This window comes from Aphelocoma coerulescens, chromosome 20 (assembly GCF_041296385.1).
Source record: "Aphelocoma coerulescens isolate FSJ_1873_10779 chromosome 20, UR_Acoe_1.0, whole genome shotgun sequence".
NCBI classification, from domain to species: Eukaryota; Metazoa; Chordata; class Aves; order Passeriformes; family Corvidae; genus Aphelocoma; species Aphelocoma coerulescens.
The window spans coordinates 6,589,927-6,698,558 of NC_091033.1; the positions used below are offsets into that span (position 1 = coordinate 6,589,927).

The window sequence follows — 108,632 nt, forward strand, 5'->3', positions numbered from 1 at the left end:
TTCCTGCAACTATATTTGGAATTTGCAGTGAACAAACTGCAGCCTCAGGAACAGAATCCAATAGACAAAACTTATTCACACATGCCAAGGGGATGCTTAAAAATAAAGCTGGCTGGAGATGAATAGATGTTTTGTTGTAAATCCACAGTTACTTTGGGGAGGTCAGGACTCAGATCAAATACTGGACCCAACAAGCACCCTCTTACCTCGCAGGAGGATTTCAGGAGCCCTGTGGAGCGGTTTGATCTGCACACCTGGAGGGGGAAGGAGCCACATACTTACTTACTTACTCATGAGCATGACAGCATCTGCCCACAGTAGCTCTCATTCTTCTTGTTCCTGATGAAACTCGCGTAAAGGTCAGCAAGAAAACACAGAAATACCTGAGCATGTCTTCATTTATTTTTAAAGTATCATTTCAAGACATCCTGTAATAACCGAGCCGCTGGAAATACTCAGTGCTACTTTTGTTCAAATTGAAAGTACCTGGTTTTCAGTTTCTGTAACCCTCTTCCTCTCTCTGGGGCGGGTTTTATCAGCGCTATTTAAAAGTGAAGAATCATATCAAGAAATAGGTTTCAGACAAGAGACTGAAATCGCTGGTTGGGTTTAAAAAGTAGTAATGGTGCATTAAGACTGCTTAAAGATGAATATTTGGAGTGAGGCAGGAGGCAAAGGGAAGTGGGTGGACAGGGGATGTCTGTCAGGCTCAGGATCTCATGTCAGAGCCAGGAGTGTCCTGAGGTGTGCTGGGTTGCTTAAATGGTCTTAAATCGCAGTATCACCAGCACTGCATGTTTAATGTGAGTCCTGTGAGGGCACATTCCAGCATCTGAGCTCAAAAGATAAGAGTCTGGGTTTAGAGACTGTCTGTTTGTAATTTTAGATTTGCACATTGGCATCATCTTAGAAGAAGAAGAAGAAGAAGAAGAAGAAGAAGAAGAAGAAGAAGAAGAGGTTGTGTCGTGGACTTGGCGTGGCGTGTTGAAAGGCACGGTGCTGTGGGTGTTTGCCTCCCAGCAATGGGCCGGCACCACCAGAGATGGGAACTCCGATTGGGAGGACAGCCTGGAGAAAAGAAGTTGATTGCAAAAGAGAAAAACAAAATACAAATATTTATAAGTCATAATTGCATCTTAGATTTGGGTCTGGATCCAGTAGAGGCTGAGTCATCCTCATCAGCTCACCCGGGGCTGGAGCCAGGTCCTCGCTCCCGCGGGGTGTTCTCCCCTCCGGCAGCGCTCCAGGCCTGCGGAGTGGGTGCTCCTGGGATAGGGAGGGACAGGGGAGTGTCCCCGTGTCCCTGTGCAGCACAGCAGGGAGAAGGTGTGGGGCTCCCCCGGTATTGGTGTGACCCCCTCTTTTCCCTACGGTACGTCCGTATGGGTGAGCAGAGCAGTACCCGGGACTGCCCCACACCACCGTGTGAATTCCTTCCTCCCGCATCGGATGAAGAATCCTTCCCTACACATCCCCACGCCAGCTGAATAGCAGAGCGGGTGGGCTAAGCATTAACACTCTCCTAAGCTTCGGAACAAACCGGGCTGCGGCTGGATGCTCCGGCACGGAGCAGGCAGGGCTGGTCCCCCACTCCACACACGGGAACCCGGCCGGCCTCGTCCAGCCCTGGGAGGGAACCGAGAGGGAAAGCGTCTCCTGCCCGGCTGGAGGGACCTTATCAGCGTCAGCTCCTCCCAGGGAAGGGCCCCTCACAATGCGCTGGCCAGGGGTGATGGATCGGCTCGTGCATGACTCCATGTTCCTGGTGACTCATGGATTCGCTGGCCTTCGCCAGTGTCATGGGAAATATTTTTTTAATAACTCAAAAGGCGGGCGGGAGTGGGAAACAGAAAGAAAAACTCCACCACATAGTTCTCTAAAACTTGTTAACTTCCCAAATTGTTTCTGAAGCGTCAGATCTTGCTCAGAGTAAGGGGGTTTTTCGGAAAACCCCCTCGGAATGGCTGCAGCGTTGGTCGGAGGTGTGGGCAGGGATGGCAGAGGTGGTGCTGGCTGTGGAAATACACGGGTCACTGGAGCTGGCCAGCAGCCGAGCGTGCCGGATAAAAGAGCTAAATGGAGGTTTAAGGAGTGGACTGCTTCACCCCGTTTTCTTCCTGGAGGATAACGTGACAGGGAACACTTCACAGGATCGCCACTGGGGGAGGTGGGAGGGCTGCCAGCGCCGCTGAGCTGGTCGGGCAGCCCCGACGGGCTGGGTGCAGGCACCGGGACATCCGGCTGAGCCCTGAGCCCGTGTGTGCACCCCGGCACTGCTCTGCGCCAGGGGAAAGCTGGGCATTTCCCACCTCCTACTGCTGCTGAAAGGGGAGGGTGCTGAGGAGCAACGGGGGGGATGGGTGGAACTGTTCCCCTGTGCCCACCTGCCTGAGTGGAACTCAGGGACACCCACAGCATGAGGGGGAGATGCTGCCAGCTGGGGACTGGATCCCACAGGAACACCCACAGCTCCACTCTGCCTTGTTTTGGAGGCTGGCTCCGGCTGCAGGGGAGACCGGGGGTGGGGGGTGTTAACCCATAAACGGGGCAGATGCCCCAGCGGAGCACAGACGCCGCTGCGTGCCTGTGCTGCCTCCAAAGGGCCCCAAGAAGTTCTCCGGGTTCCCAGGGAGGCCCAGGACGTGGTCTATCTTTGCCTGCTTTTCCATCTGAAGTTTTGCCTCCTGATTTCAGAGCAGGGGGAACGTGTGCTGCAGCTCTCCTGGGGATGGGGAGGTACAGAACCTGACAAAACAGCATTTCCCCTGCAATTCGCCGTGTTAGAGCTGTTGAATAAAACGAACCGCAACCCAGCCGGGTTTCAGCCTCCTGACAATCACTTTTGTGTTACCAGCTCCGGCTTCCAGGTAACACACCAAGCCAGCCCGCCGGGCTAGCAGCGCTGGGCTCGGGTGGGAGCACCCCCAGCCCCTCACCCGCAGGGCGACGCGCCCCGAGGACCGCGGCCGCCGCTCCCACGCGTGTCCCCGGCGCGACCAGGCGCTTCCCCCGCCGCGGGCCGGGACGCGCCGGCAGCGCCGGCGGCGGGGGCGGCCCCTGGCCCGTGCGCGCCCCGCGGAGCCCGGCTGCCCGGAGCCTTCTCCCTGGAAAAAAAAAAAAGCCACGGAGGGAGGGGAGGGGCTGCTGCTGCCTTTTCCCCCATCCTCCGTTTCCGGTTTGCTGCCATATTACTCTCTTTTTTTTTTTTTTTTTTTTTTCCCTCCCCTCCCCGTGGTGCCCCCCCGCCCCGCAGAAGGGGTGAGCGGGGGCGGGCGAGGCACCAGCGCGCCGGGGCCGCGGCGCTGCGCGATGCTGCTGCCGGCGGCGCAGCCCTGAGCCCGGCCCGGTGCGGGGCGGTGCGGGCACCGAGCGCGGCGGCGGCGGCGGCGGGGGGCGGCGGCCGCGCCCCCGGCGCGGAGACAAAGCCGGGGCCGAGCGCTGGAGGCGAGCGGCGGGGGCGGCCCCGCTGCGCGGACAGGCGGGAGGTGAGTGGTGGCGGCGGCGGGGGAGCCCCGCTGTGGGGCGGGCGGGGGGTCCCACGGTCCGGCAGTGGGGTCCGGCGGGGGGTGCCCGGGGTCCGGCAGTGGGGTCCGGCGGGGGATGCCCGGGGTCCGGCAGTGGGGTCCGGCGGGGGATATCCGCAGTGGGGACCGGCGGGGCTGCGGGGGGATGCCCGCAGTGGGATGCCCGCAGAGGAGTCCGGCGGGTCGGCGGGGAAATGCCCGCGGTGCCGCGAGCTGGTTGTGGGTCCGATCGGGGTTGCTGGCAGTTTGGCAGGGAGGCGATGGGTCCAGCCAAGGATGCCCAGGCTGCCGTGGGGCAGCTGTGGGTCCAGCAGCGTGGGATAGCCGCAGCCCGGAGAGCTGGCTGCGGGTCCCCTCAAGGATGCTGGCGGTCGGGCGCCGGGTGTCGGTGGGGCGGCTGTGGGTCCGGCTGGGGGTGTCACTGGCCCATCGTCTGGTGGGTCACCCGTGGGTCCGGCTGGGGGTGTCACTGCCTGGCGGGGTCGAGCTGGGGACGCAGGGGGTCCGGCGGGGCGGCCCCGCCTGCCTGCAACTCCCCTTTGTTGTGCTCAGGGGCTGTGGGGGACCCCCGGGAGCGCAGGGCGGGGACAGCCGGGCTGTATGTAGGCCAGGACATGAAATATTCATCGCCCCCCTGCTTTGATGTCTCGTGATCCGCTTCCCTTGTCGTGTTTGTTCACCGGTGATTCTGGGGCCGGTGTCCAGCCCTGGTGGACCTGGCAAGTCGTGCCCCTCGCCGTGCCCCTCGCCTGCCCCTTGCCGTGCCCGGCTTGCTCTTCTGCTGGGCGACTGCAGAAGAATCGGCTTCTCCGATTTAAGACTTCATCCAGGCGGGAAGTTCCCCATTACAGCCTGGGCGATCCAACCTCCATGTGTGGCTGCAAGTGGTGGCAGTGGCGTGTCCCCACTGTCACAGCCCCCAGTGCCATGGAAGAGCATTGTGGGTTTTGCTCTGAGCCACAGTGGGGTCGGGATGAGGTTTTATCCTGCTCAGTGCCCAGACAGGCTGTGCTGCATCCTGGGGCCACTTGGGATGGACGCAGGAGGCAACCTGCAGGGATGAGGCCGCTGCCCAGGGCTGTGTGCATGGGGACAGGTGTGGTAGGGGGTGGCATCTTGTGGCGCTGATCCTGGCATGATCCTCTCTGGTGTTGGGCATCCTGTCAGAAAGCTGTGCAGCCTCGTGTGAGACCTGCTGGACTGAGTGGGGATCTGCTGCATCTCCTTGTGTTTTGCTGGCCCTGTACAGCGCACTCTTCCCTGGCTCTTCCTCACCCTGGTGGCTGCTGTGTTGTGCCAGGGCTCAGCCCTGGACTTGGTGCTAGGAAGTGACTGTGGTCCTGGTCCTGGTCCCAAAGATGTTGAGCAGCAGTTGTAGGTGGCAGGGAGCAGGGAGCACGTTGTGCTGCCCTGTGTGTGCCATGGCCCATCCTCCTGGCTCCCCAGAAGTGATGCAATGGAAGGGACATGATGTGACATGCAGCCGGGGGGGTCCCTCAGGACAGGTTCCACCGCACTGTGGCATTAGGAGCTGGGGACAGTGGAGGGTGCAGAGCACAGGGTTCCCCCGAGGTGAGCTCCTGCCTGTGCAGCAGGGACAGGGACAGGACAGCACATAGCCAGCAGTGCTCTGTCAAACTGCATGAAGGTGGCAACAAAATACTTGATTTTTCTTTCTCCTACCCAGCTGGTGCTCCCAGAGGAGGAGGTGCTGGGGGTCTCTGTTGCTCTCCTCTCCTATCGAGGAGATACCCACTGCCAGCACAACCAGTGCGAGAACCGACTTGTGACAAACCTTCCCAAGACCCAGCCATTAATGATGGGAACCCGTTTGTCCCTGCCAGGCTTGAAGACCCCCTCAGAATGCAGTGGCTCATCATGTGCCCAGGCCCCCCATGCAGCAGGTGTTGGTCAGACAGTCACAGGGCTGCCCAGGAAGGTGTTAGGAAGGGGATGTGCAGGAGGACATCAGCAATCTTGCACTTTAGAGCAATATCCTTTCTGTCATTTCCACTGTGGGGCTGCTCCTGACACCTTTGCCATAGAGTTTGATCCTGGCTTACCTATGCTAAGCCATCAGCTTCAGCTGGCTCTGGACCCAGCCAGAGCAAAACCTTGGCACTCGGTGTCTGAGCCGAGGCCCATGTGCTGGCTCCCTGGGGAGCTGTGTCTCTGTAATCATTAGCCAGTTAATGCTTATATATCAGGAAAGAACGCCTTTGCTTGGGAGATCGAGGGTCAATTCTCACTTCCAAGCTTTGACCTGGGAGCAGCAGGGCAGGGGCTCCTCCAAACACCTCCTGGCTCTACCAAAACAGCCCAAGACAGGGTTATTTATGGTCTGTGCAGCAGCAGCGAAGGGAAGTCCAATGTTCCCTGTCTCGATCGTTAGTGGCCTTGCAGTGCTCCCTGTGTGATGGAGATGCCCTAATGATAGCTCTGCCCTTTAATGACTTTGTGCCAGAGTGATGGAAAATCGTGGAGGTTCCGCGGGGAGGCAGAAAGGGCCGTCCCAGCCCCTACTGGAGAGCTGGGGGATGAGATGAGGAGAGCGCTGCGGTGACCGACCAGTCTGGAGGCTCTGCTGCAGAGACAAGAGGGTCCTTTTCTGCCTTGGTGGCACGGAGGGGACATCAGAGATCCTGAGGCAGGGATGGCCTTTAGCAGCATCCTGGGCAGCTCCTGCAAAGCAATGTCATTTCACTGGACTCACTGAGGCAAGCAGGGGATGGACCATGGGGCTCCCACGCTTCCAAATCCCATCTGCCTCTCCCTGTTACTGGTGCAGGATCCTGCCTGGCCTTTGAAGTCATCGCAGAGCTAAACTCTAATCTAATGAGACCTGAAGGACTTGGTCCCCAACCTCTCATTTAAACAACCAGCAAATGCCTGTAAGATCTTGAAAGAGAAGAGGCAGGAGCGAGCAAGCAGCCTGCACCTCCTCCCAGCATGTCTAAGGGGGGGAACCCGCGAGCATCCCTGGGACAAAGCACTGGACTCCTGGCACAGCTGTGGGAAATTGGAAAGCCTATCTGAAGCGCTATTGTTTCCTGTGCTGTCTATTTTGCAGCTCGGTTTCCAACTTGTTTCTTTATCTCTTGGAACAATTTCCCATCTGAGCTCACTTCAGCAGTGCTCCGCATCTCACTCCGAAGCCCGCCTGGAGATGTGTCCAGCGTGCATCCCATCGGAAACGGCCTTGTCAGACAGCAGCACATCCCTGCACTGCTCCCTGCAGAAGGGAGCCCTTTAATCCCATGCCCAGAGAGCGGCTCGGACCTCTGGATGGAAATAACCATCCATGCATAGCTGTTCCTGGGACAGGAGCGTGGATTGTCACTGTTTCCAGTCCAAGCTCCTCTTCCCGACCGCCTGTAGCTGTGGGTGGTGCAGTCCAGCTCCCCGGGACTCGTGTCTTGCTGAAGTTTCCACCCATCAGCAAAAAACATGCCGTGTGTCACGGGGCTGTTTTAAAGCCTTTGCTTCCTCATCGTTTAAATGGGCAGCAAACTGGGAGATAGTCCAGTATACCTCAGAATCATGGGGTGGTTTGGGTTGTAAGGGACCTTAAAGCTCATCTCATTCCAGTTCCCCTGATCATCTAGTTCCAGACTTGCCCAGAGTGTGCTCAGGAGGGGCACCCAGGCCCCCAGCTCAGTCCCAGGTTGACTCAGTGACCTCGGCGCTGGCTGCGTTGGGAACCGGTGCCGCCGTGCACATGGCTCTGCACACGCGTGCTTTGCAAAGAAAACCCTGAAACAGATTTCAGGAACAAATGTGGTTTGAACCTGGGCCAGGAACCAGGACCTGCAAATCTGCGTATTGCGCTGACTTCCCTTCAGGCTATAGATCTGCTGGCTGTTCTCGCTGGGGAGCAGGGAGGGGTTTTTGAGGGCTGGGGGCTGGCCAGGCTGCCAGAGGCATCGGCTGCTGGGTGAGGTGGGGCTGGTCATTGATTTTAACTCAGCCCTTAAAAAACTCCGCCCAAGCCCCTTGACTCCATGTAGTCTCAGTGGAGATGTAGCATCTGAAATATCCATAGGCTGGCACGTGGGATTGGTGGGCTTGTCTGGAGAAATGTGGGGAACAGAAGTACCTGGGCATTTAAGGCAAAAAAATAAGAAATGGGGCCCATGCGTAGTGAGCCTGCCCTCACCTCACAGCCATGGGCCCCATGTCAGGAGGGCACTGGGATGGCTTTGGGGTCTGCAGCCAAGGCAGACGTGTGACACAGGGACATTTGTGACTTGAGCTGTGCTGTGGTTCTTTCCCTGTGCTGCAAGACTCAGAGGCTGGCCCTGAGTTTCCCAGCCCATGCTTGACCTGTTGTGCTCTCATTCCTGTGACTGTGAGGTTTTGGCTGGCCCTGAGGCCCCTCTACTGTGGAAGGATGGATGGATGGATGGATGGATGGATGGATGGATGGATGGATGGATGGATGGATGGATGGATGAAAACCTGACTGCATGCTGTGAAAATAGCTTCCACCCAGCACAGCTGCTCCCATCCTTCCTGCTTGGCAACCTTGGCCACCAAAAACCTGGGCAATAAGGGTAAAAGCCCCTTGCTACATTGCCCCCTCCACCATGGGAGAGGTTAACAAGTCCAGCCTGTCCTGAGCAATGTGTCCCCCTTCCCATGCCAGGCACCAGTTTGGGGGCAGCATGACAGGGTCAGGTCAGTGCTAAATTGATCCTAAAAATATCTCACCTTGGGGCATTCTTTAGCAGTAATTTGGGGTTGGAGGTGTAGTGCTGTGTCTGAGTTTCACTTCTCCACCTTGCTTTCCCACTGCGTTCCTCAGTTTCCCCCAGGAGCACCTGAGAAGCTGCTGTTGGAGTTGGTGAGGTTTTACACAGTATGTGCCTCAGTTTCCCCCTCTCCCAGCCCCACTGCCCTACTCCATGCACACATCACAGGTAAAGCCTCCCCTTAGGCAGGGCAAATAGAATCTGATCTCCATGAAGCACAACCACCTTCCTCATCCTCAGCTGCAGCTGCAGCCAGCGCCAGCAGCAGTGGGGTCGGCCAGTGCTCTTCTGGGCTTCAGATGTTCCTGGGTGGAAGTGCTTGCTGACTCATGCAAAAAAACCTACACGAAAAGGCTGTTGGTGTCACGCCCTGCTCAGACGGGCCCTTTCCTCCCCCTGCCCATCAGGCAAGTGCTGGTGGGGCCCTCCTGTGCTGGGAAAGGGATTGGGAATCCTTGGCACAGCTGGCGGGAGCTTCCAGTGAGCACCATGCTGCATCAGGCAGGGAGGGTGACGGGACCAGGAAGGGTGCAGATGTAGCTGCAGAAGTCACTGACCAGGATGAGTTCTGTGCTCCGACACCAGGAGCAGCTGGGTTTGGAAGTGTGTGGGGTGGGAAGGCTCAGGCTGCTGGGATCGGTGTGTGTGGCTGGGGCTGGGCAAGGAGGGCAGCTGGCTGCCCACCTGGCTGCCTGCACAGGTGCAGGTGTGTGGGGGTGTGCACGTGTGTGGACACGCTCCCCTGAGCCCTCTGGGTGCTTTGGGGGCGGGCACAGCTCTCGTGCTCCTGTGCTGTGGTCCAGGGGGGCTGCTCTGAAGGCACTGTGAGCCACAGGTGATGGGAAGCAGAGGAGACGCCCTTCATCCCTTTGTCCCTGCATCCCTTCACCCTGTCCCTTTAGGATGAGCAGCACGAGCGAGGGCTGGAGAGATGCCATGGGAGGGTGCAAGGTCCTCGTGTCACTGGTCACATCCACCTTACCCACAGCCCATCTCTGTTCCCCACCACGACTGCAGCAAGTGGTGCCAGAGGTGTGCAGAGCCCAGCTCTCTGCTCCAGGAGTGACAGGGATAAAAGACACCAGCTCAGCATTTTTCTTTGTTTTTCATATGCTTGGGCTGTTGATAGTGAGCACTGTCTGGGGCTGCACCTCCCAGCTGGATCCTCTCTGGTGTGAGCATCCCGCTCACCCCAGGAGCAGCTGGCAATCCAACACAGCTTTTTGGGCTTGGGAATGCTTTTTGAGGCTGGCTGATCTCCGTTTGCCCCTCAAGACCCTCCCTGGTTGCTTCCTCTGACGCATCCTGAGCGATGCTTTGTTTTGGTGGTGCAGATGGGAGTGGCTGTGGGGACCAGCATCTCTCAGGGCTCTGTTGCCAGTGATGTCCTCGGTGTTCCAAGGCCAGAGCCACAGTCCCATGCTGTGATCACTGGTGTGGGACCTGCTCCCGGTCCCACCCATGCCCATGGAGGTGAAAGTAGGAGTCGAGTGAGCATTGCTGGAGGCTGATCCCGATCACCCAGCCCTGACCTGCAGCCACGCATAGCATGTGTGCATTAGGGCTGGTGGCCCCACGGGTTCCCCAGAGCATGAGGCTTGTGTTGGGCATATGCCCCAAAGTCCCAAAGTAACCCAGGAAAATAATCAGCATAAATTTGCTCTGTGGGATCCTCCATATTTGAAAATGATCAGGGGTCTGCAAAGTGGGAGGTGTTTGAAATCTGTGGCAGAAGAGCCTTGGCCTCTGCTTGGCTTGTCCTTCATCCCCTCCCATTGCAGTGAACCCCAACATGAGTCCTGCCAAGTCCCCGTGGCTCCAGCTGGGAGAGGGGAAATTCCCAGCTCTGTGGGTTCGTGTCAAGAGTGCACATACCCACATACCCTCCCCGCATTTTCCTTTTTTTTCCCCACGAGTGTTTCAGTGCCTGTTCCATGTCAGAAGGGCTGTTGGGAGGTTTCCTGCCACGGGGGTCCTGCAGGACCCCTCAGCAGGGCTGATGGGGCTGTGGCTCTGGTCCTGGAGGGCCAGTGGAGCCCCGGGAGCTCCTTGCCTGGCTGGACTGGATGGGCTGGTTTCTCTGAAAGTGGAAATGTTTTAGCAGTGACGCCAGCATGGCCAGGGGTGGTTGTAACTTGCTCGGATCTGGAGCTTTTCTGCCTCCTGCGTTCCTTGCCCCCTTCCTCCCCCTGCCCTGGAGATTTGCCGCCTGCCTGCGCTGCCGTCTCGCCCGGGTCAGAATGGGTGTGGCAGCCCTGGAGCCATGGCAGACGCAGGTGGCACCACCGTTTTGTCCGGATCTGAGACACCCGTGAGTCACATCGGCCTCCTGCTGCCACCTGCCCCTTCCCCAGGAGCCGGGCAGGGCACGGAGTGGGCTGGGTGCTGCCTCAGCCATCCCCGGCGAGCACCCGGGGTTGATATTCACTTCCAGAAAGCAGAAGGAAACCACATTTCCTGGAGCCGGGGGCTGCCTGTGCTGGGAGAGGCGCTGCAGAAATGGGGAACAGAAATCACCCCTCCTCCTCCAGGGGCCAGCTCGTGTCACCAGGTCTCCATCAGCCCCTCCAGCTCAGCCAGTCCCTTGTCCTGGTGCTTTGCCTGGAGGAGGATGGGAACAGCATTGATGTGATGGGCCATGGGAAGCTGAAGAATTAGGTGGCAGGCAGTGGGAGCTCAGAGGTGCCTGCATGCCCAGGGGCCAATGTTAAAAGGGCACATTTTGAGGAGTGTGGAGCCAGAGGGCTGTTTTGGGGAAGCATTGCCCCGTGGCACCAGGCAGTCCTGGTGGCCAAGAGCTCCAGCTCCTAATACCATTCCAGCTTGACATCAGAGTTTCCCTGCCCAGCACCGTCTCTTCCCAGCCCCCGGGGCACTCCTGCCCTTGGAAGCATTTCCTTTCAGTTTCCTTCTCCTGGACTTGGCAGGAGGAGAGCGGTGCCCTCATCACCTGCCTGGGAGAAGCCAGCTTCAGGTTAATGCAGGCCAAAGGCTTTGTGTGCCTTGGAAAGCATTTGCTGGAGCTGGTTGGGCAATTCCTGGCTTTGGCTGGTGTCCTGGTGGGAATGCTGGAAGTGCAGGCTTGAGTCAAGCTGGGAGGTACTGGGAGGCATCCCTGCTCTGACTCGGAGCAGCACCAGCATGGTCAGGCTGCACAGCACCCAGCCAGCTTTGAGCATCTCCTGTGGGGATCCCACCACTACTCTGGTTCCTGTTCCTGTGTTGGACCACCCTCAGGGTGAGAAAGCTTTGTTTTCCCTTCTCTAATTGTTGGATGCCCTTACAGTGCAGAAAGAATGCACCCACACACTGACAGATCCAAAGACGTGGGGCCCTGTCGGTCCCCAGGCCTGCTGCAGTGCAGTGATGGGGATGTGACAAGGTGTGGCAATGGGCACCTTCCCTTCTCACATCTCTCAGTGGAGAAAAGGCTTAAAACTGAGTGCTCAGCTCAGCACCAGCAAGCACAACTTGCAGCACATTCCGCTTCCTCCCTTCAGCTGCTTGCATTGTTTCTGGGAGATAAGGCTTGTGGCTTTCTCCTGCTAGCCTTATGCAGGATGGTGCTTGGGGGTGCCCAGTGTCAGGATGCCCCTGCCCTTGCCTGGTTTTGGGGTGCTGTGGGGGCAGGAAGGGTACAGCCTGCAGCTCTGTGTGGCCACTGATGTTGGCAGAGCCACTGCCCATCACCCCAGCAAGCCAAAATCTGCATGTGGAGGGGTTGACCCTGTGATGAGGGTAGAGCTCAGGCTCCCTGCATGCTCCCAGTGTGCATGTTTGGAGTTTCCCAGTTCCTTGGCCACGTGAACATCCAGAATGTGCTTGTGTGCTTCTCAGGGTTTGTTTTGGTCTTTTAAACTCCTTGTTTTGACATGTCTTTTCGGAGGCATTTTGCATCGCTCCTGACCGTGACTCTCCCCCGTGCTGAGGGGGAGTGAATTTGGATGGTTGATCTAATTATCCTTTCCCCTTTTTTGATGCAGTGGCCTCTGCTGTCTTGGGCTGCGGAGCTTTAATTAAGATGGTTTTAATTTTAACGGGAGTTGACAGGGTCATAGAGGAGCGGTTGGAACTTCTGTCTGTGGGGAGTGTGTAGCTGGGGCCCCTCACAGCAGCTGCACTGCTCTCCCTGCTCCAGCCATTCCTTCATCTGGAAGAGCTCTCCATCAGCTGGGGGGAGCCAGGAGACGGCTGGAGTGCCTTGGCTCAGGTGCCTTCAACATGCAGTTACTGGGCGAAGCAGAGATCCCAGACAGGCACTGGGGACACCTGCCTGTGGCTTCCCCCATCCCCAAATTGGAGCTGAGTGATGAAGTGAGCACCTCTGCATTGCTCCTCCTGTTTTAGGAATCAGTGCAGCTGAGAAATGAGTGTCCTTGTGGAGGAGAAGGGCTGGAGGCACAAGCCAGATGTGCCCTCACTGCGTCAGCCGGGCAGGAAGAGGGTCTGCAGCATCACAGCCCACTTGCGGGGCTGGGGCAGCAGCTCCCCCTTTTCACAGCTCCTGGGACTCATTGCAGTGAGGCTGGTCCCAGCCTGGCAGAGACGAGCCTGCGTTCCCTGTCTTGTACTGAGCAAAGTCTGACGGCATGGGACAGGGGACAGGAATTGCTTTTTCCATGGGGGACACGGTGACTGGCTGTATTTGGGTGGCAGAGGGGATGGTGGGCTGAGCCGGGCCAGGGAGGCTGTCCCCAAAGCACCGGGGGCTGTGCTGCTGCTCGCTGGCCCCCAGCTGTGATGCTTGCCGTGGGAAAGGGCAAAACCAGGAGCATCCCCTGGGACAGAGGGGGAAACTGTTCTGCGAGCATATCCGGGGCTGTGTGTCCTACCAGAATGTGGGGAGGGAGCGGAGAGCGATGCGGGCGGGGAAGGGGGCAGGGTGCCACTTTAGGATGATTAAAAGACCTCCTCGATGTGGTTACAGCAGCGCTGACCAAGCTGGGACTTCAGCCGCAGCACTGACCCCGCTCTCTGGGGGCCACTCTGGCAGGGCCACCGCTGCTGCCGCTTCGTGCCACCCACGCAGGGGGACGCGGGGGATGGCAAAGTGCCCTTTGGCTGCCTCCAGCCTGGGACCTCTTGTAGGCAGCGTCCACTGGTCCTGCACGGATCTGCCCCGGCTGGCCCCTGGCCCGGCTGGGAGGGGGTTGGTTGTGTGCCAAGGGGACGGAGGGGCTGGGTGTGTTTGGTGCGTTTGCTCCATGCCTCTCCCTGTCCCCGGTGCCGGCTGCCGTGGGCTGGGTGCCTTCAGGCTGCTTTGTCTCGCCCGCCGTCCTGCACGCTTCATTTTTCAGTCTGGTGTGAGACAGTCGCCGTGATTAATCTCACCGGGCTCTGCGAGCTGAGGACACGGCTCAGCTCGTCTCCCTCCATCAGTGGGTGGGTGCTGGTGCTCCCAGCCCCTCGCCACCTCTCCTCCAACACCCCTCACCGTGCCTGCCGGCAGTGCTGCTCAGCACCCACCCAGCTTTGGAGCAGCTCCAAGGACAGTGCCTGTTTTGCCAGAGATGCTTCCCTCCCCAAAGCTCGGTGTCGGGTGTTGGGCCCCAGCCTGTCGCGGCATTTCCCAAGGTTTCTGCCTCTGCTGTGTTTTGTCTACTCCCAATCAGTGTCTTTTGTTAGTGTCTTTGCAAAGACGATAAGATCGCTTCCCCCAGCTCCAGCCCGCTGTCAGCCCGCCCGTACCACGGCCATTGTATCCTTGAGCGATCCAGGCGCAGCGGAAAACAGCCGGAGCGGGACTCGCCGGGGAGCTGCCAGGTTCCCCTCGCTGTCGCCTTTGCGAGAGCGTCTCTCCACAGGGAGGTAGGGCAGAGGATGGAGCCGTTTCCTGCCACCCAGCTTGCCAATTAATTTTTGGGGGGGAGACAGCCTGGAGCGTGGGTGTTGGAGGCGTGGGGATGCTGGGCAGTCCAGGTGGCATTTCCAGCGCCGGCAGTGGAGGATGGGGATGTCGCTCTTTCGCGTGCCGTGATCTGATCCGAGCTGAGTTGTGCAGCCGAGTGTGCTTCATTTTTAATTGCTTTTGGAGAGGGGAGGGCGGGGTTGGCCTCTCCTTGCTGCGGCCTCTGCCCCGGGCAGGTTGCGTGGCTGAGCTCAGCCCTGGCACCCTCCCCTCTGGCTAGGGAGGAATGGAGGCCGGGAAGACCCCAAATGCAGAGCCAGCAGAGATAGGTGGGGATGGCAGTGCTGGCCAGTTGTGTGAGCCTGGCTATGGCTGTGCCAGTGATCTGCTGATGAGGATGGCAGCCCCACTGCCAAGCGAGCAGCAGGACAGTGCCAGGCTGTGCCAGATGTGCCAGGGAGTGCCAGGCTGCTGCCACCAAACAGCCAAATCTGGCAGCGTGAGGTTGCTAGTGCATCCATCCCCCCAGGGACCTGCCCCTTTCCCATCAGAGGACCTGGCACCTCGCTGCTCCAGCGCACGGCTGACCCCAGGCTGAGGCATATTTGGGTTTTCCTCTTGGCTGCTTTGGCCCTTTTTGGTCTAATCGTGGTGGTGGCCTCGCAGCATGAGCCCGTGTGGCAGGGACATGGGCACCACGTGTGTACGCGGCTTTATTTGTATGTGCTGCAGCCTGGAGTTGGGGCTGCAGCTTCCCCCCTCCATCCCGCTGTGCAATCATTGCCAGCCAGTATTTGTCAAGTACAAATTACAAACCATTCAACGTCTTAAAGAGCTGCCAGTCAGCTCCCACTCGTTATCCTAATCAAATGCACTAAAAATAGTGACAGAACTTATTAGCGGGGGGAAGGGGAGGCCATGAAAACAAACCTGAGGTGGGACACGGCCCCTGCATGCAGCCACTGGGATGTTCCTCTTATATGAGGTGTGAAACCCGGGATGTTCCCCTTGGATGAGGTGTGAAACCTTGGCCCCAGCTGGGACAGGAGCCTGTTGGGATACTTCTTGGGGCCTTGAAGTGGGGTCCCTCTATGCGGGAGCAGGAGCCCCTTGGGGGTGGCTGAAGCCTCTGCCCAGTGCTGGGTGAGCAGGGCTGGTTGGAGAGAGAATTTCCTTTCTGTAGGAGAAGAGGGAGCAGTTCCTGCAGGATCTGGGGCTGGGAAAGGGTGGCAAAGCAGGTGAGGGGCTGCCCTGGCTCTGCGGGGCCATGTCCTGCTCTGCTTTCCACTTGAAGCTCTGCCCCGAGCTGCTGCTGCTGCTGAGAAGCGTCCCTCCGTCACACACACTTGTGACAGAAAACTGTCCTTTTTGAAAAATTTAGCTAAAATACGCTTTTCTGGATGAGTCAGGGCTTGAGCAGCACAGGTTGCTCCCATACCTTGTGCACGGTTTGTGCCGTAGCATTTGTCTCTGCTGTTGGGGATGGAGCAGGTGACTCATCCCGGGGGACGAGGTCTCTGCTTGGTGGCCCACCATGCCTACCGCAGGTCGTGGCTGTCCGGAGATGGAGCAACAGGGCTGGAAATGCTGGTGTGTCTGGAGGAACTGGCTTTGCTTTTCCCGTGAAAAATCCCTTTGTGTGCTGGGGGTGTCTGTGCTCCCCTTCCACTCTGGGACATCGCCTGAGGCGGCTCCAGCCGCCTCCTCTCCCATCCCCAGTGGGTTTGATGAAGTGGAGCAGAGAATCATCCCTTCTTCACACATGAGAGATCAGAGCGAGCGGGTGTGAGCGGCCGGCCCCGCGCCGGAGGGATGGCGAGGAGGAGGAGGATGAAGGCAGCCCTGGGCACTGGACCGTGGCGTGGGGGGAGAGGGTGTCGGGGCGCGGGGGCTGCCGCGGGTGCTGACGCTCCCTCTCCTCGCAGGCTGCAGCGGGAGCTGAGCTGAGTTCGCCGGCAGCACCTCCCCACCCCGCGGCGAGGCTGTAGCCGAAAGCACCGGTAAGACATCGCCGATGGCCCGGGGAGGGGGGACCGGGCTGCTTTACCCTCTGGGGGGCTCACAGCTGCGGCACTGGGTGCTCTGCCACAGCCCGATTGGCCCTGGAGCATCCCTGGGTGGGCAGGGTGCAGGTGCAGAAGGCAGAACCCTCCCTGGGTGCTCGGCGTGGCCGGCCCGGGCGGCAGAGCTGAGGCCTCGCAGCTCATGCCGGTGGTGGTTCGCGATGTGCCGCTGGCGCTGCCCCCGGAGCGGAAAGCAGGGAGTTCCTGCAGGCTGCGACGTGCCCGGGGTGCTAATCCCCGCCGCAGGAAGGCTGCCTGTCCGCCGCCTCGCATCACTCAGAGCCGAGCACAGGGAACGCTGGCCGGGCTCCAGCCCTCTGCACAAGCCTTGGGAGGGGGAGAGGGGCAGTCCTGCTGAAAACCAAAGCATTGGCCGCGATGGGGAGCGATGCCGAGCCCCCCACCCCAGCGCTGTCAGCTGTGAAAGCACGGCAGCAGGGCAATATCCCACTGGGCATCAGCCAGGCTGCCCCGGCTGGGTGTTGGTGGTGCTGAGCATCCCTGCAGCCTGCTGCTTGTAGAAATGCTGTATTTATTAGACATAAATTTATTAGACATAGACACAGCATAGCTGCTGGCAATGGGTATTTTTTGCAGTCTGGCTGCTGCGATGCTGTCCCAGTGGTGCTGCTGGGGTGTGCTGGGAGCCACCACACTTCCTTCTCTGCCCTTTGACTCTGGGGGGGTTTCATTGACGACTATGCCAGAGGCAGGGGGGTCTCTCCCTGGTGCCTCTCGAGGACCTGAGTGCACAGCACATTCCTGCTGTCATTAATCACTCCTTTGCCAGGCTCTTGCACAACCCTGCGTTCTTCCAGGGGAATCTGCACCCTTTCCTTGCCGGCTGCCAGGGGGATGTGGGAGCTGTAAGGGTTTTCTCAGCCCCCTCTCCTCCCTGGGGACAGGTGGAGAGCCACAGGGCTGAATCCACCTGGTCGTGTTGGCCGAGTTACCTGAGACTCGGAGTGGGGATGGTCTGAGGCTGCCAATGCCTCTGGGCACAGTTTGGGGTTGCCAGCCTGCATTTTGCACTGGCCACATTGAAGTCAGAGAGGACAGGTATTTAGATGCAAAGCAACAGGAGAGCTTGGATTTGGGCTGGCTGCTCTGCAGCCCCTTCCCCAGAGAGCTGTGGGCTCGTGCTTCCTCCTCCTCCTCCTCCTCCATCTTTGGCTCTTGTGGCCAAAGTCCTGACAGCTGGACTGGGCCCTGTCAGAGCATCATCAATGACCAGCACATCCAGCAAAGCCCTTGCCCAGGAGGATCAGCACCCTGGTGCAAGGTGGGAGCTCTCCCTGCCCAAACTGCTTCGTGAGGAGGGATGAACTCACAGTTCATGGTGTCCCTGGCCAGGATGTGCCTGGAAATTGCACATCCTGTGCCCACAGCCTCACAGGTGTGAAGGCGAGGGCCCCCCTGTTTTAGGGACGTGCCTGGGAGATCCACTGTCCCCCCTCTCTGTGCTCTGCTCCTGGCTAATCTCTGAGCATATTGACTGTTTTATACCCTGATTTCCTCAGTACACTGATAAATAATTTTCTGACCCAGGCTCTGAAAATGTGCTTGGGCAACACTTGTGCTCCCAAAGTGCTGCAAAATCCACCACCCTAGCTGGGGTGTTTTCCTGCTTGGGGAAGTGCTGCTTCCAGGGAAACTCTGAGCAGCTCTACTCTTGCTCACAGTCCCGTGGGGAGTCACAAGCCACACGGTCACAGCCCTGCCATGCTCCTGCTTTTCTCCCTGCACTGCTGGCATCCTGGGAGCCCCAGCAGGTGCCGGAGCCCCGGGCAGAGGTGAGCAAGGGGCTGGCTGGGCACAGGGAGGTGGGGGCTCCATGTCATCACTCCTAAGGTCCTACTCTCCCCTGCAGTTCTGCTTCTACTGCAACAAGCTTTTCAAGTACATTTATTTACAGGACAGGCTCCTTCCCTTTGGCTGCAGGATCTGCCTCTGGATTGCCAGAAGTGACCATTTGCAAGTCCAAAGCTTTTCTTTGACCCTTATTTGCTTTGAGACCCTCAAAGCCTGGCACAGATGTGGGTGGACTGAGTCCTGGGGCAGACAGAGGCATGGTCCCTCCACATCACCTGCATCCACAGGAGGAAGGACAGCTCTGCTGCCTGCTGGAGTGGCTGCTGGAGTCATACCCAGCACAAAAAAAGTCAGTTTATTACATTTCCCAAACCCTGGCAGGATCTGAGCCTGCCGGCATGGGTCACACAAGGACACTGCTGGTCCTCTGTGCAGTGTGGGAGCTGGAAAACAGTAGATGGAAATTGTGTCTTTTGGGAAATCAGCCCTGTTCGTCAGGCAAAGCCCTCGCTGTGGGAGGGGAGCTGAGGGTGACAAGGGAGCAGCTTGTGCCTGGCACCCCTAAGCTTTCCCACAGCAAGAGCTGAGGGCTCTGCCACAGTGGCAGTGGGGCTGTGCAGGCTGCTGGGGCTACCCACGGCTCTGGGGGGCTCAGCCCGAGCTTCTTTCCAAAGCTGGGCTAGAAAAACCCTCTGTTGGATGGGGCTGAGCCTTCCCAAACCCTCATGAATGGCTGCGTCCAAGTCTGCACCCTGTGGGCAGCAGCTGCCTCCTCTGCTGCTTCCCTGCTTGTGTTTCCTTATCAGAGATACTCTCCTCCCTAGTTGTCTCCACCTCCCTTTTCCCTCCTGCCATGCGTGATCTAGCCTAAATATTTCTGTCCATAGCTTCAGGACACTGCTGGGTATCCTGCCATCTTTGGAGACTGCAAATAATTCCCTGCCTTCATTTATGTCATTACCTTGAAGGTATTTATAGAGTGTGGTCTTGAGTGGAAAGGAAGGCTATATATAAACTATTTGACTATATATAAAGGCGATATCCCTTGGTCCTTAGCTGCAAACTGCCTGAAACTGCTCCTGATTTAAACTTTTATCCCATTTGCTGCATGTTTTGGACTTCAAAGGTCCATCTTCACTACTTAAATCCCCATCCTGGTGGAAAATCACGTGTAGGAGGAAACGTGGGGACTGAGCTATGTCCCATGGCAGATGCCTGGCCCCAGAGCTGCCACAGTCTCAGCACAGGTCCAGACTCCATGCTCAGCATCCTTGCTCTTTACTGCCACGGCTCAGAGTGCTTCCCTCTGCTCCCAAAGCGTGTCCTGGCAGTTTCACTGGCTGCTGCAGCCACGCAGGAGGTGTCTCGGTGTTAATGAGGGGCGATGGTATCCCAGGGCAAGGGCAGGATGGCCAGACTGCCCGGCAGCTGCTGCTTGAACAGACTCCAGAGGTTGTTTCGTTTCCTGGTGGGCAGGCATCTGTCACTCGAGCCCTGGGAAACAACTTCTTCTTATTAACAATAATAATTACTATAATAATAACAATAATAATAGAAGCTGTCTGGATGTCTGTGTCTCCTCCAGCCCGGGACCATGGGGAGCAGCAAGAGCAAGCCCAAAGACCCCAGCCAGCGCCGGCGCAGCCTGGAGCCCGCTGAAAACACCCACCATGGGGGTTACCCAGCCTCGCAGACACCCAGCAAGGCGGCTGCTCCCGACACCCACCGCACCCCCAGCCGCTCCTTTGGGACCATGGCTGCTGAATCCAAGCTCTTTGGGGGCTTCAACACCTCTGACACGGTCACCTCGCCGCAGCGTGCCGGGGCGCTGGCTGGTCCGTGTGGGTTGGGGCTCGCCAGGGTGGGGAGGGCCTCAGGCTGGTCTTGGTGGGTTTGTGTCCAGCTTCTTGGGGTCTCGGGCTTTTGAGGGGCTCTGGGCTTGGGGGAGAAGCAGATCTGTGTTATCAGCCAGTGGGAGGATGGTGAGAGGGTGGTGAGCACTGTTCCATGGCCACACCTGTGGCTGTGCCCCTCCTGAGTGCTCTTTGTCACAGGGGGAGTCACCACCTTCGTGGCCCTCTATGACTACGAGTCCCGGACTGAAACGGACTTGTCCTTCAAGAAAGGAGAGCGCCTGCAAATCGTCAACAACACGTGAGTGTCCCTGTCCCTGCAGCCAAGCCCGTGTGGTGAGCTGTCACCTCTGTCCCTGCTGTGGAACCCCCCACCCAGCCTGGCAGGACCAGCTCTCCCAGGGGTGGGTGCTGAGAGAGATGTGCCAAAATGCTCATGGACACGATGACTTGTCCAAGGACACTGACACTGGAAGCAGTCACTTGCCTGCTTCCTCATCCTCCTGGCCCTGCTGCTGGTCACTGTGGCCTCACAGCCTTGTCACCAAGCCACGTCCTCTGCTTGCTGGCCATTCTGTGCCCTCCAACACAGAGCCACGTCCCCACCAGTCCCGTCCCCCTCCGTGCTCAGCTCCCTTTTGTTTGCCTGGACACATCCCTTAGCTTCATGGGTGCTTTCCCCTGTGCTTGTATGCTGTCTCTGGTCTCAGCTTCTCTCTTGACTCTTCTTTCTCTCCCTCCATGCTGCCGTTTAGGAGAAAAGTGGATGTCAGGTGTGTATTGCACATTCTTACTGTTATTCAAAATGACCTAAATGACCAAAGCCCATCTGCTGCCCACATGAGGGCAGGTTGGATGGAGCAGGGCTGGGAGGAGATGATTTCCAGATGGTTTTGTGGTTGGTTGCATTTGTCCCACCTGAGTGATCAGAACAGAGCAGGGAGTTCCTTCCCATGCTGGGGAACTGTTCATTCCAGAGCTGTGTCTCCACCTGGGAGCTCTGAACCCATCCCCTTCCCTTGTCCATGCCTGGCTCCCCTCTGCACTCTCTTTCCAGTTGGCTCTCCACTCCCCCCTGGCCTTTGCATTTTTCTTTTGCATTTTTTAATTTTACTTTTATATTTCATGAGTGGCTCTGGTGATTCAAGTATTCCCTTAGGGGTCTGACCCCCTGGTTCGCTCTCCATCCTGCTCCCCACAGCACATCCATCACGTGCAGGGCAGCATGACCAGCTGGAATATGCTCCTGAAAATGATCCTGCATTAAACCCATGTGTGGTCTGTCCTGACAGGGGGCACACACAGTCCAGAGCCTGGCTGGCAGAGCCAGTGTCCCCAGCCATGGAGCTGCCACAGGGTCCCGAGGGTCTGCAGCTCCTGCTCCCCCTCCACTGCTGCCTTCCAACACAGGCACCCAAAACAGCTTTGCAAAGTCCAAGGGTGGAAAGATGAGGGAACATCCCAGGAGTGAGATTTCTCCTGAGATGCTTGGGCAGTGTGGCACAAACATGTTTTCAATCTGATCCTTGTTCTCATTGTTCTGATGCTGTTTATTAATGGTGATTTGTTTTGTCTATGAAGTCTGGGATGGGCAGCGTTTCAGTGTTGCAGGAAAAGCCTGAATTTGGGAGTTTTGGTGCTTCTTACTTTCAGTCTCAGCAGTGTGTGAGCTCCATGCTTGAGTTCTGCTTTGGGCTGTTGCAAAGTGAGCTCTGGAGGTCCAGATCAGACCCACATATGAGGGGAGATTTTTTATGCCTTTTATCAGTTCTGGGGTTCTGCACTATTTTTTTCCTCTACTGCTATTTTTCAAAGGCTTGGACAGAGGGAAAGGTCGGTCTGTGATGGGCTCTGCAGCATCCTGGGGAGCAAAAGGGCTTTTTTTAGTGATGCAGTCCTTTGGTGGAGGGTGCAGGATGTAGCTGTCAACCTTCCCAGTGTCTGTGTGAGTGCAATGTCCACAGGGAGAGAGGCAGTGGAGGAAGCTGGGCAGTCTGTGCAGTGCTCAGGAGGTGAATCACTCTTCTCACTGACCTCCGTGAGATGCTCACACAGTCTGGGAACAGCTCGGGCTGCTGCACTTTGGGGACAGCAACGGGCAGATGTGTGATGTCCCCTTCCTCTAGGGTCCCTGGCAGGACAGTCAGTGCCCTGGAGCTGTGGGAAAGGGACGTGGGTTCAGTCCAGGAAGGGCTGGCAAGTGCTGGGCATAGTGGGAGCCCATGGCCAGGGTGGCTTTGCAGGGTGGCAGCAGGTTTTGGCTGCTCTGATGGGGCTGGGGCTGCTCAGGGTGAGAGGAGGAGCCTCCACATCGCTCACCTCCCTGCTCTGGGTCATCCTACCAATCCACCCAGTTCAGGAAGGCTCTTGTGGTACCACTGCTAGTGGGAAGGAGTCTCCTCCCAGCCAGCAGGCAGCCAGCTGGGATGTAGTGGGATATTTTGGGTAAGACTGTGCAGGGAATTGTTGAAATGCTTTGTTTTGATGATGATGATGATTATTATTTTTTTCCCCACTGAGACATTTTTGGAATAGTTTGTTTTGCTGAATTCCCAGCTTGTAGCCTTGCAGCCCAAGCTGGAATGAAGCCACAAGTCAAAAGCTGGGCATTTTTCAAGCAGATGTTTACTCTGGTCCTGTGGGAAAGGAGCCCAACCAGCCTCCTGTCCCCTTCAGAGCCACCTCAATAAAGGTGACTGGGGCAACAGCCCTGGCTGAGGAGTACAAGCTGCCTGCCATGAGATGTGCTGGGGCTGGAAGAAGCTAAAATGTCATCCAGGGCTGCTGTGAGGCTGGTCCAGGGGCAGAGTCCAGCTCTATGGGTGGGAGGAGATGCCTGGAAGGTCCCCACTATCCCCACCCCACTGACACCATAGCAGGGAGCTGGGGGCCGTGTCTGGGTTATCCTGGTGCTTTGAAGCATCACTGGTTTAGCTGGGAAAAGCACAGGTCTCAAGCAGCTGGTGAGTCTGGAGCAAGGATGGAGGTTTACAAGTCTGCAGGGTCAGGGATGGGTCTGGATGTGGTCTGATGAGCCTTGTAGTGGTGGCTGAGGTTATTGGTGTTTTTCTGTAACATGTTTGCGGACGTTGTCCTGCCAAGTCCTTGAATCCTTACAGTGCTGTTCCCACAAATCTGCAGTTTTCCCGTAGCCTCGTCTCCCTTGTGGTCAGGATGAATTCAGTGACTGTCTTTGATGGGCAAGAAGATGCAGGTGGTGGGAGGAAAAGCCCTGCTGTCTGCAGGAAGGGGAAGCCGCCTCCTGCTGCCCTCTTGTTCTTCTCTATTTGTTGTCCTTCCCAGCCCCATCCGGAGCAGGAGCCGGCGGGAAGGAGGGCAGAGCACCCTCCAGCTCCTGGGGACATGCCTGGGGCCTCTGTGCCCGGGCAGGAGGCATGGACGGTGGCTCAGCTCCAGGTTTTAGGGACAAGGAGCCTCACTCGTGGCTGTGCAGGCACAGCTCTCACTGGGGCAGCAGGAGGCTCACGGTCAGAGCCACAGCCCTGCAGGGTGCCCATCCCGGGGCTGTGAATGGGACACCCGGGCTGGACAGATCCCACTGCATCCAGGCTGGACACCACAGCTGGGCAGGGCTCAGCCCCTGCCCAAGCCTCAGCCCTGTCCTGCTGCTTTTCTGCAGCCTGTGTTTAACTAACTCCCTTGGGTCTTCCTGGTGCCTTTTTTAATCACTGCCATTATTCTGTCGCTTCTCCCTGTTTCCTGTCCCTCCCCTCGCCTGCTGCTCCCTGCTGCCAGGACCCCCAGTGCCTCACAACCTCCAGCCAGATCCCCCTCCCATTCAGGTGGCTCCAAAGGTATTTTGGCTTGCTGGCTGCCCTGCCGGATTCAGGTTTAAAGCATTCCACATGTGGATGGGTGGCCCCAGTAATGAGAGCTCACCCAAACGGAGCCACGGGAAGAGGCTGGCAGCAGGAGCACTCCTGGCTGGGGTCTGGCTGTGGGGTTGGGGTCTGTGGGGCCGCATCTTTTCCCAGTGGGGCTCTGTGCTGGCTCATCCTCCCCCGGTGCCTGTGGGCGGGTGAGGGGCTGGCCAGGGGGCTCCTGGCTTCACACTGAGTGTGTTTTGGTTCTCTTGCAGGGAAGGTGACTGGTGGCTGGCTCATTCCCTCACTACAGGACAGACGGGCTACATCCCCAGTAACTATGTCGCGCCCTCAGACTCCATCCAGGCTGAAGAGTAATTGCAATCTTTTAGACAGTTTATAGCAAACACACCCCGAGTGCTCCCCCTCCACCCCTGCCCCGCTCCTGGGCGAAGCCTCCAAGTTCTCTGGGTTTTTCCTTTTTGTTAGTTTTCCCTGCTGAATGTGCAAACCAGCCTGTCTTTAAGACCATTAAGTGCAGAGCTGCAGTGTGCTTGCGTGGTGGAGGGGTGAGCGGTGGCATAGCAGGACTGTGGATGCTTTTGGTCTGGTTTTTATGGAGAGCCTGGAGAAGAGAAGGCTCCAGGGGGATCTCATTGCAGCCTTTCAGGACTTGAAGGGGGTTCCTAAAAAGGAGAGAGGGAGACTTTTTACACAGGCAGAGGGGCCTGTGAGAGGACAAGGGGGAACATTTTAAACTAAAAGAGGAGAGATTTAGATTAGATGTTAGGAAAAAATTCTTTACCCAGTGGATGGTGAGACACTGGCACATGTTGCCCAGAGAAGTGTGACTGCCCTATCCCTGGAAGTGTTCAAGGCCAGTTTGGATGGCGCTTGGAGCAACCTGGTCTAACTGAAGGTGTGGCACCACATGGCAGGGGAGCAATGCCCAGCCCGGGCTGTACAGGGACATGGCACATCCTGAGGTGCCAGAGCCTGGAGCTGCAGCCCCTGGTCTCCCAAACCTGCAGTGGGTGGGCCAGGGCTGAGCCCCCTGCTTGGGCAGGCAGGGGGGGTAGTGCCAGGTGCTGAGCCACTGCCTTTCTCCTGCAGGTGGTATTTTGGGAAGATCACTCGCCGGGAGTCCGAGCGGCTGCTGCTCAACCCCGAAAACCCCCGAGGGACCTTCTTGGTCCGGGAGAGCGAGACCACAAAAGGTGAGCAGGGCTGGCCTGGAGGAGACCCTCTCTTGGGGGTGTGGGGGTACCCTGAGTCCCCTCGGTCTCTCCTGCTGGTGCTGGTCTCCAGGGAGCTGATGCTGACGTGGCCATCACATCACCGGTGACACTTGGCCTGTGCCAAATGCACTGTTACACCACTGAGCCCGTGGGCTGCAGGGACGCGGCCACTTCTGTCCCACCACTGCCTGCCCAGTGAGTGCCCTTCAGAACATCTCTGCCTGAACAGAGATGGTTCAGCTCATGGCAGGGTGGAAGCCAGGGGTCTCACCAATTCTGGCAAGGCACCCAGGCAGGATGGTCTCTTTTCCTGGCTTTTTTGTTATTGGTTTGTTTGGTTGGGTTTTTGTACACCCCCAACCAGATGGGTTTTTTTGTTTTCTCCTGGTTCCTGTATAGTGACAAAATCTTGAACGTGTGCTTCCTGGGCAGTCAGGCCTAGGGAGTGATGAACTTTAGTCCCTTTTTCAAGTCTGACAAGTCTTTATACTTGTTTTGTGTCTCCCAAAAGCATGAGTTGTGATCTGTGAGGTTTGACTGCCTGAGAATGATGGAAATTTAGTTTCGTTTGGCTCCAAATGCACCTTTGGGAAAAGCCCCTTGATGTTCCCTTATGGTTTTATGCCTTGAACTTATCACTATTTATTTTATCCTGGTGGAAGCAGCTCCTTTAAGCAGCAGCATAAATCTTCCCCTCTGCTATCTGTGGCCCCAGCAACACTACCTTGTTCTCATGTGGGCAGAGCAGAGCCAAGCTCCTGAAGCAATGCCCATGGTGGGATTTGTGGAGGAAGGAATTGGGCCCACCAGCCCCTTGGCTCCTCTCTGAAATGCTGAGGAGTTGCTGGTCAGCAGCTCCCCTCAGCCTGGCTTTGCCTGCTCCTCTCCCCTTGTTAGCACATCCTGTAGGATGGCTGGTGGCAAGGCTTGGCAGAGCTGCTGTGCAAGCAGAGGGCAGCTGGAGGTTGTGATGGTGTGGCATGGCTGTGCCCTTCCTCCCTGGCACCTGGTGCCAGCTCGTGCAGCCAGGAGCTGCTCCCCATCCTCTGCTTTTGGGTGAAAGCAGCACCTCCATACCCAGTCCTGCCTCCCCCATGCCCACCCACAGTGGGACCCCATGGGGAGCACCCATCCATGGCACACCTCCCCCAGCCCCTCAATCCTGCCCACAGGTGCCTATTGCCTCTCTGTGTCCGACTTCGACAACGCCAAGGGGCTCAACGTGAAGCACTACAAGATCCGCAAGTTGGACAGTGGCGGCTTCTACATCACCTCCCGCACCCAGTTCAACAGCCTGCAGCAGCTGGTGGCCTACTACTCCAGTGGGTAGCCATACGGGGTCCCCTGGGGGTCGGGGTGGCACCCTGGGTGCTGTCCCTGCCCTTGCTGCCGGGCAGGTGCTGCAGGGAAGTCACTGCTGAGCTGGGGGACACCAAACCAGTTGTGTGGGACTGGGTTTTAGGGCAGAGGGTGAGGGTTTGGGTACAGGTCCCCAAGGTGTTTGCAGGAGATGTGGGGTAGACATCACATGCCTAAATACCCGTGTGTCACCCTGCTGTTGTCCCTTCCTGTGCCAGAACATGCTGATGGTTTGTGCCACCGTCTCACCAATGTCTGCCCCATGTCCAAGCCCCAGACCCAAGGCCTTGCCAAGGATGCCTGGGAAATCCCCCGGGAATCACTGCGGCTGGAGGTCAAGCTGGGACAGGGCTGCTTCGGAGAGGTGTGGATGGGTAAGGACCACTCCCACCCTGCTGTCCCCTCTGTGTCACCACCTGCATCCTGTCCCCAGCCATCTGCAGATGCCTGGAGCCTGTGGTGGGGGAGCAGTGGAGGGACACGGCTCCCTGCCCCATACACATGTCCTGAGCAGCATGTCCTGTGCCACAGGGACCTGGAATGGCACCACCCGGGTGGCCATCAAGACACTGAAGCCTGGCACCATGTCCCCAGAGGCCTTCCTGCAGGAAGCCCAGGTCATGAAGAAGCTCCGGCACGAGAAGCTGGTTCAACTCTATGCTGTGGTGTCAGAGGAGCCCATTTACATCGTCACTGAGTACATGAGCAAGGGTGAGCATGTGAGGGACACCAAGGGGGCAGCTGAGGGGCTCTGCTCCTCCAGATTGCTCTGACCATGGTTTTCCTCACAGGGAGCCTCCTGGACTTCCTGAAGGGTGAGATGGGCAAGTACCTGCGGCTGCCCCAGCTTGTGGATATGGCTGCTCAGGTGGGTTTGCACATCTCTGGGCCTCCCACATTCCTTGTGAGGGCACTGGCTGCCTGAGCCTCTCAGTGGGCTGTGGTGGCTGTCACTGGTCAGGCAGTGGGGTGCTGGGCTCTCCCTGGGGACCCTCGTGTCACCCTGTCAGCCACAGGCCCCACATGCCGGTCCCCACAGATCGCATCCGGCATGGCCTATGTGGAGAGGATGAACTACGTCCACCGGGACCTGCGGGCAGCCAACATCCTGGTGGGGGAGAACCTGGTGTGCAAAGTGGCTGATTTTGGCTTGGCACGACTCATCGAGGACAATGAGTACACAGCTCGGCAAGGTGAGTGCCCACGGCTGCCGGCACCGCACCCGGGCAGGTGGCACCGGAGCAATGGCCATCGGCCCCCGTGGTGTGCGTTGTGCCTGGAGCCAGCACATGGCTCTGGGTGCATGGGGGTCCTGGAGGCACCCCCTCACCCTGCCTCTCCATCCAGGTGCAAAGTTCCCCATCAAGTGGACGGCCCCCGAAGCGGCTCTGTACGGCAGGTTTACCATCAAGTCAGATGTCTGGTCCTTTGGCATCCTCTTGACCGAGCTGACCACCAAGGGCAGAGTGCCATACCCAGGTGAGGGCTGGCACTTGCTGGCAGAGGCCCTGTCCCTATTGTGGTGCCCAACACCAGCTGTCCATGCCCAGCGCTTGCCCCTGAGCTGCCTCTTCCCAGGTTGGATCCTGCTCCACTGGGGTGAGCAGATATTGTCCAGGATGCAGTGTCCCAGCCACCCTGTCCCACTCTAGTCCCTGAGCAAGGTGACAGGGACAAGTGCTACTAGGTTCCTCTCGCCCTGGGTCACTGGGATTGCCCCTAAGGCATGTCCTGGCAGACACCCTTGGTGTCCCCCCGGGACAGGCACAGTGCAGGACTGGCCTGGCTCTGATCAATGCCCTGTCTCCTCTGGCCGCTCACAGGGATGGTGAACCGGGAGGTGCTGGACCAGGTGGAGCGGGGGTACCGCATGCCCTGCCCACCCGAGTGCCCCGAGTCCCTGCACGACCTCATGTGCCAGTGCTGGCGGAAGGACCCGGAGGAGAGACCCACCTTCGAGTACCTGCAGGCTTTCCTGGAGGACTACTTCACCTCGACAGAGCCCCAGTACCAGCCTGGAGAGAACCTATAGACACGGGGCTCCTCCTGGCACCAGGGACACTGCTGTCCTCACCACGGGGCGCCGAGGGCTGGCCTCCCCACCGCGGGGCTGTGTTTGTGGGGCAGCCCTGGAGCAGGACAGGGCATTAGCTCTGGATGCAGCTGGGGGAGCCACTGGGTTCCCCCATTGCTCACTAAGACTTCTGGCCCGTGTTTAACGAAGCGGCGCTGTCCTGCTGGCGAGAGGAGCCTGTGGGCACCAACGGAGCCAGCTCAGGAGGGCAAGCAGAGCATCTCCTGCCAAGAGACTTGGGTTTCGGGAGACTTTTTCCCCCCACAGCTCTGGGGTGAGCCAGGAGGAATTGGGGGACAGCATCGCCCCACCTCAGACACATGGTCCCAGTCTCCTGCACCCCCTTTCTAAATCAGCACAAATTTCCTTGTCCCTTCACCCTCCCCACCATCTTCCTCTTGGCTCCAGCTCTCCTGAGGATGCTGGAAGAGATGTTTTGCCACAGAGATGTCACAATCCCAGGCTGGCTTGAATGGGGTGATGTGCCAGGGTGGTGGTGGCGGCGGCGGCGTGGGATGACAGCGGAACTCTGGTGGTCCCTCACCATGACCTTAATGGCTGCTGGGTTCTGGGACTCTGAAATGTGACTGCTCCAGGCTCTGATGACCAACACTGTCCCACAGGAGCACCTGGGCACACGATCAAATCTTCCAGCTATGTCTGTTCCCCCAAGGGACACATCTCACCTCTCCCAGGAGCAGGACGGGGGACGCCAGCAGAGCCCTCAACCTGCTGCGCTTTCTCCCACCACATGTTCCAGGTCTTCCAGCCAGACCCTTGGGAAATACCCCCCAGCTGCCCTCCCCACCTCTGCCACCAGCTTTCCCACCAGCAAAGCCCCCTGGGCTGGCCCTGCCACCAAATCCAGTGCCACTGTGGGGCTTGGGTGCATGGCCCATGTAGCTGTTTGGGGTGTGGGAATGTTTTGGAGGAAGTACTTGACTTTCACAGATGATTTTGTCCACCTGGTATGTTTTTAGCTGCCTTCCCTCTACCCATTGTGTCTCAGCTTCCAGGCAGCAGTCCCCATGCAGCATCCCCAGCCACATGCCACCACCTGGAAGTGCTGTGCCACGTTTGCATCCTCATCTCCCCCATGCTCACTCCTAAAGGCCTCAGCTGTGTCTCAGCTGTGGGTGGTTATTCCTGCCCCGCTTTGTCCCACACACATCCCATGGGACTGATCCCTGGTGTCGGCAAGGCAATCCTTCATTCCCTGCCCTCTCCCACCCAGCACCTGCTTGTACATAGCCCTCGAGTGTTCCCTGCACTGTCCCAGACCTTGACTTCATTGCATGCGTTGGTGCCCAGCTGGAAACCTTTCACCATGGTGGTTCACAAAGCTTCACTCCTTCCCCCCCGGGTCCTAGGGACCCTTGCTCAGAGAGACCTGGGGGTCTTTGGATGCACTCCTAGAGCACAGTGGGTTGGGGGCTCGGGGGATGCTGTGGGGCAGGGGTGCTGGAGGGAAGGACCTGGAGAGGGGAGCCAGTGGCTGTGCCCTCCTCTCAGTCCTCAGGCAGTGGGCTTTCTGTGCCTCCCCATCACCTTTGGGATGATGTTTGCCTCTGGCACAACCTCCTCCCAGGCAGCAGACCCAACCCGCCCCTCACCGGTCCCTGCCATGATGCCAGTGTCCTACAAAAGCTGGGTAGGAGCCAAGCATGGGCACGAGGTGGCCAAAACCCCCGCCCCAGATCTCCACCAGAGCAGGACCCAGGCAAGCCACTGCCTCTCACTCACTCCCACAGCTCCCCGGTGTAGTGGTTTGACCAAGCCACTTATTTATGAACCAAGTACATGGTTGGTTGTTTGGTGGCTCCTTTTCTAATGAGTAAAACATTTAAAATCAGTTTGGACAGGCTCCTCAGCAGTATGGAGAAATCCTGCTGGTTTGAAGAGCAGCAGCTGGTTCAATGAATTTTTTTTAAAATCATTTTGGGAGTTGGAGCCTTTTCTCCCCCCCTCCCTTCCTAGCAGGTTTGCTGTGTTGGCATTTCTGCATTTGGGCAGGGACGCCCCAAACCTCAATGTTCTGGATCTTCCCATGTTTGCAGCCTTTTGGGATGGGCAGCTGCCACAAATGCCCTGTCCCTTGGTAGCTGTTCCAAGGGGTGGCTTATGCCATAGCTCTGCCTGAATTATAAAAAAATCTCTGTCCCTGGGAGAAACCTTTTACAACTGTAACATGTGGAAGCCAGATTTGGTCTGGAAGCTGGGGAGAGAGAAGGCAAGCACATGTGTTAAGGTTGGCTTTTGGTTGTCTGTTGCACGTGCAGGGTCTTGGGTGCAGCAGGACAGGAAGGGATTCACCTGGCAAGTGCAGCCTCTGGCTCTTTCTGGAAGGCAGCAGGTGCAGGGAGCACCCTGGGTTGGCTTAATTCCCCAAGGCTTTCAGCAAGATCTGGTGAAGGAGATGTGCTGGGGACCCTTCACGGCAGAAGGCAGTAAGGCAATCCCAGAGAAGCCCTCCTGCACAGGGCTGTGTGTCCACATGTCCGTGTGTCCATCCGTGTTTCTGTGCAGTGCTCGTGGTGGGACCCGTGTCGCCGGACTCGCCACCACAGCCAGCGTGACCTGGAGGCCCTGGGAATCCAGAGCCTCCCCTCCATCATCATTCTCTGTCTGCCAATTTACTTTTTAAGCCAATAAACTCCAGAGGGGAGCCCCTGCCTAAGGATGCTCCTTGGCTTCCTGGGCTCCCTAAAACCCTACAAGTCATTCTCCTCTGCTGTTATAATTTTTTTACACAGTCTTTTGTAAGATCTCCAACTGACTATGCAGAGAACATGTGGATCTGTGTCTCTCCCCATCTCCCCTTACCTGCCTTTTTCGGTGTCTAAGTAAAATATTTAGCTTCTTTTTTTTTTTTTTTTTTTGGATAATAATAAAACTTTGGAAAAAAACCTGGAAAGGTTCAGCTTTGTGGGCGGTGGGGGGGTTGGAGATGCTTTGAAACTCTAACGTTGATGTAAATACTTTGCTATTTGATTATTAAATACAAACAGACCTCACAAAACAAAAGTGTAGCTTGTGTATGAGAGGACATGTTAGCTCTTTAGCATCCCTGTTAGAGGAGCTGATGCTACCTGGAGCATGTGCAGTACCCATGTGAAGCTCCTGGTGCTTCAGACACTTTTTCTGGAAAATGCTTCTGGGATCTGGTGCCGCTTCTGTGCTGCTGGAGCCATTCCCCACACAGGCTCGTGGCTCAGCACAGGATCAGGGCCACGTCCAGCATCTCCAGCAGTCCTGGAGGAAAAGCAAGTGACATGGTCATTGGAGTCATGCCCTGAGGGGTGTTCCATGTGCCCCCAGCCTAAGACACGCTGGCAGAGCAGGACTCAGCCATTGCATGGCCCAAAGCAAGCCCAGGGCAGGGGTGGTGTTCGTGCTGCCAAAATCCAAGGCACGGTGTCCCTGACTGAAGCCACCCAGGCTGGATTGGGGGGACAAGACAGGGGCAGCCTCCCTTTAGCAGACTCTGCTTTATCAGCAACTCCAAGAAACAGGCCTGCTCTGTTTAGGTAATTAGTGGGTGCTGATTGGGATCCCTCAATCACTGATTAAGTAATTGATACATAGCACAGTGCTGGGGGTAGGAGGCTTTCTAAATGCAGAGAGAACGCTGCTACTGTTTATTCAGCACTGCCATCATCACCACTGTCTGGGGTGGCTTTAGTGCCCCACAGCCCCAGTCTGGCTGCTCCCTTCTCCTCAGACTGGTAAGTGGCTCAGTCTTATCACCTTAAAAATTTAATGCTTTATGCTTTGTTTGTCTTTAAAACAATTAAGCGATTGAGGGATTATCTCTTGTGTGCAGGTCCTTTGGCCCACGTGCAATGTGTGGGCTAGGGGTGGGCTGGCAAGGTCACCCCAGGAGGGAAGCTGAGGCCGTGGCTCCTCCAGCCTTTGGATCTGCACCTTTGGCGTTGCTGTTTGAGAATGGGATGGCCATGGGGGGGGCAAATGGAGGAGGAGATGGGTGCTGGGACAGGCCAGGCTACTGCTGTCCAGCCTGAGCTCTGGGGCAGTGCAGGGGGCACTGAGGTGGTTTGTGTACAGGTGGTGAGGGCACTGGATTCAGTACTTCCAAGCCCTGCCTATGGCACTGTTTGCTTCCTCCTCTCCCTGTCCTGTCCTCAGCCTCAGGGCAGCTGAGGCATCTTAAGAGGGTATTAGGGTGAGGCTGTGGCTGCCCCTGAACAGCTCTAATGAGGAGGCAGGGGCAGTTTGTGCTGGCAGTGGGCTCTAAGCTGGGGAGGATGAGTTGTTGTTTGACTTGAGCATCCCCTTCATTTACCCAAAGCTCAGTGGTAGCGCTCCCCAAGAACATGGAGCCCTGGCTCCCACAGGATAAATGCTTTTGAGTACGCAGGATCAGCCCTGAACTGCAAATCCTGAGTTGTGCTGAGGGTCTGGGGTCTCTCCCACAGCCAAAACGCAGCAGAAGGTCTCCTGGGGCAGGAGCAGGGTGCTGTTTGTTAAAGGGTTGGCTCACAGCAGGACTGTGCCCCTGTGTCAGGCTCTCAGGTTTTGCTGACAGTGCCACCAGAGCTCCCACAGTGCCTGTTACTCACTGGTAACAAGGGGTGGACAGGAGGCTGCCAGCATGCATTGACTTAGAGGACACAGCTTGCTGTCACTTGGATGTCATCCCCTCCAGCAGCAGGTGTGGGTGGCACCTGAGCTGCTCTCCCTTGCCCTACTATCAGAGGATTTGCCTTTGCTGGCAGAGTAGCAAAACCCTCTTGCCAAGGGTTAATCTCCAGGGTCTGTAGGGGAGGGCTAAAGTCCTTAACTGACTGTAGCTTACCTCCCACGGCTGGGAAACCACCTGATGCCAGAGAAATGCTGCAGGGCAGGGCTACCTGTGACCCTGAGCCATGTTTGTGGTTTCCCTGGCTCAGGAGATTTGGCTGGACAGCACGAGGGGACAAGGCTGGTGCTCTTGTCAGTGGGACTGTGCCTCTGGACTTGGCTGCCTCCCTGAGCCCACTGGTGGGTGCTTCCAGCCCAAATGGCTCCTCCATGGGATCAACCTCTTTCCTCTGGCTGCTGCTGTTCATAAAGGGCACGTTGTGGGCTTGTATCAAGGTGAGCAGGAAGACAATCCAGGCAGGAGGCACAGATCACCCAAGATCCCTGGATGAAAGGCAGATGCTGGGAGAGCAGGCTGATTCCCACCTGCACCCCAAGCAGTACTGGGGAGCTAAACTCCCAAGTATCAGATCCTAAGATCTGCACTATCATGAATGTCAGGCAGATCTAAGGTTCAAAAATCCATATCATGGCAAGCCTTGTGGTATTCCAGCTGCTCATCCTGGGGATGCTTCCTCTCCCTGAGAAGGCTTGAGGAGGAGTATGAAAAGCCTCTGCACCCTAAGGCTGCACTGAGGAGTCCAAGGACTGCCCGAGCCAAGCTGCATCTCGAAGGATTGGAGCCTGAGCTGGGTTTTGTTTTGGTTTTTTTTCCTTTATTGACCCTGCTGTGTCACTGATCTGTTACGTGACCTAGAAAAGAAAATTATCTCTCCCTCATACGGAAAGACAAAGGAACAGCTTAAGGCTCCAGCTCCCTGTATCTAGGGAGCATCAGGCAGATGGACACTGTAATTCAGCAAGGTGATGAGACTCACTCAGTGCCGAAGTGTCAAGTGACAATTGCAGGCAGCGTCCAGGCTCAGTGGGGCCTGGCACAGCACAGTGGTTGTGTTCTATTTCCCACTGCTTTTAGTCACTGGTGTAGCTGCTCACCCATGCGGTCCCCACACAGAGACCCCATGGTGCCCCCAGGATCCCAAGGGACAGAGCCACCCCACTGTTGTTCTGGCAGAGAAGGGCAAAACATCTCATGTGAGTGTTTTTCCATGTAGCTGGCAAACGCCTGGCTGAGCACTCCAGCCCTGTCTGTCCAGGCTCAGCCCCATCTGTGGTGCACAAACAGGGAAGCTCTGATGCTGCTCTTCAGAAGCCATCGGGTTCGACCTGTTCTGCAGTCACAGGCTGGTTTTTCACGGTCTCTTTATGGAGAAGGACGAACCAGGCATTAGCATGGGATGTGAGACTTGGTTGGGTTCCTCATTCTGCCTGAGGCTTTCTGTCTGACCATGACAAAGTTGCTTTAATTTTCTATCTTTAAAATGAAGATGGTATCTCAGGGCCCTAAAGAAGGTAAGAGAGTGTGCTGGGGAGGGCTGCGTGCATATCAAAGAGTGCTCCTTCTCTGCATTAGGGCTGGGAGGTTTCTTACCCCACTGAAAGCTGTCCTGCAGCCTCCCTCTTTTGAAGTGCTCTTCTCGAGCTGGGTCTCACAGAAAGAAAAGAGCCTGCAGCTGTGCCTTGTCTTGAACCCCACGTACAAAGCCAGGGCTCGCTCTCATCCAAAGGGTTGTCTGGCTTTGTGGCTAGCATTTATTTAAATTGCTGTAAAGTGCAACTTGGCTAGTGAGCAACAAAAGTGTACTCTTGACAGAACAGAGTGCATTAGCTTAAATATATTGAAACTTAAAAGTAGCTCAGAGCACAGCCGTACCACGGCTTGCAATGAGTGCCCTCCCCTCTCCTTTCCATTTGTTATTTATGCCCGAGTTGATGTGACAGCTACTGGGATTTCCCTCAGCCTGACAGGTGACAGAGCTGTCACATCTATTTTTGATGTGGCACATACTTTTTTTTTTTTAAATCGTGTAAACACTAATAGACCTTGAACTTTTTCCAACTTGGACCTGGTCTTGAGAGCACGGGACAAAGCCAAGCCTGTTTCAGCCCCAGCAGCAGAGCTCCCACACCCTTTAACACTCTCAGGTGCTCCTGGGTGCTGTTGGATCCCATAGTCTGTCTCTCCCTGTTCTACACAGGGGCATGGGCTGGCAGCTGGGCTGCCCTGAGCAGAGGGACAGGTTGGGGTGACGAGGTGTCGTGGGATGGGCTTACACCACTTGGGCACCCAGCAGACACTTTTCCTGTTGGCGCTGGGGATTAGTGGCTTCCAGGACACAGCTCGGGGGTTTAATTTCGTAAGCAGAAAAAGGGGAATCTGTCACCTAAGTGCAGAGAGATAACACACGACACAGGAGGTGCTTCTGGTTGTGAGAGGAGGCTGTTTAGGAATTGCCAGTCTGGCTCCCCGTCTGGTCGGGTTAAAACAGTCAAGAGGAGTCAGTACTGCGAGCTACAGGGCAAACAGGCTCTGCCTCTTGCTGGAGACTGTTTGGGGTTGTTGTGCTAGGAAGAGAACAATGCAGAGACACGTGATTGCTGGGCTAAGGCATCCACAATGAGCAGCCAATGCATCATGCTGGGCAGGAGGCCATAGACCAAAGTTTATAAAGCTTTATTAAACATTTTGAACAGCTGTGCAATGAACAAACAATACTCTGGAAGTTTCACAACCTCATAGCTTGAACTGCCTCAGGACAGCAACAGCCACTTCTGCTGCCATCCACCAGGAGACTGAAGGAAAGACAAACAGATGGCAAAGGGGAGGGAAACCCTCAAAGTTTAGAGATAAGTGTTTTATGTCAACCTCTAAGGCTTCTCACAAACCAACCTCTGCCCCAGGCTGTAGGCCTGACCCACCTCCACCTTGGATTCTTGACATCCTCCTGCCAGGGAAGCTGGAGACAACCAGGCATTTTTCCAGCCTCTGCCCTTCTCTAGTCAGTAGCACCAGAGCACCTTCTGTCACCTCGGGCCCAAAACCATTATCTCTGAAAATGGCTGAAGCATTTACTGCTTCAAGCCATGCCTCCACCTCAGGATCCTCTCCTGCCCTGCCTACACCCAGCCTCTCAGGCTAGCATGAGTTTTGTAGGGTGAAGTTCACACTGGCTTCCAAAACCCTGTGTCTTGCAGCATGCCAATTCTTTATCCCAACTGTCAACACCTTGGTAAACCCAGGACATGGAGGAGGAGGGGAAGAGACAGTCTCCTGTGAGGCTTTATAAAAGCAGCAGCATAACTGAGGCTTTCAGGCTGGGATCTCGGAGCATTCGGAGTTCAGAAAGCACTTCAGCAGTGCACACATCTCTTTGGCAGGCTGAGCAGGAGGAGATGACTCAACTGCCTCTGGCTCCAGCAGCTTTTGGCCAAGTCCATTTGTGAGCTGTTGCACTTGCCCTTGATCAGCAAGGTGGGAAGGCTGGCTCCCCACAGAGACTGAGAAAATCTTGTAGCTATTCAAACAGGACCAGTGGGCCAAGAGCCCTGAGTTAGACCACCATGGCCTAATGCAGACAAGTGACACACAGCTGCAGCACTCTCAGCTGGGCAGGGGCCAGTGGCTCAGGCTTCCTGCAGTTCTCAGTTGAGGGCTGGTGTCTGTTCCCGGTGATACGGGAAAGGAAAAAAAAAAAAGACTTCTGCTTTTAAAAAAGCAGGTGGTGCTGCCAGAGTTCACACAGTAAACGAGTCGAATTTCACAAGGCAGAGTGGGAAGAATTTGCCACTCTAGTCCACGCAGTTACAGGAAACAGGCTGTCCTTACTCCAGTCCCATACCCAACACCCCCCTCCTCCCCAGCCCCACCCCCTTTTTAAAAGCAAAAAAAGAGCCCTCAGCAGACTGGAAGATTACGATTCTCTAGGTGCCCACTATGTTGGGATCATGAGCTGATTCCGGCAACTGGGAGCCTGTGCAGTGATACAAGAAGCAGTTCCCCCAGCAGCTGTAGCAGATGAGGAATAGAGCTGCCAGGAAGACCAAGGCACAAATTGTGCAAGGTTTCCGTTCCAGGAGAAAACTGAGCAGGTAGAATCCCATGAACATTGAGTGACTGAACCACAGTGCTGGGTTGAGGGGCTTGGGTATGAGCAGGACAGGTAGCAACCACTGAAGGCAGTACATTGTGGCTGGCTGGCTGGGGCCTTGTGGCAGTAGAAGTCAGATGTGCTCCAGAACAGGTTCCAGCAACTCTTCCCGAGGGCAGGCAGCTCTGCAGGGAGGGGAAAATGTCAAACTGTCAGAGAAATGCAGGGAAAAAATCAACTGACATTCTTCTAAAGCTTCATTTACTCCCAAGCATCCTATGCTGATGGTTGAACTGCCAGTACTAAATTCTGGTGTGTATTGGAGCTGGTGGAAAGCTTCTTGCTTTCTGAACCACTCAGCTGGGGACACGATCAGCTAATGCTGGTGTAGAAGTGTATCCTGTGTGCTCCGTTCCTCAGGCCTTTATCCAGGCTAACAAGTGAGACCCTTTTAGCATAATACAGGAACAGAAAGGGAGGGGGGGAAAATGGAAAGGAAAACGAGCTGCCACAGCCTTCCCTACACACATTGATCTGAGACAATTCAAAGGCTTGAGTGATGATATAAAGAAATGCAATTGAAGGGCAATAATTATTTGGTGCTACAGAGAAGTGTTAAGGAAGCACTACTGTAAGGAATTGTTCTGCACACAAACAATAAAGTCTTCCAGCAGGACAGTACTAGACCAGCCACACATCAAGCTACCCAGGAAAGCCCTGGCAGTGTCCAGGCTGCAAAACAAAGGGGAGGACAGTCTCTGCTTAAGGATTTATAATCCTTGCCAAACAGCTAAAGTCAGATAAGACAAAGTATGTGAATAGATCAAAGTGGGGGACAGGCTCAAAATGGCAATTTCCATAAGTGCTGTAAACACAGGATTTCCTCACTTGGATTATTATAAAACCCTCTGGAAACTGAGCTTTAAGGGCTTTCCTAAGCAGGGATGGTAGCACACTACAAGTCCAGAAAACCTGCTTCTACCTTTAGCAACCACCTCAATGACACTGTGTGCTTTTGTTTTTTCCTTTGAAGCACTACAAACACCTTCAAGAATTTCAAATAGCTTTAAAAACAATAAAAGCCTCACCCCCACTAAGAAGAATCTGGTGGGAACAGCTCCTTGCAGCAATCCTTGTATCTGCAATTACTCAATGGAGCAGTGCTCCCTCAGAAAAGGATGAAGGGCTCAGGCGAGCCTGTTAGGATTACAACTGGGGGGTGGGAAGGTTAGTAGGATGAAGGAGTGAGAATGTAAACAAACAGCACATTCCACTGGCTCCTGTTGGCAGGAGAAGGGATTTCCTGGCAAAGGGAGAGAGAATGAGGGATTGCAGGGAAAAGCCAAGAGAAAACCACACGAGGTTCTCTTCCAAAAGAACACTGAGGTCAGACTTGTCTCACAGGTACCAATGGGCTCTGCTGTCAGCTGCAGGAAATGCTGCTATCCTGAGCAGCACGATCTATTTTACTTTAATGTTAACAAGAAAATGCAGGCCAACATCTCCACCAGCACAAACATTATTTGGGGAAAGTACACTGTGCTGAAGCTCCTGCAAGGGAGTGTTCTCCAGCAGAGAAGGCAGCTGGAGTTCACTTAGTAAAACTAAGCTGCAGCTCAGTAGCCAAAGAGTAAGGAAAAAGTTATTTTATGCTGAAATACAGATAAAGCCAAGTCACAGGACTGAAGCTCCCAGTGTTAGTCCTGTTTTAGGCAGGTCACTCACTTGCATCTTAAAGGGCAAGTCTAGTCCCAAGCCTCTTCCCGCATCTATAAACTGGAATTAGCTATTACTCATTTCATAACAAAACATGCTGTCTGCTTGCCTTTGAGAATTGCTCAGACGTTTCTGGAGTAAACAATACCACAGAAGTATTGAAGAACTTTTTTCCAAGGGGAAGAATAGAGAAAAAAAGATCTAACAACAAATATTTGAACAGGAAAGTAATTAAACCCCATCATCCAACTTTTTAGTTCAGATTGCATTGAATGCAGCAAAATTGTACTGAATTGATGATCTGCAGCTGCCTTAATCCTCCTGAAATGTTCCTTTCTTGAAGTTTCCTGTAATTTTTTTCTCACAAGTGCTCCAAACACTGAGTATTAAAAATCACTGCCTAAACATCACCTCACGTTTTTGCTAGATCCAGCCCTATGTTGCATCAGCTTGACTTCTGGGGCAATTTGTGTCACCTGTTCTTGAAACTTTAGTTTTAAGTGCCTACTTTGCTTTGGGTTTTCTGTCTCTAGAGCAAGGAAATGGGTAAAGAATGTGTCTGTTAAGTAGCACAAGGCTGAAACAAAGCACTAGAATTTTTCAGAACTAATGTCACAAATCTCTCAGCTTTAATAGGGTCATGTATCACTATTGAGCCTTTAGCCCAAACTTCACAACTGACTACAGTTAGAAAATAATTATAATTTGTGTTGTAGCTACACTTTGTACTTCATGGTCTGAACTCCTCACTCCTACAATGCTCTTAACAATAACACTCTAAACACTGAGTAGATTTTAAGCATCTAAGCTTTACTTGAGCACTTCCTCCAAACACAAAGCCATCTCAGAACAAGTTAGCCATTTTTAAATATTAGTATTTCCTGCAAGAGCCAGTTGCTTGCAGCAATCAATGCAACCACTCTGCAGAATAAAGAACCATCTAATAGTAGTTATTTTTCCTATGAAGTTTCAATGCCAATGCCCTTCAACCTGCAAACCTCTTGGATTTCTGATAAATGCAGACATTCACACAGTTGCTCTTTGTAGTCAGTTGGCTTGTAATTTCACGTGCCACTTCACCACCCACCAGTTAAAGGCTAAGGACCCTCTGCTGTATCCCACAGCTGGTCCTAGATCAAGTACCTACTACTGAAGGCTGCTACAGCTCTATCTCCCTTGAGGGACTTTCCACTAGTAAGATACGTGCTCTTCACTAGAGATTCTTTGTACAGCTGGCAATGAGACTGAGTTTTCTTTCCACTCTATTGATCAAAGAGAAACAGGACCTCCTGCTATCAACTCTTTAGAGAGCAAGGAACATTCTCCTTCATGCCCAGGACAGGCAGATCCTTACTGGAAGCCACAACAGTATTCAGTTTTGCCTGATTTCTCAAGCAAGGTGAAACGTGCAAATTAAAGATTCCTACCTCGTTGTCTTTGTCCCCTCCTCACAATGCAAGCCAAAGATTACCATGTTCCAGAGCAAATAACTACCTGTCACCCAACAGGACTGGTTTCACAATTGCATCCTGCTTTCCCTTAACCAGTTGCTCTTGTTCTCCCCTGCCTGACTCACCTCTTGCCTCTGCCACCCCAGTGTCCTGCTATCCTCAGACCTGCTCCTCATGTCACCTGTGCTGCTCCTCATGTCATCTGATTTGGTGGCCACTTATGTTTACCTGATGGCTCCTTTCCACTGCCTCCTTTTGCCCCTCCACAGCTCGTGGAGCCACTTGAACTCACTTCAGATCCCTCAGCAGCAGATGGCTCTGATCTCCACGTGCTGCCACAGCCTCCTCCTGCCAGTTCATGCAGGCAGAGGAACAGCCAGGGGAGGTTCCCTGCACACCTCCTTAGTAAGCAAGCACCAATACTTTTCCACATGCTTATTAGTTGGCTTCCATTGCATTCCCAGCCCTTCCTGCTGTCATCTTCCCTCCCAAAAATATTCAGGTCCTACTGATGTATGTTTGTGGGGAGGATTTTGGAATTCCAGTGTGAAGACAGCAGCACACCTTTTCCAGGCAGGAGCCAAAACTTCAATTATGACAGGTCTAGAGTGAGTAGCACAGTGCACTGCTTTGCAGTGGATCAGTCACCTTTTGGAATAAATCCATCTGAGGAGCTGTTCCTTCAAGGAAGCTGTTCCTTCATATTCTACAAACTAACTCAGCAATTAACACAGCCAGAGGTGTTCCTACACCATTGGTTTGACACATCAGTACGCCAATACCAAGTCTGTACCTTTCTCAAGAATGTTTGAATTCTTTAAGTCATTTACCCTGGAAGGGGAGAATATTCAGCCAGCTTTCCCTAAGCACTCCAAGGGTAAGCTTGTTCAGACCTTGCTAAGGCAGCCTTTAAGCCAGTGCTGTCCACACAGAACTCCCCCAGCAGATGCTACAGAAAGAGTCTCCCAGGCTGACAGGTCTGCAATAAAACACTGAGTAACCTTTTTACTGGGGTGTGCTGGTGCCATTCTCCCCCTTTCCCAAAAGCTGAAGTCTCTGCTTATGATGTAAAGCCACGCTGGTTAGATTAAAGTCTCTCCAGTTATCCAGGGCACATAAACTGAAGAATAAGCCTCAGGGATTTGTTTCTTACCTACAATGCTGACCTGTTTGCTTAAAATTGTTTGAATCAAAAACCCTGTCACAACTATTAACTGATGTGTGTGGGCAGTGCCTCACACTGCCGGCCTGTGTTCAAAACCAACTCAAATATCACACAGCATCCAAAACAGCTGCTGAAAAAGACACAACATCCAAACACTGGGACAAAAAGAGAGGTGAAGAACTATCAAGTGACAAGTTGGAAGAGTTCAGCTAAGAAAAGCAACAGCAGACCAGATTCTCAGATGCCAACCCTCTGCCGTAAACCCAAGAACCGTAACTGCTCAAAGTTTAAGACCTATTTGCAGCAGGGGTTAACTTCTCCAGGGTTTTTTTTTAGCCCTGCCACTATTATTTCAATTTTTTTAAAGGCTTTATCTGCTGGTATGACTCAGCTGGAAAGAGTGAGTCTACAGTTTTTGGCAAAGATCTTATCCTAGTCTTGGATCATGCCTTGGACACTTGATGTAGACTCAGAAATGGTGCAGTGTAATCACAGCAGTTTCCAAAAAGAGCAACAAATCCTTGACTAACCAAGCCTCGGGGTTAGTGTTCTGATTTCTCAAGGTAGACACAAGCCAAAGCAACTCACCTGGTGAAAAGTGGAGGCTCTCTGTTGAGCCACTCTTTTCACCACTTCCAGAGTTGCTCTCTGAGCTTCATTACTGATGGGGAGTGGATTAGCTTTTCTCCAGAGGCAGTGCCCACTCCATCTGGACTGCAATGCCCTCACAGCACCAGGGTGAATCCTCCTCCACCTGTGAGCAGGAAGGCAGAGGAGAGATCCAAACTGAAACTAACTGGTTTTTTTCAGAGAACTTGGAATGGGCCTGGAAATCATCAGGAGTCAGAGGAGCAGAAGCTTAAGTCAGCCAGCTCTGTGGTGGGAAGAGATGTCAGTAGTCACAATTGTCACCTGAAGTATTACTGATTTCATTTGTACTAATTAATTCATGTTCAGAGGTCCTGATTCCCACCTTCTGCCTTTAAGTGCCAAAGATCACAACTTGCAGGCCCATTCCAAGTTCCCTGAGAAAAGAAGTTTTAATTTGGACCTCTTCTCTACCTTTTGTGCCTTCACCGGGCTTCAGAGGTTCAAATACAGCCTGATAAAGATGTTTTCTGCATCTCAGGTTAAGAGAGGCAAAAATGCTGTTTGGGCAGCTACGAGGAGTTATGACCTATAGTTTGGAAAGACAAAGGTTACTGTACTAGAACAGTACTCGCAAGGTCCATTGAAATGTTTCAGTACCAGGGAAGTATGGGAGAGTTCAGCATGTTGTGGGCTGCATTTAAGAGCTTGTTTTTCCTCTCCTCTTGCACTTGCGTGTTTGGGATATCATGAGCAATGTTCGTATGACAGAACAGCATGTGAACTCACTTTGTAGCTGGCTCAAAGCATGTATGGGGGCTCGGGGAGGGTGCCTGGCTGGGCACAACAGCACTGCAGAGCACTGTATTCACAGACTATCACAGAATATCCCGGGTTGGACGGGACCCACGCGGCCCATCCCAGTCCAGCTGCCTGGACAAAAGCTTGTCTCAGAGCGTTGTGCTGGGGGAGAAACGGGCCCTGGGGAGAAACGGGCCCTGGGGAGAAACGGGCCCGGGTTTCCTTTCAGAAGGCGCTGAAGAGAGCTACGAGAGGTTCGTGAGCGAGAGCAGAAGGAGAGGAGGGGAGAGCACACACAGTGCTGTTATTTCCATGCCGGCACCGACCTCGCCGAGCTCACGGTCGGCTGAAGCCTTTTCCATCCCGGCGCACGCAGGGCTGCGAGCGCGCGGCTCCCCCGCAGCGGGGAAACCTTCCCCCCCCTTTTCCCCCCGGACCCCCGAAGCTCGCAGGGTCCCCCCCGCTCCACCAGCCCGCCGGCTGGGCCCCCGCCGCTCCCCGGCCCGTACTCACCGCGCCGTGCCGCCGCCTCACGCCGCCATCCCGGGGCCGCCCTGAGGAGGGAGGGAGGGAGAGGCCGCCCGGGAGCCGGGGGACGCCCCGCAGGCTCCACGCGGCCGCCCGGCTGTCCCCGGGAGTGCTCCCGGCCCCGGTGCGCTGCTGCTCCGGCGGCGGGACCGGGGGCGCGGGGAGCGGCGGCTCCGTCAGGCGGGTCCGGGCAGCCCCGCGCGGAGCGGAGCGGGGCGGGTGCTGCGCATGCGCGGGGGGCGCTGCGCCTGCGCGCGGCACGGGCGGCGCTTCCGCGGGCGGCTCTGGGAGGCGGCCTTGGCCGTGTTCTTGTTTCGTGAAAAGATTTCTGTGTTTATTCTTGTAATGAGCCGCACTGTTCAGCCTGGAGAAGAGGAGGCTGAGGGGGAGACCTCATCGCTGCTTACAGTTTCCTCACGAGGGGCAGCTCCGATCTCTTCACTGTCATGACCAGTGACGGGGTGCGAGGAATGGCCTGAAGTTGTGTCAGGGGAGGGTTAGGCTGGAGATCAGAAAAAGGATTTTCACCCAGAGGGTGGTCAGGCACTGGAACAGGCTCCCGTGGGCAGTGGTCACAGCAATGATCCTGTCTGAGTTCAAGAAGCATTTGAACAACGCTCTCAGGCACAGGGTGGGATTCTGGGGGTGCCCTGTGCAGGGCCAGGAGTTGGACTCAATGATCCTGGTGGGTCCCTTCCAACTCAGAATGTTCTGTGGTTATTATACAATTGTGTTCACACGTTCCATTGCAGCCTGTGCTGCTTCACAGAGCCACGGAGGACAGCAAGGCTGGCAGGGAGCACTGCAGGCCATCCAGCCCCCGCCCTGCTCCGCTGGGTACCCTCGAGCACAGTGCTCTGGATTGTGTCCAGGGGCCATGGGAATATCTCCAGGGAAGGACCTCAGTGGGCAGCCTGTTCCAGTCACCCACGCAGTAAAGTTGTCATGTTCAAGTGGAACTTCCAGCGTTTCAGTTCCTGTTAGCTCGTGCCATTGTTCAGTACCACCCAGGAGAGCCTGGCTCTGTTCTCAGAACACCCTCCCTGCAGCTGCTCACAGGCTTTCATAAGGTCCCCTCTGAGTCGTCTCTCGTCCAGCCTAAACAGCCCCAGGTCTCTCAGCTTTTTCTTGTAAGAGAGATGCCCCAGTCCCTTATCTTCACAGCCCTCCACTGGACTCACCTCTGGGAGCACCATGTCTCTACCGTACCCCAAGGGAGCCTGAGGGAAAAATGAAAAACAGTCCAGGAAAAAACAACCCAAATACCAAGATTTGGCATTTTCACAGCCATTTCAAACCCACCCAGCCACACTTGCAGGGCCACCCACATTTCCCACAGTTCTCAGTGGAGTATGCCCAGCCACTGCCCTGGAGGAATGTCTCCTGAGATAAGGAGATTGAGCAATCTCCCAGCAGGACTCCCTGGAAAGGCAACTACTTCTGGGATCATGGCGAGGAAAGGCAGACCCACAATCCTTTGGGAGACACTATGCAGATCATTCTGTAATCCATTGGTCCGTCCCAGACCCTCTGTAATCCATTGGTCCCCCACTGATCCCCTGTATCCCTATAAAGGCGAGCTCCCTCGGGCCCCTCGAGAGCGATCTCGTCCCTGGCTCCCCCCTTCGCTGGAGGGGACCCATAATAAAGCTACCTTCGTGCGGAACCAGCCACACGAGCCTTCTCGTCTCTCTCTGGTCTGGTTTAGCCTGGAGGCTGCCCTGCAGAGCTGAGCTGAAATCACAAGCTGATAATCACTAAAGAGCTGACAGCCTCTGCAAAGCGCCCCTCTGCCAGCAGCTGAGAGGAAGACACCGGACCTCGGGAAGGCGATTCCTTTCGGGACCATCTCCCCGGAACGGTCATCTCTTCCTGGGTCACAGCCTCGGACCCCATCACCGGCTGTAATAGTTTTCCACTTGGCTGGCCTGTGCATTTGATGGGTGTGATAAGACCTGTTCTCCCAATGGCCTGGCAGGTGTGATTCCAGCCCAGAATAGTTTCCCTCTGCTCTGCCGTTATTCTGGGCTCACCTCTTTACAGGGTGTTTAAAATTCCTGTTTTATGGCACTGCATGGGAATGGCCCTAAAGCCTTTGGCTGATGCCAGCTCTGATGGTAGGTGCTGGCTGATGATTCCCGTGGCACTCTATGACCACTCAGGATCCCACCTAACACCAGCAGCAAGCAGGCTTCACCTGGGGAACTGGGCTGCTCCGAGCTGCTCCGGCACATGCTGCTGCTTGCAGTCTGCAGGATTTATACTGGATCCAGCCTGAAACAACTTGAGGTCCCCAAATCCTTTTGCAAACTGCAGTGTGGACTCTCATGCCTAAGACTCCTGCCCTGCTGTGGGAGCTGCGTGCTCGCTTGGGTTTTGGTTGTAGTTCCAGCTTTCTATAAAGAAATTCCATTTTGCACTTGAAGCCTGGCTGGCAGAGCTGTAGCTGGAAGCAGCGTGAGCTCCCAGCCCCGTAGCACCTTTTTCAGCAAGCAGGAACAGAGAGGGATCATCCAAAACTCCTATTTCAGCAGGCTCTGCAGGCTGCATGGAGCCATCCAGTGGAGTGGATCTGTAAGGAGCTGCAGAGTAAAGAGCATCTCTGGCAGGGATGGGAAAGGTAATCCCAGGCCAGTGGGAACAGATTGTTCTGTGCAGCACAGGAGGGCATGGGGTTTTTATGGTCTTTCTGTTCAAGCAGCTTTTAAATGACCTCTGGCTGTGCTCTGCTTTGGTTCTGGGGGATATTTCTTCCAAATATTTCCCTGTGCTTTGTTTAGCTGGTTGTAAGCAGTGTCTGTTCCAATCACAAAAGCCACATCTGAGATGGAAAGGGCATACCCCTGAAAGCAGCACTGTCAGAGGCCAAGCAGCACCACCACTGACCTCCCGCTGCTCTGTATGAACCACAAGGTGTTAATTTGTATTTTGAGAAAATAACTGAGGAGCACAGTGGTGCTGGTGTTCCTGCATTCCCAACCTAGGGCTGGCTGCAGCTCAGCACTCAGAGTCTGCTGAGCCAAGGCTCCCCAAACCTCTGGGGACATCACGGGTGCAGAGGAGGATCTTGTGCTGTGGCAGAGGGGTGAGCAGGTGGAGGGGTTTCAAAATGCTGCAAATAGAAGTTGTGAGCAAGAGAAGCCTTTTCCTGCGAAAGAAAATAAAGCCTTGCCATTGCTAAGGGGACAGACGTACACTGTGGCCAACAATTAATTTGCAAACTGGCTTAAATGTGGCCAAGTGTGACGGGACACATCTGTGAAATGTGGCAATTGTGAAAGGTGAGATGTCAGAGCAGATAAATCCCTCTTTGCTGCAGATCAAACCCTCTTGCCTGGTCCTGCCTGCATCAAATCCCAGCTGATCAGGCAGTGTGCTACACACTTGGCAGCTCACAGTCTTAGAGTGTCAACTCTGCCTATGGGGCTGAGAAAGTAAAACCAAACAGAAGCAGCACAAACATAAAAAACACTCAAGTGTACTTCCAGCACCATTCCCAGCATGTAAGTTACACCTCTCCCTAACAGAAGTCTTTTAATTTTCCCAATCCCATAGCAGTGCAGTTCAGTAGTCAATGGGCTTAGAGCCATTTCCCATCCTAGCAATGGAAGTGATGTCTCAGCTTTTTGGATCCCAAAGAGAGATCCAGGCAGCAAAACAGAACAAGCTGCTTCCAGCAAGACAAGAGGCAGCAGTGCTCTGCTCCCCGAGTCTCCCCACAGAGCTCTGTGGGCAGTGCTGGCTGCCCTGGTTCCTCTCAGAGTGGGGGTACCCCTCTGAATTTTCGGATGACATTGGCCAGCCGCTTGGCCAGCCCGCCCTGGCTCGGCTCCTCCACGTGGAACGTTCTGGTCAGCAGGTTGTAGAAGGAGCCGTAGCACACGGCCACCACGGTGCAGGTGAGGCAGATGACGTTATAGGGCATGCTGAAGTCTGGTGTTGGCAGGTTCACCAGCAGTGGCTCCGTGTACAGGCGCACAAAATAGCTGGAGCCATCAGAGGAAGGAAACCTGGAGAGTGGAAGAAGGAAAGGAGGGGTCAGCCTGCACAGGACCCATTGCTTTGTGCTCACCAGACAGAATGAGAGCAGCCACAGCCCACAGGCTGTGGCACAGCCCCGCTCCCAGCACAAGCACACTCACAGCGAGGTGAAGAGAGGGCTCTGCTCCACATCCATGTCCTTCATCGCAGTGACACTGGGCACCAGGGCACTGAGCACAGATGAACTAAGGGCACAAAGAACATACCAGTGTCAGTCCTGACAGCAAAGACCTCCCCAGAGACCTGGGCAGAAAGGCCCAGAAAGGGATGAGGAGCTGAGGAATGTCACTACCCGACATAAAAGCCGTGATTGGGGTCAGGCGGGTACTCTGTCCACTTCAATAAGGCCCTCTCAAACTGGATTGTGATCTTGGTGACGGAGTTAGCTGGCAGCTGGATCAGCATTTCCAAGAGGTGAGGCCGTCTCCGGTCCTGGGCTGGCTGGTAGTGGATGTAACCTAACCCCAAAGAGATGTTGGCAATGGCACCAGAGGGGCCTTGTCCAATCTCACATTGCCTGGACATCTCCCATGAGGTGGGTGCTCCTGCTTCCACTGTCCTGAGAGAGGTTTTCTGGGCAAGTGAAGATGTAGCCATAGCAAAAAGGCATGTGTTAAAGCTAAATTTAGCTGGTCTTTAAAGCTACTGACCCATGAAATTCAGGTGTTCATAAGGAAAGGTATAAATGCAAAATAAAACCCAGGCATCAGTTTTAAACTGAGCTTCCTGTGCTACAAAAATTAAATCACCTTGGTTTAGACCCTTGTTGGATTACCAAACACCATCCATGTGCCTCTTATAAATAAAACAAACTTAAATGGTCTCATCTGCTGGCCTCACTGAACTTGAGGCTGGGAAAACATCCCAAGATGTTTTGGTTCACAATCCAGTTTCCCAGTGATCACTGGGGCATGAGGGAGGGACTAAACCATCTTTGGAATGAGCCGCTCATGCCAAGGGAATCGGGTGGTGTGTGCTCCTTGGAGGCCTTACTTACTTGGCTTGTTTTCCTTCCCCTTGGTGGTGATAGTCAGGGTGTGCACGTAGAGCCGCAGGTACCAGGGCACAGTCTCCAGCAGGATCACGGGGAAGGCCCGGTAGGGGTGAGTGTTGTAGATGAGGGTGCAAATCTCCCCGGTCTGCAGCCCGTACCCCCCCACGTAACGCTGAGCATGGAGTGTGGGAATGGGCATTTCTGCTGTGGAAGAGAAGGACAGGAGTGGGGTGATTTTCAGCCCTGGAGCCCTGGCCAGTGGTGCAGATGAAGTTCTGCTCACTCACAGCTGTCTTGGGGCCGCTTCCATTTCAGCTGCACATTGAGGCTGCGAGATGTGTTGAAGAGCGAGGGGCTCAGCAGGTCATAGACAGCATAGGTTTTCTTGTCTCCCTGGACAACAGCTTCATGCACAGATGTTGGAGGGGGAGACACTTCCAGTAGCTCCTTTTCCTGAGGAAAGCAAATGGACCATGAAAGGAAAAAGTGCCCCTTGAAGAAACTGGCAGCACTGGCCAAAGTCCTTCCAGGTGGCCCTGAACTTTCCCACCCAACAGCCAGCTCCATGCTCTTGCTAACACCACCAGGCTCATCCCCTCAGCCCTGCTCAGAGCAAGGAAATCACCTCCCTTCATCAGCCCTGGAAGGTTTCCAGGGGCCAGGCCACGCAGGGGATGGAGGTGAGGATGTTTCAGAGCCACATGAAGTGGCTGAACTGAGGGAGCAGGGCATGCTCTCTGGCCCATGAGCTTACCTTGTTCTTAGGGGAAATGTCAACGTAGACTTTGCTCTGCGATGCCAGAGGACACGTGTCAGTCAGCGTGCGAGAGAACATCTTAAAGAGGGACCAGTCTGTGAGAAGGAAGGTTAGGTAGCAGGTCAAGTGCTGCAGACTGGAAGCACTCGAGTACAGCTATCAAGCTTACCTTTCTTTCCTTGGCCACTGGAAAAGAAGTCAAAGACCACAGTGAGGGTCTGTCTGAGCTCCCAGGACACTGCCAGACAGGAGGCATCCTAGACAAGAAAGAGACAAGCAGCTCTGATCACACCTTCTGGAGGGGCAGGACATCAGGATGGAGCTGGAACTCCACCAGGATTGCAAGATTCCCATGGGGGTGACCAGAGAAGCAGGAAGACAGCTGCTAGACACAGTGAACCCACCACAGGGTAGCTGGGCAAACCAGTGTGATTCCTTGCAATGGGACAAGGTGGCTTTGGATTTTCTTTTGGGGTGTTCAGGGAGGGAGCTGAGCCCAGCACTCACCCTGCAGACGGGGCGGATGTGCACTGCCTGTGAGTGGTAGCTGCTGTGGAACAAGCGCTCGGCCTTCAGCAGCACAGCGAGCCCGGCCTGCAGGGAGCAAAGGAGAAACTCAGCCCCTGCCCTGTCCTCTGCTCCCGAGAGAAAGGCCCCACTGGAACTTCCCAGTGCATGCTCCTGGATTGCTGTTGGGAGCCCAGGTCCATCAGGAGTGGCCCAATTAGGCAGCAGGACTTGTCTGTACCTTTGAGCCACATGGCAGCAACTTCTTCCAAGGGGTGAGGTTCTCTGTGCAGACGACTTCGCGGGGCAGGACAGCGTAACGCAGGAGATGGTGATCTGTCCCTGGGCAGGGAGAGGGAGGGTCAGCAGGTTGGTACTGCTACAGGTGTGAGGACAGCAGCAGATCTGTTCCACCCCACAGCCCATCACCCTCTCAGTATGCCTGAAATGCCAGGACCTCCATCAGAAGTAGATCCCACTCTGTTCAGAGTGATTGGAAAGAATAGGTAAGGATATATTGTAGCAGTTTTTTTCTTGAGTGCCTTAAATCCTTTAGTTCTCACTGTTATATAAAATACTTTTCAGAGAGACAGGTAAGGGCCTGGGAGCATCTGCCACGTACTACTTGTGGGTTTCCTCTGTTCAGACCTAAGCCTTGTGTGGGGAAAGGAAATGCTTCCAGGAGGAGGTTAATGGACCCTGTTGTACTCACCCAGACCCTGTTGTACACACCCAGACCCAGGACCTGCACCTGGAATCCTGGCAGTGGCACGGGGCAGAACTAAACTGAGAGACAAGAGTGAGAGGGAAGAGCCAGGCTCACCGTTGGCTAAGCCCAGGGGTTTGAAGGACGCTGTTGGAATCACTGTGTTGGTCGAGTCAATGAAGTTGAGAGAAGCACAGAATATTCCCGAAAGGATGTTACTCAGTTCTTTCCAGGCTTTGTCAACACTGTGTGAGAACAGATAGCAGAGATTACTCAGCAGCTCAAATCCCTGGAACAACAAGTCAGTAATATTTAGTAAATACAGTGGGGTGACCACATTGGATTACAGGAGCTGCATGGAGTGGGCAGAGAGGCTGCTGGGCTTGCACTCCCCAGCTCTCTTGGTATTTTATTTTAACACATTGGATTTTGGGGACAGCAGGGACACACAGGCATCACACAGCCAAGGGACATGGCAGTGGGCACAGCTGGTATGTGAGGAGAGAGGCCAGGGGAGCAGGGAGCATGCAGGAGGTGACGTGTGTGAATGGGGAAGGGGCTCTGAGACCTAAAGCAATGCCTTGGTGCAGCTCCAAAGGCTGACCTGACCAGCAGACAAGGAATGGGACACTTCTAGGGAGGAGAGAGCTCTCTGAGTCCTCACAGGGCTGCTGCAGCTTGAACAGGGGTGGTGTGCTAAGGGAGATGGTGACAGCTACTGGATGGGAGTCAAAGGATACGAGTCATGGATGAGAGGTCAAGATATAATCCTGCTGTATTAGTGTAGCAAGGGGTTTGTCATCACAGATGCCCACAAGGGAATTACTTGGTCCTTTAGTGAGCAAGGTTTTGCCCTCAGCACCACATCCTGTCCTGTGAACAGATGGGGATACGTTCTGTGTTTTTTTAGAGCTACTCCTGGGCTCTTCTTTCCAGCAGACATTTTCCAAACCAGGAGGCCTGCTCACACACTGTGGCTGCCTCATGAGAGAAGAGCAAGAGCTCCTGGGAGCAGTGGCCACAGAGGGGACCCGGAGGGACAGATCCATGGCTGGGGTACCTACTCGGTGACTGTGGGCTGGAACCAAACCCAGAGCTCAGCGCCGGCGGGTGCCTGGAGGGGCGGCTGCCCCCAGTACCGGGTGCGCCAGAAGCCCTGGGTAAGGGCGAGGTGGAGCTCCCTCACGCCCAGCGCTGCCACCAGCCGCCCCAGTGCCTTTGGGAAGAGCCTGTAGTGAGAGACTGTGGGCAGCGTTAGTCCCTGCCCATCTCATCCCCTGATCCCTTCCCCTGACGTCGCACCAGGGGCTGCCCAAACATGACATCACCCACCCCGACACTGCCTCTGCTTGCGCCATCACACACAGCCCGCTTGCATCACGGCCCCGAGCCCCCTCGTGTGATGTCACCGCAACCCTCTGTCCCCACGGCCCCGCTCTGCGCTGTCTCTGCTCCTCACCCCGCCTCTGACGTCACTCGCACCTCTGACGTCATCGCTGATGCAAACCATCACGTCGCGTGGTCCGCCGCGATAGCCCCGCCCCTGCGCCGCGCCCCAGCCAATAACAGCCCGGTCCGCCCCCAGACCAGCCAATAGCGGCGCGGTCCGCCCCGGCCGGGCCCGCCCTACCTGCGCCCCGCTGCAGGTCCGTGTCCCAGCGCGTGCGGAACTGGAAGGTGGCGGCCACGTCGCCGGTGGGCAGCGGGCTCAGCAGCAGCTCCTCCCGCAGCGCATCCCGCCGCTCCCGCCCCGCGCCCGCCCGCCCGGGCCCGGGCCCCGCCGCCACCAGCAGCAGCAAAAGCAGCGCCGCCGCCGCCATCCTGCCGCCCGCCCCGCCCCGCCCCGCCCCGCGCCGCTTCCGCTTCCGCCCGCGCCGCCAATGGCGCCGCTTCCGGGGGTGCCATGGAGACGCTCCCTCAGCCGGGCCGCGGGGCTGTCCCGGCCTGGGACCGGGAGCTGCTGAGCGGAGCGAGCCTGGAGCCTCCGCGGGGTGACGCGCCAGCCTGGCTGTGCCTACGTCTGCTCCGAGCCCAGCAGCGAGCGCCATCGCTTTCACAGAACCGCACAGTATTCTCCGCAGAGTATTCTGCCTTGGAAGGGACCCGCAGGGATCATCGGTTTGAGAGGGGGTTAAGCGGCTCCCCGAGGGTTCCCTCCCACCACTTTGAAATTGGTGCTGCAGGGGAAGCCCTGGCGCGGCCGCAGCTTGGGTGGTTCCCAGCAGGGCTTGGCTGTGCCCGAGGACGCTGCGAGGACTGTGGTCTGTCCCCGGGTGACTTCCCATCTTAGCAAGGGAAGTGATCTCTCTTCCAGCTCTTCCCGCGGCTGACGGCTCTCCCTCGCTCCTTGTCTCCTTTCCGGAGGGCAGCGTCTACCTCCGGGTGCAGAGCCATCCGGGAGCGCCCCGCTTCCAGCATCCTCCAGCCCGAGGCCGCCCCGCGGGGAAGAGAACGGCAGCCACAGCAAGGCAGCGCCGGCGGTGCCGGTCCGATGGAGCTCACACCATCTCCTATTCTCCCGGTGATGATTTGAGAATGGTGATGATTTGCTCCAGTAGGGAATAAGCATAAAAATTATCCGTCGTGTGGTTGTCACTTACCGGCTGCTGTGACTTGTTGATTGCCCACTTACTTGCTCAGAGCTAAGGTAGTCGTGCAGCATTAACTTGGAACTGACAATGGGATTCAGTATTTGTAAAGAATACAGAGTTACTTTATATCTCTTTTTCCCATGTTGCTAATTAGTGGCATCACATAAAACCAGAAAGTCAGCATGCCCAGAAAAAAAAAAAAAAAAAAAAAAAAAAAAAGGGCATATTTACGTAGTATTGTTGGTTTTGGTTTTTTTTTACACTGGGCAACTCCTTGCAACAGGATACTGGTAGGTAATAAAGGTTTAGGTGCATTTTTGCATTTTGGAAGTGATCAGCCAAATTAAAGGTAAAAACATCCACCCAGAGCTATTAATTACCCTGTACCTAGTTAGGGAAGTCCCTGTGCTACGATCTGAAAAGTCATGGAGCCTGGCCCTTTTTTCTCTTCTTGATCAATTTCCCATCTTCAGGCAGCACATGCAACATATTTATGCTGCACTTGGATATGGGGCACTCCAGCTGGTCCCACAAAGTGTTGGCTGACACAGGAGCAGTGCAGTAATGTCTCAACACCCCCTGGGAAGCAGCCAGGATGAGGAGCATTCCCTGACTTCTGTTGCTTATCTCCCAGGTTCCTTTCCCCGTGGTGACCACGGTTGTGCTGATGCAGGAGCAGGGACAGTGCTTTGGTGGCCTGCAAGTGCTGATACTGGCAAGGGGCCTGTGGCCAGCTTTGTGCCCAACTCCTGTTGGCCTGGCCTGCAGGGACAAAGCACAATGGGCTGTGAAGTGGTACTTCACTCCTGTGGAGCAGCACTGGGGGAGCAGCTGCTGGTGTTCTCTGCTCAGCCCATTTGCGTGGGAAGTCCCCAGTGTGCTCATGGCTGGTGGTTCCAGGTCAGGAGCACCCCAGCCCTGCTCAGGCCAGCTACGTCTGCGTGGCTCTCTCCATCCTGGAGGCAGAGCCCGAGTTGCTCAGCATTGTGACCTGCTGTACCACCAGCCCTTCTCTGCCAAGGTCTGTGCTGTCTGCTGCTGCCCTGGGTGCAGGAACCACCCCAGCCTGTGCAACAGGAGGCTTCATTTGCTCCTGCATGGCACAGCGAGCACACTGGCTTTGCACTGCTCTCTGTCCTGCAATCCACTCTGAACCCTCATCCCCCATGCTGTTTCCTCCCAATGACACACACACCCACTGCTTGGTTAGATCAGTGTTATTTCTCTCTGTGCCATCATTAAGTGCTTGTCTGGACAGAACCTTTGTCAGTAGGGCAGGGGGAACTGGGATCCTAAGGGATGGCTTTCTGGGAATGGTGGGGCTGTGGGATGCTGAGCATATTGGAGGGGGTGAAGCAGGGAGTGTTAGCAGCAAAGCCTGAAGAGTTAATTTTGGGAGCTTACAATACCCTGTCCTTCTCCTTTGGCTGCCAGAAGAACATGTGGAGGGAGAGGAGAGGAAAACCATCTCTCCCCTCTGGCAGGGCAGCAGTCCAGGATGGGGTTTACTGAGCACCAGCAGCTTTCCTTCTTCTGGGCTGACAAGTCCGTACGGAGGAGGCTGGGAGCAGGGCAAAGCTGGCTGCTAGCTTCTCACCACCTGCTCTTTGGGACTGTCCTCCTGCAGGTCCTCCTCATCCGACTGCACCACAGGGGTCTCAGCCCCCTCCTCGCTGGTGTCCAGGCTGTTCAAATCCGTGGAGGCAGAGGACGTGGACGAGATGCGAGACTTGCTCTCGGCTGCATTGGGCACTTTCAGGGTGATCTCCTCTGGGCACTGGCTGGCATCTGCCCCTGGAGGAGAGAGCAGTATGACAACGAGAAAGGCTTTTGGAGGTTTATTGTTGCCTAAGCTTCATGGATAGCCCCTGCAAGACTAATTCCTCAGTGAGCTATGCATTCCTGACTGCTCCCCATGTGGCTGCTGTAGCCATTCCCCACCTCACACCCCCGGCTTGGCTCAGGCCAGTTGCTGCACATTCCTTCCCCGTTTTTGGCAGTGGAGCCTCTTCCATCTTGCCTGAAACACAGCTCAGAGCCACGCTGTGCGAGGCTGTTGGCTGCAGCAGGCGAGGAGGCTTTTGGTTTGACCTCACTACAGTGTGTGAGTGGGGAGGAATGTGCTGGCACCCCATGGTTTCCCTGCAGACCCCAGCCCAGCTCCCTGGGGTCTGGCTGGGAGGTGGAGAGGTTCTGCAGCCTTCCTGCTCAGCACAATGAGCTTTGCAGCATGGTGGGGACCTTGGGAGTTGTGCCAAGGCACTGGCTGCTCCAGAGAAGCTTCAGGATAAGGGAATTTGACCCACAGACTCTGGAAGGTGCCTGGGCTCTTCTGTCTTCTGCAGCATAAGGTATTTACAGGGGTCTGTATGTGTGGGCTGTGGAGGTGGATACTGATGTGGAACAGTGCAGGATGAGGTCCCTCCAACTTCACAGACCCAGCCCCAGTGTCTGCCTTTGGGGGGGTGTGGATCTGCCCACAGGGTGGCTGGGGCTGAGGAATGAGTCAGTGTGGGCATGGGGGGCAGGAAGGGCTTCCAGCCTGGCCCACAAAGGGTTTGGGACTGCACATACCTGGCAGGGACCCAACAATGCTGCTCTCCTCTGTCCCACAGCCCAGAAACACATCCACAGTGTCCTGGTCTGACAGGTCCAGCACGTCCATCTGCTCCAGCATGTCCACATTCACCTCCATGGAGGAAATGCTGCCTAAGGGGGCTGCAGAGACAGAGGCCAGTGAAAAGGTGAGTGGTAGTGCCAGGCAAAGGGCACCATCAGCCCTGTGCAGGCAGAACCCTGAGGAGGGAGACCAGCCTTGCCACAAGGAACTGAATTCTACTTGCTGGTAAGAGGTCCCCAGGAAAATCATGTTTCCTCTGGAAACCCCTGCTGTGTCACTGCAGTCCTTGTTCCTGCTCCAAAATGCAGCCTGCCCGAAGTCAGACTCTACAGGGCGCCAGCCTGGGTACAGTGCCTTCAGTTAAGGGGTGTGAGTAATCCACAGCACACCCACACGCAGCCAGTGTTGTCCCATCTTGGTGCAGGGCATGCATGTCCTGTTTAAACTGGGGATGTCCCACCAATCCCTACCCCCTGTGTCATTGTCCCTTGAAATACCCCCAGCCCCCATGCTGATGCCCACAGCACATACGTCTCCGGTGCTCTATCTGCAGGTGAGACATTGGGAAGAAGAAATCCACATCATGCTGGAAAACCTCCTCAAAGAACTTCTGCCGGTCCCGTAGTTTCAGCTGCTGCTGCTGCATTTGCTCTGCATCCAGGTTCCGCTGGGCCTGCTCCATGTCAGCTGGGGAGAAAAGGTGAAGAGAGTTGGACTAGGCAGGGCTGTCTGAGCCCTTCTGCCTGTCCCAGCTCATGCTGCACGGTTGTGCTGGATGGTTGGTGGTTCCGTTCTGCTCTGCTTTACCAGCACACATTGATTTAGTCACCATGGATAGATGTTACACACCAGAACGGCAGCGTCACCAGCACTTGCTGTGCTGGAGCCTCAGATTCCACCCCTGAGGTGCAGGGCAGCCAGGAATGGGGAGCTCATACACTCTGCTCACAACAGCTGATGGGAATTGTCAAGGGGGAAAGGGAGCTGGTGTGACATCAGCAGCAGTTTGCACACGTTCAAGTTTCAGTTTCCCTGCTACCAAACAGAGGGCTGTCTGTGAATGCTAACGAGCAGGGGAACTCACAGGGTCAAGAGCTGGCCTTAGTGCTCCAGGCTTTCTGGGCTGAAGGATGCATAAGGAATAAAAGGAACTGGCAATCCTGTCACCCCTGCCCGTGCACAGCACTGCCTGTGCACACCCCCACCACCACCGTCGCTATAAATGCAGCCGCACCCACGCTCGCAGGCTCCCACTCACATCCCCGCTCACAGCCAGCTTGGCTTCTGCCTGCACAAACATTTTCATTCCTATAATTCCTCATGCAGTTCACCACCGGTGCCTCTGTCCCCAGCTCACGGGAGGAAGCGATGGGAGCCCTTGAGCTGTTGTTGAAGGAGCTTGTTGCTGTATCTCTGCTCTTGGTAACTTGCTTTTGGGCTGGGTACCCAAAATAGCAAGGACCCAAGTGTCACAGAGAGGCTGTGGTTGGTGGCCCCAGCTGTTCCCAGGCTGGTGTTTGACCTCAGCCATTCCACATTTCCTTTCTGCTGCACTTGGCCCAACCGGCACAAGGAAAATGTGATTATTGGAGCAGGCGGTGTAATAACCAAGGAAACCAAACAAACATCCTGTGCTCTGCCTGAGCACAGCCCAAACCCTCTGCTCCTCCAGGCTGGGGAGGAGGGAACAGAGGGAGCAGCATCCCCACCCTGTCTGGCAGGAACAGGGGCAGGGGCAAGGACAGCAGGGGAGCTGGCTGTCAGCAGCATAGAGTGGCACAGGACTCACATAGGAGAAAGGTGGTGAGCCTGGTGAGATGTTGTGGAGATCAATGTCACATCTTCCTGAGAGCTCTTCCAGGGCTTCTCTGTATCCCGTTTCTGGGGCATCCTTCAGTGAAACCCCATCGTCTGCAGGTGCCTGCCCCAGCGGGCTGGGTTGTGCTGGCAGCACCACGTGGGGATGCACCGTGACTCAGGGCGACTCACCACACACCGCCTTGGAAGAGGCTCTGGTCTTCTTCTGGCTGCTCAGCGTCTTCCTGCACTGCCTGGGGCAGCAATCCAGGCTGCCCGGAGGGGTCTCTGCCTTGGTATGTCTGACCAAAGCACTGGTGCCTGCTCTGGTGCCGAGGGTCAGTGTGCTGTGCAGGGCCCAGCATGGTGGTGCCAGTGAACCTTTCCTCCTGGAAAAGCTGCCTCAGCAGGTGGCTGCAGCCCAGTGCTGCTGGGGTACAGCAAAATCTCCGGCCTCCCTGTGCTATGTGCAGAACAGAATGAAGCCAGGGACAAGAAGAGGGTGATCAAGGCACCAGTTATGGAGCTGTCTCCCTTTAGCAGCTGGCTGTCCCAGGCAGAGCTGTGCTCCCCGGCCCAGCTGTGCTGAATCCATGGCAAACTGCCGCAGTTCACCACACCGAGGAGAGCCCATGGTGCTCCAGCTGTAAGGAGGCTGGGCTCAGGGCAGAGGCTGTGCTGGCTCCGGGATTCAGGGTGGCAGACCAGCTCTCCATGGGACACCTTGCCAAAGGGACCTCAGTGTGGAGGTAAGGAGCAGAGTGTCCAAATCCTCCTGCAGTGCAAATACAAAATGAACCAAAGTGCTCTTGGGCGCTGTCCTGTGTGCCATGAATGTGGCTGATCTGGGCTATTAACGCTCTCCGCGGCGCGTGACCGATACTCGCAGTAAGTGTGCTTGGGGAGAGTGATGACGGCTGCTGGTGGCAGCATTCCTGTGGGCGCCAGGGTTTCTCTTGAGGGAGAAATTAGCAGGACCTGTTTATGAACTTGTTTTCGAGCTCTGGTCGGGGAGTTGGGCACGAGCACTGAGATCCCATTATGTAAGGAACGCCGGCAGCGAGACAGCAGCTGGGGCTGTGCTTGGCCCTGCCTGACCCGTGACCGCGGTGAGAGTCGGGGATGGAGCCTTCCCCCCTCGCAAGGGCTCTTCCGGGCCCAGGGCGAGCGAACAGCCCTGCTAGTGTGGCTGCCCGCCGGCAACCCTCGCCGGCGAAATAAAGGAGCGCGGCGTTCCCTGCCGCGGCCCTTGCCCATGTGACGGCCGGTCACACTCCGTGGCTGTCAGTCGCGGAGATTGTCTCATCCGGCTGGCATGTTCCCACCGCGGGACACGTTCGCACACACAATGCGGCCCCTGTGCACCGTGGGGGATCTGTCGGTACCTGCTGGTGGCCTGGCTTTTATTACTATTGTCATGGTTATTACTACAGCCCGCTCAGCCAAGGGGCTGGAGGCTGATCAGCATTCAGAGCCAGGCGCTGCCCCGCTGGCTGAACCGCCCAGCGCGGCTGCGGCGGCTCCGAGCGCCCCGCTGCCTTCAGATCCTTCCGGCTCTCACGGCTTATTCGCCAGCGCAGCTCGGAGAGGAACTGGGGCCAAACACTGGTGCAGAGTTTTGGCGGGCAGGACAGGGCAGGATCCCCCGCAGGAAGGGCGGGCAGGGATTTCCTTCTCACCTGCTCCTAGGCAGATGCCCGCAGGGTGGGTGAGCTGTGGGCGAGGACGATGGCCCCACTGGTCCCTCTGCCCTGCCAGGGCGCACCGAGGAGCCACCACCCCTCGCGTTGTGTGGGCCCGTGGCCACGCTGTGGTGGGGAAAGGCGTGGGAGGGTTGGCTGAGAGGCAAAGCTCTGTGAGCTCTCCCATCCGCACCTTCGCCAGAGCAGGCTGGAAGAGAAGCAACTCCTGGGATGCAGTTTGGATGGGGCAGGGGCCAGACAGGGCTGGAGGGTGCTGGGAGCACCAGCTCAGAGTGTACTCGGACCCAGCTGCCTTTCTGCTGGGAGGGGATACACTTTTCATCCCTCATGGCCAACGGGATCCCGGCACACCCCCCTCTGTGCCGGTAAATAGGAGGGGTGTGTTTGGGTTGGGAGAAGGATTGTTAGTGAAGGCACAAGGCCAAGAGAGGATGGGAATGGCCTTTTCTTGAGGCCACAGCTCTGCAATATCTTGCAGAGATTTCAAGGGATTTAAAGAAGGTCCTGAAAAATAATATGGGCTATGGAAAGGAGCAGCAGGTGCTGGGGAGGTGAGCAGAGTTTAAGTGGGAGGTTGCTCCAGGCATGGGTCAGTTCCCTGGTGCATGAAAGAGCTGGAGTAGGCTGGCTTTTGCCTTTCTCCCTGAGCCTCCCTGGAGCCCAAACCCCTGACTCTGCTCCTCCAGAGAAGCCTAGTATGTCCCACTGCTCCCAGCTTGCCAGGATGCACCTTTCCCCCCCGAAGTCTGTGAGGAGATGGGTGGGGGACGATGCAGCTTCGCAGCTGCCACAGCATCTTCTGGGATGCTGTGCAGAGAAGGCAAACCTTTCCCTGTCACCCTGCCCCAGCACAACCCCTGTGGAACAAGGATAACTCCCAAGGGCTTTCAGCTCCTTCAGCCTTGGGAGAAGCGGCTGGTGGGGAGAGCTGGCAATGCCCCAGAGAATCACACAGGGTCAGGCTGTGCAGAGATGGGATGCTCAGACGCCGGCTGCCTGAGTGTTAATGCCCTGCACAGTTCTCCATCTGCACGTCTGACCTCGTGTTGCAGCACAGCAAAAAATAACCGTAGCCCTGATGAGAGGAAATGCACCAGGCGAGTGCGAGGGAGGCAGTGGTTTTGGCAGGGCTGCTTGCTGGGAAAAGCAGCGGGGGGGGAATTGGGAGAGAGGACATGGCACCTCGTAACCCCAGTGTGTGCCGTGGTTTCATCGCCTGCACTCCTCCGAGCGATCTCCAAATCCCCTGCGTCTCAGCACTAAAAATATCCCTCCCTGCCGCCCGGAGCTCCTTCCCCGGCAGAGGCTGTGTCATAAGACCCTGCTATTTGCGGGGCCCTGCTTCCTTTCATGCGAGGAGAAGCACGAGAACGGGGCAGCGCGGTGCCCGGGGCACGGCAGGCATGACCCGGGCACGGTCCCTGGCAGGCTGCTCCTCTACAAGCCCCGGCCCCCCGGCTGCCGCTCGCCCCGCCGCTCGCCAATGAGTTTGCTCTGCTCAGCATCCTCAGCCCTGCGGGTATGGGGGGATCCGCTCATTCCGGGAGCCACGGGGCTCCGAGGGCTGCCGATGCCACTTCAAAACAAGCCCGTGACCCAACAGGTTCCCGAGCTCTGCCACTTCCCAAGCAGGTGTCCCTCAAATCCCCCCGGTCCCCGAGCATCCCCGTCCCAGGCACGGAGCTCCGCGGGCAGCCCCTGCCCTAAAGCAGCCGGGCAGCGGGGCCGGCAGCAGGCTGGTGCAGCGGGGGGCTCGGGGGCGGCCGGTGGGGCACAGCCGCTTTGCCAGGGGCATCAGGTGGACGCTGCGGGGAGAATGGAGGGGATATGGCACCCCAGCCCTCCCCGCCCGCCCAGTGCGGTGCCCCCGCTCCCATCCCGCCGAGCCCACCCCGCGACCGGCACTTACCGGGCAGCCGCCGGCTGCGGCTCTGCGCCCCGGGGCCCGACATGCGGCTGCTGCGACCGGACCGGGCCGGGCCGGGCGGGGGGACGGGGCTCAGTGCGGGCCCCCCCCGCCGCCGCCGCCGCTCTCCCAAGCCGCGCTGCGGGGCGGCGCTCGGCGCGGCACGGGGCGGTACCGGCGCGCCCATCACCGCGGCACCGCGGCCGCGCCTCCCGCCCGCTGCCCCGCCAGGGTCCCGCACCGCCGCTGCCGGGGCCGCCGGGAGTCCTGCAGCGGGGATGGGGTCTCTGGCCAACAGGGAGAATCAGAAGGTCCCCGTGAAGGGTCCCTGGCCCCCATGGAGAGAGCAGGGTTCCCATGCGCGGTACCCGGTCCTCTACGTTCCTGGGACCCACGGAGAGTCCCCATGCAGGCAGGGTCCCTGGCCCCGAAGAAGGGTCCCTGCAGAGGGTCCCTCCCCACCACAGCCGCCCCAGGCAGGGATCAGTGCCCGCAGTGGTGGCCTGCAGGTGCCCTGCTCTGGCAGGAGCTTTGCCCCGCGTGGCAGGAGGTGGGCAGGGGGAGGCGGGGGGAAGCAGGGACTCTGCCTGAGCAGGGAGAACAGTTACCATTCATGCTTGCTTTTTCTTTGCTTAACTTCTCAAAATGTCCAGCTCATGCATTCCCCCGAAAGAGAGGACAGCATGATGTATTGATGGGCCAGGGGCTCCCTCCCCATCTCATTCCTGCCCTCGTGAGACCCTTATCCCCAGCAGACCTCACTCTGGGGTGCTTTCTCCCACGTTCAGCCCTGCACATCAGGGCTGCTCCTTGGCAGAGCCAAGGACTTGGCCGCCGCCTCCTTCCTGTGTCTCAGCAGGGTGAGTCAGTGCCTCGCCGTGCCCAGCGCCAGCTCTGCCCGGAGCCTGGTCACTGCCAAGCCGGAATGGGGGACATCCACTGTGCCCTTTGCTGTGGCTGGAAGGGAGTTTCCAGTGTCTGTGGCGTGTCCCGCCTGTCCCGTCCTCAGTGTGTTCCTCTCACTGTCTGCATAACAATAGATAACTGGGTATTGTTTGTATCCCAGCTCTATTTTGGCTACTGTTGCTCTGCAGTCCCCCCTATGTCTCCTGGGTCCTCCTGCTGCCGAAAACGGGCTTTGTGCTGGGGACCCGGAGCCTGCACCCTGGGGCTGGCTTCAGCTTTCACGGCGGTTTTGAATTTTGTCCACATAAATGTTTATCCCTATCCATAAGCACCTGCCTGATGATTTGCATCGTATCGATGATTTGCGGGATGCCAGCACTGCAGTTTGGGGGGGACCAGGCTGCTGTAGCACGAGTGGGGGCTTATGGTCTCTGAGGAGCTGCAGGAACAAATCTCTGCTGGGTGCCTGCCGGCGCTGGCTTGTTCACAGCTCCGTGTGGCCTCCGGGCAGCATCAGCCTGTCGGCACTGTCCCTACTGCCCCCCTGCCCTGCCCGGCCCTGCCCGGCCCGGCCCAGCCCTGCCAGTGGCGGGGCGAGGAGGCAGGGCCAGGGAATTAGCTCAGGTCTCTGCTATGTGACACGTCTGTGTCTTTTGGCACCAGTCACTGCTGCGAGGCGGGGAGGCTGTTTGTGCGCACACGAGTTTTCGGAGCACCCCGAGGTCCCCAGGGCTCACTGCATCCCGAACCCCCGCTGCGGGGACGACACACGTGGGTGCTCCCCGTGCAGAGTGACACGTTCCCAGGCCCCTCACTGTCGTGGCCCCTTCATCCTGCCTTGCCGGGAGGGCGTAGAAAAAGCACTGATATCATCGGCACCGAGCCTGACTCATCCTGGCTCTTCAGCACAAGCCGTGCCGCTCAGCAGGGCACACATTTTATTCCAATTAAACCATTGCAGGAAAGCCAGCTCTACATAATGGTTTTTTTTTTGTTGTTTTTTTTTTTTTTTTTTTTTTTTTTTTTTTTTTTTACTCGTAGCAAAGCGTGCCTGCCCCGGGCCAAAAGGTGAGAGGGGACAAAAGTGACACTGGAGTCAGTGGAGAGTCTCCACTTCTGGTACGGAGCCCTAAGAATTAGTCCTGCCAGAAACCTGCAGGGTCTGTCTCGGCTGCCGCAGCATCCCTGCCTCCCTTGTGCCTCCAGTGCAGGCTCACAGCACTGTCTTGTGTCAGCAGCCCTCGCCCTAACCACAAATGCCCAGGTCACGAGCCCAGGTCGGATTGTCACCTCTTCTCCCCACGACATGGAGTCCAGCTCCAGCCTAAAAGACCCCGGGGGGGCAGCATCAAAGTGCCCCTGTCACTGTGAGAAAACGTAAGGTGACTTGTTCCTCCTGCCTTTCCTGCTCTTTCCCCGTTTATTAGAGGTTTGGGAGGTGAGTCAGGGAGCTGCGGGGTGAGGATGGAACTGGGGAGGAATCGGCAGCTAAGGGAAAGGCAAACCACTTCCAGGCACAGGTGAATCACTTGCTGGTGAAAATACATCTTATTCTCTGGGAGGCGTGCATGGATGGGGCTGGGAGTGAGCTGCAGCTTGACTCCATCAGAAAATTGTGGAGTCAAGAGAAAAACAAGGCAAGGCAAGGCTGCTTTTCCAGTAAATGAGGCGATACATTGCAAAGGAGCAGCCTGCAGCCGGCAAAGCTCCAGCAACCCGTGGTCCTGTGGCTCCCTTAAAAGGGGCGATTTTAGCCTGGGACAGCGGGGAGACAGAAAAGCCATAAACACCCTCAAAGGAATGTGGCTGCCGAGAAACGAGAATCTCCGCAGGCGAGGAGAGGTGGGGGGAGCCCGGAAGGGGTTTGCAGCACCACTCCATGCCTGGAACCAGCCGGTTCCTTGGCCCTGCCCTGTCCCGAGGGGAGGATCCCAGTCCCAGTGCTAACAGTCCCTGTGTGGTGCTGGGGGAGGCTCCTGCCAAGCCCGGGGGGTATCATGTCCACATGTCCTCGGGCCCGATGCCATACAGACATCGCTGTTTGCCAGCTTCTGGCACGAGAACTGGTAAAGCTGGGAGGTCGTGTCCGGATAGCAGGACACCAGCCTTGGCCGAAGGAAGAGCAGGCAGGGCTGGTAGAGGGTGCCTGTCCCAGAGGAATTTCCTCTCCCTCATATCCCACTTCTTTAAGGGTGACTGAGCTATTCTGCAGACTCTGCTCCGAATGCCATGGAGCAGCCCTGTGTCCTGGGGCATTGTGCACGTTCCCGGGAAGCACCCTTGGGGCTGGCTTGTCCCTGCAGGTAGCTGAGGCCATGCGGTGACACCTCTGGGCCAGGCTTTGCCCTGCATGTCCCAGGCTGGTGGCAAATGGAACGTGCCTCAGTAGCCTGACTGAAATCACTGTGCTGCTTGCTTTTCTTCCAGGACTGATGAAGATGCAGCACGTGACACTCATCTGTAAATAAATGTTGTAGTTTGTTGTTTTTGCTGCTCTTTTGTAAAGAAATAGTCTTTGGTTTTCACACCTCAGCTCTTTTTGCATTAGATTTGGGTGTGTACAGTGTTTGCAGAGTTGTGGTTTCCAATTGCTCCAGGTTCCTGGGGCTGGAGGTGTCTGCGTGTGGTGGTGCAGCTGCCCTGGGGGTGAGGGTACCCGTGCCCAGAGGGGTTCCACTTACGAAGGTCCTGGTCGTGTTCATGGGCTGGTGCAAAGCAGTGTCCCCAAGAGCAAAGCTATCACCAGAAAGAAGAGGGGTCTGACATGACCAGCCTCCACAGGAATGCCACCAAAGCAGGCAGGAAACCTTCTGTTCCCCTTCCTGCTGGAGCCAAAGGGACTCCTGGAGCGAGAGCTAGGATCAGGCCACAGACATGCAAAATCCCAACTGATGCCACAAAGGCCATGCAGCCTTGGGAATTGCTGGAGCCAGGGCCTGGGCAGAAGGTTTTGGAGCTGTAGGTGCTGACGTTTAAGGCTTTGACCCTTTAAACGCTCTAGGCTTTGCTTCCCACCCTTCATTGCGTTCCCCTGTGCTGTTCAAGAGTACCAAGTGAACAGAACCTCGCCCTGCCCGGATTCCTGCTGCTAGCAGCGGGCACTGTCCCGTGTCCCACAGGCCTGCAGTGGGCAGCAGAGGTTGTGGTGGGCAGGGGGCGGGGGGCTTTGGGGTGAGGATGCTGGTGCCGGGGGCCGTGGGCGCTGGTGCTTGGAGGTGGCTACGGAGTATGTGGAGCGGTGGGTGCTGACAGACTCCCGGCGGGATGCGATGCGGGGAGGTGCAGGGCTGCGGGATCCCAGGGCTGCGGGGTGAGGGGCCGGGGGTGCTCCCGAACGCTCGTTAGCCTCGGCCCAGCCCCCCCCTTAATTAGCCGCGGCCGAAGCTGCTCATTAGCGGCGACCGGGGACGGGTGCCCTCCCCGCGGAGGCGGGAGGGAGAGGAGCGCTGCCGGCCCCAGTGGTGCGGACACCGGCACTGGCAGCGGGAGCGGGGCTGGAGCCCGAGCCCGGCGGAGGGATGGGGCAGCGGCGGGGCCCGGCCGTGCTGCTCCTCGCCCTGGGTGAGGGGATGCCCGGGTGGGGGTCGGAGGGGGGCGACCGGGCGGTGTCTGGGGTATTCGGGGGGGGGGGGATGGGAACGGGACGCGATGAGGTGTCCCATTCTTCCCTCTCTCCCTCCGTGCGGGCGGGGTCCGCTGGCCGTCCCCCCGCCGGTCACTACCCCCCGCCCCGGGCCAGGGGTGCCGGTGCCGGGATGGCCGCCCGGGCGGGCTGGGCTCGGGTTGCCCCGTGTCCGCCGGGCTCTGGGCAGACGCCGACAGCGCCGGGCACAGCCGGGGGGCGGAGGGGGCTCGGGGCTGTCCTGCGTGGAAGGGGCCGCTCTCCGAGCTGGGGCACCCCGGGGCGGAGGTGGGCTCTGTCCCCAAAGGCGCCGGTGCTCACTTCGGCCCCCGGTGCTGGCAGGGCACCTGGCCGGGCTGCTGGCAGCGGGACCCGCCTGCGCCGACGCTTACCGGGGCCTCTCGGACTGCGTCCTCAAGCTGGGGGACAGCATGGCCACGTACGAGGAGGAGGAGGGCATCGAGCTGCAGGGGCTGCGCCGAGTCTGCCGGTGAGTACGGTGCATGACCAGCCTGTCTTTTGGCATTGCCCCTGTCTGTAGTCTCCTGCCGTCCTGAGTCCCGTCGTGCCTGCACACACACATGTGCTCCACACCTCCCTCCGGTTTCAGATAAACCCAGTGAGCTTCCTTTCTCTGTCCGTCCATCCATCCGTCCATCCGTCCATCCATCCATCCATCCATCCATCCATCCATCCATCCATCCATCCATCTCCTGCCTGTCTCCCACCGGAGTTTGTATCCCTGGTCCTTGGCAGCAGCTCCAGCCCCCAGCACTGGTCCCATGAGAGCCTGCATGCCTGCAGCCAGGAGGAGAGGGGCTGGAGATACCCGACTCACTCTGCACCCCAGGAAAATCTCCCCTGGACCCCAGGACTCAGGCAGTGATGTGCAAGTGGCTGCTCTGGCCCAGGGCCCAGCGCTGCCGGCAGCAGCCTGCACTGGGCATCAGGTGGGTCCTGCTGCCCAAAACAAGCCTTCTCCCTCCCTGTCCAAACCCTTCATCCTTCAGGCTTGGATTGTCCCAGCCCTGGTTTGTCTGAGTTTGTAGTGATGCCCTGAGATGATGATATTGGGAGGATGTCAACTTTAGCAGAACTGAAGAAGAGCTGGGTAATGAGGGGTGGTGTTGGGCAGGTTTGGGGAGAGGTCTGCTTAAAAGGCAGACGAGCAGAAGCGGCAAGGTGGATGTAAAATGTTTGCAGAGATAAATGGAGGCAGCTTTGCGTCTCCAGAGCGACCTATGGGGAGGGAACAGGAGTTACAAGGAAATGCAGGCAGCAATGAAAGGAAAACCCAGGTGCCTGGGGGTGGTGGAAACCTGGCAGAGCAAGTTGGAGGGCTGAGTGCCCTGGGGTCAGGCTTTCTGAGCTGCTGGAAACCAACCTGCAGGCTGTGACCTGCTCTGTATTCCCCCTTCTCCAGGAGACAGCCTGGATCAGGATGAACAGCCTCTCTGGGACCTGCCTACGGCTGGGTTGAAATGGGAACTGCTGTTTTGGACAGAATTGATACTTTTTGGTTGTTTTTTTTAAAGGAGGCTTCTTGGTATTAGAAACACCCAAGGAGTCAGCCCAGCCCATGCTGGTGCTGGAGGAGCGATTCCGTTGCTGAAGCTCATGTGAAATGTGTGAGCTGAGTTTTTCTTACAGCTCAGAGGCACAGACCACCACCGAAACAGGTCCTGAGATCTTCCCCAGCAGGAAGCTGATGATGTCCCAGCTTTCTGGCAGGAAATATTTCTGAATTACTTGCCTTTGACGCTTAGCCTTATCCACTGCTGCTTGCATTTCTGGCGCCATGGTCCCCTCTCCAGGAGCGTGGGTAGGGATGGACAGGGAGCCAGGAGCTGCTGTGGGGGCTGGTGATGTCTCAGCCCTGTGTGCAGCGCTGCCCCAGAGCCGGCCGGGCAGGGTGTTTGCCAGCAGCCTGCCTGCCTGAGCAGATGGGGGCTGTGAAGGCTGAAACGGTGGCAATTGCCATCCCAGCTGAAAGCAGATCCAGGCCGGAGCTGCCATTCCCCTTCACCTTCCCCCAGCTTGTTTTGCCTGAAGACATGGGTCAGGTTTAACTCTTACCTGTCAGAGCTGCCTTCTGCTGCCGCTGCAGATCGGGAGCGAGCGCCGGAGGTTGCCAGTGTTGGCAGCAGCTTTTCTCATTATCTGGGGACGTTTATTCTGCCACAGTGACTCGGTTTAATGAACTACCTCACAGCTGGTGTTCTGCCGTAAGCCCTGGGTCTAAGTAAGGAGTGCTCAGGTTTGCCTGTCTGCACAAAGGTGTCATCTCCAGCACAGCGCACTCAGACAGCACCGTGCTGTCCTTTTGGGTGCACAGTGTCCCCACTCAGCCAGCTGGGCTGCATCCCCTTCCTGACGGGTGGCATGTGTGCCTGGTGTGTTGGCAGACACAGGGAACGTGTCAGAGCAATTGCTCCTATCCTCCAGGCAGTCCCCAGCTTGCAGGGAGCTGGGCGTGGTGCCCAGCCCCAGCCCATGTGCGACAGGACAGCAGAGCAACTCCCGGGTTTGTTTTTTTTTCTTTGCCTGTTTTATCTTTTCCCTCTGTCACTCCCCAAAAGCCTCTTTCCACTGAACAGCTTCTACTTGTGCAAGTAATACCCAGCAGATAAATGGAGATGATTCTAATGAGAACACAGTGAATAACTCCTCCTGCCCCTGCCCATACCTCAGTTAAAGCTGTGACAGTCTGTGGGAGCTCTTGTCCTTCTCTGTGCTTTGTGCTCCCATTTGCCCTTGACTCTGCTTGGAGAAAGCTTGGAGAAAGTGATGAATGAGATGTGCTGGGCCTTTGTTTGCAGCCTGTGTGAGATACTCAGGGAAACATTTGTTGATGGAAAATAATGGATTTTATTGACTTCCAGAGAAAAGGGGGGGAAAAAAAAGGAATAAATTATTTCAGTGTTTTGAGATTTGGAGTTTTAGCCAAGATGCTCTGGCAGATGATGGAGGGGATGAATAGTCTGGGCAACTTGCACAAAACATGAGGGTTGTTGCTGCTTAGAGGGCAGGCTCAGGGCAGCAAGGCTCTGCCTGGCATCCAGCACTGTGGGTGTGCAAAGGGTCTGACAGTGTGGTGTCTCCCTGGCTGCAGGTATTGGGATGAATTCCACACCTGTGCCCTGACGGTGCTCTGGGAGTGCCAGAAGGAAGCAGCAGCCGTCTGGGAGATGCTTAGAAGGGAGTCACGAAAAACCAAATTTCAAGGCAGCTTGTTCGACCTCTGCAGCCCCAGCATGGCCCAAAGCTCTGCCTGGATCCGCGTTCCCAACATTTCCATCCTCAGCATTCCCCTCATCGTCACTTGGCTGAACTTATAAACTGCAGCTCTGTGAGTATCCCAAAGTGGTGGCAGTGTGTGGCGTGGCATCTTTCAGATCTGTTTTCCAAACCTTTGAGGAACATGCTGTGTGGAGCTCAGAAACTCCTGGCTCCATCCTGCGCCTGTAAGACATGGAAGAGCTCGGCACCATCTCCAGGGTGTTGAAATTTCTCTGTAATTTGGAATAACTCCTGTCCCCTTCTGCCTCAAGGCACAGGCATGGACCTGGCTGTCTGGAGATTTGGGAACTTGTACATACAGGGCATAGGATTTGGGGAAAAATTCTAAATTGTGGAAAAAGGATGAATGTTGGACACTTTTGCACTCTTCTATGGCTACTGGAAGCAAACCTGTTTACTTTTCTGACTCCTTCTATCAGATCAACTCTCCAGGTTTTTGATTTGGGCACTCAAAAGAAGATGGGTATTTTTCCCACTGCTCCGTGAGGTGCAGGGGATGGTTTCTGTCCTGTCACAGGCTGAAGAGAGACCTTACTGCCTTGTGCTGGCCTTTTTTCTTTGAGGATGTGGTAAAACCCCTGCTGAAGAATAATCACAGTTGCATGACTTCTCTTCCACACATCTGAATTCCTGAGTAACTTCTGTGTTATGTATAAATCCCTTTTCTAAGGACAGAGGTCAAAAATGTTTGGGGGGGAGAGGGAGTATCAAGCTAGCAGGACAAAAGGGATTTATAACAACTCTTCTGCTTTAAAGCTTTCCCCAGGGTACCTGTAAGCAGCTGTGGGTAGAAGTGTGTAATTCCAGAGTATTAAAGTTTGTTGTAGAGCCAACAGCATGGCAGAAGTTATTTGTCCTGGCTCTTGCTCGACAGTGCAGTCTCCTCATCTCCTTTGCAGCTCAGAGCATTTTAAGTTCTGCAGCTTCAGTACAAGCATGGAAATATTTGGAACAGAGAGGTGTTTGCAAGTGATTTTTGAGTATGTTAGAGAAACAACAATATTATTGGTTAGCCCAAGGCAGTCTGTGTTTTAAGGATGCTGACAGATCTCTGTGCCCTGCCTGGCTGCACAGGGCCACAGGGTGTGTGTTCTAACGTGTGAGCAGGGAAACCAGGGCCCTGCTAATTCCACAGATCCCCCAGATGCATTGCAGGCACTGGGAAAGCTTCTAGAGCAAAGGATCTTTTTCCTGACAGTGCCGTTGGGTCATGTTGCTTTCCTCTGGCATTCACGTGTTCTTCCTCTTACCTTCACTATCACTCAGCACTCGGCTCCTGCAGCAGCAGCAGGAGATAATGAAGAAATTGAGGCAAATTCCAAGAAATAAGCCAGGGAGGAGCAGCTGGTGTTCAGACAGCACTTCAGTGCACCTTGGCTTTCTACAGACAGCAGAGTTGTTACTTACATATTCAGTCCTCAGCATCTGGGACACAAAGCCTTAGGGTGAGCAGTGGAGAAAGGGTAAACCAGAGCATGGTAAAACCTGGAGTGAACCACTCAGATGCTTCATTTTTTTCTTCTTCCTCCACTCCAACAGCACTATTTGCTGTTTGATCCACTCCCCACTCCCCTGTTATCTCTTGTGGCTGGGGGAGCTGAAGCGGGGGGACTCATGTACAACCAAGACTGGAGTCTTTTGGCTCCAAATCCTGTACCTGTTCTTTGTTTAGAACAGCTGTTTAATGCCTTTAGGAAAAGGAATAAGCACAGCCCCCTAAAATCCCACAATCTTTGCCTTCTCTTTGAATTTGGCAATTCCTCTCTTAAAATTTTATACATTGAAACAGCTTTGGGGAAAGGGAAGGTAGAAGTATCAGATCTGCAAGAAAGTTCCTTTTTGCAAAACCATGGATGCAAATGGATGACTGCCACTGTCTCTGAGAAGAGCAGGTGTTGGGACATATCTTCCCTGGAAGCAAATCCCTCAACTATTGCACACAAAAAAACCCCCAAAGATTCATTAAGAAACAAAGACCATCTGCCACTGTTCTGGTATGGAGCAGCAGAATTTTTTTTAAAGCCAAAGGTGCTTCTAAATCTGACTGAAAGCATGTGAGAGAAAACTAGGTCTCACAGTATGGGAGTGATGAGTTTCCTCAATCAGTATTTCATTTTTAGCAGAACCTCCTCTGAGTAGGACAATTACAGTAGAAGTCCTTTTAAAAAAAAACGTAATATACAGATTCAGTTCTCCTAGGCAGTCAGCAGCCTTTCACAAAGATTTCTGATCCTACAGCACACTTCATGCTGATGCAGTGCAGCTCCTGGGATGTCCTGCAGCCTCAGGGTTAAAGCCCTGTATGTCAAGGATTCTTCTCATGGCCTTGCTCTGAGTTTCTCCAGGTACAAAGCTGTCCCCAGACTTCACCCCCCCCAGGGAAGCTGCTGAAGCAGTTACAGCATATCTTGTGTATTCAAAAAGAAATAGGTTAAGTGTTTCTTACTCCAAAGTCTTCACCTTTGTTTTTGCAGGGGAACAAAGGTGGTAGCTCTGTTAATACAGACCCACAGCAACTCTGGGAGCAGCTGGAAAAATGTGGGTTTGTCTCCTTGCTCTCAAATTCACTGTAATTAATCTTTAGCTCCCGCTTGCCTCAAGAACAGCCTTGAACACAGGCGTTCCTGTGTCCAACACCACACTTTGGTGTGGTATTAAACCTTGAAGCAAACCTGCAAACTTTCCGTGTCCCTGCAGGACTGGGATGTTCTCTCTCAAGAATAGCACCAAAAAGCAGGAGAGGACAAAATTACCCTGAAGGAGTCTTAAAACATGACTAACAACGAGCCAGTTCTTGTCATCCCGAGGCAGCAGCGCTGCCCTCTGCTCCACGCCCTGATCCTATCCAGATGCACACTCCCTGCTCCTTTCTGAGGGAGATACTGGCACCTACTGGAGACCAATTTATATCCAGGCTGAAGTGACTGGGGAAAAAGGCAAGTATCCTTGTACGTGAAAAATGAGCAGATTTTGAGAAGGGATGGACTGCTATGCTGCAGGGGCAGCCCTAGGAAGTGACCTCGGGGGGGCCCTCCAGGCTGGCTCCTGCCCAGAGAAACGCTTGTGTAAACTCTTCCCTCGGAAAGGCTGCTGCTGTTTGAAACTCTGCTTACAGGGGCTTTGGTCAGGAAGGGCTCCTGGTGAAATCCCCCAATATAAAAAGTGCTGGTTACATTTGTTTAGACAGAAATCCTCCTCTGGAGACCTGCTGAGTATGTAAAGCAGCAGGATGTCATCCTGCCCCAATTTACAGTGTCTGAGTGTGAGAGCAGGGATTGAAGTACAGCTCAGCTCCCCAGTAACAAAAGTCAAAAGAGCAGCTTCAAAGAGTTTATCAACTTCAGTCTCACATCATCCCACCACTTTTCAACAAACTGAATTAGCAAATAACTTATGCAAATTGAAACTTACAAATATTAACATACAAAGGGAAGTTCCTGCAACAAGATGCTGCACAGGAGAAAAATCTGTCTCTAGCCCTGGCTTTGCCCTCATTTGGGATTGCACAATGTGGTCATCCCTCAGTGGAAACCAGGCAGGATGTGGGGCTGTTTGCTTGGGCTGTGGATCCAGAGGAACCACGCAGCTCTGGCCCCTCAGCAGTATGGGGGTGTCCCTGCCTGCTGAAGTTTATTTTAAGGGCCTCTAAATAAAGGCACATCCTATTATTTTGAGAAATAACAGCAGTCTCTTACTTAGCATCACCTCTACCAGGCCACATCTGTTGCTATACTGCTGAAGCCTGATGGAAAGGCTCATCCAAGGGAGAAGAGCATCATGGCTCCAGGGCACTTTTGCAAGTTTCCCCAGGACAGCTCCAGCCTCAGGCTGGACATGTGGAGATCCTGGACTGCTGACACTCCCTCTGAAATGGGATTATGCCAGCTGACTTCCCAAGACAGCACTCAATACCTTCCTTTCAGAGCAGAGGTATGAAACGTTTATTGTAGGAAATTTTATGCGCCCCACACAATGGGCACCTCCCAGCCAAGTGTTCTCTGCCTGCATCCTTCTGTTGCCATGATACAGACACTCGTGGTATTTCTTGAAGTGCTCAGCTTCTCAGGAGAGCCGTAACACTCACAGCAACATTATATTTTTATTATTACAAAAGATTTCTTCAGCAAACTGCTGTCTGTCACCTCTATGTATCAAACATGGAAACAGCAAACAAACCCATCTAACGTTACAGGTTATTTAGTGTTGCAGCTGGTGATTCAGGTAAGTACAACTATTTTCTTTCTCCCCATCCATTCACTTCCTTGACTCTTCCCAGGCAAAGCCCAAACAAGTCACAGATTGGAAGCAGCAGCTCCCAGCCCCACTGCTCACTGTGCCAGCTCCAGCAAGAAGAGCTGACCATTGTGTTATCCATTCAGGGCACTCCCACATCGTTAAATTCCAAATGCTCCTCACACACCAAGTTTTGCTACCTGGCTTTTAACAGTCTCATGAGTGAAGAGTTTAAGGGCACGCTCTCCATACAGTCATATTAATACTTTGTGTTAACAAAATAAACATCTGCTCCTCCCCTGCTGTCAGCTGATGCCAGAGGAGATGCTCACGCTCATGCAGTCACCGAAGTCCAAAAAAAAAATTAATCATAAAGTCTAAACAGACCTGCTGTGCTTCTTCAGGGATGATTCTGAGGCATTGGATGCACTGTGCTGGGAACAATGACATAACGCAGCATGGTGTTGCCAGAGGCAGTCTATACGTTGGATTTGGGGGCGGAGTTGAGGGGGATCTCCCGGAGCTCTATCCTCATGCACAGGTACTCCCCGATGGCCGCCATCAGCGCCGTGCACACGATGTGCACCAGCCACCACGTCAGCGTCGAGGGGAAGCGTGAGTTGTAGATCCAGCAGCCCAGCAGGTGGAAGAAGTGAACGGTGACGGTGAAATCCAGGCACTGCTTCCCTCGCCGGATGAAGTACAGCAAGCCCAGAGCACTGCAAAGTAAAGACGAGAGATCAGTGAACTCCACCAGGCCTATGGAAAAGGGGGTGCAGCAAGAGCTATCAGCAGCTGATTATGTAGTGGTTTTAAAACTTCTTCAAATATTTTCCTAATAGATTGTTTCTGACCTCTCTCCTGGCTGCTGCAGCAAGACTTACAGGCTTACAGCTTTTTAATTACATGATGGCAGGGAAATGAGATTTTAGTGCAGCGAACAGGCAGGAATTTTTAGACTATCTCCCCTAGTAATCTCTGTGCAGTGGCAAAATACATTAGTGTTTATAGATCAGTGTTTGCTGAGATACATTAATTCTAACTTCTAGTAAAATCTCCCACAGAAGCAAATCTCATTCCCAGCTGGGGAACTGAGGCAATGAAGTGAAGTGACTTTTCTGGGTTCTAGAAAGCCAAGAGTCAGCAGTTCCCAACTGCCCTCAGCAGACATGCTTAAAAAGGCACAGGGATTTTGGGAGATGTTTGGAGAGAGGCAGTACATCACACTGAATTCTTCAGCTTAATGGTACAAAAGGACAAGACGCAGGTACTCCAGCTAGCTGCAGACTTACCAGGTGAGTGCATTGAGGATGAAAGCCATCATGGAGAGCCTCCCCGGCGGGGTTGAGAAGCCTAAAATCTATATGGGACCATTAGTAGGAACCCGCGGCACAAATCGCAGCCTGAAATCTCCCGTGGCGCAGCCCTGCATGGATCAGGACCTACACGAGGAGCTGGACATGTGTGTCTGTCTGGGGGCACCTATGGGAAGGGAAAGGTGCTGTGGGGAACCACCTAAACTGGGGGTGGAGGGTGTGTGTCCATACTGGGGTTGCTTCCAGGGGGTGGGGGAGTTGTTTTTATACTGGGGGTACCTAGAGAGGGTGTCTCTATAAGGGCTATCACCTACAGAGCGAGGTGCTCTCTCTCCACCTGTACAGGGTGTCTGTCTCTATATGGGGGCTATCGCCCACCATACACCGAAGTGCTGTCTCTACGCCGGGGTACCACCTATTCAAAGGGAGGACTCTACCTCCAAACTGGAGCACCTACACGGGACAGCAGGTCTATGTGTTGGGGGGCTGCTACACCGGGTAGGGGAGCTCTGCGCCCACACCGGGGTGCTCCCTGGGCAGGGGGCTGTCCCTAACACCGGGAATGCCCACACGGAAGCGGGATCTGTCTCCCCCAGGAGAGCCCCAGCAAGTTCCCCCCCCCCCCGCTCCAGGGGCCTGTGCCCACGGCGGCTTCCCGGGGCGCGCCCTCACCTCGTCGCTGAAGACCTGTTGGAGGGAGGGCCCGGTGCTGCCCAGGGTGCCGAGGAGGGCGAGCCAGAGCCCGAGCGAGCTGTAGTACCCCGCCTGCAGCAGCACCATCTGCGCCACGATCAGCGCGGGGTCCCACACGTAGCTGCGAAACTGCGCCGCCATCGCCCGCCCGCCGCCCGCGACGGAAGTGCCGCCGCCGCCGCGCGACAGCGCCCCCTGGCGCGGGGGAGGACCCGGTGCTTCCTCCGGCCCCCGCTCTCTGCCCCCGACCCGGCTCGATCCCGATCCCCGCTCGATCCCGATCCCGACCCCCGCTCTCTGCCCACGACCCGGCTCGATCCCGATCCCTGCTCGATCCCGATCCCGATCCCCATCCCGACCCCCGCTCTCTGCCCACGACCCGGCTCGATCCCGATCCCCATCCCGACCCCCGCTCGCTGCCCACGACCCGGCTCGATCCCGATCCCTGCTCGATCCCCATCCCGACCCCCGCTCTCTGCCCACGACCCGGCTCGATCCCGATCCCCGCCCGATCCCGATCCGACCCCCGCTCGCTGCCCACGACTCCCAGCTAGGACCCCAGACCCCCGCCCGCCGGCCCTCTGTGCCCAGTGTCCAGCAGCACCTCTCTCACATCTGCCTGCCCAGGGCGTCCCCAGCCCTGTCCCCTGCCCTGGGTCGGTGCCTTCAGGAACAGCTAAAAGTTGCCCAAAAGACACAGAGTCCCTCGTGCTCTGCTGCACCCCTCCTGTGATCAGCTCTTGGCTGCGGGGGCTCGGTTTGGTGGCCTCAGTGAGCCGCGGTGTTTGTCTGGCTTCAGGTATGAGAATTGTCACTGCGTGAACAGTGAAATTCCCAAGCCTGCGTGGGACAGCAGAGGATTTTGGAGATAAGGCTTCCCCAGCCCCTGTCCCTGCCCATCCGCGCTGGTGTCAGTGTGTTCAGTAACTTGGCTGAGCAGCCCTTGCTAAAGATCAATCTGCCCTGTTTCTGGGTTTCTAATTAACACTGGAGGATTTTCTTTTAATTTTGCTCTTGTACTGTTAGAGAAATGTCTAAAAATTGGTGGATCAGACTCTACAAAAGAGCTGTTTAAAAAATTAAAGACATACAGAGCTGTGCTTTAGCTTTCCTCTGGGCCTGATTCCAGAGGAGCTTTCACTCCAACATCTCCCCCTCCTGTTTGAACAGCTTCTCCTAATTTTAGTTTCTTCTATATGCTTTATATTTTTTCTTACAGAAGTGTTGATTATATTTCTCAAGTGACTAATAAAATTAACACATGATTCTAGTTTTGGGGTTTTTTTAACTTATCACAAATACCAACCATACAAGAAATTCTTGTCCCCGGGTATTTCCTTTCAATTCTAGGCCAGTTCCGTAGGCACCGAGGCTCTTGGCAGCTGCTCCCCAGCCGTGCTCATTTTAGCTTTAGGCCATCGGGTACCAGGATGTTGTTCTGAGTCCTGGTATGCCCTGGCAGCACCTTTCCGTTACAGGGCTGGGTTGGCTTCTTTTGAGAGGTTTCTTCTGGTGCGTGCTGATTTCCTCTATCTAGCCTCATGGAATGGCCAGGTGCCACAGACCTTCGTGCTCCACTGTACCCGTTCTGTGATCAGCTCTTGGCTGCTGGGGCTCCTTGTGAGCCGTCCTGCTTGCTTGGCTTCAGGTATAAGAATTGCCACTGATTTAACAGCAAAACCCCCAAGGCTGTGTGGGACCACGGAGCATTTTGGAGATAAGATCTATGCTGGAAAAAGGAGAGGAGGCATCCCCGGGCTGTTTTGGTGGACAGGGGAGTTGCCACAAGGCCACAAGAGCCGTTTTCACCTGGAAAAGAGAGGAGGAGGAATAAAAAGGGGAATCCAGCTTCTATCGGAGGTGGTAGGCTCACATCAGTCGTGGGTGTGGAATATGCTGGCTATGGGAACTCAGATTATGATCTCTGACAGACTCTCATGACGTTTTTTCCATGCCTGTTATGGGAAGTTCCCTATGCAGCTTTGCTGTATGTTTTCCTTTCCTCATTCTGTGAATTTCTGTGCTGAGCCAGGTTTGACACATTTTGTTCCCTGTTCCCGGACCATCTCCTAGGAAGGTTTGTGCAAGGCAGAGGCATGTGTGTGGTGGACGTGGGCCACTGTTGCTGAGTTCTCACTTAAGCCTTTGGAGAATTTATTTTTGCAGAAGCTCCAGCCTTAGTCAGTGCAGAAATGAAGAGGGGAAAATCCCAGAGTTGTCAGGGCTGTCTGCTGCCAGCACATTGCTGAGCATAAATTGTGACACTCTGCACTTCCTCTGTTAATTCTTGGTAAAAATTGGTTTCCTTTCCTGAAATCTGCTGTGTTTGGCTCTCAGAGGCAGGCTAGCCATCACTTAGATATTAATTCTCACTTACCTCTTTCTTTTATAGTCCCTTATAGGACTAACTTTCCTTTGCCAGCAAAAATTTTGGCAGTTTAGACAAAGCCGACTAAAACTCCAAGCTAGTGTAAGGTCGGGCTGTTGGTATTATTGCTGAATATCTTTCCACAGCCAAATATCTGATTTATCCAGAAGTCCATGGTATCACAAGACGCAAGCTAGTGTTTTGGGAGGTGTTGACTTGAGTTGCTTTGGAATTCAAGGCTCCTCCCTGCTTGGTTGCTGCCCTGTGACTGAAGGCATCAAATGGGCACGGCAGCAGCCGAGCCTGAGGTGTGATTTGAGGCTCCCTCCTGCCCTGGGCGGGCAGAGTACCCGCATGGACACGGGGAAGTGCTGGGGCAGAAGGACATTTGTGCTGTGACTCAACTGCAGCCCAGTTTGTGAACTTGTTTCCTGCCTGACTTTGTGAGGGCATCTTTCATGGTCATGTTTGTTTGTTCCTGCTCCTGATTTGGCTCTCTCTCCTCTCCAGGCTGCTCCAGCATAGGGGACTGTGTCCTCCTGGGAAAGAGGGTATTTTCCCTGTGGGGTGCCTTGCCCACATCCCTGCTGTGTGGAATAAGGTTTAAAGTGGAGCTGGAAAGCAAACAGTATTGGGGAATTAAAGAGCATTCTTAATTTCCCTTTTCTTCCTCTTTAGTTTAAACAGAAAGTTGGAGACAGCTGTGAAGGGAACATGTGTTAAAGGGGAAAAGGATGTCGAAACACAGAGACCATACTTTCTAGGGTGCCACAGTGGGTGCTGCTCGCCTGACTTCTGGTTAGAATGTCCTTTTTAACCAGTGACTGTTCTGTGTGTGACACCTGCGTGTTGTGAAGAGCAGCAGGTGGAAGGAGAAGTGTCGATATGCCCAGGACACAGCCGATGGCTTGAGGGTGTACCCAGATCACATGAAACTATTGTGGTCACTTCTTTATCAGGAGTGTAGAAAAAGAATGCCCTATTTAGCCACAGATTCTTTCCGTAAGCAATAGCTGTCTAGGAGGGTATTGTTTTTCGTCCCCAGGAATCCTTGGCTAAAACAGGAAGCTGTTTATTTAGGTGATCTGTATTTTACCAGCTGGTGTACAAAGGGTGGTGCTGTCTGAATGATCTTTGCTGGAGTTCATTTCCCTCTTGACAGGAAGGTAGGATTTGTTCTGAGGTCACCTTTGCTAAAGGGACAGTAAGGCTAAGAGCACACATTTCCAGAATAACTCACCATTAAGTGGCTCAAACTGTGGGATGAGAGTTTTCAGCCACTCCTCTTCCTCCACCCACGTGGTGTGCAGGTGTGTTTTTCCAAAGAATTCAGCATACTGAATGGACTGTGGAAGTGGCAATTTTTTAACACTCTACTTAAAGTTTCGTTGTGCTTGAGAATCCTGCTCTAAGCTCTCTTTAAAATCTGCTGAGTTGGGCTGGACAATCTCTTTCCCTGATGAGTGCAATAGAATTTATGACCAAGAGTTGTCTAAAGAGCCTTGTGTGTGGCCTTCTCAAGATTATCTAGACATTTCTTGATGCACCATGTAAAAGTGTGATTCCCCCCACCCTCCAAATGTGTTGTATTTAGACACTCCATTCCACTTCCAGCATGTTTGTGTTGTGTTGGTAACTGACAGCTGTTTATTTTTATTTTCAACAAGAGGGTTAGGTAACCCTTCACTGTTGAGCACTAGGTTAGGAACAGTGGTGGCCAGCCTGCATTGTTTCTCTGCCAGGTGTAATTTTTATATGGAGAAGGCAACTGACACACCTTGAATGTGAGAATTCATTGCCCAGAACAAATGTGTTTCTCAACATGCATTTTATTTTGCTTCTGCTTCTCTCCCTTGTAGTGAAGTTTCAGGAAAGGACATTTCACTGATGCATTTTTGCTCTCTGGGCCCATTTGTGCTGTTGCTCTCTGTGAGAGTCATATACCCACAGATTTTCTGCATTATTCCAGAGAGGAGAATATCAGTGTTTTGAAAGGGAACACTTGAAGGGCAAAAGGAAGGCAGTTGTTTTATGGCCATGAGTTTACAGAACCATATTATGATTTTTATGGCTGCATTTCCTCTCACTCTCTTGAGATACAGTCTCAGAACATTTCCGTGTGTGTGAGGAAGGGAGGTGGATCTACACAATGCACTTAGAAAATGTAATCAGTAAAGTCACATAAATTTGTTCTTGAGGTTGAAAAGTGCATTAGGGTTGAGTTTAATTTTCTCTTCTGTTTCCAGAAGCCCAAGAGCAGTTTGCCTGAAGGACTGTGCATGCAGGTGTGACTTGGATGGACCATGTGTGTGGTCCCTGGGCCAGGCAGACTGACTCCATCCTATCACAGCAGAACTTCCCTGGAAGGGAAAATACTGTCCTGTGCCATTCAAGGGGATTTTTTGGTGGAGGGGTATGTGTTGAGGAGTATGATAACAAGGAGCTCAGCATATTGTGCTTTTTTGGAGAGGAAGTTAATAGGTGAGTGAGCAATGTTTGTAGCCACAATACAGAAAGCTGGTTTTGAAAGCATCTTTGTGGTGGCTGCTTTATCTGGAAGGAGGTATAGAGAGGTCATGGCCACATGCACACAAATACAGGTGGCATTTAGAGGGTTAGGGGGCATGGAGTACTTCTGGCCATCTTGTGCTGCTGAGGCTGTCAGTCCTGTCTGGCAGATGTCATGGTATGGACCACTCTTTGCACATTTGACGCAGTCTGTGTGCTCTTGTTCCTCACCATCTACTGCTCCCGCCTCTGCTGAGTGTCCAGAGCTGGAGATTCATGGGAGCTGGGCTCCCTGGCTGCACCTCTGTGTGATGAAGTGAGGGTAATAAGGAAGAGTAGTTACCCAGCCCACAGCACAGATCCCTCCCTCATGGCCTTGGATGCTGAAGTGAACTAAAGGGTTAGTGACACATGGCTGTCCTGAGCACAGGGGGTCATGTACTACAGAAAACTCCCCCACAGCCTGCTCCAGGTTGGTTCCTGCCATTACCTGCATGTGTGCTGTCTTCAGGTTGTAACTATTTTTTTAAGCCCTGAGCAGTGCTCCTTGTCACTTCATGTTATGCCAACAGGCTCCGCAGCCAGCTCAGCACGGTGCTGTCAGGAGATCCTCCTGCCAGTGGTCATGTGTGCAGGCAGTCCTAGCAAACATTGAGGACACGTCTGGATCTCAGCTCATACCCTCTGTAGCTGTCTATTCCCAAAGGAACAGGCAGTTGGAAAAGCTGCTTCACCTTAGGGATCTTTTAGGTTGGAGGTGGGACGGGGGAAGGCTACAAGTTCTTTCGGGATAACTTTGTAGTGCTGGAGCAGGCTGAGAACCAGATCGAGTGGAGCTGGCATCCATACCTGGCAGGTGGGATCATAGCACACATGCTTTGCTGTGCATTGCTTCCCTGTTAAAATATTTTATTCTCTACAAACTAGAACCAAGTGCAAATTGATGTGGCTGCAGCATGAGCACGGGGCTGTACTGTTATATTTCAGGTGCCCCTCGGGTTAAGGAGCTGAAATGTATACTGCCAAGCAAATTCTTACCGTCAGGCAAAGTTACTAACGTGAGGAGAGAAAAGGAAATAGTTAAACTGTGCTGTTAGGTTTTTCCCCCTGTTTATCAGTGTGGGTTTTTTGCGCTTGCCGCTTACATAGAAGGCTGAGGGAGCGGTTTCGTGTTCCATCCCCGACGAGCCCCGAGTGATGTAACAGCCCGGCGGATAACCGCGGCGGTGACACGCTGCCAGGGACGGGGACTCGCTCTCGGTTTTCTGTGCATGTGAGAGTGTCACTTGTGGAATGCTGCAAAAGCGGATGCTGTCTGCCCGCTCCCCCCACTTTCTCTTTCCCTTCTTTTTACCCCCGCTTTCCCTTCCCTCTTTTCCTTTTCCTCCTCTTTTCACTTCTCCCCTCCTTTCGCTTTTCCTTTCCCCCCCTTTTCACTTCTCCCTCCCCTTTCCCATCCTTTCCCTCCTTTCCTTTACTCCTGACCCATTTCTCTCTGCCTTTTCCCCCCTTCCCCCTATCTCCTCGTCCCTCTCTTTTCCTTCATCCCCTTTCCCTTTCTCCCCCCGTTTCTCCTTTCCCCCCACTCCCCATAACGCAGTGACCGCGGCCGCCGGCAGCGCGGGCTCCCAGCCGTGCACAGCGGGTTCCGCACCCGCGCAGCCGGAGCCGGGCCCCTCCGTGTCCCCCCGCGGTGCCTCGGCCGTCAGCCCCGCAGCGTCCCCGCGCCCGCCGCCCTCCTCCGCCAGCCGCGGTGTCGGTGCGGGGCCGCTCGCAACCCCCCGGCTCCCGGCGGGTGTGGAGCGGGGCCGGGGCATTCCCGGCAGGCGGGGGCAACGCCGCTCCGCCCCCGCGCGGGCTGAGCCGGCCCTATAAGGGCGGTGGCGGCGGCGGGGTACGGCCAGAGCCCGCTCCGCTCGGATCTGCTGCTGTGTCCGTCCGTGTGTCCCGGCACAGCCCAGCCATGCCGCTGCCCCGCATCCCGCTGCGCGCCGCGCTGCTGCTGCTCGGCCTCCTCCTGCGAGCCGCCGCCGCCGAGTCGGTGAGTCCCGCCGGAGCCCCCGCGGGGCCGGGGAAAAGGGGAGGGTCCGTCCCGGCAGCGAAGGGCTCCCGGTGCCCGGGGGAGGATTGGGTGACCCGCGGGGCTTGGGCCCCGCTCGCTAGCAGCCTGAGAGCTGGTGCCACCGCTGGCCCCCAGGCGTTCTGCCCCCGCTGTTGGCCCTTCTCCGGGGAAGGGTGGCTGAAATAGGGAGACGGCGACAGGGCCGTTCCCGTTCTTCCTCCGGTTCCCTTGGCTCGGACGCTGCTTCCTTCGGCAGATGCCAAAGCAGCGTCGCCCCTGCCCGGCCGTGCCCGGTGCAGGGCTCCTGCCCGGTGCCGAGCTGTCCCCGCGGCTGTGCCGCTGCTCACGTATCCCGCTCTGCCCCGTGCTCTGCCGTGCGCGGGGTGCTGGGCTTACAGCAGGGCGGGGGACCCGGCTACCTGGTGGAAATGAGCTGCTCTCCGTTACGGTTTTAATCTCCAACTTCTGGTCGTGAAAGTCCTTTAATTTTTCTTTTCTTGTGCATGTGTGGTGGGTTGGATGCGTGCGATGCGTTACAGCACCTGGATAGGCTTTCCAGCCTTACCTGTTTGGTTGTGCTGGTACCTGGTGTCTTTCCGTGTGTATCAAAGCTTCCTCGTGTCCACATGGGAGTGAAAAATGATGAATTACCGTGGAGGGTTTAATAATCTCTTAAAATGAGGTGAAACGTTTTGGATGCTTTAAGCCGGCACATGTGGGGTCTTCGTGGTGAAGCAGAGATCTGGGGATTCTGGCTTCCCCGCTGTTTGTTTGTTTTTGTGTGTGACCATCTTGCTGATAGTGCAATCAGGGCGGATTCCTCTGTTAGTGTGAAAGAGCTGCTGAGATTAAGGTAACTGCAGGAGATCAGGGGTTCCCAAAGTAGGTTTAATCATCCCCATTGGCTTGTTTTGGACTGAAGGCTGGGTGGGCAGATCAGAACTGATAAGGGTCTGCTGCTTTCTAATAGGGGCGCAGGGCTGGGAGGTTGCTGGTTGTAGAGCAGGAATCTCCCACAGAGAGCATCTATAGTAATTGTCAGTTACTCCGCTAAAACCAACCAGCCCAAATCCACTTTACTCTAATCTGGTGCCTTTATCCCTGCCATTAAGCACGTGAATCGGTCGTTTGGGAACTGGCCCAAACTAGTAGGGCAAACCTTTGGGGCAGACAGCATCTGGAAGTTGCACTGACCATGTTTGGTATGAAATGCAACTTGGTGTCCCTGGGGACTGGACTGGTCTGCAAGCATCGGATTTCTGAAAAGACAACGAATTTTGCACAGATGTGGTCTGTAAATCCTTATATAGAATTTACGTGAAATATTTATCCGTGTCCTTTAAGCTACCTAAGATCGAGTGTATGCTTGAGAAGTAACACGGGCCTACTATGAAGCCTAATCCAAACAAATTGTTTGGGTTACAGGCTGCCAGGGAGGAGATGAGGATGACACACGTCTTGGGAGGGTTCTGCTGGCACTCCTCCCATATTATTTTTTTTAATAGCACTGCCAAAACGTGCAGGGCTGCACAGCATGTGGCTCTTGGTTTTTCTATGCGGGCAGGGTGAAGACAGGTAGCTGTTTCTTAACAAGATGGGGATTGTATTTCTTGTGCTTATGTAAGAGTGTGGATGTTGAGAGTGATTCGGTGCTTGAATATTTCCCCAAGCCTGTACAAACAAAAATGCCTTGGCTCTTTTCCCCTTGAGCAGCTTTCTGGTGTAAATGGGATTTCTCCATGTGAAGCAATCCTGGATGTGTAAGAGGGTGGGGAATATTACTGAAGTGCTTAAGTGTGACGTTGGTGCTCAGGCGGTGGGTGGGTGGGTGGGTTGTGTTACAGCAGCCCCGCAGCTTTGTGTGAGAACATTGCCTTCCTCCCACGGGCCCAGGGAGGCTGGAGCTGATGCCTGATGTCACCAGGTGGTCCCCAGCCCTCTCCGCTTGAGTGCCTTGGAAAGCAAAGGATGTGTGGGCAGGATGCTCCCCTCTGTGCTGTACAAGGATGGGTTTCCTGCAGAAGTTGCTTTAGGGGGGATGGACAGAAAGTCACCAATGCATCCAAGATGTGGGATCAGTGGAGTTAACAAAGGATGTGAGGTCTGCCTTGCTTGGGCAGAGTGGCATCGCTGAGCTTTCCCGGTGCTCTTAGCATCCAGAAGTGCCCCTGGCAGCACAGGAGGGAAGCAAGGAGTATTCCCCCATGGCAGAGGGTATTCCCTCTGCTGCAGGCTTGGGCTCTGCTCCATTTGTCTGGGCTGCTAAAGGGCCAAGTGCCCAGAGCTCAGCAGGGCCGTAGTAGTGCTAGTGGGCTGCAGGCTTGTTGCAGTCGTCCTACTTTTGTGCCTTGAACTATGCAGAAAAAGTCTTCATGCAGCACCACGTTGTGTTTGTGTGTCCTCAGCAGTACAGAGGAGCACAAATCCAACCCAGAAGCTCCTGGCAGAGGATTGCTCAGGGAGAGGGGGGAGGCTTGGTGCTGTTTGTGGGCTGTTTGCTGGTTTAAAACAATCATGCTCAGAGGCCTCCTGATTGGCAAAGCTGGTGTCTTGTTGATGATAGCTGTGTTTGGAAAGTAGTGCAGCATTATTAATGTTAAAACCGGTTTGGCTTGTCCTGCTGCCATTGATCCCTGAGGCCTGTTCTTTCTGCTCTTTGCCCAGTTTCTCATCTGTCCCTCCCAATCAAATCAAGACATTGCTATCTGCACGTTTTACTTTATTTTACCTTGACTTGCCATGCTCACATTTAGAGCAAATCTCTGCTTTGCTTCAGTCTCCCTAAAACACAGAGCAGCAAGGTGATGGTGACTAAAGAGATGTCCCTTAGCCCTGAAGGGGAAGGAGCTCCTGACTTCTGGTACTCAAACCCATAGCTATTTGTGGGGATGAAATGACTGTAATGTGTAGGAAAAAATAACCACTTTAGCACCTTGTGCTTTCTTGAACTGCATGCACAACTCCTGGGGTGGGAGTTGAGGGCTGCACGGTCCCTCCACAGCTGAGCACCTTGTCCCCGGTAGATGGGGAGGTTCCTACGGGTAGGAACAGTCACCCTGCAGCACTTGGGGCACAGTCAGGGAAACAGGGCTGCTGCCCAGCTCTCATCTGTCCCAAGTGCTGCCAGTGCCCGTGCTGGAGAGTGCTTTCCTGTGGTTCAGAGCTTTCCCGAACATCTTGCGCAAGAGGCAAATTGGGGCTGAACTTGGTACTTTTCAGATTTGTGATACCAGAGGCTCATTCACCCTGGGAACTAAGGGCTGTTAGCCAACCTGATTGCTCCCTTTCCTGCCCCTCCTGTTGCTCTCTCCCAAGGTCTCGGCCCTTTCAGATCCTGCAAAGGTCTGCATCCAGTCCAGCAACAGGGAAAATATTTTCCTTGTGTGTCTTCCCCTCTTCCTTCCCTTCCAAGCCTCTGTTAATGGCTTTACTATTGCCTTGAGCTGTTTGAATGGCATGGGGAGGCCATTTACTCTCAAATGCCTGAACTAGGGCCTAATGTGACCTTGCTATGATTTTCCTGTAGTGTCATACTGCCTTTTTGAAATGCTTGTGTCCACTTCCACCACAGGCTGGAAGCTGCTAACCTGACTTTCCAAGTGATGATGGAGAGGGGGGGCACACTGGCTTGCTGCTCAGCAGGCAGGCTTCAGCACAGCTCCTACAGCTACTTTTCCTTCCCTTTTGACTCGTGGTGCTGGTTTACATTTACAAATGCTCTGTTGGAAACATCCTGGCTGCCTGAATCCCCTTGGTGACAAGTTACCACTAGGTTGTGTATTTTATGTGTTAAGTTGTTCTTTCTCAAATGAATGGCTTGATGGACTTAGGTTTAAAGACTTTTCTTGATTGGTGATAGTATCTGTACCTGTAAGGATGGCATGGTAACTGTGGTTCCACGGTCTGCAGTGTAAATTACTTAGGTTGACTTGTTAAGATTACTTGATTAAGTTATCATGGCTCTCTGATCCTGCAGAACTCCCCAGCTATCACTTTGGCCAGACTAAATGCAGCATCCATCTTTCAAAACACTTCCTAGCTCTTGAGTTAACATTTATCCTCTTGAGCTTGCTCTTAGGTCTTGCAGCTGCATTCTCCCCCTCTACTCAGTACATCCTGTTCCTTTATGTTCTGTAACAACAGCCGGGTTGTGCTGCTTTTGCAGCCTCAAACGAGAAGCTGATGCAGTTGAAGCACTACAAAACCGAAGGGACAAGCCCTGCACACGCCTGACCTCCGGGCTGCTGCTGAGGAGCATGTGTGGCTGTTTGTTTGAGACTCGCTGGAATGCAAATGCTTGAGATTAAGGATTCAAATGATTTACACTAGAATGAGACTCTTGTGATGAGACTGGGCTTGGTGGCTCTGAATAGACAGGGCAGCCTGCTTAGAGTTTCACTTCTAGTAAGCTGCTGCTCTGAGGGGCTGTAAAAGATCCTACACTAATGAGCAGTTAGGGCTGTGCTTCTAGGTTAGTTCAGACTTACTTTTTGTCTGTCTTTAAGCATGTGCCTGAATGTTTGTCCAGTAAATGCTGCTGGTCAGAGGACCAGCTCTGCTGTGTGTCGCCCTGACTTGCAGCAGTCATGCTCTGACTCAGGTTTCTGGCACTTGGCTTGACATCCCAGCTCCCGGGAACACTGCTGTCACCCTCTGAGTAACGGCCCTGGCCCCTTACCCAAAGCAGTGACTCACACTTCTGAGGCACTGCAGCACAGAGGTGGATCTCTTCTTGTGGGGCTAGAAAGGGGGTGACAGGCAAAACTAGTGCTGCTGCTTGGCACCCAGTCTGTGCTGCCCTTGGCACTGAGCGCCTTCGCAGCTGCCTCCTGTTTAATCTGGTCGTGGCTTTGGTGGGCAGAAAAGCTGTCGTGCTCTGACATGTGACTGCTGCCAGCAGCCGAGTTGGTGTTGGCAAAGGCAGGTCAGAAAATGGCCCTGTCTTGAGCAGCCATAGCTTGCTCTGGCAGCTCCGTGGTTCCTTCATTTTCAGGCAGATACTGTTGGAAACAAGAGCTGCATGGGAGAGAGGAAAGCAGCAGTATTATCTGAAATGACTGAAAGCATTCAAAGCAAGCTAAAGGAGCATAAAGTCTCAAAAGAGGGGGTTAAATACTTAATCCTGAATCTGGAGAAAATGTCAGCGTAGGAGGGGAAAGCACGCAAGATGTAGCTGCATCCCTCTCAGTTTCTGAGGGCTGGCTGACTTGAATAGTGTGCTTCTTGTAAAAGTCTTTATTTTTGCTGGAAATACACACTCTTGTCAGTTTTATCCTTAAATCCTTTGAGGCTGAGACTCTACTTATGAAATGCCAAGAGGCTCTTGTTAGACAAATTATTGGGATAACTTAAAAATCAAAGCAGTTAATTAAAATCTCAGGGAGACACTCCTTGGGGCAGGAAGGAGACTGGGAGACCCATAGCACTGTTATCCAGGCAGCTGGTGTTATGTCAACCAAAACCACGGCTGCTTCTTGCTTAAACAAATCGTATTCTGTCAGGGAAAGCAAAGCCTTCCATGGGAAGGATTTCTCTCTTTCTGCCTTAGCTGCTGAAGGGGAAAAGGTGTCTTCATCATGGGTCCTGTAAAACTGTGCTGCTGTCAATCTTGGATACAAAGAGATGTGGCCTTGCCCCACTTACTTTGCTGCGAGGCCAGCCCTGCCTCCTGCCCTTTAGCTGCTGTTACAGTCAAACTAGAGCAATAAGAAGCAATGCTAATGTGGGCAGAAATCTCTGTGCAGAAGGCAGATGACTGAGAGGAGTATGGCTGGAAGGAAAGCACCTGGTGTGATGCTGTGCTGGCCCGGAGAAGAGCAAGACCCATAGGTGGAGGGACAGATCCTGACTGGTGTGGTGCTAGGAGGGTGGCAGAAGCTCCTTTAGTGGGCTAAAAACAGAGAAGCTCCTACTCTCCTCCAAATGGAAATACAGCCCTTACTGATGTCAGGAGCTTTTGCTTGGAAGATTCTGTTCCCCAGCAAGGTAAATATTTATTGCAAATCCACAGTGTGCAGTGGAGCAGAGTCTGCAGCCAGGATCTTGCAGGAGGCTGTTTATGCGCGGGCTGTTCTTGGCGCTAATTCCAAATTTCCTGAGGCTGAGTATGAGGAGCTGGTCCTGCGTGTTGGTTACTCACAGACTCGCTCGTCCAGCTGAGCGTGGGCTCTGCAGCGCCAGGGAAGGAGTGACCAAAACAATAGCTGGGTCCCTCTGCTCTGGCTGTGACACTGCGGGTGCACAGACGGGGTCAGGGAGGGCTGGAAAACTGCTGCTGGCTGCTCACCCTCTGCTCAGAGAGGGGAAGAAGCCTCACTGGGAGTTCAGAGCCCTCAGAGAGAGGAAAATGCTTCTGGAAGTGACAGGTTTCCTGAAGTACAGCTGCATTATCCTGAATAGCAGATGCTGTGTCTGCTGCTTCCTGGGCCCAAGCCAAGGCATAAGTAGGGAATGTCTTTGTGAGAAAACAAACCAAAAAATCCCCACCAAACCCCACACACTGAAAACCCAGCCTCTGCTGCTGCAGCTAGCCAGGAAAATCCCTGCTGTTGAAATGTTTATTTGTATAAATGCTCACACGGGTATGACTGATAGTGTAGCAGCAGTGCTCCACTGTCCCAAGTGCTTTTGTGCTGATAACTTCCTCTGCTGCTGTTCTTTGCTGGCACCTTTGCCAGCAGAGCGAGGCTTGAAATAGCATAACTGTGCTGGCAAAGCTCAACTGCCTGGGCTAAGCCTAAATCTTTGGGCTACTACTTCTGATTAGATTAAAATGGATCGTGGGAGGGGAAGCGTTTGTAGGGCGCAGCATTGGGAATCTTGACTGTACAAACAAGCTGAGATTAGCCACATGGTGAGCCAGATAGGAAAGGCACTCTTTGAAGTTGGGCGTCTGCCTGGCTTAATTTTGCTAACGCTCTGGCATGAGGGAGCATAAAGATCCCAAAATGGCACGTCACGCATTTCTTGCCAAGTGGAAATTCTGCTTGTGTGCGTGTTTGGGGAAGCATTGGGGTGCAGCTGTATTCTAGGAAAGGGCAGTGAGGGCAGGTCTTTTCCTGGCATGAGGGGGAAGTGTGAGATGTGAAATAGCCCAAGGCTGAAGTGTCAGCATGAAAAATCATCCCTGATGGAAAAGCTGTTTTGCTGGGGCATTTATATCCTTTTTTTCTTCGGCAGACAAGGATGCAATAGAAGCCTTTATTGTAGAGTAGGGCAACTCAGAGTGAGCTGTGAGCTGGAAAAACTGTGAATTCCATTTTTAACCTTGAATAGAATTTTTCCAGCTTCTGAGCTGAGCTCTGGACAGTGAAGCATATGAACCACTTATGATTAGGTTTGTAAATACCATAAAAAATTATAATCTTTTTATGAACTAGGTGTGAATCATGGCCTGTGACCCGGAGAACCCTTCAGGGGCGTGAAATGTCTCTGTCGCAGTTGTTTTCCTCACATGAGAGCTCTTGCTTTTTCCTCCTGTAGTTTTCCTCTGAACTTTCTTTATTTGCTTCAGGGCAAGTGATGCACACACAGCTATCTCCAACTGCCTGCTGAGCTTTGTCTCCCTGGGCTGGACTGGGAAGTGGTCACCTCCTTCTTGCTCGGGCTCTGGAGCTGGGAATTGAGTGTTTAGAGCAGCTATTTTGCCACCATTGCAGTAAACATATCCCAGCATGTGCCTTTCTGGCAAAGGACTCAATCTTTATGGCTTTACTCTTGGCTGATAATCAGGCAAAAGCAGTTAAACAAGAGTTCATTCCTTTCTAATCTCTCTGTCCTGCTCCTACAGCGTGGCTGGTGCGTGATGTGGGCTGGAGGGAGCAGGCTGTGTGTAAGCAAGAGCACAGCAGCTCAAAGGTAACTTGAGGTTTGACTTTGTAAGTGCAAGGAAGCCTATTTTGAGCAAGCAGAGCCTGGGAGGATTCATCCCTGCTGCAGGGGAGGCACCCGTGACAGCGAGTGGCTCTCCAGAGCCTGGGATTAGAGTGTAATTGTCACGGGGATTATGGCTCCGCTGCCGCATGAGCCCCCGGGAGAGCTGCTTGTGGTGACACAGCTTAAAGAATCACACAGGGAATGGGGGAGAGGGGGGACTGGGCCAGGCTGGCCCTGGGATAGTGCTGGATGTGCCTTCCACACGTGGGCTGCGGAGTGTGAGCACACCGGGCTGCCCGGCGATGGAGACCTGCTTGGGCAGGGACTGGGCAGGCTTCCCTAACGTCACCTTGAACAAGCAATGCTTTTCCCAGCTGAACGGTTCCCCAGCCTGCATGTTGCTCCTGCTGTCTTATTAAGCAAAAGCCTGTTTGTGTTACTGAGCACAATTTAAAAAAATTCCTTTTTCCCCTCTTTGGTAAGAGGCACAAAGACTGTGCAGTAGCTGCTGTGGGTACTGGAGCTGCCTGCAGGCTCTGGTCTGTGCTCTGCTCTGATTTCCCCCTTAGTCCTCAGAGGGTCATGGATTTACCTTTATGGCTCACTGTGGTGGGAATGCTGGGCAGTGGCTGTCAGAGGAGATGGGCAAGGCTGGCTGTGGTCCTAGGACTGCTTGGAAAGTGTTGAGCAAAGGTAGTATTTAACTATGTCTGGAAGCCTCAGGTGATCCTGCCATGCAACTAAATGCAAACATGTGTCTGGAGGGGAGCTGTTTAACTTTTGTCCTTGGCACCAGGGCCAGTGCAGGCTGTGTGTGCTGCAAGTTATGTGGGCCAGACTGACCAGGAATGGGTGCTAGGATGGTACCTCCAGGCATGGTCACAAGGAGCCGGCACAAGTGGATTTTTTTACTTTACTGTGGCTGATGTGTTAAGGGAGTTAGGTGTGACTTCGATTGAAATGCTGATATTTGTTTTGCTCTCAGGACTAAAACGACTTTTGTGTATTTATTTTCTTCTCCTCTACACAGAGCTGGAGCATGGAGTGAGGGAAGGGAGTGAAAGGTATTTTGGGAGGGAAATACAGACCCTTCCCTTACTAGTCTGGAAGGAGCTGCCTCTGCTGGAAGCCCATGTCACTTCTAATAAGGTTTTTTAATGCTTTTTCAGATGGGAAGATAGAGCAATCTTTGCCTGTTGCCACTGCACACCTCCCTCCTGTGGAGATCCACTCTATTTGGGCTGTTTCACACTGATTTGAGCTGCCCTGTCTCCAGTGCTGTGTGGCTCCTCTGCTTTTGGAGGGCTGTTGGGGCTTCAGGGGGGTGAGCTCACTCCTAACCCGTGCTTTTTCACATGCTTGGCGTGAGCTTTAGAACCTTCCTGGTTTGTGGGCTCCTGCAAGAGCTGGGTGGAAGTGAACTGCATGGAAATCCCCTCTCTTGGGCTTGGTGGTTTACAGAGGTTTGCATCCTTGCAGCTGCTCATGTTGTTCAGGAGCCCTTCCTGGTTAAGCCGATGTAGGTGTGCATGGTGGTGGTGTGAGGTGACATCTGTCTGTCACAGGACAGGGGCTGGGGAGGATATTTTGTGTAAGGCTGCTTGCTGCAGGGAAAAGAGGGGATCTGCACAACCGACCCTGAGTGCAGAGCACCCGAGAAGCCCTGGGAGCAGCTCACACCTGCCTGTCCCTGCAGGCTGCACAGGGTTAACAGGTCTGTGCCTCTGCCCCCTTCTGCCACCTCCCAGGCTGGCCCAGCTCCATGTGCTTTTGTTTAGGAAAGGTTGACTTTCACCTTGCTCCTGTTTACTCCCAGGTTTATGTACACAGTGCTGGGGAGGGAGACCAGGAGCAAGCGCTGAGTCTCCATGCCAAAATTATAAACTCGATAAAGGGTTCTGTACACTGTGAATGCCCCAGTCTCTGCAGTCTGACTCCCTTTGCAGTTGCTGGCTGTGACCCTTCAAAGGAGCTTTTAATGAACTCTGTGTTCGATCAGAGACAAGGGACAGCTGTAAAAGGCAGTCCCATGTCTGGAAAACTTTGTCTCTGCCCCAAAACATCATTTGGGTTTTTTGGAAGGGGTTTGCAAAGGCTGTGGTGAGGACATGTGGGCTGGGGCAGGTGAGCTGCCTGGGTTTGTTATTTCCCAGAACTTGTCAGCGGCTGGGGAAATTCACACATTGCACAGAAGCTTTGCTGCCTCAGTACAATAGCTGATCTTGCTTTGAGAAGAGGTGAGTGGTATTCTAGGGCTGTAAGGGAAGGCCCCAGGAGCACAAAATGGAGTGGGATGGGCTAGGGATGGAGCACAGCAGGGCTGCCTGGGGTCCCAGGGGTGCTATTCCTGTGCCTCCACCAAGCAAGGAGTGTGGCTTCATCCAGTAATGCAGCTTGTCTCAAAACATGAGTCCTCTGTGCCCAGCTTTTCCAGGAATGATGCTCACAGTTCATGTGCCTGACGTGCTGGTTGTCTGGCTGGGAATAAACTCTTATTTATTTTTTTGCTGCTGGCAGGCAGGAAAAGCTTCTGCTCCCCAGCACACTGTTTAATCTCCCTCAGTGCTTACTGGGGATAAAGCTGCTTAACTTGAGGAAGAAATCCTGGAACTAGACTCCTGCAGGAAAGGTTGATTCCTGTACAGACCCTTCCTAGAGAGGAGCATATTAATAGTGGGACTCTACTTCAGCTACCAGGGTGAGGTGGGGCTGTGCAGCCGCCCAGTCCGACTCTCCCAGCAAGTCCCTGGCCTGGCTCCAGCACGGGGATAACAGGTGGTGGAAAGGAGCCTCTGAGCAGCGCTGGTGCCCCTCTCCAGCTGGCAGTTGCAGAAGGTGTTCAGCTGAACGTGGCCAGGGATGGCTTGGCAAGGGCTGACAATCCTCCTGTGTCAGTCTCAGAGCTTTTTCCTCTTGGCCGCAGCCTGCAAGCTGAGAGGAAGCAGCAGCACCTTCCGTGGTGCCTCTTCACCAAGCAGCAGAGCTGCAGGGAGGACTGTGTGCTCTTGGAAAGGGATGTACTTTTTTTGAGCAATACTCCAGGGAGCTCTTTATGTGGCACTTGGGAAGCCCGAAGCTCTTGCTTTTAAGTCCTGTGAAAGTGCCTGTGTGCCCTCTCACAGGTGTGTATGCAAGGAATGTGCCTGCTCCAGACCTGCCCTGTGAGCACCACACTCCAGCGTTAACTCTTCCCAGCCTGCCCATGCCCCAGCTCCCAGGCAGGGCCTGCTTCCTAGAATTACATGCCTTGAAACCTGGAGAGTAATTATGGAGGTGCCCAGCAGCCCTCTGACATCACTGTCAGATGAACCTGTAATGTGAGGCCACTGCCCACAGGTAAAGTTTCCTACACGGTTCGAGAAGTTCTTGCGGCTTCCAGGAACTTCCCCATCCTTGCTCAAGAGGATGATGAAGAATGAGTTCAAGGAACGCTCCCATATAATCTTATTTATGCTTGTGAGTCAGTAATTTCCTTGTTGTGTGCTCTGCTGGTAAACACAGTCTGTCCTGATTTAAATACGGTTTTTTGATAGCCAGACCTGGTGTGTTCCACAGCGTGCACTAATCACTGTGGCTGTGTGCCGCCGATCAGCTCGTGGCTGGGCTGATCTGATAAGACCAGTGGGCTGTCCAGTCACCCTGGGGCTTAAACCTGGGTTTTCTTGAGCCGCCCTTGCTTGCACATTAGTGGCTGTGACTCATGGTGAGGTACCCGGTGAGCTGGCACCGGGATGTGGCACAGCACAGCACTCGCCACCATCAGTCTGCCCGATGCAGGGTTGTTTGGATCTGCAGCAGATGTGCTCCCCAGCCCCGGGAACTGGGTTCTTCCTGCCCCTCGATGAAATGGCCAGAAGCTGCCCTGGGAACAGCTACTGCATGCTGGCAGCAATTTCCATTGCAGGGCTGGCTTTGGCTGGGTTTCGCATATCTTGAAATGAATATGCCTTGGAGCAAGTGATCCGTAACGTCAGGAATGCCTGATTCCAGGCTGGGAGAGGATTTCTTTCAAGCTGACTTTCCTCCCAGCCCCCTTCCCAGCATCTAGTGCCAGACTTGGCATAGCAGAGAGAGAGGGTCTGGGAGGAGAACTGGCCGCAACACTTCATGCCCTCTGGGCTGTTCATCTGGTTATCCTGTAGCCTGGTTGCTGGGGAGACCAAAAATGCCTCGATAAGCAAGGAAAAGCACATCCAGTGCCGCTGCTCCTGGTGCAAAATGAGAAACATCTTGTGCTTGTGGCAAACTCAGTGTGCCAGTGGGCAGGGGAATGGGGCTGGGAGCAGGGCTGGGGCTGTGGGCAGAGGAAGCTGACACATGGCTTGTGGCTGATAGCTGGCCTCGGTTAGAGATCGATAGTGGATGTAATTCATCACCTCTGGGCTGTGGGATGGGCCACACCTGGCCAGGTGAGCAGGAGGGCTGGCCCCCGCTGCTCAGGGCTCGGTGGTGCTGCCACCCAGCTCTGTGTCCCCACGAGTCTCTGAGCCTCCTCACCCCAGTGAGGATGTAGCCCGGTAAGCTTGTACATTGAGGGAAGCCCCTTGGATGTGCAGGACTTCGGAATGCTCTCCTGGGTAGACAAAAACCTTTGTCAAGACTTCCCAGTCTTCCTGTGAGGACAGCATGAAAGAATGTTGCCAGCTTAGCCCCCAGCTAAGGGACCCATCCATCTGCATTGTGCCTCTTGCCTTGGGGGAAAGGGTTGAGTCCCCCTCAGTGGTGGTGATGATTTCATGGCTGTGGAAGCATCTGGAATCTGTGGGGTGGTGTTGAGCAACTCCAGAGCTCATACCTGCGGTACCCTCACCAAGGCTGGCCCCAGGGCTGTGGGGTGAGGAGAAATAGTTCTGGGAAGTTGCATAACTTTGGTGAGGGCAGGAGATTTGGGCTTGTGGCTCCTGGAAGGTCCAAGTGTAAATGTGCTCTGGTGTGCAAATTGCCATTGTGGCCAAACAGCTGATCTCTGGGAGGCTGTCCAGCTTTTGTGCTGTTAACTGCACTCCTTGGGCCTTTGGATCCTGGAGATATTTTATAGGTTTGTTTGTTTACATGCTTTTTAAGCAGGTGAGGCAGGGGAAGCTCTTCCTTCAGGCAAGTCATTACTGATAGGGAGTGCTCTTGAACGTCAGCCTGTATTGCACTGCAGTTCAGCTGAACTGACAGGCCAGCTCTTAACCCTTGGGTGATAAAATAGGCTTGTTCTCAGTATAAGGAGTGAGGAATGGCTTTGGCATGAAGCTTTGGTGCTATGCAAAAAACTGACCTATACGTGTCAGGTTTTTTTTTCCTGGGAATAACAAGTCCTTCCAAACTCTCCCTTATCACAAACGGAAGGTATTGCTTTTCCAAATGCTTTTGTTACAAACTCCTGACCAAGATCCTGTTGTGGTATTTTCACCCTGGGTGTTCAGGTGAACCTCTTGAATCTGTAGCCCTCAGGAAATTCCCCTCCTAGACTGGCTCTCACTTCTGTTCTGAGAAATTCCAGGGGAATTCAGCTGATAAAGATAATGCTTTTGGTGGAGAGGAAGTTCAGCATTTAATGTTTTTCTGGTGGAAGTGATGTTCTCAGGCTCTGAACTGTCTGTGAAATGCTTCCGAAGAGTTGTCTCATATTTAACATGTTTCCCCCTCCATTTACAGGTGAGAGAAACTGAAACCATGGATGCTGGATGGCTTGACTACCCTGCCTCTGGGGACTTGCCAGATGACGAAGACATTGGTGAATTCAGGCCTTACTTAACCTCTGATGGATTAGATATAGATGAGGCATCTGGGTCGGGAGGTAAGTGGGGAAGTGGATCTCCCTCAGCTGTTCCTGTGAAACTTCTTTCAGCACCAGCCCTTGAGTGATGGGCTAAATCACAGCCAGAGCTCCAGAGGAACCACAGTGTCAGGTGGAGATGAAAGCTGTGACTTGTAGTCACTCAGATGAGGACAGTGGAAGTGGTGGTGCTGTGATGTCGAATCACTCAGGGAGGACAGATGGAGTCCAGCCAAGCTTGTCTCGAAAAGGCCTTGTGCTGGCTGGATCTTTTTCCTGTTGAACTCCAAAGAACTGCTGAGGAACTTAAAAAAAATATAATCTATTGTTGAGGCAGTGTTAAAAGGCTTCAAGTTAATGTCTCAGCTGAGGCCAAACAAGGTAAAGGATTGTTGTTCAAGTGAGCTCTTTGTGATGTGCAAAGCTCCCTGCCCAAACCAGTTTCTGTAGCTCTGTGTCCCTTTATGTGAACACTTGTTCTCTAAAAGTAAAAGAACAAGTGCTGAAATTGGTGCCTGACATGTTTGGGCAGATCTGGAGGGTTGGTGAACGATCCTTTAGGGATGGGCGGTGGAAGCAGTGCCCTCCATTGGCATTGCCTTATAAGCTATGGCATACCTGCTCTGCAGGGGCCAATGGATCCAGCTGAAGATCCCTCCCAGCAGAGAGGTGTTGGTTTCAAGATTACATCTCGTGGTCTTGTGCAATCCTAGTCATGAAATGATAAAGAGTCCTAGTAGATAAGAGGGAATTGTAGAGGACAAGAGTCCTAGTTTGTGTGCAGTTGCTGGTATTGCAGGAAGTATCTGAATTCTGTAAAAGCAGCATGTAATGAGACAAAAACTTGAGAGCCCTTTCTCATTTTTTTTTGCCCCCTCTGCAGACTACCCAGACTCTGAGGATGGCATCTATCTGACCACCATGGATACCCCTGTGGTAGGTATTGCCCCTGTGTGTTTTTAGGTACCATATAGCTCCTCTGGTCTGTCTGTGGAACTTTTCTGAACACCCTCCCCCTCTGTAAGATGTGGCATCAAGACGAATCCACCTGCATGAGCAGGCACAGTGTACTCGTAATGCCCTGAGCAAACTTTCTACTCCCTGCACACCCTCCTGGTTTCAGCTGTGGGTAGGCTGGGTGCTGCTTGCTGATGGGTGTGGTCTGTCTGTGTTCTGTAGCTATCTGACAACTATATCCCTGGAGATACTGGGAGAAAGATAGAAGGTGAGAAGAAAAACACAGTGGTGGACAATGAAATCATTCCAGACAAAGCTGTACCTGTCGAAGAGAACCTGTCCAACAAGATCTCCATGGCAAGCACAGCCAACAGCAGCATCTTTGAAAGAACAGAAGTCCTTACAGGTAATACTTCACCTTGTCCTGGTAAATCATTAATAATGAAAATCAAAATGGCTTCTGTTGTTCCCTGTTTCTCGGGGGAGCAGCTCCCTGCTGACAGGGGAGTGAGTTGCTTTACCTCTGTGGCTACCTGTAGCAGGGTGGCTTCTGCCTCCCAGTCCTTAAACAATAGCAGAGCCTGCTGCTGGGATAAACAGCTTGTTTTTGAGCCTGCCAGCTGACTGTTGGCTTAAGTCATGTGGCAGCTGCTCTGCACCCAGATTCTGCCTCAACAAGAGGTGTCTCTGGCCATAAAGCAGTGACATCATAGACTTTGATAACAAATACAGGCATTTTCCTTCCAACCTCTGCCCAAGTCCTGCCTTTTTTGAGCTTTGCCAGGAGCCAAGCAACCACTCTAAGGGATTCCAACACATGGTCAGCTGTAGGAATCTGAGTACCAATGTCTAGAGCAAAACACAGTGACTACCTTCCCCTCAGCATGTGGGAAAGGTCTGTCTCCAGCATATTGCTGCTTCAAGCACTTGGCCTGGTGGTCCAAGTAGAAACCCAGGCCCTTTGTGCTGATCTGCAGCCATCCTCCCAGTCAGAGAAGAGATTGGAAGAGTGGATTGCAGAACCAGCTAGCAAAGAAGCTGATTTAGTGCAAGGAATAGGTGTCACAACAAGGGATAAACTTCAGTGAAGTCTGGTGGCCACCCTTGGTGTGAGGAGAGAGGAAACCTTAGTGGTTTTTTGCAGGTTTGTAGGTTTTGGTTGTTGGGATGTGGGTTGGTGTTGTTTTTTGGTTTTTTTTTTGAGGGAAGTGGTGTTGGTAATTGGATGTTGATGAATTGAAGCACAGCATCCCCCAGGGTGTGCTCACACAGGTGGCTAACAAAGCATTCAGATTGGAGCTTTACCATTCTCCTGTGGCTTGTAGTGGGGCTTTTTTGGGTGGGTTTTTTTTTGTCTCTCTACAGGGAGAACATCTTCTTGTCAACATTTCTTTCTTGGACTAAACTGGAAGATTAGCTCAAACTGGTTAATATGGAACATGTTATTATTCTGTGGCTGGACTGGAGGCAATCCTGGCCTTTCCCAGTGACATCTGCTGTTGCTGAAAGTGCCAGCACATATGGTGACAGGCACATGGACACTGACTCTGGAGGCAGCTCTGGGGGCTGCTACTTTGGAAGCAGATTTTGAGATGTTGCTGGTTTGGAGTTGCCCAAGACTTATTCCATTCTCTCTTTCCTCCCCAGCTCTCATCGCAGGAGGAGCAGTGGGCCTCCTGTTTGCCATCTTCCTGATCCTGGTCTTGGTCTATCGCATGAAGAAAAAGGACGAGGGCAGTTACGACCTAGGGAAGAAACCCATCTACAAAAAAGCCCCCACAAATGAGTTCTATGCCTAAAGCTCAGCAGCACCTTGTGCCCATCAAGGGACAAACAGACTGTATGGAAACACTGTGCCCTCAGATGAGATGTGCTGAACAAATGCTTTTTTTTTTTTTTTTTGATTGAATTTCAAGGTGACTTTGAGAAAAAACAAACTTCCTTCATGACCCTTCCCATCCCACTCAGCTAACAAGGGCCCAATGAAATACAAAGAGTCTGAAAAAAAACCTCAGTGTATTTTTTTTTCTAAGTTAGTGTAAAAAGAATAAAGATGCCAAATTTTCTGCTTGGTTTTATAGAGGGTATGTAAACACAAACCAGACTGCATGGAAGCAAACACCATGTGTTTGCATCCAGCGTGCCGTGCTGGGATTGGCTGCTTCTATAGAAGATGGCTTTTTTTTATAAATCTTGCTACTAGATGTCTTGCAGCAGGCTGTTGATGTGAAGCATTTTTGTGGAGAACTATTTATGAATCTCTTACACTACAGATAAATGTTGCCTTATCAGGGAGCAAAAGGCCCACAAGGGCTCAATATCCCTGAATGCCATAAAGGGCCTGTGGGAATGTCTTCCCCAGGAGAGTTCTGTCTCTTCCTGTTGGCCCCAGGCAAGGGTCATTAGTCCTTGAAATCAGGACAGCCAGTTGTGTTTGGCTATGGTGACACCCTTTCCTTGCCTTCAGTCTCTTACCTTTTTTTAAGGATTGCTTGTAGGTTTTTTTATAACAGAATTTTAAAGAAAATAGCCTAATGTTTATATAAAGTTTGTAGAAATTGTTTTGAAATAATAAAAAAAGTAATCTACTTTTTTAATTTCCTCAGATTTATTTTTTCAATCCCTTTGTGTTTCCTTTGGCCGGGCATTTCTTTAGAGATGCTTTTATATGATTCATATTCTGAACTGAAGCAGAGTTAGCTACAGAGTGTTACAGGTTTCTTCTAGTTCTATAGCAGCTACTATAGAGGTGACAGATATTTATGATTTTCTCATAACTTTTCTAGGATTTTTTAAAAAATAGAATTATTTATAGTTTCTGAAATGGCTGCTTTCTCATTTGGTAACTTTTATCCTTTTTATGTAAAACACTAATATAATGAGTCTCTGTGAAAACTATTTAAGCTTTATTCTGTGAATTTCAATTATAAATTCAAGGCAATAACTTCTGTATGCAAAGTTGGATGCATAAATATGATTGAAGTAGGGAAAAGACAAGAGTAATTCTAGGCTGTAATATATTACAATCAGTCCTATAGAGCTATATATTATATATTTTACTGAGATACATACAGATGAGAATGAAAAGGCTGGAGTTAATTCTTCAGCAGCCTTATGGTGTGTAAGAAGCTTTTGATCTTGTTTGTGCTGCTGTTTGTCCAGTGTCTTGTGTAGAGCACCAGGGGCTTTGTGCTCGGAAGGCACCTGGGTGCAGCTGGAGCCTGGGGGCTCTGTGGCCGTGTCCTGGCTCCTGGAAGCAGTTTGGGATGTGCCAGGTTTGATCTGCAAGAGTCAGAGCAGAGATCCCCACCTTGAGTTGCCCTTGGAAGCTTGCAGTGTGGAGGTGATAACTTTCTGTCCCCTACGGTGCTGTGCCGAGCCCTGCCTCTTGGGGAAGGCTGGATCTGAGCTCTGCCTGGGTGGCATGTCCCACTGGGAAGCACTGAGCTTTCATAGGGGTAAGCTCTGAACCCCCTGCTGTGGATCTTTCTTAGCATCCCCTGTACATGGCTCCTACCTCCACTGGGAGTGGGACCAACCCCCCAGTCTCCCAGAGCAAAGGCTGATGTGTGTCCGGTGCCTCCGTGCCAGGAAGGTGTTACAGAACCGTGAGCAAGTTGTGTCCTCCTGCGGCTCCGAGTCTGGAGTGCTGTGAGACAAAAATCCGAGTGGGGGTCCCCAAAGTGAGCACCTGAGCAGGCAGCACAAAACCAAGCACAGCTGGTCGAAAATCTCATGGCTCCTGAAGCCTCCTTCCTGAGGCTTTGCTGTAGGCTTGAGGCCAAACCCAGAGAGGTGATAGAAAAAAGTGTCCCCTTCTCGGGGTGAGGCAGGAACGTGTGTTGAGACATCGGTGGGTGAGGAGAGCTCCTCCTCCTCCGAGTGGCTCACTTGGTCCCAGTACAAGTGTGTTCGGGGTAACTGTGGGCTCTGGGAGGCTCTCAAAGCTGTGCAGAGGTCACTGGAGGCTGGGAAGGAGAGGGAGGATTGTGCTGCCTGTGGACAGCACTACCAGGAAGGCAGGAGCTGTGACTGCTTCTCGGGATATTTAGATTCTCTTGTGTAATTGCTCTTGGGGATTTTCCACTGTTACTGGGGTTTTTTTGTTGTTTTTGTTTTTTTTTTGTTTTTTTTTTTTTTCTCAAATAAATGGTACTTTCTAAAACTGGCTTCTTGGACTGTTTCTGATCTGAAATTACTTTTGGGAGCTGGATAACTGGGAGCTCGTGTTTGTGTAACTACTTGGTTTACTGAAGGGCGAGGCACGCTGGGACCTGGTGCGGTGGCCTGCAGCTCAAAGGCACTTTGTCAGCAGCTCCTGGGCTGCCTCCAGTGCCTGACCCACGAGTGATTCCCATCGGACCAGCAGCCTGGGGTCTCTGGAGCTTCTCAGCTCCTTAAGCAGAGACAGAACAGTGCCATGGGGTGAATCTGTCCTGTCTTGTGCTGAGTTTTGTGATGGCACTTTAAGAGCACTGTCCGCTCTTAATCAGGAGGGACAGAGGGAGGTTGAAAGAGGCTTGTGCCTGTCCCCTGATGGCAGCTGCACATGCCTGTCCCTTCAAACGAGAGCACTGTCCTGGGCATTTTGCTTAACCAAGTTTCAAGCCAACCCTGTTTAACCAATGTAGGCCTTCCACTGGGTGCAGAGCTGATCAGCTGCTCTGGGAGCAAGTCCACAGGTAACATCATGCTGTTTGGGTCTAAAACAGCTGCTCTTTTAGGCAAGCTCTGGAGGAAGCTGCTGTTTGTCCAAGCCCCCCTGCTCTGCCAATTTGGTGCTCTCAAAGGACAGGACCCACCTCTCTCCCCAGGCAGAGGGGAGAGAGGGGGGGAGCAGGGCTGCTCACTGGGACCAGTGCTGAGGCGCCTCAGAAGTGCTGCACTTAAATGGATTATCATCCTCGAGAAAATCTAATTCCCTTCTCCCTGGTGGGAATTCCTGCTCCAGGTGGTTTGGATTAGCACAGACAGAGGAAACAAATCGGGAGTAGTATACAGGCTCCCTTGGGCTGAGTGAGTAGCACATGCTCTTCTGCTCCTTGTTGCCTGCTCCGTGCCAGGTGTGCTCTCAAAGGTCCTCTGAGAATCTCATCCAGTGCTAAGAAACGCAGATCCATGTGCTCTCAGGGCCCTCCTGTGCTCCGTGGGAGCTGCTGTTTGTCAGCACAATGGTGACGTACTCCTGCGATCTCCATGTTCTTGTGGCTGTGACAGGTTCTTGGACGTGCTGCTTGGAACAACCTGTGTTTGTCTTTTTTTTTTTCCTTTTTCCTTTCTTTCTCTCCTGGGCTTCGTCTCTTGGTTGCAAGAATCCTGTGTACTTTCCAAAACTGCCCTCAGCGTAAAAGTGCCTTGTTTTTGCAAAGCAATCTGGACGGGTAGTCTTCAAATCCCCAGAGCACAAGCCTGGCTGCCTGCCTGTCCTTGTAGAGCCCCAGCTCCTGAGATGGATTTGTCACCATTCCCTCCATCTGCCTTTCTGCCCTTCCAGCTAGCCTGATGGTACCCGGTGTGTGCTGAGGCTCTAATACCTTGAGAATTCCTGGTCTTCGTCTCTGACCTCACACATGGCACTTGTTGTTTTTCTTCTTAGTGCTGCTCTGGTTTTAAAACCAAAAGGCTGAGGATCTGCTTTATCTGGCTTGAAAATAGCTGGAGCCCTCCCAGGTACTGATGTGATCAAGTGGCTGGGGAAGGTCTGTGAGGGATATGGAGGAGCTGGAAAATTAAGCGTAACCTTGCTGACCTCCTTTGCTTTATGGCTTCTAGGGGGGTTTGAGGTGATGTTTGTGGGTGTTTGGGTCCCTTGTTTTGCAGTGTGAGCTGAGGCACTGGGGTGTGGGCTGTGCCATGTGCCAAAGATGCCAGAATGGGTCACAGCAGTGATGTGCTGGTGATTGTGGTGCCTGTCCCCAACACCTTGAACCTATAGAGTCTGGGAGGGCACAATTCCTGCACCCTGGAGATGTTTCCCATGAGCCTTCTCCAGCCCGTGGGTGCTGAGGCGGGTGCAGAGTTGAGCTCCCTGTGGCTGCAGGCAGGGTCAGGGTGGGCCCACGGGCTGGGGGTTCTGGGTACAGCCCACTGGGGCTGGAGTGGGGCATTACTGGGCTCCCAGTTAGCTGGGTAAGCTGGGACTCTGTGGGAGGTAACAGAGGAGGTTGTCCTTGGGGCTGGGGTGTGCCAGGTTAAAACCTTGCGTCGGCATCACTGGGTGCAGGTGACCCTTCGCTGCAGGGATGCTTTGACACTTGGGGCTAAAACCTTTCACCTCCTCCTTCCCCATCCTCTGTCCCATCTTGCTTGGTGCCAGTCACGGTGCAGGTGGTGATGCCCAAAGCTCTGGTTCTTTGGGGGGGCCAATCCTGTCACCTGTGCCACAGCAGCTCTTGAAGGGTTGTGTTTCATAGAGTATGGCGTGCTTTGAAAGGGACCCCAAAGGATAATCCTCCAGCGCCCCTGCCAGGGGCAGGGACAACTTCCACTAGACCAGGTGGCTCAGGGCCCCATCCAACGTGGCACTGAACACCTCCAGGAACGGGACAACCATAATTTCTCCGCCGAACCCCGCGACATCCCCCCGGGTCCCCTTTCTCGGCTCTCTCCGCGGGCTGTCCCCTCTCCCCGCGTGTCTGCTGCCCCCTCCTGGGCACACCCGGCACGGCGGGCGGGACCCCCGCTGCCCCCGCCGCCCCCGCCGGCGCTGCCCCCGCTTCCCGCTGGCTCCCACCGGGAAGGGGATTTCCAAGGGGCGTCCCTGCTGGTTACAGGCTGCCCGACCGGCCCCCGCTGCGGGTGGGAATTCCTCGGCGGCAGCGGGTTCTGCCGTAGGACTGCGGTCTGCGATCTCAGTAATGCTGGTGAATCCTGCTGGAGTTTGTCTTTTTCCCCTTTTCTTTTTTCCCCTTTCCTCCCATTTCCCCCTTTTTTTTTTCCTTCCCCCTCCTCCTCCCCATGCCTTCCCCCCTTTCCGCCCGTGGGGTTTGGCATGGGCAGGGATGGACACGTGTCCCCATGGATGTCCCCACGGCTCTGTGAAGGTCTGGGGCGCTGGGGGTGTTCCCAGTGCCAAAGGCACCGGCTGACCTGCTGGCCCTGCCCTTGCTGCCACAGCGTCGCCCTGTCAGCCCTGGGTAGGGGGGAGGCTTGGGGGGCATTTTGCCCAGTATTGGAGGGAAAAGACCTGTTTTTTAATCACAGGCTGGTTATTTTGGGGAAGCGGGGGGTGCAGGAGGTGGTCTGGCTGCTCCAGGCGCATGGAAGGGAACAATGGAGCCACTGTGCAGCCACACGCCCCGGCTCCTGTCAGAAAGGTCCAGCGAGGGGTTTTCAGCACGTTTCTATTCCGCTGCTCAGGTATAATTACACGAGGGAACAAAGAGCCCTTCAAACCCACCCACTCCCCCAGCACAGCCCGCGGCTGTGGGCACACACACGTGTCGGCTCCCGGCGGGGTGTAAGGGGATGATGATCATGCACACCCACTAAAGCAGCCCAGCAGGGCTGGTGACACTGGGCAGGGGCATGGGAACAAACCCTGGGTGCATCCCCAGCTTCCTGGGAGCCACAGCTGGAGTGGGGAGGCTCCTCTCCCAGAGCCACTCTCCTGGTGAGCACCCCAAGGCAGAAAGCAAAGAGCAAATCTTACCCTGCCTCTTGGCACCCATCCCGCTCTTGCTGTTCATTTAGACATTTGCTGGAGTGGGTTTGATGAAGTGCCTTTTCTTCTGCCTCTGGCCAAGTCTGCTGCAGAGATGAGGGGCACCAGTGGGAGAGCTGGGCCTTCACCCCATAGCTGTCACAGCCCAAACCAGCCAGGGCTGGATTTCCAGGAAACAGGGCACGGGGGTGTTTGCATGCAGCTGGGTGCCGGTGTGCTCCATGCGTGGTACTGCACCATCCTGCCTACTCCTCACAGGAGCAAAGCCACACCAGGGTCCTGCCAAGCCCCACAGCCCTGGGGCTGTGGATGAGCACCCAGGGGTGCTGCTCAGCTCCTCTGTTGGCAGCTCCACCGATGCTGAGTCCTCCCTGGGCTCACAGGGAGGGAGCTGCGTCCAATCCTTTCCTTCTCAGTGCTGATCTGTTAGCGCCTGCCTGGTCTGCACCCTAATTACTGCAGCAGTGCGTGGAAATCAGGGCCATGTTTTCCAAGCCCAGTTGTTTATTTAAGCTGTTTGAAAAGCTACTTTCTTTCCCTAGTGGATCCTGAGAAAACTATCCATGTGTTTCTTTTGAGAACAGGACGAAAGGAGGTTGCCAATGCCCTCCATCCGGGCCCCGCTCACTGGATCCCCAAACCCCCCAGCAGTGCTGGCAGTGCTGCAGCATGGGGCTGACCACAGCGAGCCACGTCCAGCACTGACCCCACACCCCTAATCAGGCCGTCAAGCCCCAGCTTCAGCCTTGGGGCAGTGACCCAGCACTCCAGCCTGGTGGGATACTGCTGGCCCCTGGGCTTGGTCCTTCCCTGAGCTGCAGGAATTCCGGAGCTTGACAGGAATGAGCTTGTTTTCAACTTGTTCTTAGGAAAAAAAAAAAAAACAAAACCAAAACACTGACAAAAAGGAAGCCTAATTTTCCACAGGCTTTTTGGCTGCATGGGCAGGGCTGGGTGCCCAGGGCTGTGGGCTCAGAAGCGTGGCAGTCTCCGCCCCTGAACCGCCCATCTCGGCCCGGGGCTAGTAACACCCGCTCCTGGCATTGCTGGTGACATGGGCACCCACGCATGCCTCGTGCTCACTCTGTCCTTGATGCTATTTGGGTTTTTTTTCAGAGTCTGGCCAGCAGGGCCACACGCCTGAGCAGTTCCCGATGCACTTGAAGCCTCTTGAGCAGGTAATTGTAATTCCTCAGCAACCCAGCTTGGCTTATTTTGGCCCCAGCATAGTTTTGCATCCTGAGGCCCAGCTGGGTAATTTATAGCTCTGTCAGAAAAAGGATAAAATCAGCACAGGGTTTCTGGGCACTATGCAAATCTATGGCCCTATGTGCTGGGGCCAGGAGTGCCCTTGGAGGGATGCTCAGGGTAACGGGACCCCACTGAGGTCTGTAGGCAGCACCAGGCTTGGTAGGGAGAGGGGAATTTATGCCTCATGGTGCAGTAACTGGCCCCTTGTTTCTGTCTTGTTGGCTGAGTCCCTTTTGTGCACTGCATCCGCCCTGGGCATCAACACCTGGGGGCAGTTTTCAAGAAAAGGTTTTTCTCTACTCCTTTCCCCTGGCTGATGGGCAGAGCAGCATCCCCACATCCTCTGTTCCTGAGGGCCAGGGATACAGATATTTTCACTGAACAGCGTGGGCCATGGGGCCCCTGGCCTTGTTGGAGGCTCTGCCCAGGGCTGTGGGGCAGGGACAGCCCCAGGAAAAAGGCTCAGAGAAGGGGAGACAGGCTGCTCTCAGTGGGTGTCTCCAGCACTGGCAGCAGCAGCTCATCCTGAGGCCAACCCCCTGGTGGTGCTGACCTACAGCTCTGTGCTTCCCCACAAGGGATGGACAGAGAGCTGGGAGAACGGGCGCTGCCCTGACCACACTCCTGTCAGGGAGGTGACCAAGTCACAGCACAGCAGAGGGACCTGCCCTGGGGCTGTCCTTGCCGAGGCAAACACCTCACTGGTACAGAGCAGCCCCACTCCTTACAGCCCCCTGGCCAGCTCCCCCCTTGCCCACCCCTTGCACTCAGGGGTTGCAAAAACTCCGTATAACCGGAGTTTTTCTGGTCTTCCTGCAGGTGTTGTTACAAACTGCCCTACAAGCAAGCCAGCCCATCTGCCACCTCAGTGCCAAGAGTGGTGTCACCTGCTGGATGTGGGCTGAGTGAGCAGGGAAGGGACATTGCCCACCCTCCACATGTCCCACGGCTGCCCTCCCCTCTCTGAAAAACACTCAACCAACCCATCAAAGGAAACCTGCTGTGTGATTTGGGGCAAAATGCAGTGCAGTGGTTGTTTAAAAAGCAGCCAAACTCTTTGATTGGGGCAGAAAATATCCCCCGGAGATGGCCAGAGGTGGCCAGTGTGTCTCCCGGGCTGGCCTGAGCCGCGGGCACAATGGGCAGTCAGCGTGACCACTGGGCTGCGGTTGGACTGGGCTGGGCTGGGTTCACTAGATGGCAGCAGCTTCTTTCAAACGGGCAGCTTCTCCAAACAGTGACACCCAGCCCGGGCAGGGAGGGAGACAGACCCAGAACGGGCTTAGTGTTCTCGGGGATATTGTGTCACGGGGGGAAAGCCAGGATTTTATTTTCTTCTCCATGCTTTTAAAGGTAATGCTCTCCTCTGGGACCTGAAGTGGCTGCTTGATGTGGTGGAGCTGCGGGCAGCCCCAGCTGCATCCTGGATACTGGGAGCAAGGGATCCCCATTGTCTTCAACCTCACCATCACCTGGAGATGTTCGTGCAACACTGCATCTTGCACACGAATTATCTCGTGCATCCTTAAAGCATTCGATGCTTTTCCTAAATCCCCAGCTCTTGGAGCGAGGTAAAGGTTTTTCATGCTCGATTTTATACCCACCCATGTTTCTGGCTGCCTGGAGGACAGGGAAAAGCTCCAGGTACAGCTCGGGAGCACAGAACAGAGCTGCCAGACGGGCTCAGTGGGCAGCCCAGCTCGCCAGAGCCGGCGGGACGGGCCGCGTTTCCTGGACACACGCTGGATTACTGTAGGATCCGGCAGAGACAGGCACTGCTGACTCCGGAGCGAGAACATGCAACTGGCTGGCTGGCGCCTGTCCGAGACATTTGTGTTAATCAGTGATTATGCAAATAAACAGCTCTGCCACGCTCCCAGCTCCACCGCGCGACGTGGAGCATATGTTCCTCGTGGCAGGCAAGTGTCTCCTCCAGGAGCTCAAAGCTCCTCGTTCCCAGAGTGGGACCTGCTGTGAAAAGCAGATTAAAGGCAGCCTGTGGCTGGTGGGGGAAGGTAGGAGCCCCTCGAGGCCCCCCCAGCCCGTCGCCGCCACCTCTCCCCGTTCCCCATGTGGCTTGAATTACTGCGGCTGTTTGCTTAATCCATCAGGCTTCAAGAATGAGCCACTCGGTGCTTTCTTGGCCTCTCCATCCAGCAAAGCGCTGTAAACATAACAAGGCAGGCTTGTTCCAAGCCCCTGAAGTCAATAAGCAGTGCTCCTCCTGCCCTTTGGGTCTGGGTTGGTGCTAAATATAACCCAGGGTGCTTTCCATTCATAAAATGTGAATTATGGCCTGGCCTCTGAGGGAGAGGAGCCGGTTGAGGAGCCTGTGGGCTCCAGACACTCTTGATGCAGGCAGCAACCAAAAGGTTTGGCCCCATCCTTTCACAGCCCTCCAGCTCTTCACTGAGTAGATGGGGGAGGAAATGCTTTGGGGGGAAGTATGGGGGATCCTCTCTTTGGGTTGATTAAAGTATTTTCTTGCATCTCACCCTCAGGTGCATTAGGGCCTGGGTGGATTTGCTGGGGAGGTGAGTGCAGGGGATGGTAAACGTGGGCTGATGAGGTGGCCCAAGCAGCAGCAGCACCACAGGAGAAGCCCCTGCTGTCCCCACACCTGTGTGAGATACTCAAGCATTTTCCAGGAATGGGAGCAGTACAGTCTTGTACCACTGCTCCCAGCACCTAATGAGCACATTGGGACTTTGCCACCTGCTCAGGGGACTTGCTTCCTTTTGAATCCTTTGTGGATCTCCATGTGATTACCCTTCCTGTGTCCTCCAGCCCTTTCCTCCACCAGCCCTTGGTTGTTGACGTGTGCTGTAATGTTCTCCCAGTTTTTCCACAGCAGCTCCAGATGCAGAGATGTACCTGCCAACAGCTTTTTACCCTCTGTGAGGTTCCTGTTTTGCGGAAGAAGGAACCCCATCTCCTGCTGGAGTTAAGGGAGGTGTGGTCCCTTGGGAAGCCCTGGGTTAGGATCCTGGGGACCCAAGCTCTTGTGTTGCCGTGGAAGCCAGGGCCACGTACAAGCTGCAGAGGGAGGAGGCCGAGACTCCAGGCATGCCTGAGCATCTCCCTGCTGGGTGGTGTGAGGCTGCCAGTCTCCTGCAGCCCCAAACTCCACACCTGGAGCCCCAG

At 54.5% G+C, this 108,632-nt stretch overlaps 7 protein-coding genes across 11 annotated transcripts; 3 read left to right on the forward strand and 4 right to left on the reverse strand.

Moving 5' to 3' along the window:
- Window positions 1-3,458: 3,458 nt before the first annotated feature.
- Window positions 3,459-29,791, forward strand: SRC (SRC proto-oncogene, non-receptor tyrosine kinase). 2 transcript variants are annotated; one of them, XM_069034143.1, is made up of 13 exons: window positions 3,459-3,485; window positions 16,049-16,123; window positions 19,584-19,833; window positions 20,053-20,152; window positions 23,951-24,049; window positions 24,789-24,892; window positions 26,086-26,235; window positions 26,491-26,646; window positions 26,804-26,983; window positions 27,064-27,140; window positions 27,312-27,465; window positions 27,620-27,751; window positions 28,096-29,791. In XM_069034143.1, the coding sequence occupies exons 3-13, from the start codon at window positions 19,593-19,595 to the stop codon at window positions 28,302-28,304; spliced, it is 1,602 nt and encodes a 533-aa protein (XP_068890244.1). In that variant the 5' UTR covers window positions 3,459-3,485; window positions 16,049-16,123; window positions 19,584-19,592; the 3' UTR covers window positions 28,305-29,791. The 2 variants fall into 2 exon arrangements, with proteins under 2 accessions (XP_068890244.1, XP_068890245.1); XM_069034144.1 differs by lacking the exon at window positions 3,459-3,485 and adding an exon at window positions 14,006-14,083.
- A 5,872-nt stretch (window positions 29,792-35,663) lies between these two features.
- On the reverse strand, window positions 35,664-43,574 carry BLCAP (BLCAP apoptosis inducing factor). 2 transcript variants are annotated; one of them, XM_069034227.1, is made up of 3 exons: window positions 43,331-43,574; window positions 42,017-42,182; window positions 35,664-37,281 (listed from the first exon to the last, which is right to left on the reverse strand). In XM_069034227.1, exon 3 carries the CDS (start codon window positions 37,191-37,193, stop codon window positions 36,930-36,932), a length of 264 nt encoding a protein of 87 aa, XP_068890328.1. In that variant the 5' UTR covers window positions 37,194-37,281; window positions 42,017-42,182; window positions 43,331-43,574; the 3' UTR covers window positions 35,664-36,929. The 2 variants fall into 2 exon arrangements, with proteins under 2 accessions (XP_068890328.1, XP_068890327.1); XM_069034226.1 differs by lacking the exon at window positions 42,017-42,182.
- A 3,229-nt stretch (window positions 43,575-46,803) lies between these two features.
- PIGT (phosphatidylinositol glycan anchor biosynthesis class T) lies at window positions 46,804-52,170 on the reverse strand. The gene is made up of 12 exons (XM_069033957.1): window positions 51,981-52,170; window positions 51,415-51,592; window positions 50,468-50,595; window positions 49,886-49,986; window positions 49,645-49,731; window positions 49,307-49,394; window positions 49,135-49,232; window positions 48,668-48,833; window positions 48,384-48,552; window positions 47,679-47,945; window positions 47,488-47,571; window positions 46,804-47,355 (listed from the first exon to the last, which is right to left on the reverse strand). Exons 1-12 carry the CDS (start codon window positions 52,168-52,170, stop codon window positions 47,103-47,105), a joined length of 1,809 nt encoding a protein of 602 aa, XP_068890058.1. The 3' UTR covers window positions 46,804-47,102.
- Window positions 52,171-54,140: 1,970 nt separating this feature from the next.
- DBNDD2 (dysbindin domain containing 2) lies at window positions 54,141-61,127 on the reverse strand. Its single transcript, XM_069033956.1, has 4 exons — window positions 60,971-61,127; window positions 56,093-56,248; window positions 55,516-55,659; window positions 54,141-54,735 (listed from the first exon to the last, which is right to left on the reverse strand). The coding sequence occupies exons 1-4, from the start codon at window positions 61,011-61,013 to the stop codon at window positions 54,527-54,529; spliced, it is 552 nt and encodes a 183-aa protein (XP_068890057.1). The 5' UTR covers window positions 61,014-61,127; the 3' UTR covers window positions 54,141-54,526.
- A 4,153-nt stretch (window positions 61,128-65,280) lies between these two features.
- LOC138121102 (neuritin-like) lies at window positions 65,281-71,044 on the forward strand. Of its 2 annotated transcripts, XM_069034316.1 has the most exons (4): window positions 65,281-65,434; window positions 65,838-65,985; window positions 68,608-68,844; window positions 71,034-71,044. In XM_069034316.1, exons 1-3 carry the CDS (start codon window positions 65,392-65,394, stop codon window positions 68,831-68,833), a joined length of 417 nt encoding a protein of 138 aa, XP_068890417.1. In that variant the 5' UTR covers window positions 65,281-65,391; the 3' UTR covers window positions 68,834-68,844; window positions 71,034-71,044. The 2 variants fall into 2 exon arrangements, with proteins under 2 accessions (XP_068890417.1, XP_068890416.1); XM_069034315.1 differs by lacking the exon at window positions 71,034-71,044 and having other exon boundaries at window positions 68,608-69,628.
- A 1,668-nt stretch (window positions 71,045-72,712) lies between these two features.
- On the reverse strand, window positions 72,713-75,209 carry SYS1 (SYS1 golgi trafficking protein). Its single transcript, XM_069034317.1, has 3 exons — window positions 75,017-75,209; window positions 74,321-74,388; window positions 72,713-73,747 (listed from the first exon to the last, which is right to left on the reverse strand). Exons 1-3 carry the CDS (start codon window positions 75,176-75,178, stop codon window positions 73,507-73,509), a joined length of 471 nt encoding a protein of 156 aa, XP_068890418.1. The 5' UTR covers window positions 75,179-75,209; the 3' UTR covers window positions 72,713-73,506.
- A 6,594-nt stretch (window positions 75,210-81,803) lies between these two features.
- Window positions 81,804-100,743, forward strand: SDC4 (syndecan 4). Of its 2 annotated transcripts, XM_069033800.1 has the most exons (5): window positions 81,804-81,954; window positions 95,497-95,638; window positions 96,501-96,553; window positions 96,797-96,980; window positions 98,222-100,743. In XM_069033800.1, the coding sequence occupies exons 1-5, from the start codon at window positions 81,877-81,879 to the stop codon at window positions 98,371-98,373; spliced, it is 609 nt and encodes a 202-aa protein (XP_068889901.1). In that variant the 5' UTR covers window positions 81,804-81,876; the 3' UTR covers window positions 98,374-100,743. The 2 variants fall into 2 exon arrangements, with proteins under 2 accessions (XP_068889901.1, XP_068889900.1); XM_069033799.1 differs by lacking the exon at window positions 81,804-81,954 and having other exon boundaries at window positions 95,401-95,638.
- Window positions 100,744-108,632: the final 7,889 nt, after the last annotated feature.

Coding starts and splice junctions, on each gene's coding strand:
- PIGT (XM_069033957.1), bottom strand. CDS start 52,170: ATGGCGGCGGCGGCGCTGCTTTTGCTGCTGCTGGTGGCGGCGGGGCCC. Junction 47,572..47,678: donor AATCACGGCTTTTATGTCGG/GTAGTGACATTC, acceptor TTGTGCCCTTAG/TTCATCTGTGCTCAGTGCCC. Junction 47,356..47,487: donor AGCCCTCTCTTCACCTCGCT/GTGAGTGTGCTT, acceptor TCCACTCTCCAG/GTTTCCTTCCTCTGATGGCT.
- SYS1 (XM_069034317.1), bottom strand. CDS start 75,178: ATGGCGGCGCAGTTTCGCAGCTACGTGTGGGACCCCGCGCTGATCGTG. Junction 74,389..75,016: donor AACAGGTCTTCAGCGACGAG/GTGAGGGCGCGC, acceptor GGTCCCATATAG/ATTTTAGGCTTCTCAACCCC. Junction 73,748..74,320: donor ATCCTCAATGCACTCACCTG/GTAAGTCTGCAG, acceptor TTTACTTTGCAG/TGCTCTGGGCTTGCTGTACT.
- LOC138121102 (XM_069034316.1), top strand. CDS start 65,392: ATGGGGCAGCGGCGGGGCCCGGCCGTGCTGCTCCTCGCCCTGG. Junction 65,435..65,837: donor CGTGCTGCTCCTCGCCCTGG/GTGAGGGGATGC, acceptor CGGTGCTGGCAG/GGCACCTGGCCGGGCTGCTG. Junction 65,986..68,607: donor GGGCTGCGCCGAGTCTGCCG/GTGAGTACGGTG, acceptor CCCTGGCTGCAG/GTATTGGGATGAATTCCACA.
- SDC4 (XM_069033799.1), top strand. CDS start 95,416: ATGTTCTCAGGCTCTGAACTGTCTGTGAAATGCTTCCGAAGAGTTGTC. Junction 95,639..96,500: donor TGAGGCATCTGGGTCGGGAG/GTAAGTGGGGAA, acceptor CCCCCTCTGCAG/ACTACCCAGACTCTGAGGAT. Junction 96,981..98,221: donor AAGAACAGAAGTCCTTACAG/GTAATACTTCAC, acceptor TTTCCTCCCCAG/CTCTCATCGCAGGAGGAGCA.
- SRC (XM_069034143.1), top strand. CDS start 19,593: ATGGGGAGCAGCAAGAGCAAGCCCAAAGACCCCAGCCAGCGCCGGCGC. Junction 24,893..26,085: donor GGAGAGCGAGACCACAAAAG/GTGAGCAGGGCT, acceptor TCCTGCCCACAG/GTGCCTATTGCCTCTCTGTG. Junction 26,647..26,803: donor CTTCGGAGAGGTGTGGATGG/GTAAGGACCACT, acceptor CCTGTGCCACAG/GGACCTGGAATGGCACCACC.
- DBNDD2 (XM_069033956.1), bottom strand. CDS start 61,013: ATGTCGGGCCCCGGGGCGCAGAGCCGCAGCCGGCGGCTGCCCG. Junction 56,249..60,970: donor CCGCAGCCGGCGGCTGCCCG/GTAAGTGCCGGT, acceptor TTTTCTCCCCAG/CTGACATGGAGCAGGCCCAG. Junction 54,736..55,515: donor CATTGTTGGGTCCCTGCCAG/GTATGTGCAGTC, acceptor TCTCTCCTCCAG/GGGCAGATGCCAGCCAGTGC.
- BLCAP (XM_069034226.1), bottom strand. CDS start 37,193: ATGTACTGCCTTCAGTGGTTGCTACCTGTCCTGCTCATACCCAAGCCC.